This window comes from Podarcis muralis, chromosome 5, assembly GCF_964188315.1.
Source record: "Podarcis muralis chromosome 5, rPodMur119.hap1.1, whole genome shotgun sequence".
Lineage (NCBI taxonomy): Eukaryota > Metazoa > Chordata > Lepidosauria > Squamata > Lacertidae > Podarcis > Podarcis muralis.
The window spans coordinates 36,362,012-36,465,398 of NC_135659.1; the positions used below are offsets into that span (position 1 = coordinate 36,362,012).

The window sequence follows — 103,387 nt, forward strand, 5'->3', positions numbered from 1 at the left end:
GCGTTTACAGGGCTTTAAGCCTATATACACGTGGGTTTCTAGACAACTACAGCCAACTGAGCCATAAACCCCCCATCCTAGTCGGAAATCGCAATGACCGAGAGTCATTGGAAAAAAGCCACTCTTAGCCGAGCACTGAGGCGAAAGCTGAACCATTTCTCATTATTATTGGGCTTTATAAACAAGAATAATGTTACACAAATAAGTATATGTACCAAGTTTGTTCACGTCATTTGTATATCACAAAAATGGCACAATAAAGATGGAAAAATATCTACAACATATGTTTCATTAGTAGTGGTCAGTGTATGAGTTCTTGGTTTATGAATTGGTCATTTCTCGCACAGACTGATCTGCTACCGGCGGATCTGCTACCGTCGCCACCTTTAAGAGGAGGAGGCGCGGCAAAGCCGGCTGCCTCCAAAGCTCCTCCTTCTTCCTGGTCGTCAGAGCTGCTTAATATGGCTGCCTCCATCGCGCCTCGGTGTAGCCTTCCTGCAGCAATAGTAATAGCTCTTTTGTTGGGTTGCTGTAGTTTAGCGATCGCAGACGGAATCCAGGTACGCGACGGGGGCGAGGGGGGCCGGCTGGCTTGAGCTAGCTGAGCTGAGTTGCGCGGCTGCGCAAGGGATTTGCCCCTGGTTCTTTCCCGTCCCTGACCCTCCTGTTTCATTTAAAGTAGTATTTGAGCTTTCCGTTCCCAGTGTCCCCTCTTTGCTGCTGTGAGTGAGTGACTTTGTGTAACCCAGGAGCCTTTTGCCAGGGATTAAAATCGTTCTTTGAGAAGAAGACGTTAAAAGCGAAATAAAAGCAAGCACAACTTTAGAAGTACAGTAGAAACCTCTGGTTGTGGAAATGCACCTTTGCGGAACAGTTCCTACGCACGCACCAGAGCCAGTTGCAGCAGGGACGGTTCCAGGTTGTGGATCAAGGCTTTGGAGACGTCCTCCAGCCCAGCCTAGTCTTCCCAGCGAGGCATTTTATGAGTAAACAGGTGGGACTGATCATCGCCACACCTTGCCGCCTCAGCTTGTTTGCTCGTCCTCTCTCTCTGGAGGCGCTGCAGGAAGGATGAGGCCTGTTGGACCTCATCCTCACCGCTGCTGTTGCCAGAGGGACAGGGCAGGCATTCAGGTGGGCCAAGGCAAGGGTCAGCCACTCAGTTGCTCATGCTCACCTGTGCAACTCTAAATCTTTTGTACTGTGCCTAAACAAGGAAACATAGCCTTTTCCCCTATGGAAGTTGTTCCAGCCATTCAATCTTCTTTTCTGCATATGTGTAGATATTCATAACAAGGTAAAAACAGCCCTGCCAGATCAGACTTGGGAGTCAATAAAACCAAGCATCCTGTTACTTCCAGAGAGCACGCAAGGAGGGCAGGATGGGAGAATATCTCCCCCACGTTTGTTTACCAATTTTAATAATTTAATTTCTATACTGCCCTTTATCACTTGTTATGCCATGGTGGTTTACAAGCACAGGCACTTGCACGTTAAAACTATAAATGCATGACAAAGCAAATTAAAAGCCTATTGAAATCAAACCAGAACAGACAGACATGTTCCTCAGTTACAGCTGACCAAAACATATTGGCCAATCCAGAACTAAGCCACTTCATTCAGCTGGCAATGAAAAATAGGCAGTGATATCACTAGGCATATGTCTTAGCACCTGGCTTTTGAAGGTATGCTATCTGTGAGTGTGGAGATTCCATATGGCACTGATAACACCTCACCTTTGTCAGTTTAATGCTTTTTGAAACAGTTGGTAAGATAGAGAATGTTTGCACATGCTTGGGGGTATGCCATAAAGGCCAGGATACCTAAAATATTGCCTCATTTCCTACATATCCAATCAAACACTGTGCTTTACAGGAGAGGGCATCCTGCAGATACTAGCTTATAAGGAGGCCTGCTCCGCACAGTGTTGGAATTGGGCCTTTAGTGTGGTGGATATCTTGGAATTGCCCAAGTTACATGTCAGACAGGCTTTTTGGAGGTCTGTGGGACTTGCAACAGCCCTTCTGTGTAGAGATATCCCAGTTGGTGTCTGTATTTGATTTGAAATAGTTTTTATGGATGTAATGGTCTGTAACTGATTTTATATATGAAATTGTTTTATATATGTTTTTATTGTGTTGTGGAATTGCTTCAAGATGCTTCTTAGGAAGTGATTCATATATGAAATAGGAATAATAATAGCAGCAACCTGTGTGAGAGTCGTCCTCATATTAACACTTGCTGTGTGAAACATAGTCATGTGTAATTGAGCAATGCCTATTGAGAACAATTGAAGGCACCTGTGGAGACAGGCCGAGAAAGCTGGAGGGAACCATAGGCACACTGAGGCAGGAGCAATGACTTATTTTTCTGCTTATTGTCCAGTTTTCTCCTCCAAGCCTAAAACAACCTAATTTCCACAGTGAATATATTTTGTAGTCTGGCAGTAAGCATCTTCAGGTCTGGCCCAGTTTAAAATAGGTAAATTGGCTTGTGAATCAAACTGGCTTCCTACTTCAGTTCTGCTCAGGTATTTTATTTTGAATCCTGGAACTTCCTATACTGTAGTCCTGTTTGTAAAAATTTGGAGCTACTGTTAGATTTTGCAGCATTCACAGAATTGGTTCTTGTGGCAAACTGCAGTGGCACAAATCCTTCCTGTTTATCAATAAGCAGTCAGCAACAATCGGTGTTCTTGGAAGTTTGTTTCTTGCATTTATTTTGTTTGTTTTCTCTTCAGGATCAAGCAGAACAGTTTTTTAGAAGTGGACATACAAACAACTGGGCAGTTTTGGTAAGTTTCTACATTTTTATCCACTTCCCCATGATCAATGTGCACAAATATTCCAAAATATTACCACTTTGATGGTGTATGGAAATGTTTTTTACTTGCACGTGGGGGTGGAGGGTGGGATAGACGATTGGATCCCATCCCAAAATGTTATATCCACTAAGCTTCTGAAGGGCATAAATAATTCTAATGAAAATATTGTAACTAGTATGAGTCACCATTTGTTTAAAAATAAAACATAATGAGAAAAAATGCCCCTCATATTAGCCTAAACCACAGAACCCAGAGTGGCATGGGAGAATCATGTATTCAGTCTGTATGTGCACATGGGAGAATTGCACACAGAGCAGAGGTTTTTGGGTTTTTTAAGAGTTCTTTTTGCAGCCTCTTGCTACTGAAAACAGAATTTGTTTCTCAGTTCAAAATGAAGCTTGCTGCTGAATCATAAGAAGCATCTGGTGAAAGCTCCAAAGAAACATTTGGCTGCATGCACAGTTCTTCCTTCTGCACTCATATAGTTTTGTGGGGCTATGGCTGTAGAATTAATTCTACTGTTTTCTAACCATAAATATATCCACACATGCTTACTTTTTCCTGACCCTTTTAGGTGTGCACGTCTCGATTCTGGTTTAACTACCGCCATGTGGCCAATACCCTTTCAGTTTACAGAAGTGTCAAGAGACTAGGCATTCCTGATAGGTAAGAAAATATGGAGGTTGTTTACAGCTTTAAAGTACTAAGACAAATGTAAAATTGGGGGGTGAGGGGAGAGAAGGGGTCAGTCTGCCTTCTCAGCAGTGGTGCCCTCCCTGTGGAACGCCCTTCCATCAAATGTCAGGGAGATAAAAGAATTACACAACTTTTAGAAAACACCCCTGAAAATTCCAGATAACATTCCCCCCCCCCCCAGTACCCAGAGAGGCAGGGAAGTTTTTAATGTTTGACATTTTATTATTTTTTGTATTTTGCTGGAAGCCCAGAGTGGCTGGGGAAACCCAGCCAGATGGGTAGGGTATAAACAATAATATTTTTTTTTATTAGGCTCTGATGTTGTCTGCGCCCACCTTGCTTGCTGCTATATGTCCACGGGTGCTAATTATGGTTCATTCTAACCAGGTTTTCTATCATAGTTAGGTTTTGTGAATGGTTAAGATAACAAGTTGCAGTTGTAAGACTAAGGAGATGTTAAGACCGTAGGTCCAACTTATTCCAGGAAGGAGGGAAAACTGGAGGTGTTGATAGCCTGCTTATAATTTATTCGTAATGATTAAAAGATCTTTTGCATTATGTTTGCACTGACCCTTAGTGACCTTCCGGATGCTCAGAATATAGACTTCCAGTTGTTAAATTCCAGCTGATCATCAGCTGAGGTGGCTGTGACTGAAACATGTCGGAGTCTGGATTAAAGGAAAGGCTTTGCGACCCAAGTGTATGGTTTATCTCTCATTTTGTATTGAGTAGGCTGATTTTCAGTCACTTCCAACCTTACATTTCTGGCATAGAATTACAATAGATACGTAGGAATAGGCCATAGATCAAGTATGTAGTTGCTAAATATATGTGGCTATACTTGACTTTAAGTTTTCCAGAAAACACATTGCCTTTTTAGTATGCCTTGATTAAAAAAAGATTTTATCTTAATTAACACATCAAATGATTAATTGGCAAGGTCTTAAACTAAATGGAATGCTTGCTTCTTTTTAACAAAGACATGTTTGCATGTTCAAAGGAGACCAAATAGGTCCCATGTTTTGAAGTGTGTTACTTGCTACAGCTGAATTTCTGAGGCATTCCTACTGAGATCTTTGAAGGTTCAAAGGATTTTCAAAGGCACTGTGTGAAAAGGTGTGATCACTTGAAAATTCCATATAACATTTCCCCCCCCCCCCCAAGAAGGGATTTTTTTTTTGAACCCTACTCTCACCTTTTGGATGATTCTGCTGCCATCTGATTCTCTGCTTTCCCAATTTTAACAGACTATTTGTCAGTTCTTTGCTTCATGTGTATTTCCTTTCAGATGCATTATGTTCCCTTTGTGCTGATTCTGCTAGTACATCTCTTCAGCCAAAAAAATAAACAAAGGACCATGACAGCCATCAATACAATTTGCAGGTGGCTTCATTGTGACATGTCAGCCTGCCAGTCACTACCATATGCATTGTGAAAATGACTTTCTGTGTTGTTTAGAAGGACTAGTGTAGTGTCGTGGGTAAGGATTTGCATTAGGCACTTGGATCCCAATTCAGACCTTATACTAGCTATGAATCCAAATTCAGCTTCCCAGCTGCAAAAACACACGTTTTAAGGGTGTTTTAAGTGCAATATGTAATGTGACACTAGATGGCAATAGTGATCCTTACGGAAAATTCAATTATTTTTTAAAACGGTTTTTAAAAAAGCATTTTCAGAACGGTTTTTATATGTGTGTAAATTCCACCTTTGTTTGGTGTTTTTTTGGTACACCCATTCACACACCCATCTTTCAATAAGAACAGAACTGGGTTAGTGGTCACAGAATTCTGACTGCCTCATGAGAGGAAAAACTAGAAAACGGGATGGAGTGGAGACATACAATGGAATATCCTGGAATACAGTGTTGATTGTTTATTTCTGTTTGCATGTCTTATTATTTCTAGAGTTTACATCTTCCCTGTGTTCTAGCCTGCTGTTTTGAAATTTCTCAGCTCTGGCTGGCTGGTCATTGTTAGAGTCCACAGTCCAGAGATGTTCTTCTATAACATCCACACAAGATGTAGTGGACACCTGCAAACGTCTCAGCATTGACTTCTCAGGTGTTCTCTGCAGAGTTCACCAAACTCTGCTGGCTCCAGAAATCATTTTGAGAATTTGGCGTGGGAGATTTTTGAAGAGCAAATCTTGTTGGAACTGCTTGTGGTGTTTTTCCTTCAAAATGCTCTTGTGGGAAATTCCCAAACTGATTTTTAGCCTCGGTTTTGTCCTTTTAGAGCAGGCTTCCTCAACTTCGGCCCTCCAGATGTTTTTGGCCTACAACTCCCATGATTCCTAGCTAGGAGGACCAGTGGTCAGGGATGATGGGAATTGTAGTTTCAAAACATCTGGAGGGTCAAGTTTGAGGAATCCTGTTTTAGAGTGACCATAAGGTTGCAATTGATGGCCTTGTTTTAATTATGTTAAGAATATTCTCTACATTCCTTGGTAGCAACATGACAGGGTGCTGTTTCTTTAGGAGTGTGGCAGCTAACGTTTTGGTGGAATATAGTACGTTTCTGAGCACGATTCAAAGTGTTGGTGCTGACCTTTAAAGCCCTAAACGGCCTCGGTCCTGTATACCTGAAGGAGCGTCTCCACCCCCATCGTTCAGCCCGGACACTGAGATCCAGCGCCGAGGGCCTTCTGGCGGTTCCCTCATTGCGAGAAGTGAGGCTACAGGGAACCAGACAGAGGGCCTTCTCGGTAGTGGCGCCCGCCCTGTGGAACGCCCTCCCATCAGATGTCAAAGAGATAAATAATTACCTGATATTCAGAAGGCATCTTAAGGCAGCCCTGTTCAGGGAAGTTTTTAATATGTAACGCTGTACTGTTTTTAACACTGATTGGGAGCCGCCCAGAGTGTCTGGGGAAACTCAGCCAGATGGGCGGGGTATAAATAAATTATTATTATTATTATTATTATTATTATTATTATTATTATTATTATATTCTGTTCTAGATGAAATGCTAGTGTCCTGTTACTTCGTCCTGCTTTGTGTACATTTAGAATCCTGCAGTTTGATTCCCTGCCCCAAGGACTTTTCCTCCTCTTCACTCCATCCTCTTAAACCTGTATCCATCGAAAACACAAATCTTATCTTCTTGTTTGCATTACAAAAGTTTGCTACAAAAATAGCCTTTTTTATTACACACTTGCAGTGATGTATAATTAGAGACTTGGGCATTTTTATAAAAACAAACAGTGAGTACTTGGTGGAAGGGGATGGGAAAACTGTCACCTACTTTTTATTGAAAAAAGTATACCAAAGCTCCAAAAGGGCTTTCATATTCGTGTGTGTGTGTGTGCGCGCACGCGAAAGTAAAATATTTTAGCAGTTCTCAAAAGTGGGAATCAGATTTGAGCCTCCTCTTATATTATTTATTATTGCATTTGTATCCCGTCTTTCCACTTAGGTGCACAAAGTGGTGTTCATGGCTCACCCCTCCCCCATATTATTCTCACAACAATCCTGTGAGGTAGGTTAGGCTGACTGTTGGTGTCTGGCTCGGATCACGCAGTGAGCTTCATGGCCTATTGGGGTTTTGAAACCTGGTCTCCCTGGTCATAGTCCAACACTAGGACTAGGCATGCCTTACAGAAGAAGGTGAGCCCCACTGAACTTGCAGGCTAATAATAATATTTAGGATTGGATTGCAAGAGAAAAGAAAAAGGCAGATGTTGTTATGCTAGAGGACCCTCTCAATTCAAAATGAACGTTCACTATAATAAGTTGTTTCAGGCCTGGCAGCATGAAATATCTCTGTTGACTTCTTCAGAAAGTCACTTTCATCTTGCCTCTCCTCAGCTCACTTGCGTCTCCTTAAGCTTAGGGAGATGCTCCAGTTTTCAGTGTGAATCAGGACATCATGTTGTGCTGTTATCTTCAGTAGTGCTATCCTAGACCTAGAGAAACTTGCAATGCAATGGCCCCAAATTATGAGAGCCGTATTTTAACTGTGTGTGTGTTTTAATGCATTGTAATTTTTTCCTGATGTTATGGTTTTATCCTTTTGTAAACAGCTTTGAGCCTTTTTTATTTTATTTCACAATCAAGTAGTATACATATTTAGTGAAATAAAATCATGTTACAAATACTATTTTTATTTGTTCAGTGTATGTACCGGACTGCCTACTGAAGGAGTCCAGGGCTACAAATACATCATTAATCATAAACATTTTTAAACTACATTTGATTACAGGGTTGCAAGGAACAGTATCTTTTAGTTATCAGATGCCTAGGTGAAGAGGAATGTCTGTGAAATACTCCTGAAAATCTGAGGGAGACAGAGGCACCTCGCCAGGTGGGCATCCCACAAAAGGGATGCTGGGCAGGTTCCTTGATAGCCAGCACTCTGCCCCAAACCATTGTTAGCCAACATTGTGCCTTCCAGATGTTTTTGGACTCCCAACTCTCATCAGCCTGAGCTGGCACGCCTGTGATCAAAAACGATGGGAGTGAAAGTGCAACAGCATCTGAAGAGCACCATGTTATAATACACCCCCTATGGAATATCCTATTTCAAGGTTTGCATTCATCTGTATTCAAGGAAGTTTGTGAAGACACCCTGCTTCAAAAACAGCCTTTCCCTCAGGTGGCTGTCAGTGCAGTTTGTTTCCTCTTTCAGCAGCTAGCTGCCAATTTTTAAGTCGTGTTTTAATTTTCTGTCTTTTAGTCGAAAAGATGGGATGTAAAATAAAAAAGAAGAATCATCCTTTGGCTTTGAGAAATACGCCAACTTAACATTTTCAGTAAGGCTGAAATAATTAATTGGATTAGCTAGTAAATCCACCCCTGCCAGATTGAAAAATGTGGGTATTAGTTGGAACTCCCTCCCCAGGAAGGATTATTTGTTAATGATGTCCAAACCGGAATGTCACAGGAGTGTTTCTGTTGTGAAGGTTATCAGATGGTGGCACAAGAAGTGTTACGTGACCAGGTGATCTGGCCCTAGCCAAAAACATTCTCGTAATGGCTTGTGTATTCTTTCAGCCTGGTTGTTTGCAAGTACAGCTGAAGTGGGATGAGGAAAACACTAATTCTGGATTGATTAATCCAGAAAACAATGACATAATTGTGTGCATAAAGCGTAAGATGATTTTCTGAACAATAAGTTCTATAACTGTTGGCTCATTAACACATTACATTGTCTGAAATCGTCTTCTGTGTTGAAATATTGTAGTAATCATTTTAATAGGTTAATTAGTTAAAAGAACAATCATTAATTTTTTCCCTTTTAAATGTAATTGGATGAGATCCTTAATTATGAAACATTGTTTAGTCCAGTCCAATTCCCAGATTGCAGATATTGGCAGCCCAGTACTAGCTCTAAGCAGTGACATACACGTGGGTGTTTCAAAAGGCTGGATTCTCTTCTTAAACTAGGATTCTTCTTGTGTGTGCGAACACTTCTGGTGCACCCCATGTGGTAAGATTTTTGAGTTTTGGTGTGCCCTGAAGACGCTGCCTTGCACTTTAGAACTCTGAGTCAATCAGAGATTGAAATGACTGCGCCATCTGGAAAATGAACATGAAAATTTGGCCAAAGTAGCAATAACATTCAAAATCAGTATGATAAAAGCGTATTGTTGGCCAACATTTAGAGGTGTTAATTAATTTTTTGGTCTTGCTTGCGAAGGCAACTTCCAGACATTGACCTCCGTCCAACCTGGCATCTGCATGTAGTGATAAGCTTCATAGTTGGCTTGCTCAAATTATGTGGTTATAAAAAATATAGGATCTTTTTTGGGAGAGGCTAATTTTGCCCCTTTCTATTTGTATCTGCATATTTTATCTCATTAGCATAGATTCCATGCTATTTATGCGGAGCTATAATGAGAGTTGAGTGTTCCTGGCCTCTCCATTTTTTAATTTCTTTTTTTAAAAAAAGGAAATATATGGAAACTGAGCATATTGGAGGCTTATGTATGAGTTATTATTTTGAAACATGAAAGCTTTATCACATTTATCATTTTCCTGCTCTGAGAACAGCTTACTGTGCTTAAGTAGTTATGTTTTTGGAGGGGAAATAATGTAGAGTTTCAATATATCTTTCTGTGGAAAGTTATTAGGGAGTTAATAACTGTGACTGTATTGATTATCTGTGCATTTTTGAGATCAGAAAGGAAAGGCTCTATTAGAATATGTAAAGTGAAGCAGATGCATATATTTCATTCATTCATATATATAGAAATAGAAATATATAAATTTTAGTCATAATTTAATCATACAAATATAGTGAGCAAATAGTAACTTGGATCCAATGCTGTCTGTTTTGAGAAGAAAGTTGCTTTCCTTTCTGTTTATTTTTCTTGACTTCTCCCCTCCCACTGCTGTAGCTTTGTATGCATGTATGTATGTATGATGTATGTATGTATTTATTTTCTATACTGCCCTATACCCAAAGGTCTCCCCCCTTCAACTTCCCGTTTGTGTGTGTGTCCCAGCCCCAATGGGTGCCTTTTTAGTGGTGCTGTAGTGGAGAGGAGAGGCTGGCAAACCAATGCTTAATGAGCAGAGTTCTGTCCACATGTATTAAGGTTCAAGCTTTTGTCTAGAATATGTCTCATGTCTAGAATCTTATCACCAACCACAGTGCATATTCAGAAAGCAATAGGTCCGAAGCTAGTTCTTGATGACAGCAAGGCTTGTGTAATGGTTCTAGGGGTTACTCGTGCGTAAGCCGGTACAAACACCTGGCTGGGTTGCCTGAGTGAACCTTTTCTGTCCGGACAGCCACTCTCTCGTGGCTGTCTCAATCGCTGGCAGCATCCGTCAGTGGGCGTTTCTTAAACTACTTCCAGCAAAGAAGCTCTTTGACGCCTAGTCTCCTCCTACTCTCTCGGCGCGAAAGCCTTCTGCGCAAGGAGCGCATAGGCAGCGGAGGACCTCTACTCTCCCCACTGGTCCCCGGCAAGGAGTCATGGGACCGCCTCGCTGCTTCCCCCATCTGCCCCCCTTCTCCACTGGTGCTACGCTGATTCTCTTCCCCAGAAGATGGGCTGCCTCTCCCACTCCCGGGACGCTCTCTGGAATCCCTCTGGATTTTGCTCTCTCCCTCCGGCACTGATGGCAGTTCCCTGACAGCTTGCTAACTAAACAACACATTGTCATGGTCTAGTGGCTATATTCAGGCCCATATATCATTGCAAAAAGAAAAAGGTATTTATCGTACATTTGTGAGGTAGGTTGCGAGGTCTAGCAGAGGAAACCCTTCCTACTTCCATGACTGTTCCACATCCAAAGTAGTGACTAAGCAAAGCTTTTCCTTCATGCAAGCCAATAAACACAAAGTAAAATAAAACACTGCCCCGAGTCTGGACAACTTTATGATCTTGCCCAGTCCTCTTTGTTTTAGATGGCCTTTTGCTTCCTTTTTTCAATCTGATAGCCTGACTGAGGAGCCATTAACAAGGCATAAGAAACTAGAACACAACACAGACTGAGTACAAGCCAACAGATACAGTGCCTGAAATTAATGGCAGATTCCAAAGCAGATAAAAGATCACATTTGTTTATTTTATTTGTTCAAAGTTCTTTTTAAAAATATCTTGCTCTTTAGCAAGAAAGAAACACAGACCATTAAAAAACAAAAGCAGCCCTTGCCCCTTGGGCTTTACAATCTAAAAAGACAGGACGAAAAGGGAAATGGCTTGGGAGGGAGGAGGAACTAAGCAAACTCAAGTTGTTTGCAGGTTTTTCTGATGACCAGTGCAAGTGGAAAAGTTCAGGAGAGGAGGCACAAAAAGTTTCTGGTTTCTCGCTGTGATGAAGGAGTGGTCCTGAATCCCTCCTCCTCCCTCCTCCAGTACAACCTGATGTAATGGCTGCTGCCAGGTTGCAGTTGATGGGAGCAGAACCTGACCAAAGATGTCTCTTTGTGTGTGTGTGGCAGTGTTAAGTCCACAAATCACTTACTTGTCATCAGGAACCAAAGATAAATTCAACCTGTATTTACTTTTTGTAAACAGGACATCAGGTATGTGCGATAAGCAATAGCAATACTGTTCTTTAACAATATAATTTGTTAGGATTGTTGAAAGTGTTTTTTATTATTATTACTTAAGAAAAAAGACTTTCCACCTGAAGAAATGCATGGTTTTTTAGAGCTTCAAAAGAAAACCTGTCTTGTCATTTATCCATAAAAGCAGTTAGGAAAATGATTTTTAGTTACAAACAAGCTTTTTGCTTGTTGACACACCGCATTGTGCTCCCACTTTCCAGAGTATGTATTCCTCCCCTTCTGTTATGCAACACAGCAGAATAAAATTAGATTGCATCTAATCATTGGGAATATATTCAGTACAATGATAATGGCTGTTCTTTGGTAGATAATAGGATGGTACATTGTTGGACATGTCTTTCAGCATAATAAATTCCACGTTATCAGACTTAAATTATTTCCCTAATTGCAAAGTCCCCAGTATGTTTAGCAATGTCATACTTCAGGAACAATCCCACCCAAATTTATGAACATCTGCAAGTTCCCTTTTCTGAGTGTTGTGCACATCCAAAAGCATTCAAGTGGCACCAAGTTGCATAGAGTTGTAATTTGCATATGTCAATCATTCTTAATGATCACTTAGTCGGGGGGGGGGGAGTCTGCAAGGTTGGCCATTTGCCAGATAGCTTCCCTTAGACCAGACAATGCTTTTGGGGGTTATGGTATGGTGGCAGGTGGGAGACAATTAGTTCTAGTTGTGTCCCAATCCTCCTGCTGAGGAGGCAGAACGTCTGTGGGGAGACGGGTTAGGTAGGGCAGTGCCCCATTTACCCTAATGGAGCAGCCTCCATAATGGTAGTTACCTCTTTTGAGTAAGAACCAACATTCCCAGCTCTACCCAGTGAAGGGGAAAAAAATCATCCTGGGATCTTTGGCACATAAAGCAGATGCCCTACTTTTCTAAATTTTCCAAGTCCCTTAAACTGCTTTTGGTTAGAAGGAAGGGAATGGGGATGATGGTTTGTGTTGTTGTTGTTGTTGTTGTTGTTGTTGTTGTTGTTGTTGTTTTGTTTTGTTTTAAGGTTTGAATTTAAAATGGAAATAAAACAATTTTCAGGATAACTACCTAATGCATACCATAATAGAATTACAGTGGTACCTCGAGTTACATACGCTTCAGGTTACAAACGCTTCAGGTTACAGACTCCGCTGACCCAGAAATAGTACCTCAAGTTAAGGACTTTGCTTCAGGATGAGAACAGAAATCGTGCTCCGGTGGCAACGGGAGGCCCCATTAGCTAAAGTGGTGCTTCAGGTTAACAACAGTTTCAGGTTAAGAACAGACCTCCGGAACGAATTAAGTATGTAACCAGAGGTACCACTTGATTTCACATATGTCATGGGAGAATAGCTGTTTTCTGAATTTTTGTAAGTGAAAGATGTCACAAACGGAAAGGATTGCACATCATAGCTGTTGCCTGATAGAAGCAGGGGGAATAGAGGATAATTATGTACAATGATTTGTATTTAAGACAAGTTGAACTGAAACAAACAGGAGGCAGTGTCTGACTACATCAGAATACTGGGCAGAATTCACCTAACCGGCCGCCCATCAGTGGAAGGCCTTGCTCACGGACTGAGCTTTTCTCATTCTTCTCTCCCTGCTCTCCGAAATTGGCTCCTCAGTTCCATGTGTGGGTGGAGGATAGGGGATCGTTCTGTCTGGCAAGCTGGAAGGCTTGTGCAGAGAAAATGATGGGAAGAATGCAATGCTGAATTCCACCCGCTGGAGTTAGTTGTGACTAACAAGTCCATTGGTTTAAATGAGCCTACTTGGAGTAGGAGTAGCCCGTTACCATGCAGGGACCTGAATGTACATTTTGTGGCCAGCAGGGACATGTGCTTTGGTTTCCTTGTTCATTCCTGACACTATTTGAGAAATGTAAATCTGGTTAGTCTGTCCATCTAAAAGGAGCAGCCGGGGATTTAATCCAGAGCCTTAAGCATGCAGAGCCAATGCTCCACCGCTGAGTTTTGTTTCCTGCTTGTGTTGGTACTGCGCTAATGATACTGCAGTGACTAAGAAAGACAAGACCAATAGGCAGAACAAACGGAACTGATTGATCTGCACAGATTCATTTTCAGGGTGACCCAGCACCTGTTTGCATTTGAAACAATTTCTAAACTGCCTTTAGTTTTTGTGGATTGAAATGGAACTGAGCACCTTGTCCTTTGTTGTCGAAATAACATTACCCTTATTAAATTCTTAATGTTGTTTTTGGTTCTCTATGTGTGTCTGCTTAGTCACAAAATAGTCTTGCATATAAAGCAGGATTTAAAAACCGATAAGTTGCCTTTCAAAGCAGGCAGTTTGCACTTTGAATTTTTAACAGCTAAAGTGCATTTGATGGGTGTTTCAATTATTGACAGTGGTTTTTTGTTGCAACCACCTTGTGCAGTTTAACAACATGTATGACTTGGCCATAACTAAAATTCTTTTATTTTTCCACCAGCCATATAGTCTTGATGCTGGCAGATGATATGGCATGCAACCCACGAAATCCAAGCCCAGCTACTGTTTTTAGTCACAAAAACATGGAACTGAATGTCTATGGAGATGACGTGGAAGTGGATTACCGAAGCTATGAGGTAAAGTATGAAGAAAATCCTGAATTGAGTGTTTGCCAACTTGGTGAAGTGGGACACACTAATAGGTTGAGGAGGACATGTGTGTACTGATAGTCTGCCTGCTCAAAGGGTGGGAGGTCCGTTTGTGTCAAGAAACTAGAGGGAATTATTTCTAGAGCCACTAGGTATGTGTTGAAATAAAGTTCTACCATTTGGTCCCCCAAAATCTTGAACCACTGCTTCAGGAACTATCAACAGTATTACCAATATGTGATACTGGAAAGTAACAGTTCTGTTATCTTGCATGGCAGCATTGCTTTGTTGAAAATCTATAAAACTTTATTAATGATTGGGGTTTTTTTAGTGCTTAGAACAAGTAGCATTTCTAAGTATTATTTTACACTGACATTTGAACTGTGTCTATTAAACTTTGCTAACATTTCCTAACATAACGGAGGTAATAGAGCTTGAGAATGAAGCATGGGTTTCCCAAGGCCATATTATACCAATTTTGAAAACAAGTCTTCCAAGATTGCTAACCCACATATACCAGTGCTAGTTGCTTTGCCATTTTAATGGCTTGAAAAGAGAGATGGTGGGGGAGTCTGCTTTCTGGCTGTTTACAAATGCTTGTCACTTGGAATTGATTGTCTTCATCTTAGCTGACCAGGCAGGTGTAAATTTCATAATCCTGTAATTGTATTTGGAATAATAAAAAAGCCTAAAGGCTTTAAAATACATTTTGTGTGTTTTAGAATTGGAGGCCTAGATTATAATTATTTTCATTGCTCAAGGAATTCCTCACCAGTGTGAAGTCTTAATGCTGCCTTGGTTCGAGGCAGGGGGAAGAGAGCTTAGGGAGGAAATAACTCCAAAGTGAATTGGATTTTCTTGCTGAGAATGTGTATATTCTTGAGCTGCAGAGCCATTCTTCAACATAATGAGCAAGTTGGAGATTATTCAAACTCTCATACAAAATGAGGGGGTTATTTAGTAATGAGAGTACTTTAGGCACTTCATGAGCTCTGATAACAAAATGTTTTAGCACACCAAATCACTCTGGACAATTGAAAAGTTAATCAATGGGGCGGGTATGTCTTTGGTGTTTTCAGGTTCCTCAAGGAAATGAGATGTTGGGCTTCCCACTGTTTATAATTGGGCACAGGTATAAAGTTTTGACCTCAGGCGTATCTCTTAGAGGAATTGAGTACATGGCAGCTGCAATAATTTGCAGGCTTCCAAGCAAGCAGCAGAGCAAGCTCCCTATTGTTGCCTGGATTAAACAATAATATTTCTGTCGGGGGAGGGGGAAAAGAAGATTTCATGTCTGCCAATCGGACTTCTCAGAAGAGAATATGTTATCTCTCACTGTGTTCAGATTTTGGGTTTAGTTAAACAGCCGTCATGAGCCTGATTCATGTGAACATTTTCTGAGCCTTCTGAATCTGTATACAAACATAGCAGATTAAGGGTTTTTTTTGTAAGTTTCGCTGCCCCCCCCATCCCCCCAAATTGCTGGCCAGATGGACAATCTCTGATCAAACGTTTCTACCACAAGAATCTTATTTTCTTTCAGCCTCTGAGGGATTGTAAGTCTCGAAATATATTTATTAACATTTTGCCATGGTAACGCATAGTAACGTTGCTTGGTAAGCAGATACGCAAGTCGTTCCACATAGATAACGCCATACAGTGTGACAGGTGTTTAAATCAATGAAGGCACATTAGGAAGACTGAAATGGTGGTAGCCATGTACTAGATTTCATGTGCTTCAGCTGTAAACTTTATTATTCTTCAGTGATAAAAAGTTTTGAATTTTATGAAGAAGAAATTGCACGATGGGGGATTGTGAGGCCTGGTGTTGCAGTCAAATCTACTGATCTATTAATGAACCCTCCTAGGCATTAGTGGCTGTTTTATATAACAACACGCCTTTGGGAGGTGGGGTATGCATTCAAATGCAGGGTATAAGATAGTTAGAAAGGATGATGATCTTCTGTGTTTAGGTTACTGTGGAAAATTTTCTGCGAGTATTAACAGGCAGAATCCCAGCCAGCGCACCTCGCTCAAAGCGTCTGCTTTCTGACGACAGAAGCAATATTCTTATATATATGACAGGTAATTGTATTTCCTTCAACATTTTGCATTGTGATCTTTGCACTGAACATATTTAGAGCAATGCCTGTCAGAGAGGTCTGTTCCATTCAGAGCAGAATACTTCACCTTGCTGAATGGCTTTTCTTGCAGTAGGTTTGCTAGAGTTATGAGAGCGAATGGTTATATCAAACTAATTGCAAAATAAATCAATTCAAGTCATATGCTGAACATACCAAAAAAAGTCTATTTAGGGGACATTACCAGAATGATGATTTTAATGCTCTTCCTGTTAAGTACAGAGGACCACATTTAGCTTGTATCCATGAGTCAGAAAGAAAGCCATTGTGTAATTTGTGTAACTGCAATGTATGTGATGTATACCAGGGCCCACAGCTGGGGTGATACACTAGTGACTTTTTGAAATTGGTCAGTTTAATTGTGAAGAGACAATGAGTGAATTCCTCAGATCTTGAACAAAATTAGAGTTCTCCTGAACTTCTTCCTTCAACAATGAATTTCTTCTTTGTAACTACTAAGCACCCTTTTCAGCTTCCATCCAGTTATACAGTCACCATGCCCTCCTATTCTGCAGCCCAACTTTGTATCCCGATTTTCATCTCTACTTCCTTCCCCTCTCCTCTTCCTCCACTTTCTCAACTCTCCCTTGCATTCAGACTACCCCACATGTCTATTCCTCCGCTCCTGTTGCACATCCTGTTTTCATGCAAATCTATGTGGCACTGCATATCCTGTGGTGACTGCATGACAACACTCTTACATTTTTACTATATGTAAGAAGATATGTCGTCTCCCCATTTTCAAGAACTAGAGATCTTTCTAGTATTGAGGAGTTTGTTATGCTACACCTTCACTGGTTAGACTGGGGAAGAGGAACTCGCAGTTCAAGAGGAAATTTGTGTGTCTCATGAAAGAAAAATAGTGGTCTAGACAAAAGGGAATGGTTTATACAGATATGATACTGTTAAAGCCTACTCAGTCTCAGCTTGCTGAGGCTGAACTCTGGTGCTTCTTGAATTGTTTCTTTCTTCTCTACCTTTTATCTCCATAATGAATTCTTCATGATGAATGACTAAGAAAGCGTATTTACGTGATGCTGCTTTAGCTTTTAGAACATGTCAATTTAATTTATGCTTTTTCCTCCCAAGGTCATGGTGGGAATGGTTTCTTGAAATTTCAGGATTCTGAAGAAATCACAAATGTAGAGCTTGCAGATGCCTTTGAACAAATGTGGCAGAAAAGGAGGTAAACTTTTGCTCTCTCATTTCTGAATAAATGATGCACATTCATTTTTACTATCTCCAGTTTTCCTAGAGGCAATTGCCTAACAGTCTGTTTACAACCTTATGAAAATGAATAGAGGCATACTAATTTTTAATGAATCCAGTCATTATTCCCTTTAGGTTTCTTCTATTTGATCTTATTGGATCAGGAATGAACTCATGGGGCTGTGAACACATTACAATGGAACTTCTCTTAAGCAGAAACTAGCAGTGCTGTGTGTGTGTGTGCGCGCGCACACACACACACACATATACATATATACATGGCACTGCTAGTATACAAATACATTATATCTATCTATCTATCTATATCTATCTATCATCTATCTATCATCTATCTATCTATCATCTATCTATCTATTTATCTGTATGTATGTATGTATGTATGTATAGTACACACACACACATTAAAAACCATCCCATTTTGCTAGTTTTTTCAGGACATGAACAGTGAAATCCTATACATGTCTGTATAGAACTAAGTGGTGCTATTTTTCTAGAAAAAGAGGTGCCAGAACTCACCATGACCGCCTCCCTCTTTCTCTTAGAAATCACAATGGCGCCCATCTGAGAGTTGCCGGAACTGAGTTGCAGAAAATTCCTACTGAAAAAAAGCCCTAGAACTAACTCTGGGATAGGATTGAAATCTTTGATGGCTCCTAATCAAAAGTGTTGATGACCTTTAGGAGCCATAGGAATAATGGCCATCATTTATTTTAAAAAATGGTAGACACAAAATGTATTTGTTTTCTTCCAGGTATAATGAGTTGCTGTTTATCATTGATACGTGCCAAGGTGCATCCATGTATGAACGATTTTATTCTCCCAATATAATGGCTTTGGCTAGTAGCCAAGTTGGAGAAGACTCACTTTCAGTAAGTGTATAGCTTTAATTGTATTAGTTAATAATATATGGATGCTGGAGGTTTGGAATTCTGTAATGAAAATCTCTGCCCTTTAACAGATTTGGTGCTTTAAACAAATGCTACTGTATAAACAAGTCTGCCTGAATGTATTCAGTAGAAGATATTGTTCCTCTGGCACATGTTTTGCATCTAATTTGGGGGTTTTTTAGATACAGAGAGCAATACTGTAGAGAAATGAAGGCTAGCATGTGGAATGATAAATGAGTTTAAACAGAAAGTAGGACTATGACATGGTTGGTGGACGAAATTGTGGGAGTAGGCGGAGGGCATTTATTTGATCAGTGGCAGCATTTCCAAGATACTTTTTTTGTTGGGGCCTTCAACTTCCGTCAGCATGACCAACGGACAACGATGATGGGAGTTGTAATTCAAAACATCTTGTGGGCAGCAGGTTGGAGAAGCTGTTCTAAGCAATTGGGCAGCACATCATAGTAGAAGAAGCAATTTTTTTTAAAAAAATGGATTCTCACAATGGCTTTTTAATGATTAGTTATTGTATTTTGGATAATTAGACTGTCCACAGAGGGTAACTTACAAGCATGCAATCGATGTGGGGCTTTTCACCTCAGTCCTTAGTGCTGAATACGATTGTCACTGAATGTGCTTCACAAAAATTTCTGTGCTTTGATTTTTAAGCATCAACCAGATCTTGGGATTGGAGTTCATTTGATGGACAGATACACATTTTATGTCTTGGAGTTCTTGGAAGAAATCCATCCAGCGAGCCAGACCAATATGAATGACCTTGTAAGTACTAGTTAACTGGCTTTATCAAGTGGTTTCTACCACAACTTTTGCAAGGCTGCTGCATTTAATTAATATAACCCTATTTTTACAACAACCTGTTTCCCAGCCTGGATGAGATTATTCATATTTTTTTTAGTTGTGAGATTGAGAATCAGACTTGCCCAAGCTTACCTGATTTAGCTTTCAATCTAACATTTTATATACTGCACAATTAAAGAAACTAATTCCATTAAGCCATTGAATCTTGGCAATAAAGCTATATTTTGATTTAATGCCATTAAACACTGAAGTTTTGCAAGCCATTGGTCCACTATATGCAATGCTGCCTTTCAGTTTAATTATTGTAAAAACGAGTAACTTGAGCTAAGCTTCAGAGCTGTTGTTTCAGTTCCTGGACTCAGTGGAAATTCTTATTAACCCTATCTGCAGTTATGTTTGCTGCCAATAAAAGCTAATCACAGCTTGGAAAAGGGGCCACAGATCCATTTTTTGGGGGGGGGCATGCTTTTCATGTAGAGGATCCCTGCTTTAATCCCTGTCATCTCCAACAGGATCAGATAGAAGGTGGTAAGAAAGACCTCTGCTGGAGAGCTGCTTCCTGTCAGTATAGGCAGTATTAGAAAGGTTGGACAAAAAGCCTTCAGGGAGCTTCATAAGTAGGGCAGAATTAACAGTGCAGTCCCAAGCATGTTTACTCAGAAACAAGTCCCTCCTGAGTTCAGTAGGACTTAATCTGTAATTATCCAGTATATGTCCTACTTGGAAGAGACCCATTGAAATCAGTTTACTTAAGTTAATCAGGATTTCAGTGGGTCTTCACTCAGTACAACTTATTCAGATACAGTACTACCCTAAGGCTATACCAGCTACTGATATTTATTTAAAAAATCAAGACTAAAAAATCTGCTAGGCAGTCACATCATAGCCGATTAGTAGAGGCCATTCTTAACGTCTGATTTATGGAGCCCAAGTGCAATGACACATTGGTGCCTTCTGCATGTGTTCGGAGACACTGATGAGACAAGTTGACCTGCATATGCTGAAAAACTTCAATTGATGCTGTTGGGATGGGCAGTCAAGTCTCGGTCCTAGTGCTGTTTTTTCTAACATGATCCAAACGCATGAAACGAGGCTAAAAAAATAGGCACTAAAATGAGATACTCTGCTTCCTTTGTTTGTAGTCAGCTATGTCCTACTCAGAGTAGACCCACTAAAAAATAAGGAACCTAAGTTAATCCTGTCTATTAATTTAAATGGGTCTCCTCTGAGTAGGACTAGCATTGCATACCTTAAAAGTAACCTGACTGCATAAGTATAATCAGATTATATGGTACAGCAATGGAAGAGAGCAAAATGCGCATCCCAGTGGATTGGGTATAACATGCCTCAAATACCTTGCATATAATGTAGCCTCTCTTGAGTGAGAGATTTTGAAGCCTATGTAATGCATTTATATCCTGTCTTGCAGATTCTAGAGATGGGTTTTAGTTTACATTAAGGGTTACTGGCATGCTCTTTTAAAAGATACGAATTGTGGAGTGGATATATAATATTTGATTATTTTGATAATAGAATGCACAGCTGTTTGAAAGAATTTACCATCATTTTGTCTATGGAGATTGGTGCAGTATTACTGTTCAATAAGATGGCATTAATTTTGCAATAAGCAGCCCACGCTGACAGGTTTGGTAGTGACACAGAACAGAGGCAGTGACTAATTCTCAGCCTTCTTACTACAGAGAGGACAAAGCTTTTTATTTTTAAATTGCAGCCAAATGCTATCTTAACAAGGCACAAGTATGGGATATAAAGAATCTTGAGTACAAGCCCAAGTAGCACAATACTAAGTTGATCTTGCAATTTTGATCAGATTGGCTGCTATACTTTGTAGTCTGTGGAATTCATAGTCTGTGGAATTCAGCAGCAGTGAGCAAGTATAATAATAATAATTTTTATTTATACCCCGCCCTTCCCGGCCAAAACCAGGCTCAGAGCGGCTAACAACAAATGTATAACACATTAACATAAAATCAGGCAATTAATTAAAATACATCTTAAAATCAGATCAGGATCAGAATAAAATCCAATCAGATGGCAACCCACAGATTAGTTTGTGCTGAACTTATATGAGCCTGTGAGAAGAATTGGGAGGCTACTTTCATGCAAGTTCTTATAAAAGGGGAGAGGGAGTCAGACTGAACCCCAACCAAAGGCCTGGCGGAACAGCTCCATCTTGCAGGCCCTGCAGAAAGATGTCAAATCCTGCAGGACCCTGGTCTCTTGTGACAGAGTGTTCCACCAGGCGGGGGCTGGGGCCAGTCTAATCTCCTTAAGGCTCGGGACCTCCAAGATGTTATTATTTGTAGGCCATAAGGTCCTCCATGGGGCATACCAGGAGAGGCAGTCCCGTAGGTACGAGGGTACTAGGCCGTATAGGGCTTTAAAGGTTAAAACCAGCACCTTAAACCTGATCCTGTACTCCACCAGGAGCCAGTGCAGCTGGTATAGCACTGGATGAATGGGATCCCATGGCGAGGACCCCATAAGGAGTCTCACCGTGGCATTCTGCACCCGCTGGAGTTTCTGGGTCAGCTTCAAGGGCAGCCCCATGTAGAGTGAATTACAATAATCAAGCCTGTGAGCTGCCATCTCGAAGGCAGTATGAAAACGATATACCAGTTAGAAATTTTAGTCTGTAACTTGCTGATGGTGGGACAGATTTCCAAGCCGTTTCCTTTCATGGCTTTAAGTTCTATGTTAATTTTTATTTAGGGGAAACTAAGGCTGCAGTGTCATGTGCTCTGGGGTTAGGCTTCACTGAACACAGTAGGACTTCTTTCTAACTACACATGCACAGGGGTTGGTAAACTCTTTGTAAAAGATGGTTTGGCTCCTGCGATCTTGTCCTTTGTGCACACATTCTCTTCTTTCCTTACAAGCCGTCGTTTACTCTTTCGGTACCTAGTAGGGGCAAACCTTTGTTTGCTGTTGCATCAAACCTTGGTTTAAAGCTTTGACATGCAGCAAGCTGAGGAGTGGAGGCGAGTCAAGTGGAGGACATGAAATGGAAGGTTGGAAAATGTGTGGGTAAATTTGGAGACGTGCCCAATTAATTGAGCACTGCAAGCTTTGTTTTGATCCGTTATCATGGCAGCTACCTACCTACTAAGGTAGCTTAGTTATTTTAAGTGACTTGAAGTCACTAAGAAGTGGCACAGAAGTAATTTTAATCTGGGTCAGGGATGGCTAACCTATGGCGTTCCAGATGTTGACTCCAAGTCCCCAGCCAGCATGGCCATTTTTCTTATCAGTTGGGGGTGGGAGAGTAGGAGCTGAACAACATGGTGAAGGCTGAAGGTTAGCCACCCCTGATTTAGGTTAATCTGGGAAATGTGTGCTTGGCTTTGGCATTAAAAGCAGAACAATAGCGCATCAATAAAGCAGAATGAAAACCTGGATGTTGCCGGTGGGCTGCATTAAGCTTGGTAAGTTGCAAAGTCTTCAGGCTTGCCGTTGACCATATTTACTGACCATTACATTCAATAGAAATGAACACAGTGTCAACAATTGTTTTCTCTTTGACTCTCCCTCACCTACCAGTGTAGTATTGGGGCAAGCACCTGTTTTGACCAATGCACATTTGCCTCCTTTATATAGTTTCAGGTGTGCCCTAAAAGTTTGTGTGTGTCTACACCTGGACATCGGACAGATCTGTTTCAGAGAGATCCTGAAAATGTTCTGATAACTGATTTCTTTGGAAGTGTACGAAAAGTAGAAATTACAACGGAGACCATTTCTCTGGATCCTAATTTAGCACCTCAGGAGACCAGGTATCTTGCTTATTTTATTTCCAAGTTTTGACTTGATTACGCAAAAAAAAATTTCGAGGCATTTGTTATTTTTCTAAGAGTTTAAGTCGTGTGTGTGTGTGTTTGGGTTGGGAATGTTAATGTGTGTATAAACCTGCTTGGTGTTCCTACTAAGCAACAGTGGGCAGTGCTTAGAATGGCACTTACAGAAATTATTGCTCGTTTTATGAATTGTTTTCTATTGTGAATATTAACTTTGGTATTTGTGCTTTTGTTGTGGGAGCCACAGGGGCTGTAGGGGTTGTGGATAAATAGAAGATAAATTGCTACAAGGAAGAAAGGAAGGACAATGCAAATGATCTCAATGGAAGCATTATTATTATTATTATTATTATTATTATTATTATTATTATTAACTTTGTATTACACCATTCATCTGAAGATCACAGGGTGGTTCACAACATAAAAATAGGAAATGAAATCACAAAATACATAATAAAACAAAAGCAAAACAAACCAATAAACCCCCTCAAACAGATGCACTGAAAAGGCTGTGGTGCAGAGGGGACACCAGTATTGTGCTAAGATACCAGTATGTCCATTACTAGCCCTATGCATAGAGGACTAGAAAGGTCTCATGGGGTGAGATCACACAGGCATACTTCAAACTTGATTGGTAATTTGCATGTGTGAATCAGGTCAAACACCACAGGGACCTCAATATTTTCTGTAGAAGCAGTTTGGCAGTTCACAAGGCATCAGTTGATGAATGAGCTACATATATGAATGAGCTACATACATATATAGGCTCTTTGTTTCTACTTTAACATGAGAGTGATTTTCTGATTCTGGGACACACAAATTCAATATGCTACCTAAACATTGTGGTTTCAGTCTAATGGGAAGGTGTGTCCTGTTTCTAGACAGAACGCTATAAATCTTGTGCTTACCTTATAGGCTAGTGCAATGGAAATAAACAGTTTTAAAATGGATTCCTCTGTTGAAGCATTGAGGATTTACAGAATTTAAACTTTCAGTAGATTGATTTTATTCATGGTGCTGTATTGCCATCTATTGGAAGGACTTTGGATAAGCAAGAACTGACTTGTAAGGATTCCAAAGTCTTTTAATACATGCACATACTTAGACGCTACAGAAATCTACCTCTAATGTAGTACCAAAATGTTTACACAAACCATTTATGGCCAATTATTCAAATGTGTGGTTCTCTTTCAAAGCAATAATTGGAATTTTGTCCAGTTTGTTGCCACTGATCTTAATCCTTCCATGTAGCATATTCCCTCATGCTGCAAATAATATAAATCTTCTTTATCATATTACATATAAACATTGAAAAACTTCCATATCCTTATCCCACTGGAATAGTAATTGTGTTTGGGGAGTTGGGGATGGAGCAGCCGTATTACCTTAGGTTCTGCAATTTGCCTCTTCATGGCCTTGATCCTTGAAGCTGATGCTAAGGGTCATTATACGGTGCATGTAGGTGCAAAAGGAAATTGTAGCCCACTATTTTGCTTCCTCATTGGCTGTGCTCAGTACAGAGCAGAGGTAGACAGTGTTGTGCCGGTGGACAGCAGTGTGCCTGACTGTACCTCCTGTGGTGCCTGCAAAAGGTCTTAGTAAGTATCCCCATAAAACTCCACAGTTGTCAGGAGCTGGAGTCAACCGTAGGTTAGCAACCAAATCAAACCATGGTGTCAGTGAAGTTAACTCTCTATTCAAGAAATCAAAACACCACAGACCTAGTGTTCCCAGCAGCTCTCCCCAGTAGGTCATGCTCCAACAAGGCAGTTGCGAGGAATGAAAGTCCTTGCCTTCCACCACCCTCTAAGGCTCCTCCTCTCCCGGGCTTTTCCCAAACAGTCTCGGACTGTTTACACACAACTAAACTCTGCTCTTTTGATTTTTCTGTGTGTCCTAAGAGACCCAGGGGGAGGGGAGCTGGATGCAGCAGGCGGGGGAGACTCCCTGGCTTCTTCAGCAGCCCGCCCCTCCAGCTCCTAACCTCTTTCTACTCCAGCCTCTGCTTCTGCCTCTGTGTCTGGACTACTCCCTGCCATAGCCTTGTCGTGTTCACTAAACCCTGTTACTACTTCAGCTTCCGACACCCTCTCCTGCTTCCTCTTCTCCCACTGACCACTCATTGTTGTCCCATCACAATTCCCTTGGCTCTGAACCTTCTTGCCCTGGGGTGCTCCTTAGGGGTTCCCCAGCTGGTGCCACGCACCACTCCACAGCATCCAGCCAGGCCATCACAATAGTATATGAGAGACTTGTTTGCTCTTCTTACTCAAGTCTAGCCATTCCTACATTGAACGTAACCCCTTAAATGTATCCTTAGTTCATTGAATTCTAGGATTTCCCACCTTCATGTGGCTCTCTTGACATTTGGTAGTTATTATCCCCTACTGCAGGACAGCCATTTTGTGTTATGCCACACCCCCACAGCAACCACTTGGGGCCTGGTGCTCACAGCACTTTCTCAAAATTCCAGATGTACCCACTGGCTCAAAGGTTGTATAGCCCTGTTCCAGAGTAATATTCGACTGAGAGAAGGAAGCCATTGCCAATTTGGTAATGGGCAAGCTTATAGAATGTAGACCTTTCTCCATTTTTTCTACTCAGTCAGCCTAGACTAGAGTAGAGGAGAGGTTGAAGAACATAAAGGCAATGTGCTATTCAGTATGTGGGAATCATCTCCACGAAAGCTGTTCTGATCTGCTTGAAAATGGGCAGAATGCAGATATGAGGAATTTCTGGCTATGACTTTTTTGTCCAGAGCGTTAGTTATGTGGTCTCCCCATCCAAAAAGTATGGCTATGTAGAATCAGACTATTGACCTAAAAGTGTTGTTGTACAATCTCCCAAGTACACAAGTACATATATAAGGATATTGATGGAATAGGCCTGTCAGAATTGGATGGGCAGAAGCTACTAATGTGTAGGATTCCTGCTGAATCAGTTCAAAGGTCCACCTACTTCATGATCCAACCAGATGTCTATGGAAAGCCCACCTGCCTGACATCAGGGCAGTAGCTGTCTCCCATTGCTGCTCCCCAGCAACAAATACTGAGAGGTGTGTGATAAACCTAGAAAAGTATATATAGTTATCACGATTAGTAGCCATTGATTGACTTCTCTTTCAAAAATTGCCTAATTCACCTTTAAAGCCACCGGAGCTAGTGGACAATGCTACATCTTCCATAGTCTCGCTGTATTAAGTACTTCGTCTGTTGTGTTCAGCTTCGTTGAATGAGCCACATCTTCCTTGCAGCCGATGCATGTCTGAAACTCTGACCAATTCCTACCAACTAGAGAGAAGAAATTTGGAGTTCTTTTAAACTCTCAGCAGGTGTTAATGGGTCCACATTGTAGCCTGAAGACACATGATGCAATAATCTTGCTGAAGCTAAACATGTCTGGGTCAGATCAGGGTCTGGGCCAGAGATCACCTGGGAATCCTGTGCCTTGAGTCCCATGAAGGGAAGGCAAAATATAAACACACCAAGAAGGACATTATTGTTCCTGGTAAGATCTGTATTGCTGTATATATCAAGTGTCTGGTAATGTCTGGACCTTGAATGGGGAGGATAAACACACACACACACACACACACACACACACACACACACACATTTTGTGTCCCAGGAAGTCTCTGCTAAAAGCAATTCTAGGATTCTTTATAGCTGTAGCTCAGCTCATTAAAGCACCAGAATTCAGACTAGGGATTCCAGCAGCTTTCTTAATGTTGCATTTTTGCACCTTGTTGCTACAGCCCATAAATCGTGTAACCTCTGGAGGGGGAGTGTATTGCACTACATGATGTTATATTGGAGGGGCAGGGCTGTTCTTCATTAACGTAGACTGCTAATATCAATATATCATCCTTCATATGCGTGTATAAGAATTGCCTCTGTGTGTGTGTGCGTGCAGTCTCAAACCGTATAGTGAACAGATTTAGAAGTATGATGAATAGGATAATAATAGACCTGCACAAACTTGTGGGAGAAAAGTTGACATTCCACTTGGTTGAATGTTTTCAAAAATAATCTGCTCATTTAATTTTGAATAGATGTGGAGTTTGTATTCCCATTGTGATACTTGTTTTGTTTCTCAAACTCTACTTGCTCTCCTAATTGGTTCCCCCCTCTGAGCTCGGACTCAAATGTTTCCTGAATCAATCACATGCTACATTTTCCTTTAGCATCAGCAGGGCAGGGGTAGCTTACCCTGGTATGATCTCTCACTATGGTGCTGCTGAGTAAACTGTTCCTGTAAAGCGATAGAGGTCCTTCTCCCCAGCCACCCTATACTTTCTCTTACCATGTTTGTTCTCAAACCTTTTCAGGAAAGCTCTTCACATACAGGCACCCCCCATTTACACATGTTCAATTCACACGTGACCATGCATACATGTGGCCCCAGAAACCCAGAAAGGGGGTGTGTGCGAGACCTGAAAAGCCTCAGCAAAGCCCTGCTGTGCCTCCAGCTTGCAAGAAGGCTCCCCCTTGGAGCCCAAAGAGGACATCCCCTATAATATGATATACTCATATCCAGTTAGCAGTCATATAGCCATATCTGAACTCACATGAAGCTTCTGGACTATATTTCTGGGTCCTATGTGCAAACATTAGTCCAAACCACTTACTCTGCAACAGGAAAACCCCACGCTGCTCCTATGCATACTGTAAACTTTATGTAGAGAAGAATAATGATTTCAGACAAATCTAGAGCATGTAAGGCTCTAGAGTCAGTCAAGGTCATGCCTGAAGAAGAGGAGGTTAAGGGGTGATATGATAGCCATGTTCAAATATATAAAAGGATGTCACATAGAGGAGGGAGAAAGGTTGTTTTCTGCTGCTCCAGAGAAGCGGACACGGAGCAATGGATCCAAACTACAAGAAAGAAGATTCCACCTAAACATTAGGAAGAACTTCCTGACAGTAAGAGCTGTTCGACAGTGGAATTTGCTGCCAAGGAGTGTGGTGGAGTCTCCGTCTTTGGAGGTCTTTAAGCAGAGGCTTGACAACCATATGTCAGGAGTGCTCTGATGGTGTTTCCTGCTTGGCAGGGGGTTGGACTCGATGGCCCTTGTGGTCTCTTCCAAATCTATGATTCTATGAAAGATGCTCTGACAGCGTTTTTAAAAAACCAAATGGGGTGTGTTTATTTTTATTTTTGAGGCATCACTCAGTCGTTTCCAAACTTAAGCTGTAGAGAGTAGGACTTGGTGGCCACATATCCCATAGATGACACTCTTGTCTAGTAATTAGAAGGAAATTGTACATTTTCCTTACCATCTGCTTTAAAAGCTTTAGGTCGGAGTGAGAGATGTCTACATCTTACCAGAAGATGGCAGTTGTGCCAAGCAGAAAATTTCAGTTGGTGATCCTTTCAAGCATGAGCTCCCTATCACATTTGGAGGGTATGAGGAAATAGCCTGTAGTACAATAGCAAACATTATCTGATCAGATCAGCTTAGTACCTAGTAGCAAATTTATCGGAAATGGGGACCAATCTAACTTCGAAACTGTTCATTAAATAATGGTGGCAAGAATTTTTAGTTTCATAAGGAAAGGAAAGAAACACACAATGATTCTACAATTCTATGTTTCATTTGAGTCTTGTGACACCTTAAGGACCAACAATTTATTATGACATAAGCTTCCAAAGACTAGAGTCCACTTCAGACGCATAAACTACAGTTCCAAATAAGGAAACAATTTGTGTGTATGTGTGTGTGTGTAATGGAGAAGAGTAAGGTTGGGGGGTCGGGGCGGAGAAACTGTATAAAGAACAGACAGTGCCAATTACATTAAAGCAAAATAGTTATAGTGACCATTAACAAGATGGTATTGGCAATAGCATAGACACCCTGGCGTTGGTTAGCTAATTAACAGCATGTGATGAGATAAAAACCCGTAAACTTGATTCAAAGCATAGGTGATAGAACTAAATTTCTGGATTCTAGAAATTCATTCTGGTTTCATGCCAGAATTTCCCTCTGAAGCATCCAGATCTGGATGGCAGTATAAATACTGATTGTGCTAAGGTAGGTGTCTTGCTGCAGTGGACCAAGCCCAGAGCAGGTTGCCTCTGCTCCTAATCCTCAGGAATTTGCTGTTCCTTTACCTTTTGGTATGGCCAGAACTGCATTGAGTGACTGGTGAGGCTCTTAAGGTCCTGAGAGATGTATCCGTTGACATGTAAGAAGCAGAGTGGGATCCTGCCATTTCAAGTTTGGGGTGTCTAATCTAGTATTTCCATGAATAGAATTTCATCTTGGCCTTGTGTGCCCTTAGATTGTATCCTGTGAACTACTGGCTGATAGCAGCAGCTACCATGAAAATGGTCTGATCTAGTCTTGAAAACTTAAAACAATCATTCTACAATCTCCCACACAAAAAATGTTCTACAGCTATACTGGATAATGAACTTGTAGTAAACCGTCAGATAATAGTTTGGTTTTGAATGAATATGTTGTTAAGTATGACACATAATGCTATGGCACTTGTGTTTTGACATTTGGTGATTTTTGCCATATCCGTAGCTTCCCATCAGCCTGCTTTTTGAGACTGGAGCAAACTTAGTTAAAGAACATGGAACTTTGGGTGATGTGGTACTTGAGACTTAGGCAGCAAATATTTGTGCAGCAAATATCTTGTGTAGCAAAAGTGTTATTAAAAGCGTGCATGTATTAAACACTGATAATATTGCTTGACTCTCCTGTAATCTGTGTCAGAGGTATTTGTCTTGCCTGTTCTCCTGATTAGCAATTAATTGGCTTTGCAAAGCTGCTGTATACAGCACTATACATATAATAGCAATGGGGAAGAAATCCTGTGAGGAGCAACAATTTTATCAATAGAACAAATACCATTTCACAATTAATACTGTGGAGTGGAATTTGCATAGCAAAAAGTCAAGGGAAATGAGTTGATGGGAATGACAGAGAAGGAACCCCAAGAGCTTTAAAAGGAAATGAAGGGACTGGTTAGATTTTGAGTACATTTGGATACTGTAGATAACGGTTCCTGTTTTTAATTTACTTTGCAGCATTAGGTTATAATGTGGAAAAGAAAAACAATGTTAGAGTTAGTTGCCAGTCTGAAAATAACCAAAACGCTTTCACACACTGCTAGATTGATATGGTTGAACTGGTTTCGTGTTCATTGCTGCAGGATTTGCAGAGTAATGTGTCTTATATTCTAATGGTTGGGGGGAACGAAAAACTGGACACCTGTAATATTTATTTACTAAAAATATCTATGCCCTGTTTTTCTGTGTCATGGACACAGAAGGCAACCTATAATGGCAGTGTTTGCATGTGAATGTGCTGGCTGTGCCCAGTTTGCTCCTCCCTACTAGGGTGCAGGTAAAACAATTAGCCCAATAGAGAAAGAGAGAGAAAAGGTTTGGAGGCAGTGTGCTTCTGAAAACAAGCTGCTAGGAATCTCAAGCAGAGGGAGCGTTTTAGAGTTCATGTTCTGCTTGTGGGCTTCCTAGAGGCATTTGCTTGGTCACTTTGAGAACAGGATGCTGGACTAGAAGGTCCAGCAGAGCTTTTCTTATGGGTGCACCACTCACTTGTGACTCTGTCCCCACCCACCTCTAGCATGTGACCAGTGACAGATAACCCCTAAGGGAAAGCAGACCTTAAGAGGGGGGGGGGGAAAGTTTCCCCACCCCTCTTAGAATATGACAAAATGAACAAATTAAGAGGAATGTTTAAACGCGCGCTCTCTCTCTCTCTATGTGTTCACTTTCATTGGAAGGGAGAAAATACCAACTTGCTGGACTTGCTGCTTCTCCAGAAGTTCTCATCTCTGCCTCTTGGCCTCCTTCCTCTCTTGCCTCAGCTTCTGCCATAGAATTTCCCCTCTCACTAAGCCCTGACACCTCCTTCTGACCACTCATTGCTGTCCCTGCAGCAATCCCCTACCTTGGAGCCTTTTCCCCCCTTGGGAATTCCCCAGATTCCCCCCCCCCTTGGGGGTTCCCCATCATTCCTCTGTATTCAACCAGTCAGCGACAATTATGTGAAAGAAAAGACCTATGCTATACTTTGATTTAAAAACAAACAAAATGAATCGCAATTCTGAAGAACTGCCAGTCTGCTTAGATCATGGGCGCTGGGGTATTTGACACACATTAGTTTCCAAGCAATTGTTTGCCCTGTGGTAGAAGTTGGGTTTTTTTTGCCAGACCTCTTGACACCTAAGCATAGGATAGGAAAATGAAGCTCAAAAACAAAATTGGGAAATAAGACAGCTAGGTAGGGTTGGGGAAAATCATTTTATTCTTGCCACATTTGAGGTAACTGTTTCTTGAGGGATCTCAACTTTTGATACAAAGTCTGCTCTTCTTTGACAGCCATTCAGTGACATCTTGGGGCGGGGGAGTTGCTTTCAATTGCATAAAGAACAACTGATGTAGTCTTTTTATTGCATAGTGATTGTCTTATCCCCCCCCCTTCTCTCAAATGGGATTCCTCTTTATAGGGACAGCACAGAAGCTAGATAGTTACATAAGATTGCATTTAAGATTTAATAAACCTCAGTTCACTAGAGAAATACTCAATTAGATTATGTTAGGGTTTGGAAACTTGTTAGCTTAGCTGATGAAGAGTGTTTATATAAGCCCAGTATTTATACTGTGTTGAGCAACACACACTTGTGATCTCTGTGCAGTTTAGCTTGTGCTCCCACTGGTATACAACAAAACATATTATTGATTTTTGAAAGTTGCCATTCTTTGCTTTTTATATACTGCTTCATTTATTTTCGTGCCCCTTTTAAATTTCATTAGCCAAGCAAAGTGACTCCTTTGGTTTAACTTGCCTGTTTAGCATTCCATTTGTAAATTGATTTATCATGTGTTAATTCCATTGAACGTGGAGATTATTTGAATGAATTTTGATGTATATCTAGGGTATCAGGTATGAGCACCAACTGAATTTCTGCATCTGTTTTCAAGGGTTGTTAGCAAAGAGACAAACCATAATGCAGTGTGAAAGTTCCTTGAAATATTGAGGCATGTGAATGAAAGTTCCTGTGTGCACAATTCTCTGCATCAAGTAAAAAAAAAAAAAAACCTGTAATGATCTCCATGCTCTTTTTCAAGTAGAATTTCCTGAGCGCACGCATCCCAAGATGGACAAACGACTTGTAGTTTCAAAGCACACACCTACAGTAGCTCCTAAGGTGCACTGAACATGCATATACACTTCTGGCGACTAAGTAGCTGACATTCCTTCCCCAGGCTTGTGCTCTCAACTGCATGGTTGGAGCAACAGTGTAACCATGTCTCCACCCAAATTAGGTAGCCTTGTCTGATGGGGCGCACTGAAGTAACCTACAACGTCTCGTACACAGAGGTTGCTGCTGTGCTTGTCTTGTTAGGGAGCCAGCCAACAATAAATCACACAGAGTAAGTGAAGTTAACTGTATTAGAAGAAACAAGTCCTGCTCAGTGGCCCTCGCCTCCCCATAGCTGCCTAAATCTCCTCCACACACCCCTGGTCATTCCCAAGCAGTCTGAGACTATGCCGACACACCTGTCTCTGCTCCTTCCTCTTCCTGGTCTGGGAAGACCAGGCGGGAAGGGGAACTCTTGGCATCCCTGCTCTCCTGCTTCCTCCTCAGCTTCTGCTTCTAGACTTCTCTCTGCCATAGGCTCTCCCTGCTCGCTAAACCCTGTTACCTCTTCAGCTTCCGATACCACCACCAAGGCTTCTCCGTCTTCTCCCTCTGACCACTCATTGTCGTCCCACCACTAATGCTTAGGCTCTGAGCCTTCGTCCCTTGGGAGTTCCTCAGCTAGTGCCTTCCACCATTCCTCTGAGTCCAGCCAGTCCATGATACTGTCTCTTCAAGCCCTTCCTGGTTCTGGGGGAGGAAGGGACGGAGGAGATTCTACCACCACTCCCTCTCAGGCTCTGTCTCTTCCTCCATTCCTGGTGCATCCTGCCCTCCTTCCAGCTCTGGCTCCTGCCTGGTGGGAGGTACAGAACCCCCTTAATCTCTATCCCACTTTCCCTGGGTCAGCATCCAGCCCCGTGGCCTCTGCCACCCACTCCTTGCCACCCTGCCAGTCCCTGACATAGAAGCACATTAAGTTCTGCAAGCACATTGCTTTACTATTTTTTGTAATTGTTTGGATTATCTATAGTGTGATGTGAGGGATGTCATGTATACAGTCTTGCTCTTTGAATATCATGTAGTAGAGCAACTAAGTTTAACAGGGACATGTTTTTTTAAATTGAGCCAGCAACGTGATTTTCATTGCTAGTCCCACCCCCACAGCAAACTAAGCCTTAGGAAAAGTCCTTTCTAATCCCTTCCTCTCTAGCATTAGCAGCAAGGAAGGCTTTGGCAAAGCCCTCTTTTTATTATGCGTCTCATCTGCTCCCTCTGAATAGAGTTCTGAGAGAGCAGTGAGATGCATAATTGGGAGTGGTGGTCTTGGGGATTGGGGTAATGCTGGCGGCCAGATTGAGCCCAGAGGCTGCCAGTTGCCTGTCCTGTTGTTGAGCTGTTAGCAGCAGTAAGATGTTTGCCACTGAAGCTGCTGGCACTGATTAGTAAGAGCAAAGGGATAACAGGAGCACACACTTCGTGTAGTGAAAGCGAAGTAGCAAGCTGCTGAGGTTCATCTCTTAATTCTTCCATGCTCTGGCTTCTTAGCAATCAGCATGTGTTACGCTATTCCTTTCTGCCCGAAGAAAACGGAACTGAGCACATGACCATAAATTCTAGAGAGCTGCAGGGTGCGGGCAACCTTAATATTTTTCTGTTTGGCATTAAACCATATGCAAGTGCTCTCAATCTTTGCCTGTCTCAATATTGTGGAAAAGCTTACGCTCTGGTTTTCGAGTGCCTAAAGGATTACCTTCCAGATGCTCAGAAATTTCTTCCACTGAAGATTTCTATCTCTTCATGATCCAGTGCAGGAGGCAGGGAGATGGACTGCACAGAAAAGTGTCACCTATGTGTTCATATTGCAATTAATGTATTTTTCAGGCTGAAATCAAGATTTAAAGTGTAGATTGAGGAATGAAAACTTTATCTGTGATTTAAAATGTTCACACTGATTAATTGATGGGCCTGACGGGCACTTCACGGCACAGATGTGTTAGCTCCATCTACATTTGATGGTGAAGAAAGTCCAGTGATTGTTTTTTTGTCTGTATGTATTTAAAGCTGACAGGTGTTTTGAAAACCAGGATGAAAACACGATGGCTTTCTGTCTAGCTGCCACTGGCATATTTTATGGAAAGGTGTGATATAAATGTTAGAGATAAATAAATCGAACTGTTAAAGATAATGGCTAGATCATGTATCACCGCAGCAACAATACAAAAGACAAATTTTTTTTAAAAAACCCTATCCATATGTTGGAAGTGTCGCAAAAATCAATTTACCGTAATTTTCGCTCCAAAACACGCACTTTTTTGCTCCTAGAAAGTAAGGGAAAATGCCTGTGCGTGTTAAGGAGCGAATGCACTCGACTGGATCCATGGCTGCCGTCAGTCAAGCAAAGCAAGCTTTGCTTGCTTTACAGCCAGGAGGAGGGGGAGGAGCCGAGGAGGGAGGGAGGGAAGGAGAGCCATGGCAGCAAAGCGGGCAGCAGCCGCTTACACGCGAGGAGGAACAGACGGGAGCCATAGGGAGCCGGAAAAGCGCCGCGTAGCCAGCAACAGCTGCTGCAGCCTCAGCTAGCAACGCTCTCTAAACGGAGCAATGAGGCTGCAGAGGGACGGCAGGGCACAGGAGGGCTCTGAGCCACGAGCGCAGTGAAAACCAGTAAAAAAGTTTTTAAAAAGGCTGCTGGGGACAGGAGGGCACGGGATGAGGGAGAGAGGGAAATTACGATTCTCCCAGCGTCTCAGCTGATCCGCTGAGCAGGACTTGGGTTGCAGGGGATTCGCCATTAGCTGCGTAAAGGGAGGGAGAGAAGGAGCAAAGTGGGAGAGGAAAGGAGCTGCTTACACTGCTGTAAGTGGCTGCTGTCTGGTTGGCTCCTTTAAAGCAACAGTGCTCTTTCCCTCCCCCCTCCCCTCTCAGCTCCCCGAAAAGCTCCTTTTCCACACACCCCACTCGAGCTCCTTCTCCCCTTAAATCCCTCTCCTGCATCATTAGCCACATCCTTTTCCACACACCCCACGCGTGTTCCTTCTCCCCTTAAATCCATCTCCTGCATCATTAGCCACATCCTTCTCCACCCACCCCACGCGTGTTCCTTCTCCCCTTTAACCGCTCGCCTGCATCATTAGCCACATCCTTCTCTACACACCCCACGCGTGTTCCTTCTCCCCTTAAATCCCTCTCCTGCATCATTAGCCACATCCTTCTCCACCCACCCCACGCGTGTTCCTTCTCCCCTTTAACCGCTCGCCTGCATCATTAGCCACATCCTTCTCTACACACCCCATGCGTGTTCCTTCTCCCCTTAAATCCCTCTCCTGCATCATTAGCCACATCCTTCTCTACACACCCCACGCGTGTTCCTTCTCCCCTTTAACCGCTTGCCTGCATCATTAGCCACATCCTTCTCTACACACCCCACGCATGCTCCTTGTCCCTCGAATGCTTTTCCTTCCCTCCCTACTTAAAACGTGGTTACAAAGCACGGATCCACATGGATCCTCAGGATTTTTGCACTGGGTCACCCCAGGTTCACCATCAGATCACATAAAATGTCCATGGCTACAGCCTGCACCAAAAAAATCACGCACCCACTGTTTCATGGGGCTGCAATGGCGCAAAAACGTGGTTACAAAGCATGGATCCACATGGATCCACAGGATTTTTGCATTGGGCTACCCCAAACTCACCGTCAGATCACGTTTGTGGCCACAGCATGAACCACAAAAATCATACATCCACTGTTTTGTTTAGAATATTTTTTTCTTGCTTTCCTCCTCTAAAAACTACGTGCGTGTTATGGTCAGGTGCGTGTTATAGAGCGAAAAATACGGTAATATTGTAATAATATCCATTCATGGGATGCGGGTGGCGCTGTGGTCTAAACCACTGAGCCTAGGGCTTGCTGATCAGAAGATCGGTGGTTCGAATCCCCGCGAGGTGGTGAGCTCCCATTGTTTGGTCCCTGCTCCTGCTCACCTAGCAGTTTGAAAGCATGTCAAAGTGCAAGTAGATAAATAGGTACCGCTCCGGCAGGAAGGTAAACGGTGTTTCTGTGTGCTGCTCTGGTTTTCCCGGAAGCTGTCTGTGCACAAATGCCGGCTCCCTCGGCCTATAGAGCGAGATGAGCGCCGCAACCCCAGAGTCGTCCGCGACGGGACTTGACGGTCAGGGGTACCTTTACCTTTAATATTCATTTAATATCAATCAAAAGCAGAACATTTAAGTTGGTGTTTCGATAGTTACAATTCTGGTTAATGAAATAATATTTTAGCTGATTGTTCTTTTGCAAATGCTGACACAGTATCTTCAGATGCAGCCATTTAGGAATGAGTTTGATGGTCAGAGCTTGGATGGCAGGGATAAGGCGCTCAGCTGTTTCATTCCTCTCTGTGTGGTAGCAGTACCCAGGATAACAGTTCCTTGTAGCAATGAATGTGTGGCATTTGCCTGAAGGAACAATGCTTGATACTGAAAGCATTAGCTTTCAAGAGAGAATGGCTTTGCTGCAGGGAAATAAGGTTCTCAGATGTACTTTGGGCCAAGTATGTTGGCTGGGTTTCTTGCTGTCCCCAACAGCTCCTGCTTTGTCAGATTGTAGAACTGCGTTCCCCGTGGGGCTGTGAGAGAGTCTGATAATTTAACTTCTTAACATTTAGTTTAGGAACGGGCAGCTGGTGTGCTGGGATCTAAAATTTGACTACAGTATTAAGAGCAATGCTTGTGGGAGCAGGAAGATATACAGATTTCTGATCTTGTCCCTCCAGTTACCACAGGGTTACTGTCTTATTTCATTTTGTCATAATCATCAAAATACCTTTCCATAGTACTGTTGGATTACAGAAATTTATATAGGCAATAAAGCTGAAAGCTCTATGGAAGTGCTTGTTTGTAGATTGCTTTTGTTATGTACAGCTGCATAAATGCCTCCTTTCATTCATCTCAGAAATATAGTCAAGAAAAAATAATGGCCAAGAAGGCACTCTGTATTTCTAACATCTAGTACTAAGGCAGAGTCCTCTGTCCCCAAATGCTTCTAACAGAAGGGGAAATGAAGCATTAATTAGAAAAATAGGCAAAACCATAGGACAGAGGGTTGCTTGTTGCCAGTAAGGGTTATAGCAGCTCGGTGAGAAGACACCTCTTCTAGAAAAGAAAGTGTAGTGACAAAACCTGTTTGTTTAAATATCCTTGTATGTTTACTAATCTGGCATATTGTGCAGGAGCATTATCTTCATTACAATGTAGCAGATTCATAAGATGACCATTAACATTCATTACCCCTATTCTGACTTTCTACATAGCGTGTGTATATTCCTTGTGCTAAATGACTCTTACACATGATGGTTTGCTACATCACCTGTGCTGAAATGGTTCCCAAGGCTTCCATGTGATGGTTCCAATAGATGAAATAGACTTGAAAGCTTTGGAGATGTGGTTTTGACAATGAAAAACCCGCTTATATCTAGGGGAAACTAGGGGACAGCCTACTCGTTATGCCTCTACTTTTAAGTATTGGTACTAATTGGATAATTCAACATAATACAATGGTATATTTTGTTTTTTTTTAAAGGAAGTGAGTTTCTAGAGGACTGTTTCCTTGCTTCCTGTTTTAAGAGAACCGCTAGATACCACCAGTTCAAATAGCTGTTTGCCTTGTGAAGCAGACGACCAAAGTAAGCATGCAAGGTCAACGCTTTAAAAGCATGGAATTCTGGGTTATCACTACAGTAGCGAGTTGCTGGAGAAACCTGAGCCGAAGTACAATTTGTATTGTACCCAGTTTGATCATTATCTCCTGTATCCTGATGAGGTGTCATTGTACATTCACAGGGGAAGCAGTGACTGTGCTTGTGAGCAAGGGCATACAGTGACAGCTAGGCTGACCAAATTCGAAATGATTAGCATTTCTACTAAAATAAAGTTGACTGTCTCTGTAGGGACTAATTATATCTTTAAAGGATCTGGCTAAATTGGCCAGCAATTCACTAAATGGCTGATTAGGCCACATTAAGTTCAAATTCATCTCAGATATTCCAGAATGAGAAAAATGTGATTCATTCTCTCAGACCAAAGGTTGAAGTTAATCTGTGGAGCACGTATCCTAGGTGGGCTTTTGTATGAAATGTCAAATGTTATGAGCAGGAAATGACAGTTGTTGATGCTTAAACAAAAATGTACGCTACGTAAGAATTTCAGCGGCCATAAAACTGTTACAAGACAGAACTAGGTGCTTATTCTCTAATTATTGCAAATTTTGTCCTAATTATAGTTCTTTGTTAAGCACTCTGCAAGAGAAGAAGATACAGAAAAGGTAAATGGTTTATAATTTATAATTGGTGTACTCATTTAATTTGGAAACAATTGGACACTTACCATTGCATGGATAGGGCCCTTTAAGCATATCTCTATATGGGATACAAATTGTATTATGCAGACACTGGCGTAGTGTTTGGGGGAGGGTGGCTGAGGCGGCCGTGGTCCCAGACACATTTTTGGGAGGGGGTGCGACCAGGCACTCCCACATCATGCTGTCTCATAGGAGCCTGACTCTGGCGTGCGAAGGAGCTGCTGAGGTAGCTCCCTTGTGCCCAGCCACAGCAGCTCATCCCCGGGTCAAGCCTGAATCGGGGACTGAGTACAGGAGAGTTGGCAGCGTTGCCACATCTCTCTTCATCTGGGCTGCCCAGCTGCAGCTCTGCTTCTGGGTCACATCTGACCCAGGGATGGAGTGGAACAGAGTGGCGGCACCATTGCTGCCTCTCTCCTTAGCTCCCTCTGTCCCCTGAACTCCTCGAATGTGTGGCCTGTGTGCCTGCCCCGGGCAGCAGTAGCTTACGCTCCGCCACTGTCAACAATTTGTGGATGTTCTATGGGCAATATGTCAATAAGTCATGAGGCAAGCACATGCTCCATGACAATTAATCTTGGCTCTTGTGCATCAGGCTTCATTCAGAATGAGTATGAAGTTTGAAAAGGATGAAGGATCACTCCTACTGGTTGATGTGAATTGCAAATGGGGAGAGTGCTGTTGCACTTGGGTCCTGTTTGAGATCTTCCCAGAGGCATTTGGTTGGCCACTGTGAGAAAGGGATGCTGGACTAAGTCGATGGACCTTTGACCTGTTCCAGTTGGGCTTTTTTTATGTTCTTTGCTTCATGCAAGGCTAAAGCCTTGGTTCAAGAAAACAAAGTCTCTATTTGACTTGCCTGAATTCAGGTTCTTCCTCATGCTTTAGACATTACTCTACCTCAAAGGAATGGGTACCCCACTATTTGGAAATGGAAATTGTATTGCTGATGGTTTCTGCAGCCAGGGGAAAAAAGAGCAATCTAAAACTATATACAGATCACATTTTGCATGGTTCAGATCAAAATACATTGACGCTTCAATGCCATACTCATTTACCTGGGTGTAAGTCCCATTTAACTCAGTAGGACTTACCTCTGAGTAGTCATACCTAGGACTGTGCCTGTTAGCTGTAGGTAGAATTAAAGTTATAAGAGAAGCAGCCCAATATATAGCTACGTTGAAATTTGAAGTATTATAAGCCATGTGTTTGTAAGGTTAAGTGCATTTTTGTCAGTTTGCAATGAAATATTGGATCCATTGGCTTTCCTCGGGTAACACTAAATTTAGATTGCAGTGATGATTCTAGTTGCTGATAATATGAATTTCTTTTCCTTTTTGTACTTTCTCAGTACCTATAACTCGACCTGCCATTTTATAATTAGTGGTCATGCTTAATATTTCTGCTGTTGGAGAAATATGTGATACAGTATGTTGGTATTTGCTTTGATCTGCTCAAATGCTTCATGTCACTCATGAATTTAAGTGCTTTGCTGGGCTATAGCCATTAACTTACAGATACACCCACAGTTTTTCAATTAAATAAATTATCAGAAGAATGGTCCAGCAAATATATTTTCTAGCCTTATTGGTACAGTATAAGTGATGTAAGTGTCAGCTAGATTCAAGACAGGAGGCTTCCTTTTCTTGGAACAAGCATTTTGCTTTGGGGTACTGTGTTAACATTTTGATCTGTTTCCACTGCAGAAAAGGCAACTCAAGGCTCCAGGTGTTGTCTCGAAACATCAGAGGGTCATCTGATGAACAAACAGGAGTATATGCTATTGTTATGTGCGCCACAATCTCCTAGCAGTGAGAGGTTTCAGGGGTCCCTGCTAATTAAGGTCAAAAGTAAAAAGTCAGTTATCCTGAACTCGCTCCATTTTGGAACAATATCTAAGTGCTATTGACTCGCTTGTGTTCTTATTTAGCTACACATGCTTACCTAGTTAGTGTGATTCCTGTGGCTGTTTTCTGTTAGCTAAGGCATTGATGTCCAGATTAAGTTTTGTGATGGACCCCCTTAAAATGTCATGTAAATGCTAACCTGTGAGTCTTGACCTACATGGGTTTCACAGTTTTCATCTTTGAAAAAGATCGTTCATAGATTATCTTGTTCCAAAGACGGTGAATATTCCTGCATTGCATATATTTAGGTTGATCAGGCAGGCCAGGAAAAAAATCAGCAGACTTTGTATTGGTCTGTGAGTGGAATGTATGGGTGTTGGGGGAGGGGGTAATACCTCTGGTGGAGAACACTTCATGCTCCGACTGGAGTAGTTTGTCCACCTTTGGGTCCCACTCTCACCTGTGGCTCCTAGAAGCTGTCAGCATGTGGCAACGGCCACATCCTGGGAATGGCTTTGGCTGGCTGGCTAAATCAGGTGAGGGCAGTGAATGGGTCTCAAACCCTTGGTGAGTTAGGGGCTTCCTCTGCATGTTAAGACAGACTCCAGTGGATTGAGCGGATGAGACCAAGAGTGGATCCATCGGTCAAGAAGGCAGTTTCTGCAAATGCTGTAGAGGGAGGTGAGGGGCAGATGGGGCTCATCAACCTGGGAAAGTAGCACATCTAGGAGAAGGAAAACTCAGGTCCTAAACGTCCTCTGCCTTGTGGGGTATCTACTGGAGAAGAGCAACTTAAGGAGGAATCTCTACATAAATCTGGAGTGGAGTCCCTAAGATGGTTGGAGGACGCCTTATTTGCCTCCTTTCAGCATCTCCTGTAACCAAGCTGGTGCCAGATGTATTACTCTGTTTTCCTTTGGATTTCATCAGTGAGGCCAAGAGGGGTGTCTTGTCATCTGGGCAGCCCAGGACATCCATTCGCACTCCCCATACGCTCCCCCCCCCCCCGGGGAGGTCATTTGCATCTTCAAATACATTCTGAAAAATTATCACTGTGTTTCCATGATTGTGGCAATCAGTCAAATCTGTTCTGGAATTCCAGCTGCAACAGGTTTAGTGCTTTGATATATCTTTTGACATGGAACAGTGAATTCCTATCCTCAGATTTTAGTTCATTTCAGAATGAAATGTTTAAAAAGTTACCTTTACTAACTTGCTTCATAAAAAATGTTTAGTTTTGCTTCAAAACTTTCAACTCAGAATACACGTCAGACACACCCTTTCCCCTTCTCTTGCAACCTTAGATTCAAAGTGTTCAGATGCTCTGTGGTATCAGTTAAGAAAGCCAAATCAAAAATCCATTCAGGGTCAGAAAGTACTTTTTGACCTTTCCCTCTCTGCACAAAAAAGACATAAAAAAGTCTAAAAAACCATTTGAGGACTCTGCCTCTGCTAAGCTGCCTGACTTCTTCAGGGTAGGACACAACTCTGTATTCTGCATGTATCTCTGAGAGAAAAATTTGAGAAAATATCTCTTTCTGTCTTTCTCAAGCCCATTTTAATGTGTATATTTTCAATGTGCATATTTTATGTGTTCTCTTCTGTCCTTTTCCTGCCTTTTTTTTTTGGCAAAAATAAGTTAACCCGCCTCCCTCGCTCCGTCCCTCCCCCCCCTTTGCAAAAACACACCAGGAAGAGTGCTGTTTATTATGCTTTCGATTTGCTTTGCTATTGTTTCTGTCAACCCATTCTTTGCCCTCTCCTCCAAACTAGCAGTTTTGCTGCTCCTACAAAGCGCAAATATCCATTCACTCTGCCTCCCCCCCAGCCCTCTACAGTGTGCGAGAGAGGGTGGAAAAGAGGGAGCTGAAGCAGATAAGTGAATGGGTATGAAAGGTGAAAGTACCCATTCACACAGCTGCTTTCTCTCTCACACACACACAAAAAACGCCCCCGGACATGGTACTGTGAGGGCGCAGGGAGTGAGAAGGCTGAGTGAATGTGTTTCTGAAGTTTGGTGGCTGGCGAATGCTAGTTTGGAGAAGACCAGAAGGGGGCTGTCAGGTAACTGCCATCAGCTCAGAGGTGAGAAGTGGAAGGGCAGTTGTGTTAAAGGGAGCCTCCGAAGATCACCTTTTCCTCTGGCGAGGAGGGAAGCCCTGCCTCCAGTGGGGAAGGGATGCAGGGACCAGAAGATGTTAGAGAGAGCTGCAACACTGAGCCTGAGCAAGGCGGAGGGGAGGCAAGTCCCCCTTTGCCAACGCCCTCTCTGCGCAGTCGGTTTGCGTGCAGAGAGGGGAGGAGAAGGATGGGGGTCAAAAGACTGTTATGCTGGGGAAGGTTTAAGAACCGCCCACTCCCAGATTCTGCTAGCGACTGAGCAGACATGGACTTGAGACGCTCTGCACTGTAAATGTTTTTGTACAGATAATAAGGCCTGGAAAAGACAGGTGGGAGTCTTGCCTGTTCGCTCTCGAGCAACCACGCCGGCACATAACAGGGGCCCAAGAGAAGCAGCCATGGAGCTGCTTGGAGACCAGAAGAAATAATATAGCAGAAGTGTTTTTGCTGGATAGATCAGGATAAGGAGAGGAGAGGAGCAATAGATTGATAGTGTAGGGAGAAAAAAAGCCAGGAGGGTGACAGCAGCAGCCAGGGAGCTGTATAGAAACAGCCTGAGGGCTGCAGGTTGGGGAACTCTGATCTATAGGGAAGGACATTCCTCAAGAAGCAAACCCCATTGAGTTGAATGGTGCTTACTCCCAAGTAAGTGTTTATAGGATTGCATTGCAAGTCCTACTGAAATCCTCTGAAAGTCCCATTGAAACTGAGTTTTATGTTCTTAATAATGTATTTGTACTCATTGCCTTGATTCAGAAGCCTAAATGTACTCCAGTGGCTACTGAAGTGAGTGGGACAGCTCTCCCAGGCAGGGAGGCACTGCATAAAGTTATTCTTTAGACCACAAGGAACTGCTAGGTCAGGATGACCCATTGCAGATTAAAGGAGCGTACTGCAGCCAAAACGAACACTTTCAGACTTCCATTGAGGAAAGGAAGAGTTAAGGATGTCTCTTCCTTTGAATGAGTCATGCCCAAATGCACACTTTCAAGTTTTTTTTTACTATTAATCTTTTTTGATAGTGAAAATGAAAATGGGGAAAGCAATGGAGAAAGCTTGTATGTGAGGCTGGGGGGTTGATGAGTTACAGTAGCTTTGCTTGATCAGATTAAATTGGATGATGGGATGGCATGTATGAATTTAATAAATATAATTGCATATAAGCAGCCTGAGTGGAATTTGGAAAATGTAATGTACAGCTGACTGGATTCTGCTCCTGCCTTGCAGAGAAAGCTACCACAGCTACATTTCAAAAGCTTTTTCACATCTAAGTAATATTGTTTTTCTATCTGAATTGGTTGGAGACAATTTTCTGTCGTCATGCATCTAGCGATTTTTGGATTATCTTTAGTTTGGTTGGGAACTCTGTAATAACATCTATATAACTATATGATTTACCTCAATTTAGGTGTAACATAATGTTTAGGTTTGGTAGCTCCCCAGTGAATGTGCTTCTGCTGGTTATTTAAGAGTCTGTGCTCTTTGTGTGCGTTGCTAGAACAGAATAGGAATGAAGACTGCTGCCTGCAGGTCTAAATTTTATCTGGGGAATTGGAGCAGAACAGCCACTCACTGAGACTGAGTCTTAGTCATTGAAAACGTAACCTTAGTTTCTTCCATTGCAGCCAGATAGTTGTCACTGAAGTGGTAAAGATATGCCACAGATTTACCACCTCAGGGTTGCAAACTGGGGAACTCACATAAATGAATGTTTGCTTGTGGAGAAACATTCTTGCACCCGGGTAAGCTAAATTCTCATGGGAATGCTAGGTTCAAACTCTTCTCAATGAAATCTAGTTTTCAGTGTACAGGGTTGGGGTGGTGTATTTAGTAGAGAGACTAACTTGATAAAAGGGCACCCGCCTCCTCTTGTAGTCTGACGTGATACTGCTTGGATGCAAGTTGACCAAGTCAATTAGAACTGAGACACAAAGAATTGGTATTTCTTGTATACCCAGGGTTCTCCTGCGCTAGAATTATTTCCTAATGCACGTATCATAGTCTAAATGCTCTCTAGTCCAGTCAAATATCTAAAATATTTAGAAATGTTCATGGAAAATGACACCCATATTAGTAAAATGTCCGACTTCCATACAGCTTTATTGTGTAACACTACATATCACCTACAGAAACAGGGAAGTATCCCTATAGGAAGTATATTCTAAGGGTATGCAAGAAAATGCTACTTTGGGGGGAAAGCTCTGCCCCCCCCCCGACCAAAAAAAAGCTGGCAAAGATTGGTATGCAGCATGACCTCAATGGTTTTGGCTGCAGAATGCAGAATCAACCCCTCACATGTCAAGTTGGCAAGTGGCTAGCTGAATATATCACTTAAGACTGAGGCTGTCCACCTTAGAGATTAAAGGACCACAGGTGGAGTAATTGTTCTCGTGGAATGTACACCTAGAGCATCATTTAATGTTCAAGGGAAAATGCCTCCTTAAAGGAGTGAGGGCCCATCAGAAGCACATCCAAGCTTTGTTCCAGCTGCGATGTGGTCCATTGATTTTAATGGATTCCCATCCACACTGGGGTTCATCTTAGAATATATGTCCAAGTACATGTTGAAATAACGCTGTGGATGTGTATTTGGAAACTTAGTTTCATGGTTCTTGATTTAGGAACATGGAAGGTTGCTTCTAAACATAGAGCCACACAGTTGGATCTCACAAGGAAAGCCTTGTTAATAGGGGTAGGAGAGGGAGTGTAAAAGGACAAACACATTTTCTTCTCTTAGTCTTGCCTCTGTACGTATTTAGGGACAGAATGCAAAATGCCAGAGTAAGGCACACATACCATGAAATGTATTTCACAGGAGTACACTTCCAAGACCTATTCATAAGATTGATGGGGCTAGAAACGTGTGGTTACATTTCACAAAGCAAACCATTTCCTAGGATAAACAGCTTTTAATATTGTAAGGCGGCAGTCCTAGCCATACTTGCCTAAAAGTCGATCCCATTAAAGTGAAGGGAACTGTGTAAGTACAATTACTATCGGGTTGTTACAAATGCTCTGTGGGGAGAGGACTCATTCTTGGTCAAACTTTAGAGCTCCTTTCATAGTCTGAACTGGAACAGCTCTGAAGCCTTAAGCATGCATAGATGGAGGAGGAGTCTAGCCTTGCTCTTGGCTCTACACCTGATGTTGTGTGGTAGGATTATCCCTGCTTCCTGACATCCATCTGTTGAGTGTGGATGCCTGAATAGAGTTTTGGGTGGAACTAGCCCAGGGGATGGTCGGTTATGTGGTTTCACTCTTCTTATTTCACATGGGTATGCACAAAATGACAAATTTCGAAAAGTTATTGTTTCAAGCAACCAGTTAGCAGCATCCATCATATAAATTAATCTGCTTTAAACAGACCCTGTGAGGTGTCTCTGTGGTTTTGCCTCACTGAAATTGGTGTTAAATTTGAATATTAAATATATCCTCATACTGATATATATTCCAAACCAGACCTACACAACCTTCCATGTAAATTTCACAGTTGAGTGCCCATCCGAGCGTTGCCTACTTAAAAGGTGTTGCAATATTGAAATTATATGTCCTTTTTGGGCACGGTCTGTATTTTATATCATACCTCTGGACTGGACTGTTCTTCACAAAATAATGTGCCGAGGCACTAAAAAGTTGTAAAAAAAAAATTGGTTGCTTTTAAATATGTTATGGTGTGGGGAAGTAAAAAGCTTCCTAGTATTGGGAATAAGGCTAAATTAATTCCTTTTGGCGTTTAGGTAATGGAAAATGAGCAGACAGCGGGTTAAATAACACCAAGTTTGACACAAAGGTATGGGCTGCTTCATAAGCCAGAGTTTCTGGGTTATTGTGGTCTTTTGTGAACAAGCGGGGTGTCAGTCCTGCTCTGGTTTGGCTCAGATAAGCAAGTCTGGAAGCCACCAAACCTGTTGCTTCCAGACCAAGGATTGTGGCTTACAAGGGAGACACAGTCATAAGCCATGTCCTATTGTTGGCTTACCAATGTTGCTTGTTAGGAAGAAACAAACAACAGCCCCTTATTTGGACATATTGGGAATCCAAGGCTTCCTGATTTGTTTATCACACTTGTGCCAGGAGAGAAGTGAATTGGGAGCCATGAACCCAGCCCCCATGTTCAGTTATCAATGAATAGCTTCCTTAGTTGCAAAAGTGGGCAGTGATGTATAGGGCAGAATTTTTTTCCAATTAATTCCACCGCAGAAAACAGACGTAATTAAAGGCAGGAAAGATGGCTTCTTGAGAACTCTTGCCCGTGGGTATGAACAATGCTCACATGAAATTTTAGATTGTTTGGTGATCTGGTTGTATATGTGCCACATCTTTATATTAACATAAACAATGCTTTACTCAAGCATAAATGAACAGCAGAAAGGATGGAGTCATTCTTAGCTGTGTGACTGTGGGATAATCTAAATTATGTATAAAGATGATGGTTCATGCAGGGCTGAAGATAAGTTATGACTGCTTTGTCACATATATTAGGAGAAATGGCACTAAAATTGTGCTTTTCAGAATGATTACTCTTAATATTGTGTATATGTACAATTGTTTTATAGCACAGTTTAATAAATGCAAGGGGCATCTTAATCATCTTGATGAGAAGTGGGGAAATTGCTCTGAAATATGCATTGATATCTGTTCTCTTTTTAGCTTTTAGATAAAAGCAATGCTTAGCATTTATATAATAGTGTATTCAAAGTCGTTACACACATTACCTTTTTGTTTTAGGCAAGATGCTTGGTTTTGCATGGGGAACAGGTGAAACGATGGCTGCTCTTTGTTTGGAACAATGCTAGTTTTAAATCATTGTCTTTCACACGATTAATTGCCTTTAAGCAGAAAACACCAACAAATCGCACACGCTGCTACATTATGAATAAATCTCTGGGAATTATTTTTTTAATGAGCCTGTGGAGCAAATGATGGGTGATGCTCTGTGGTGACACAGATAACAAGTGACTGCTTGTTTCTGGCATGTAGAGATAATCAGGCAGTATGGCAGATTATCATGTTATATTTGGCCAGTGTGTTGCACCAGCTGCCACACTGGGTTGGGTGCAGGCCCTTATGGGATTAGACCCAAGATCCTTCAGGTTCAGTGATGGAAGCCTTGTCCAACTGTCCAACTTAGAACACTTTACATGCACTGCTTTTTGCCCAACTTCCTCTGCTGGATCTCCCATGGGGGCTCCTAGGTCAACATTTTTAATATATGCCTTTCTATCTTTCTCGCTGTTACAGATTTCGCATTGCTCTCCTGCACATAAAACATAGAATTGGTTGTGTGTTTTAATTGCGATCTCAGGAGCCGTCCAGGGGTTGGGAGCAAACTTTGATGTTGACCCTGAGATAGTATTGCTCCTTGTTTTTCCAACTGCTTCTCAGTATTCTGGAGGTGGTATTATGAGAGGGGGAGGTGGGTTTCAATTTGCAATTAAATTGGGGGCAGGGAGCCTGTTAATGTGCACCCTGAGCATTCAAAGGTTTCTTAGCACTTTTATGACATGCTTGGCACGTCGTAGAGAAGGGTGACTCACCACCCTGTTTTATTTATTTTTAATCGCTCATGTAGTGTTGCCCGTATGAAATGCTGTGGTTTGCAAGAAAGATGGAAGTCTGATTTTTCTAAGGCTGGGGAGTTGTGAACTCTGTACGTTATCTGCAGGGATAACTGAAGGATTGAACGTTTGCACTCGGCAGCTGCTGAGGTATACTGCTAATCCCCACCTCATTGTTCCTCACCTTTTCTGAAAGGTGCTGATAAGAGTTCAGGTTTCACTCCTCTCAAAATTACTGCTTAGTGACCATGGTCCCATTCTTGTGGTGTGCATCACATTGTTCTACTGGGTTCTGTTACAAGGTGGTGACATTCTTTGAATTATGTCCCAATCTGCACCACAAGAAGAACTGAACTGAAAAGAACCTGTGTTGCCTCCTCCTAGTTACCATCAACCTACACATTTGCATCATTTCCCAGGAAGGTAGGAGAAAGAAAAATACAGGGAGTTATATTGTTGTATTCACTATGAACTGCACATTCTATTTTTAGAAAGCGGTGCATTCCATTTTTAACTATATATTTTTACTTAAAAACAGTTATAAAATGCTTAATATATATATTTTAAAATCTCTTAAGCAATGTACAAAACAGAAACAAACAATGTCATTAAAACAAAAATGGAACCTAAAACCAATAGATGCACAGTCCCGGGTTTTCTCTCCCCCCCCCCCCTGGAAATTAAAAAAAAAATTATATTCCTCCTTCTGTGCTGATAGGCTGGGTATGTTTGCCATGGAGAAATGGAAGACCAGCCACACCGCCAATCTTTTCGTCTTCCAATACTTCAGTAATTGTGACAATTTCCAGGTAATTTTTGTTATACTTCAAAATTCTGCAGTCACTCTGCTTCTGCTAGATTGTGGATATCACAGTATTTGTAGATATCACAGGGTTTTCCATCACTTTCTGCAAATGATGCTGCCATTTATTTGATTGTGATGTTATGAAGGGTTAACACATCTAAATTAAGCAATGAGCAGTCTCTTCTTTTTTGAATGAATTGTGCTGCTAATTCTCAGCATCTGGCAATTCATGAGCCTACTTTTCATTAGTGTGAATCAGTGAGGTCCTGATGGATACTGTATTTTCGTCAAGGAACAATTTTACTGGACTAGATGAGATTTTGCAAAAATAATAGTTATTGGGTTTGATGAAAACCTGCGTGAACTTGGGGAGGAGGAAGAGAGATATAGTTTCCATAGCAACTACTGGTGCTTAAAGGAAAGGGGGGGGGAACCTGAGTAAAAGGTCCGAAAGAAGGAAAAATATGATTATGGAACGCATATGAACAAAATGTTTTAAGCGCAACAGATCAGAATGAACCTGCGAGCACTATCAACATGATTTTTGTTATTTTATTTCTCATACATATTTTATGCGGTTGTAAAAACCATTCTGTGAATTAGCACAAGGTTTCTGGAGCAATTGTCAAGAGGTTGGGGGGGGGAGCATGCTGAAGATATTTATGTGAAGGAGAAATGAGCTGAACTTGAATGAAATTCAGTTTTCCAGTACCTTTCCTTGAATGGCTAACCAAATGATGCAGATGTCTAAAGTGTATCTCCTCTAAATGGGCAGGGAAAGCTGTGCAATTCATCACCACTGGGTTGGTTTTTAATAGCGATTGCCACATCTTTCTTCTTGGTTTGATCCAGAAATGAACACCCCCCCACACACTCCGCCACCATGGGAAACAAATCTGGCTCATTTTCTGGACCTGAACCAAGATGCTTGGGGAAATAAAAAGCCTCTTCCCGCCAGTCACTTGCCCCTGAAAGCATCTTCTGCTGATCACCCTCCCCTTACAAGCAAGTGGAGATGGCAATAGTGGGAAGCTGGATGGAGGGAGCTTTCCCTGTTCCTTCCCCTTCCATTGTCCTGAGGGGGAATTTCTTCAAGAACCACTTGCATGGTTCTTTTCAGGAGCAGCTTCTACTTCATTACCACGTTACAGACCTCGTGATCTAGAAATAAAAGTTGCCCCTGTCACTGTTCTGCCCTTCCTCTGTGATAACTGGGGAAATTATAAAAACAACAACCATATTTTCATGTTGAATTTGTGTAGTATAGCCTGTTCCCTCAGGGCTGCTTCTGGGCCTAGTTCAGAGTGTTCCTTCGTGGCTTGGGGCCACAGTATTTGTAGCAGTGTCTCTTTCCATGTGTACCTGCCCATTTACCTTTTACCTTACCTGCCCATGCCCTGAGATTGTCAGTAGAAGTCCTTATCTGAGTGTCCCCGCAATCTGAAGTACAGAAGGTGACTGCATGAGAATGGGCCTATTCTTCCCTCTGAAATTTCCTTCCCAGAGAGGCACACCTGGCACCTCTTTGTAGCTATGTCTTTTTGGTACTGGGTAAAACCCTTTTATTCTCTCCAGCTTTTAAAATCTGCAGCTTTTAATTCCTGGTTTCTGCTTGTTTTATGTGCTTGTTGCAGTCTCTGCCATTTTTAAGCTTTTACTTTGCTGCTTGTTTAATGGCTTTTTACCTCTCATGCTTTAGCGCTTCTTTTCTATTTCTGTTTTTTTATTATTAAAAAAATCGTCTTTATCTGACATCAAGGGAATGGCAGCTATTAGGTGTCTAGTAAGTTAGTAGCTATACAAACAAACAGCACTCACCCCCATAAAACCTGTGCTTGTAGGAAGGTCAGGGGTGGCTGTGAGCTCCAAGCATCCTGAGCACTCTTAATGTCACTGCATATAGAATTTAACACACAGCACTGCATCAGGTTTATTTGGCTCATGTGTTTCTGTGTGTGTGTTCCCTGACCCTGTGACCCATGTTCACGTAAATGCACTGTCTCAAGAGCACAAGGACATCATGAGACGTAATGAAAAATGACAAGAGAATAAGTTTGGACCAGAGCTTTCCAAACCGTGTGTCGCGACACGTTAGTGTGTAGGTGTGTTGCGCGAATGCTCCCCGTGCTGGAAAGGGGTTAGCTTAACCTATGGTTTGCTAGTAAAACTGAATTACTGTCTTGCGAAATGATGCAGGTCTAAAAAGTGTGTCACCAACATGAAAAGTTTGGAAAGCTACCAATTAATAAAAAGACCCTATCTAGGGTGTACGACCTACTTTTCGAATGGGAACTCAAGGATGAGATGGTAAAGGACGTTATGATAAAGTGGGCGCAGGACCTCAGACATAACATAATGTTAGAACAATGGGAACAGCTGTGGAAAATTGACATCAAATTCACAGCATGTTACATAATAAGGGAGAACTTAATGAAAATGATCTACCGCTGGTATCTAACCCCTGAGAAATTGGCAAAAATTTATAAGCAAAAAAACAATGTGTGCTGGAGATGCAACAGCGAAACAGGAATAATGTATCATATGTGGTGGGGGTGTAACGTGATAAAAACCTTTTTGAATAATAAAGATTTTTTAAAAATCATTCAACAAGAAACCAGAAGCGTATCTTCTGAGATTAATAACAAACAACATCCCCATAAATAAGAAAAGGATATTCTTATACGCATCCGCTGCCGCAAGAGTTCTTATAGCAAAGAACTGGAAAGGAGACAAAATACCCACGATAATAGATTGGCAGATCAAACTTACTGAATTTGTTGAATTGGCCAAAATGACGGCAGCTACCAGAGGTCAAACAAATCAAAATTTAATAAAAGAATGGAGTTGCGTGAATGAATATACGAAAAAGCACTGCTCCGGTACAGAAATATTGATATGTAAACAACAAAGTTTGTAAGGGGAAAAGGTTACAAATGCAAGTAAAACCAGGATATTTGTCAAATACAATATAACAACACAACTGTAAAGATAAGTTATAGAATTAAGGTTAAGCAACGATGGAAGGAAGTCAGATTTTAACTCACATTTTGAGTTATGTCGAACCAATGGTGGAGGGGGGGGTGAGGTGGGGGGATGCTTTGTGTTACTAACATGTACATATGTGTAAACCTTTCTTTATTTCTGTTATTTTGTAGAGGTAAAAACTTCAATAAAAATTAATTAGAAAAGAAAAGTTTGGAAATCTCTTGTCTAGGCTCTGTCTTAAACCTAATGAAATGTGACGTAAGATAATAGAATCATGGAAATGGAAAATTGGAAGGGATCGTGAAGGTCATCTCGCCCACCCCATGCAGTGGAAACCCACAACCCTGAGATTAAGAGCCACATGCTCTACTGATTGATCCAAGATTGTGGATCAGGCCCTGAGCCATTCTCTCCCCCTCCCCCCTTTTAATATAAAGGAGATAGAGACGAATCCTTGTTTCCTTTTTAGTTTGTTGCTTATAAGGGGTGTTCAGTCAACAAATGTGTTACAGCCTTCAGCAGTCTGTTTCTGTGTAATGCAGAGGCACTGGCTATCTGTTGATGCATGTGGTTGAGCATATGGGCAGTGGTGCAGGCTCTGTTCCTTTGAAGGACCTCCTTTATCCTGAATTATTTATGTGAATCTTCCGCACAAAGGCTTCAAATTGTCCTCTAATTTATTCATTGCACAGGTTTAAGAAGCATTAGTGCCGAATCTATTTAGAAAATACACCTGCGCAGCTTGCTTTCTGCACTCAAGCGTAGGAGAACATGCAGGATGTGCTTTGCCTTTTGAACCATTTGCGTACTTCCTGAATGCAAACTGAGCTTGTTGCCGTAATGTCTACTTCCATGATCTTCTGTGCATCTAAAATACTGTCAAGCACTTTCGGAAGTGCGGGATGGTAGAGAGAATTAAAAATTGAATGACAACTCAGTGCTTTTTCTCGAAAGTAAAGTCTTAGTTCTGCGTACTTTTTTCTAGGATTTAGCACCAAATACTGTTGGTTTGTTTTTTTAATGGACAAAAGAATGAAATTGAATTATCACCATGCTTGACTGCTGCAAGGAGTGATTGGTAAAATGTGGAAAGAGTTCATAATTGTGTAGACGTGGCTGTTGTCTAGTTCAGTGTTTCCCAACCTTTTTTGGGCAAAGGCACACTTGTTTGATGAAAAAAATCTCGAGGCACACCACCGTTACAGCCCCGTGACGTCAGCGCGCAGCGTCACGCCGGGAGGGACGCACGAAAGTGTAAGTTTCAATTTTTTCCCTCCCCCTTGCCAGAGAACCTCCAAGCTTTGGGGGTGGGGGGGGGGAGGAGGCAGCAAAGCGAGGGACTGAGGGACTCCTCCAACGACAACGGTTGGGGAAGAAGAGAAAGGGCTATTCCGCTCCAGTCACGGGAGGGGAATATGTACTGGCCCAACTGGTGTGCGGTCTTCGGAAAGTGGGGTGCGGGAAGGAAGCCTAGGCTCGGGGTCCACCGACCTCGGCGGAGAAAGGCAACAACCGAAGCCTCCCGACGGTTTCGGGGGAGACGTTCAGAGCTTCCCTAGGAGTTTCTCAGCCTGCCTTTCGGAGGAAGAGGCGGAGGGGGCCTGGGGATGGTGGTGGCCTCGGCCTCGCCCTCCCTCCGTCCCTCTACCTTTGTAGTGGACGCGCAGGTTGTTCTGCGAGAGGCCGATGTAGCTGAATTTGTCCTTCGGGCTCCAGGAGCGCGGCAGCGGCGTCTCCTGCTCGTCCACGGCCGGGTAGAGCCGCTTGAGGCGCCGCTTGAGCTCCTTCTCCTGCTCGTTCAGGGCCGGGTCGCCGCCGTGAGGGAAGGGCGCCGGGGCGCTGCTGCTGCTGCTTCTGCCGCCGCCGCTCCCGGCAGGCATGGGCCCAGCTGAGGCGGCGGCGGCTGTTGTGGTGGTGGCGGCGATAGTGGGCGGAGGAGGGGGCGGCGGCGGGGGAGGCGGCGGCGGGTGGAGCAGGAGGGCGGCCGAGGCCGGTGAGGGAGTAGGGTTGCCCGGGGCTTGAGGAGCCGTCGCCGGGAGTTGCTGCTGCTGTTGTTGCTGCTGCTGCCCGGACATGCCGGCCTCCTCCTCGTCCGCTGTCTCGCGCTCCTCCCTTTTGCGCGCGCTGCCCCGCCGTCGCCCCATTGGCCGGGTCCTGTCAGCTGATCCTGTGTTATTTCCTGTGTGTGTGTGTGAGGGGAGAATGGAGAGAGAAACCTCGGCACCACCACCGCGGAGCCGCCCCCGGCTCGACGCGGATCCTCGCCGCCGCCGCCCCGCCTCTCGCCGCCCGACTCGCCCGCCTCCCTCCCACGGCACACCAGGCAACGTCTCGCGGCACACTAGTGTGCCGCGGAACACCGGTTGGGAAACACCGGTCTAGTTGACAGCAGCTGGCCATTTTCTTACATCCTTGAAGGTGTAGGTCCATCAGAGTGTGACTCTCAGTATCTGGTCTACATAGCTTATAAATGAGCATCTGATCCATTTGTTAAATGGGTTATAGAGGAGTCAAGAGCAAATATATGTGGTCCTGGCACATGACCCTTTGGGCTTAAAAATTAGTTTCATTTTCTCATTAGATGTAGGGATAGGACTGTTTGCAGCAAAGTGCTCACAAATGGAAATCCCCTTCTTCCTCAAACGAAAGACAGCAGAAATGAGTTGGGCATGACTCACCTTAGCCTGGCCCCCTCCTTGCTGTTCCTTGGACTCATCCAACCCTCTTTTAGCCTTACCTTGCAGAAAGGCAAAACAGTAGCAGACAGTTGAAGGCTCTGTTGCACACAGCAAAGTCCCAAGGCCCCCTCTGCTGATTTGAAAAGACTTAAGTTCGGCTTGTAGGACTCCTCATGTGTGCTTGCTAGCCATCTGCTTGCCTGTCACTTCTTTTTCCAAGGTGAGGTTTATTCCATTTGTGGAAGAGAATTTAGGAAGCAAGTGACAGAGGGTGGTCCATCAGTTGTGTCCCTTGGACATTACTTGGGGATAGGTGAGAGAATTCACACAATAAACGCTGGGCATAGTTGATTATTTCCTTTATCGGTGTCCCGTTTTCCCTCCATCCTCAGCCCCAACACTAATTGGATTGCTGAAGTTAGTTGGCGACCGTGTATTGAGAATAACTACCACCTATTTGGATCACCCTGATCACAAGGACAGTCTCCCTAGCATTCTCTGCCTGTAATGTGGTGTAGATGTTCTTGATTCGGTGTTATATGTTGGTTACAGTGATTGCTATCACATCTGTCAGAATACAATTGGTTCCAAAGCAGTTTACAAGTAAATACCAATGAAAACAAAATCACAGTAAGATATCAAGACCCAGAGTATCAGTATCATTCTCGTGGGACAGTTGGTGGTAGATTGTGCCATGTGGGGAAATCCATCTGAGGTGGTCTTCTTCGGCCTTCTGCTTTCTTCTGAGTCCTTCCCACAGGGCAATTATTTATTAATCTATTAACCTCCTATCCCACCCTTCTTCTCAAAGGTGCACAGGGCCGCAAAATAACACAATTAGAATAAAATCATAAAAACATTTAAGAACATTTTGCATATCCTCAAAGCTAATAATGTGGTGGTTGCCAGGAACAGCATTGTTCTGGTATTGGTTAGGGTGTTGGTCAAGGACCTGGGAGACCAGGTTTGAAACCTATGAAACTTAATAGGTGAGTTTGGATCAGCCTTTACCTCCTCACCTAACCTACCTCATGGGTTGGTTGTGAGAATCAAATGGGGAGGGAGGAAACCATGTGTAATACCTTGATCTCCTTGGCGGAGAGGTGGGATATAACCATAAATAATAAACATAAAATTACGTAAGTGAACAGAAATGCTTTTCAATCCCTCCAGAATGTTAATAAAAAGGAAGACAGAGATGCCTTTCTGAGAAGAGCTTGTCATAGGTCAGTGAAAACTGAGTAGTATCCCGCAATGGCACCACCAACTGGTCCTCACTTGCTGATTGTAGGGCCCAAGATGGTTGATATTGCTGGTAGAAGACCCTGTGAGGCACCCTACATCTTGTATTCACTTCTGTCTTGTTGGCTTTTCAAAATCCCAGTTGCCATTATCTTTTTGCAACTTCAGACTTTCAAGGGGAAAGGAAGGCTTCACCAAATGTGACACAACCCTCATGGTATGTGACACTAGTTAAAATATTGTTACATTTTTGTAGCGATTTTACTTGCTTTATATTATGATGTGTGTAGCCTTATCAACAAATGTATTAAAAAGCTGCTGCTTTAATTAAAGTCAGTTTGCTTCTGTTGAATTGAGGTAGAATTTCATTGGATTATATATCAGGCCTTTAATTAATTTGTGAACTGCATATGCAGCATTTTCAACTAGTTTTGATTCTTTGTTTAAAGTAATGGTTTCAGTATTCAGGCCGCTTACCTTTTCTAGCTTCATATCTTCATGTAAAATTGGAATTGTTTCCTAAGGCTTGTTATACTTCTTTCAATGACATTATTTCTCAGACTAGCAATAAGCAGTCATTTTATTTGCTGGTGTTATTACTATTATTATAGACAATACAAGGCAATTCATATGGCCATCCTTTATTGAGAGTTGAAATATTTCAAAAACCCTTCAGGTCACCGGCATAAACACATCAAAATTCATTTGTTTTCCAGTTTCAATCAGCATCCACCAGATGGTGCAAGCAATTTTCACGTCTTTCTATTTCTTGTTCCTTTTTTGAGAGCCTTTCCCTCAAACCTTCTATCACACCACGTTTTTCTTCTGAATTTTCACCTACTGAAATTTAAGGGCTACAACTTAAAAATATTGTTTTAGAATGAAAGGCCTACTCATGGGAAAAGCATACTCTGTAGTAATTCTGGTCCTTAAGGCCTGTTTTTTCACCAGCTTGAGCTAAGTCATGCACCCGGTAGAACTCTGTGTCATTTGCAATGGTAGGAGCACAGCAAGGAGACAGGAACTTTAGTTTATGTCAGTGCCTGATGATCGTGTCGCTTCCTGGATCTTCATATTCTTTCAGAGTTATCAAGGTTTGGCATCCTATCTGTAAAAGCAGACTTCTCACGAATTCTTGTTGTGGATTTATAAAAGTAACTAACTAACTAACTAACTGACTTGCATCATAGACCCTTTTCATTTTGAGATTCATTTATTGTTCCTCTATGGTACAGTAAATCCCAAAACCATTCTGGGCTATTGTGACAGGGTTCAACAAGTCCAGCTGCAATGTTGTCAACAGCAAATAGATGTTTAATCCTAGCAACCAGCATGGAAAGGTGGCTACAGTTTTTTTGTGGGTTCTCTACCAACTGGGTGGGGACGCGGGTGGCGCTGTGGGTAAAACCTCAGCACCTAGGACTTGCCGATCGCATGGTCGGCGGTTCGAATCCCCGCAGCGGGGTGCGCTCCCGTCGTTCGGTCCCAGCGCCTGCCAACCTAGCAGTTCGAAAGCACCCCGGGTGCAAGTAGATAAATAGGGACCGCTTACCAGCGGGAAAGTAAACGGCGTTCCGTGTGCTGCGCTGGCTCGCCAGATGCAGCTTGTCACGCTGGCCATGTGACCCGGAAGTGTCTGCGGACAGCGCTGGCTCCCGGCCTATAGAGTGAGATGAGCGCACAACCCTAGAGTCTGGCAAGACTGGCCCGTACGGGCAGGGGTACCTTTACCTTTACCTACCAACTGGGTGTCAGTGGGCCCCTTGGCCCAATTCCTTTGGTCCTTTTTTCTTTCAGAAGGGGGACATGGAAGTTTATAAAATCATGGCATTTTATGTGTATCTAGTTTCGCTTTAGTTTAGTTTCTAGTTCTGCTAGATTAGACCAAAGGTCCAAGTAGTCCAGCATTTGTTCCCACAGCAACTAACTAGATAACTATGGGAAGCCCACACTCAACACATCAGTTCAACAGCATTCTCCCCATTTGTGATTCCCAACTGCTGGTATACAGAAGGATGCTGTCTTGGCTTGTTGAGTGGCTAATGTGCTCCAGCTCTGAGCAACTGATGATGCTACTACCCTCACTTCTTCCACAGGAGATGCCTAGGATAAGCTCTTGGCCTGCTGTGTGCTAATAGCCACAGCTCAGAATGGTCCCTAAGCAATGGAGCCACAATGAACGAGCAGTGGCTATTCTGAGTCTCCAGGTTACAGCCAGCTCCCCCAGCTTGCTGGCGTTTGTTGTCTGCCCTGGCTGCCCCTTGGGAATACTGAATTTCTAAAAATTACCCACACACCCACCCACACATTGGCCAAACTACTCTTTCAAAATTATTCCTGTATACATCTGATGCTGGGAATCAGCATCATTGTTTGGTGGTGAAATGGAGGGATTGCTGCAAACATAGGCAACACACCATTTTGTAAAAGAAACAATTACTTTCCCAAATCCTTAACTGGTAGCGGATGCAGCAGGGACACATCTTGCTTCTGTAGAGGAAGCAACAAGAAAGCCAAACATCACCTAGCAAAATAGCCGCTGTCCCGAGCCAAAATGTGTAGATCCCTGCCGTAGAATAAACTTTGATAGTGACAGCTGTCTGTTGAGTGGGTAGGGGCATATGAATCTGGTATGCATAGGAGTATTTGTGCACCACTGTCCGTATCCGAGATAGGATATTTGTCTGCTGTTTCATGGACGTTGTACTGCTTCCTTAATAGCTATTGATAGTAATATGCTGCAATTATAAGATGACAGCTTCCAACAAAAATGAGTTTTTAAACTAGGGATTAGACAGATGTTGCCCTAGTCCCATAAGTCCTAGTCTGACATTAACTACTTCACTACGCAGGCTCCAGTTGTTCCATTATTTGTGAATCATGCTGTATGCAGTCAAGAGACTTACACATTTTATGTGATTAAGAATAGCCAGAAAATTTGATTGTTGCTGGGGCCTCTGTATGTCATTTGTGACATTTCTCTTTCTCTCTTACACAATATATATGTTGGGTGGGTGTGGGTGTAAGAAATAAATAATGTGCATTATGGTCTTAGAGTGCTGTGTGTGTTGCCTGACATTCCAGGCTTTTAAAACTGTTTTTGTTTGTTGCCACTAGAAGCCATTCATGTGCAATGTTGTAATTCAGGTCTGCTAATATACTGCTCTGTGGGTTGTAACCACATTAGTAAGAGAGCATGATTTCATTTAATGGCAGGAGCTGCTGTCAGAAAAAGATAAATGTTAAGTTTAATACTAATTGTACAGGAGGAAAAAGCAGTAACAGTTAAGGGTTCATGCCATTAAATATATTTTCAAGCCCATAGTTCTCATTTGGGATGAAATGTTCTGTACTTCACCCCACTTGGAATTTATCTGCACAAGGACATAAACAGTCAAGCTGTTTTCTGAGCGAGAGGACAATAGGAGAAAATAGATTCTTTCCTAGGGTTTTTTTTTTGGGGGGGGGGGTGAGTGTTCATTTCTCTGAATAGGCTTCTACCTGAAGACTGAAGTTTGAATGTATATAATTTGTTCTGATCACTATATTTAAGTAGAGTGTGTGGCTTTGTTCTGGAAGCAACTACTTTTGATTTTGCTGAGTCTGAATGTTTGGAAATTGCATACTGTGGTTTTATGGGTAGGTGTTCTTTAGCTTACTAAATGCTGTTTGTGCCTTTTAAAAAGTCATTTCCTCTCCAGTGTATTGAAGATGCGCATCTCAGAAAGGAAAGCACTTAAGCACAAAGACCACACAAATGAGTTTTATAAACTTTTAATCCATGTACTGAATTGCACACTAGCACAGTATTTCATCTGCTTTGTTTTAATGTTCTGTTTATTGATTTATTTATAGTACTACATTGTCTTCACCAACCACACACACTAGAAACCTTAATATGCATTCAACATTTCTTGACTTGGACAGCAAAAGGAAATGGAGTTCTAAACTCCAATGGGTTTACTTCTTACCACTTTGGTACTGTGTTGTAAAACCTGTGTTTCTGAAGAGGTGTGTGAATACAAGGTTGAATATGCTAGTTTTCATCCCTCAGAGCTGGCCCAGTAGTTTCCTTTTAGAGATATTACTGAGCATCTTGGACATTCACTGAACTGAACCTTGATCAGGCCATTGTAGGATGTCTTAAGGACCAATTTTGGTAGAAGGCCAAAATTCGCTTATACCACACTGATTTTTTTTATTGATAAGAAATACACCAGAAAACAAAAAGAAGCAACTCCTGGCAGTGTTCGATTTATAACACAGAATACATAACAATGCAGCTACATAAGAACAGCAATCATTCCCAAAATATAAGTGAGGCTCTTACCTTAAGCATGTATGCAAACTCAGTCAGTGAGAGTTGTGAGCTTGCTTTTGCTGGGTAATCTCATTTATATTCGGTCTAATTTGAGACAAACCAACTCTCATCTCATCAACACAAAGAAGTCTCTCTCTTTTCTGATCCTTCGTATTTGTCAGAGTTGAAAATCCCCGTTCACAACAACATCTTGTGGAGAACTGTAGATGAAAGCCAGTGCTCTTGAAGAGAGGCTTGGAAACCATTTCTGGTTGTGTATCCAAAAAGAGTCCAGTAGCATACTCCTGTGTTTCATTGTCAAGGTGCGATCACTTTAAATGCAGGCCATTTCATTTTGAAAATGTATCTATCCATATTCTGCAAATAAATAAAAAATGTTGATACTATACAACATTGTACTATACTATACTGAAATGTTTAAACGCTTCTTTGATTGTTCTTGAGTCTTCCTGCCACGCCTGGCACCCTCTCCTTCCACACCAGTGTGGTGTGCCACATCCTTTGAGAACTACTGCTATAGCAACAATTTGTGTCTTGAATGAGTGGGGGGACAGATGGGCTTGGCTGGTTCTACCCTCTGTCAGTGTACAGTAATTCCAGTGCCTTGAAATTCATGCTACATCATCATCTTTAGGTGGTGGTCTCTGGGACCATAAAGAGCCCAGTTTTCTTCACCCCACCTCCAGAAGTACTACTATTTCATTTGCAAGAGTTTTATGCTGTGGTATGAAGGCAGACTAATGGAGAAGAAAATGAAGACTGCACGAAGGCCAGCTCTCATCACTTCTTCAATACTTACATACTTACACTAAAGGTAAAGGTAAAGGTACCCCTGCTAGGGTTGTGCGCCCATCTCACTTAAGAGGCCAGGGGCCAGCGCTGTCCGGAGACACTTCCGGGTCACGTGGCCAGCGTGACGAAGCTGCTCTGGCGAGCCAGCACCAGCGCAGCACACGGAAACGCCGTTTACCTTCCCGCTAGAAAGCGGTACCTATTTATCTACTTGCACTTTTTAGGGGTGCTTTCGAACTGCTAGGTGGGCAGGAGCTGGGACCGAACGACGGGAGCTCACCCCGCCGCGGGGATTCGAACCACCGACCATGCGATCGGCAAGCCCTAGGCGCTGAGGTTTTACCCACAGCGCCACCCGCGTCCCTCACATACTTCCACTAGTACAGTGCTATTGGTGATATGCTTTTCCCAGTGATGTCCCCAGTCCAAGGAGCAGCGCAAATAGTTTTTGCACATACAAGCTTAATAAGAAATATTTATTCTGAGGTTCCTGGCTTTTTTGAACCCTTAGATATTGTCCTTTCATGCATTTGTAATGGAAGGAAATAGTTCCCCACTAGTGCATGGTATATACCATTTTGGTAAAGCATTGCAGTATTTCTAGGGAATGCGCTTTGGGCTGATTTGGATCTGTTTAATGCTGAAACTTTCTAACCAGTTTAGCGTTAAGTACTCTTATCTCTTCATTCTCAAATGAATCTAACTAACTGTGACTTTCTTGTGCAGTAGGGGAAAAATAAGTTGACACTAGTATTTGGGATTTTATGAAGGCGCAAGTTCATTTACATTCTGAAAGGAAGGGAGGGGGTGAATTGAAGTGATAGAATCGATAGTACCAATAGAATCTCATTGGAAGGATTTCACAGCTAGATTATATTGTATTCCAGGTTTTAAATTTGGTCTCCCCTGCCTGCAGAATAATAAGTGCCATGAAAATGTTCCACTATTGCAGTTCACATTTTGGCACCTGCAGTTGCATAACTAAGATCCTTGAGGAAGGCACAATCAAGGCTCTGATCTTCAGCATCCCACGTTAGTGAATCAATGAGCAATGTACTTTTCAGTGAGGAAGATTGTGCAGGCTAGTCCTCTGCACTGAGTTCATCTCAAGTGAGTGTGGCTAGGATTCCCTTACTGAATAGTTTGAGCAATCCTTTATGCCAGCATACGTAATCTGGCAAATTGTTGGTTTAATGGGCATCATACCCTATATACTTCCAACACAGGACTTGAAATGTACTGTGACGGGGGAGCAGGTGACAGTACAGCTTTCCCCTAGTGTTCACAGGCTGCAGTTGTGTTAACACCCTCATGTCAGTCACTCAGCCAGGAAATGAGTCAATGCACTCAACAGTGGTGAGGACAGAGCCTTGAGACACACTCTTGCCCCAACCCATGTAAATGGTGTTTCCCTGAACTCCGGCACTTGTCACGGTGTCCCATTGCGCCAGAGGCAGTTTAGTTATGTTGGCCACATAACCCGGAAAGATGTTTGCAGACAAACACTGGCTCCCTCGACCTGAAGCAAGATGAGCGCTGCACCCGACAGTCTCCTTTGACTGGTCTTAACCGTCCAGAAGTCCTTTACTTTTTTACCTTTACAACACAACCTATCCGACATGACAGTGGCATGAGATTTCCCCCCTGTGTGTGTGTTTTTAAAAATTAAATTTGTATACTGCCCTTCATCCAAGGATCACAGAACGGTTCTCAATATAAATATACAAAATGAAATCACAAAATACACACTAAAACAAAAACAAAACAAACCAGTAACACCCCTCCCACAAACACATTTAAAAGGGCATAGAATGTTAATAAGCCAAAGGCCTGGTTATAGAGAAACGTTTTCACCTGGTGCCTAAATACATGTAAGAAAGGCACCAGGCGAGCCTCCCTAGGGAGAGCATTCCACAAATGGGGTGCCACCACAAAAAAGGCCTGTTCTTGTGTTGCCACCCTCCGCATATTTCGTGGAGGAGGCACATGAAGAAGGGCCTCAGATGACGGTCGCAGGGTCCATGTCAGTTCTAAGTGTCTGTAGCGCAGGCAGCAGTAACCAAAATACTTGGAGTCCAGGAAAGTTGTACACACCGTGGCTTAACTCCCCCTATACAGCGCGCGCGCACACACACACTCTGCTATTTGAGCACACAACATGGAAGGAAGTTACTTTCTGTGTCTTGGAGACAGGTTGTTGTGCAAAGTGCCCCTTTCCCTTAGCTTCTGTCACCAGAGTTCTCCTATGTGTGCTTCCTAAATGTACATGACCTCCAGCCAGGCAGAGATAGTAGCTCTAGGCCGTGTACCCTATCAGTGGAGGAATTTTCTGTGCTTGTTGGAATGTTGTGAATTGGATGCAGAGTTACTCCAGCATCATCAGTAGGTAGGTGGGCAGGGCTGGTGCAGGAGAGTAGGAGTGTATTGTACACTATTGTATTCGTTGTGTGTACACATAAGTTCTCTCTCCATTGAATCCTTCTTTGTGATTTTTTTTAAAATTGGCTTTGTCTGAAGCAGCTGAACAGAGTCTGAAGCAGCATAGGATTTGGTGTAAGTGTGCTCCTTTCTATCATTCCTACACCCCACCCATGTTTCCACTTTGTTTAGGGAAGCTTTTAATGTTTTAATGTTTAATAGACTATTGTATTTTAATATTCTGTTGGAAGCCGCCCAGAGTGGCTGGGGAAACCCAGCCAGATGGGCGGGGTATAAATAATAAATTATTATAATATTATTATTTGTTTTTGACCTTATCCTGACAGAGGTGCACCAGGGAGTAGTATGCTGGCATAGCAATGCATCAATATATACTCACACAGCGCTAATAATACCCACCATATTTGTTGTTGTTTTTCAAGTATAGTCTTGCACTCTTAAACTTTAAAAATAAACAAATAAGCAAACCTCAAACCAAGATGGGAACATCTTATAAGCCGTCCCAATTCCAACAGCAAATTCTGATTTATTAAAGTACCATTCGGTTTTATTACTGATTATTATACTGTACTGGTTTTCTTATGTGGCCTTTGAGAATCCAGATTACTTCTATAATTTTGCAGAGCCTTTTGTTTGATTTTATTTTTAAAAATGCTCTGAGAAGTGGAAAGTGCAGGTGAATTTATTATTTACTGATGGAAAATAGTGTTCTGTGGCTTTCTGTCCTATCTTGGGAGCTTGAGCTGGTTAAGGATAAATGGATTGGCAGAAATTAATCGCTTGTAGTTCTCCAGATAGGAAATTACTAGTGGATTACAAAATGGGAAATGTATGCTCTGTCTGTCAGATTACTCAGGAAATACTTCCAAAGGTCCATTTTTTTTGAGATTACCGAACCACAGATTAGAGAGTTCAGGAGTGGAAAAAAGAAAAAGTGAACTCACTTTTAGTAATGCTTATGAAAATCCTGACAGAGTATTTTGTGAGTTAGGTTTCTGAGAAATAGCTGTCTTTGCATGCATTTTTAGAAACTAGGACAAAACTGGTGTTCAAAAAATCCTTTCAAATGACCTTAAATGGAAAATCTCTAATGAAGTCTCTTCTCCTTGTGCGTTCCATTGTGAGCCATGTCACCTGATCAGAACTGGTTCTTTCAAGGTGCGTGGTTAGGATTCTGTTTTAATGATATGCTTTTAAAAAAGCAAACTCATTGCTTTTACCTTCACTGGTCTTATTTTGAAAGAGAAAGGGATGCTATAGGTGCAGCTTTATCTATCGTTCCAATGTTCCAGGATGAGGTTTGCCTCTGCAATGCCTTCCTTAAAGTTCTTAAAGAAACAGAAGTCTTGTTCCCTACAGAGCATGGTCATCTATTTATTTGTTTCTTTTGTGAAGTTACATACCCCCTCATGACCCCCTCCAACAAAAGAGGAAGTAAATGGAGTTAAAACAGCAATAATACTAAGAAAAGCTTAAAAAACAAAGCCATAAAAAATGGAAAAGCAGCAATAAATTCTTTGAAGAGCCAAATGACAGGAAAAACACTATGCAGCAGCTAAACTTGAAATTTTGCCAGAAAATGTTTTTTTAAGGTATATGTGGAATGTTAGTAATGTGGGAAGGGGAGGGCAGCTAAACCTCCCAGGGGAGTGAATTTCCCACCTGGGTGCTACACCAGAGAAGGTCCTGTCCTGTATCCTTACCAACTGAACATCAGAATGTAAAGGAACACAAGAGCCAGTGTGGTGTAGTGGTTAAGAGCGGTAGTCTCGTAATCTGGGGAACCGGGTTCGCGTCTCCGCTCCTCCACATCCAGCTGCTGGGTGACCTTGGGCCAGTCACACTTCTCTGAAGTCTCTCAGCCTCACTCACCTCACAGAGTGTTTGTTGTGGGGGAGGAAGGGAAAGGAGAATGTCAGCCGCTTTGAGACTCCTTAAAGGGAGTGAAAGGCGGGATATCAAATCCAAACTCTTCTTCTTCTTCTTCTTCTTCCTTAGTTATTCTTGGAAATTCATTATAACCTTATTTTTAAAAACTGGAGTTCTCTTCCACTTCCTACGTTTTTGCCTACAATAATATATAGCAGTTTTTGCTACCTATTTGGATTGAAATAATGTTAAAGATCAGGTGTGATGAGGCCTAAAGTGTTGTGAAGAAGGGTCATTGCAGATCATCCTACAAGCAGAGTTTGGTATGCTTAGCTGTATTTATGGACTGTGAAAAACCTACATACTGTATTATCGTAACAACCGTATCTCTTGCCTTTCTTCGTCTTTGAATATGCACTAATTGTTTGCCCATTAAAGACATGACTTTCAGGCTCCACTGTAACGATTTGCAAAAGATTCACATTAGCATTCTGCTAGATAGTCATTCAAGGTCACCTAAGGTAAGCTACCAGCTGTCCATTTTGTCACTGCATAGTGCAGGAAAGTAGCTCAAATTATTCTCCCTCATAGGTGCAGCAGAATTCTAATATGGAAATCTGAACTAACTTGGAGTAAATTACATTTTCTACAGTGTGATTCTTTTTAACAACTGATTTATCACAGTTGACCTTTTCTTATTGGATAATACTGAGGTTTTCAAACACACATTTTATGATCAAATGTTTCTATTTGTTTCATCATGAATAATGCAGACGAACAGATCATAGGAGACTTTAAACACATCTTAGAAGTACAATACACTGGTAAGCATCTGATTCTCTCATTGGCTGTGGTGAGCTGTCGTGCTGAACCTTGGGCTTCTCTGCACTACCTTCCACCGCAAAGAAGAGTTCCAACACTTTGGTTTTTACTTTTGGTTAACCACGGTTCATTGTGTCATCTAAACCCAGAACTATGGTTTAACATTAACTAGGGTTAGTTGAAACCAGACAGCTTAAGCAACCATGGGTTGAAGTTAGTTTTTAATTAACTATAATAAATGGCAACTACAGTTTGTCAGTTTGGATAACATGGTAAACAGCAGTTAACCAAATGCAGCAGTGAAAGCTTCCATGAGAAAAGGGAAAGAGGGAAATACTTGACTCAGAGACTCGCTACAGCTTGTTTTCATTGTACCTAGCTAGTACAGTGGTACCTCGGGATGTGAGCGGGATCCGTTCCGGAGCCCCGTTCGCATCCCGAACAGAACGTAAGATGCGACAGCACGTCTGCGCTTGCACGGGTTGCGTTTCGCCACTTCCGCGCATGCACTTGACGTCATTTTGACCGTTTGCGCGAGCGGCGAAACCTGGAAGTAACACGCTCCGTTACTTCCGGGTCGCGGCAGAGCGCAACCTGAAAGTGCTCAACCTGAAGCGTATTTATCCCAAGGTATGACTGTATGTGCTTTTCAAGGGCAAAAACTATGTGGTTTTTTCATTTCAACACACATTCTTTTACTTCAAATTTGTTTATATTAAGCAGTCATCTCTATTTTGTATAGTTACCCTAAACCAAAGCCCAGTTCCTCATTTCCTGTCATCTGGTTATTGTAAATATACTTTTCAATGCTCAGGTTTTGAATCTATTCATTTAAAGCGGGTACAGTGCTTCTTAAGTCTTTGCTTTCTGGGAAACCTTGATGGCGTTTTCTCATTTAGTGCTGGCATTTTGTTTTTATTAATAATGGCCAAAATAAAAGCAACAACCACCCGGTGGTTTATTTATGGTTGAGACAGTGGGATACATAGATTTAATAATTAAAAGTAATTTCAATTCCTCTTTCTTTTGTACTCTAAAAACCCTGATTCTTGTCGTAAAACTGCACCATTTCCCCACACTTGTAGCATTGCATCACTTGAACAGTCTTGCCTGTGTTTTACTGTTGAGAGATTTGTTCCATTAGAGCAAACCAAATAGGATATATAAATAACCATTGTAATAAGATAGACTCAGTCCATTTCAGAATGACATGTTCATCAGCCTATGTGATCCATTGGAAATATATGTTCTACTTTGTTTTCATTATGCTGGACTAGTGCGTATGTTAACACTCCTGATTGCTTAACCAGGGTTGAACAATTGTGAGTGGATCATATGCTGTATGACCCTCTTTCCTTTCTTCTGGAATATGACTTCCACCCCATGACTGATTAGGTGATTCATTTATCAGCACTTACGTTAACTGACATTAAGGCTAACCAGGGTTTCCCTTGGGCAGCTTTCCAGTTTGTTTCAAATCATGAAAGCAACCTTGATTAGCCTAAGCTAATGTTGGAGTCAATTTGAGGCCCTCTAGATGCTGTGGGCTCACTCTTGCTTTCTGGACCATTTTTCTGGGAATTTCGGCCTTTTGTGTGCGAGTCTGTGGTCAGGGAGTGGGATGGCACAGAGAGTGAGTAAGTTATGAGATTCTGCAGTGCTCCAACCTCTGTCTACTTCTGACTCTGGCTCCGATGTAAATCAGTGACTCAAGCTTGCTGCCTTGAGCACACTATATGTAGCAAAGTAAACTGCACAACAGAAGAGGCTGGAGGCTGTGGATACATACTAAAACTATTTTACATAAATGAGAACAAAGAAACATGTCGTCTCTCCTTGCTGTCTTCTCAGAGAGAGACTCAAAAGCAAAAGCAATACACTGAGTGGAAGTTCCATTCACAAGACCCAGCAGTCTGTGCTGAAATATAAACAGACATGTGACACGCTACATTCCCATGTCTGCAACAAAAGGTGGAATGGAACTACCCAACATTGTCTACCAAAGTTTCTATAGTCCCAGAATGCATGGATGTCTCCATCTACCACCTGTGGATATCTACAATTAGATTTTCATGCTTAGGAAGTTTGATAAGGGAGAAACCTAATGTTCATCAGACCCATCCTTTGATGTTTACGTTGGCAAGACAGTCTTGTCTCTGTTTCCCAGTCCCTGTCATTAATCAAGGGTCTGTGAAATTGTTTTTAAATTGAATGTAACCTGGATGGAGAACATTTGACTTGAATGTCAGCTAGATAAGGAAACACATTTATATGTTTGCCTTTTTTTGATTCATTTCTGTTATCAAATCAAGGGACACTCAATATTATAAATGCTTCTTGTCCCAGTACCAATATAAAGAGCTCAAATCATTTGTCTGTGTGTTCTATTGATAATCACCAAGACTGGTCAACAGAAAACACCACAGTTATTTAGAAAAAAGGGACAATTTCATACTAAATTGATCCAAAATTAATCAGAGGCCCATTTGCATGATATATTTAAAAGTGTCAAACCTCTTCAAACATTCATGGCATCCCTCAATTAATTTTGGGAACTGTTCCTTTTTAGGAGAGGTCTGTCCTCACAGAGCTACAATTCCCAGAGTTACCTGGAAGAAGGATTGATTGTTAAACCAATTGTAGCTCTGTGAGGGGAACAGGAGTCTCCGAACAACTCTCAGCACCCTTAGCAAACTACAGCTCCCAAGGTTCTTTGTGAGAAGGCATAACTGTTTAAGGTGGTTTGACACTGCTTTTTCTACACTCGATTCTTGCACTCACAAATAAACTTCGGTATGAAAGTGAATACAGTTATAGAACCAGAGGTGTCAAAGGTTTTTGCTGTCATAGCATTAATCGGTTTAAATCAAGAAAGTTAATTAACTGAAGAGCATTTAATCAGTTAACAGTTCACATTTCAACCAAGTGTTTAGGGTATGGGACAATGCCTATTTCCCAGTCATAACCCTCTGGTGAAGCAGGGTTTATCTTGTTCTGAAATCCCTGCCTAAAACCTGCCCCTCAGCTCTTGGCGAGACCAGTCAAAGGCTTTATCTATAAGATGTTTTTCTCCATGTTGATTTACAGTAGTGAGTGATAATGTATTTAAATGTAAAGGAACAAATTGCTTACATTAAGACATTTCCCTCAGACTGGCATCTGTAGGGTATGGGGGCATATTTTAAAAAAGCAGCAGCAGCTTATATTAGTCTAAAAATAAATTGCGTCCCTTGCCAAAATAATTGTGGAGGCAAGTGGGAATGTAGAAGGCCTTAGGCAAGATCTTGTAATATTAGTACACTGTGGAGAGCTGCTGCTGCTAAGACTTCATTAAGTCTATATTTTGTGAAAGTTGTAAATAAACTAAATATACAAAATGCTATATGGAAAGTTTAATGATATATTGTGGGGTGTTGCTCCTAAATAATTTAAACCAGCTGTACTTGCCCAAATGAATAGTTCTGCGTTCTGAGGCATAATTCAGTCACTGGGAGTCCTCAGATTTCATAAACTCTCTGTAGGTCTCTTGATTATTAGTGAGCATTTGCTATGCTAAAATGCACCTCCAGAGGGTTTTAATACAGCAGTATGAGCAATTTTGGTTGTGGAGTCTCTTTCAAGATTAACGTGACTCTTCATTCATGCGGCATTTAGGCAACAGATGCTCATTTGACTGAAAAGGCTCATCAACTAGAAAGTACATCTGAACTTGTTCTTTAAGAAAAATATCAGTGGAGATCAGAGTTGCATGGGCTTGTGATAAGGAGACTTGTCAGCCAGGTGCCTTCTTTTTAAGCCTTTAAATAATTGGTGCAAACTTTTCCATGCCACCAAATCTATGCAGGCAATTAAGAAAACATCTTTCTGTAACAGACAATAGTTGATCTCTGATTTTAAATTCTTACCTTGTTTTGATTGTATCTGTATATGGTTGGTGTAAATCACTGGTTTTTAATGAACAGCTGTATACAGTTTTTTTTATATAAATAAATGATAGACGTTTTAATATTCTTTTAGGGACACTATGTTAGAATACATTCTGTTTATCTCTAAAGCAACTAAGTGTGTTAATAGCCTGAAAGTAAATTGACCGATTAGGTTTCAGGAATGCAGAGCAAGGACATTAATGTAAATAGTTACTTCTAATGAATATATAGCCATTTTATTTTTAAAAAAACCTAATTAAAAGCTTCATTTTGATTTTTATAGCACCCTATAAAAATGCCTGTCTTGAAACTGATATGTGCGTGTGTGTGCACACTCACACAGAATTTTTAGTAAAGATTTTATTGCCGTCAGAAAAAAAAGGAATGACAATACATAGAGAGGGGTATATTGGCTATACCCCAAATGCTGCCAGTTGTTCAAAGTAAATTGAAAAAAAGGCAAAACCATATTTTCCCCATTAGTTTTTTGTTTATAGTAATTTTACATGTTCCGGGCAGCTGCAGCCAAGTGCAATTTTCAGAATTTCTTCTAGTTTGTAGAGCAACTGTTTTGAAGATCATGGGAATGTTATTTGAAAGTCCAGTTAGTATTTTCTCCCTAAGCACAGTGTTTAAAGATGTGAGTTTGAATAGAGGAACATATGTATCCATTGTTGCTGGATAATTGATACTACATCTGCCAGTGATCTTCCTGGGACTAGGTATACATAAGTCTTATTGCACACACTAAAAAGCAAAGTTTTATCTTGAATGTGGTGCCCTTCTGTCTGAATGATACACAGATACACCCAGTTGCAGGCAACATTATTGAAGTGTGCAGTGGGTAATACTGATTTCCTAGTTTCCTAGATGAACAGCATGGGGGCCATTTAGAAAATGAATCGCTAAACCCATGAAATGGTTGTCCTGATCTTTCAAGAATTCCCCCCCCCCCCCAATGATAAGAAGGCCATAGAAAGTTAGTCATAGGCATGTTTTGAATTTGGCATACTGAGGACTCAGTCGTTTTAAGTGTACATTCAACATATTTAAGAGGGTTGGGCATATTTTTAAAGTTTTTTGGTGTGTATCCTCTATATATACCTCAGGAGAGCTTAATTTGTGCAGCTGACTTGCTGGCTGGTTGTGGTTCTCATATACTGAGACACCACTAGACATTTTTATAATTATTTTCAAATATCTTCATTATGTTGATAAAATGGCTTTGATTTTATGAATAATCCAGAATGTTTGTGCATTCATTCCTCTTCTCCCACCCACAGCTGTGGAAATTCCCTATACTCTGGTTGTGAGCACTTGATTTACATAATCACTCTACTGTTGTTTCTTAATAACTATGCAAAATGCAGATCTTGTTGTCCTGGTAGGCTAATAATAGTTGGTAGCCAATCAGAGTGCAAGAATGTCTATTATCATGGCAGTTATTACCTTGAAATCACACAGTGGTTAGTAACATTACTCTGATTACTGCAATTCCAAAGTCCTGATTGGTGCTTGCATTTAAAATCTGTAACCGTCCTAAAGAGAGACTGGTCTGGTGTTTCTTTTCTGAGTGGTAGGCAAATCCCAAATTATATACGAGGAAAAAATAAAACCCCAAAGGCACTGAAATAAGATTAGTTAATGACTGGACAAAGAAATTGTCCGAAGTGTGCTGGTTTTCATTTTCTTTGCCTTGGTCTTTCTTCACTCCAACTAACTTGTCTCTCTCAAAGCCTTGGCACTTATATTTTACATAGAAACCTATTTTCTTGCCCTCCAAAGGATTGCAAATTTCAAATTGTTTCCACAATTTAGGGTTCTTGCCCACAGTCCTGGCACAGGAAGAAAAAAGACTGAAATGTGGCTGGGACAACCCAGTCAGATGGGTGGTATAGTAATAATAATAATAATAATAATAATAATAATAATAATAATAATAATAATAATAATAATGGGAGGGGTTTCCACTTTTAATTTCAGGTACTTAGACAGTTCAGTAGCTAAAAGATAGTCAAACAAGATGTGGTGTTAGTCACATGTTTAAACAAGCTTTTATTTTGGAGAAAAGGTAGAGTTATGAGATGCCTATCTGGAAAATGCTTCCGATCAGATTTGGGTCTGCACCAGTTTTCTGCTGAAAATTGATTCCTCCTGGCTGGGTTTACCAGCCAAGTATTATTGCCCTATGTCCTCTGCCTTCCTCAACTGGTGTGCATCCTAAAACACCTCTGTTCTTATCTAGAACATTTTCTAACAGCCTTCCAACATAGAAAATCAGTTTGGGGGATACACAATCAATTTCTATAAATTATCTCATTCACAAGTTTGTTGAATGTTAGAGTGCAGAATGCAACTCCTTGCATTTCAATTGCCAGGGGGTGGGATGGGAATCAAATGAAATATGGAAACATGTGCCTGTGCCATTTCTCTCAGTAGCTCTCCCCAAGTCTCTGGGCTATTCAGGAGACCTGACCTTTGCAAATTTTTATGTGGAACAGAAAGACTTAAAGCTAGTATTATAGCTATGAAGAATTTAAACCGTGACCAAAAAACGGAGAGAGGTAGGCTGAAAAGAAGTGGATGGCATTCGAATATGTAATGCATTTAAAAATAATAGCTGTGTAATTTGAGATAGATTGGGGACTTGGGTGTGTCTGCCTGAAAGCAAGTAGTGAGTTGCCATTGGGTTTTATCTTTTCCTAATTTTTACAGAGTCTGATTAAAATCTCTCTTTTTTCCAGCCATGCTGTGGATGAAGTAGCAACGGAGGCATTAAAATATGCAGAACAACTTCCTGTAGCACAAATAATACATCAGGTATGCTGCTTTATTTCTTTTGTTAATACTCAAGAATACGTAAGGTATTTAGTTTTGGCAATAAAACACTTTTGGTAATCTTACTAGTTTATATTCCATTTAATATTTAATTGTACAAGAGCATATATTTCTATTTAGATAGCAATTTACTATTCAGAGCACAACAGAAGAGGCTAAGCAATCCGTACGTTGTAGACTCCAGCTTGTGTTGGAAACTTGAATAACTACTTGTTTTTGTGATCCATTCTATTAAGAAAGGTTTGCATCTTGCTGACTTGCTTACTCAAAGCAATGTACATCTATACCCTTTGCTGTTAGCAAGACTTAACAGGAAAATGGTCTCTGAACTTAGATGTGAGTAAGTCTCCAGCTTGAGTACTTTTAATCTGCTCTCAGTTCAGTTGCTGTCACTGCAAAAAAAGGAGTGTCTTGCATGTAGGTATTTCATCCTAGTTGCTACCACAGTTAACTGCTACCCAGCTAGGCCAGATACCGCTGCTGCCATCTAAATGGCCCATTATCTACAGCTGTGGCTTTCAGATGCAGCTCTTTGAACATGGATAGATCAACAGGAGAAAAAAAATGGAAGTCCACCAAGCGTCAAAGTTGCTTGGAATTTCCTCTGGGTATTAATTATTATTGTAAGTCTGTTTCCAAATATCTTTGTCAATCAAAGTGGCTTCCTGCCGTTGAATTTGCTCGCTGGAGGCAATGCCAGCTTTAGCTTAAAGGAAACAAGGGCTTTATTTTAAAACTTTCAAGTGTACAGGCCTTTTCTGCAAGATGTTAAACCCAAAGGAAATTTAAAACTTTAGGCTGAAATCTGCACCTCCGGGAAGAATATCTGATGTGTTCAGAACATGGAAGATTGGAAATCAGGACCAGTTTGTATGTCAGGAACTCCCTTGGTGTTGTCAGAGCTTCAAATGACCCAGCAGCCTGCAAATGTCACATTTAAAATTCTGTCTTCATGCCTGACTCTCGGCATAAATGAATTAAACAGCAGAGCAGGCAGTAAGTCAATATGTTCTTAACAGTGAGAGTGAGCAATGAAACAGTTTGAGGATTGTTTGGAATAGGTAAATAGGAACTGCACAGAACCGTTCACCTAAAGGAATATCTGATACAGGAAACAGAATTAACCTTTAAGATGGTTGACCAGATGAAATGTCACAGTAATATTTTTACAGCACAAAGAAAGTAATACAGCCCCGGTGGGTTCGTTTGGCTGCTTTGTGCCATATTGCGATGGAATACTTCACTGAACAGAATCAGAAACGTGGTTTTCATGCATTTTGACCATTTCCTCGAGCAAACCCTTACTCAGATTACATACAGTCTTGGCAAAATTGTCTAATTTGACCACCTTGCTTGGGTATGTTAGCCCAGTCCAATATAAAACTAATACAAAGCTAAATATTATAAAAGGAAACCTTTATAAAATAGCTGCTGGTTGAAATTGTGCCGGGTTAATTCATGGTGAGGTTCATGGTGGCTCCACAACTGTGGAACCCCTCCATGCTGAGATTTGTCTGCCGCTTCATTTTACTTTTTTAGGAAGCAGGTCAATACATCCTTCTAGCAGGATTTTGAAGGTGGGGTGAATAATTTTTAGATGGTTTCTTATAGCCAGCTTTTTTTAAAGCATTGATGAACAATTTGATGCTTCCTTTCCTCCTCTTTTCTGTGTATTGCAGTTATGGAATTGCTCTTACTGTATTTGATTTGTATTTTATTGTGTTGTTTCATATTTCTATCAGTGCAAACCTCTCCGGGGTTACTGGCGACGGTTGGTTCATAGAGCTAATAAATAAACTCAAAATTACTGAACGGAAGCCCATTTTCAGTGCACTGCTGAGCTTACCTTTTGTGTCGGATTGTGGCCTCCAAATCGCCACTTTTTCAATTTATGCCGAACATTGCCCCTTTTTGTCATAACATTTTAACACTTGGAAAGTGACACTGCAGCTGGGTCTATGGTTAAATCATTAGCAAGCATACTTTTCTAATAAATCTGTACTGTGTTTGTTCGTTGTAAAAATCCATTATGGATCATTATTTCTATAAGGTTTCCTCTGTCAAGTAAAGAACAGCTTTTGGGGCCAAACCCAGTTCTAAGCCATAGCAAATATGTCTTTGACGAAACAAGAATTCCTATAATTTTATTTTTGAAGAGTTTCCCTATATTTTAATACTTGATTTTAATTTATTTTAATTTGATATTAATATTTTAAATGTTTTTATTATTATTATTGGCTTTCACTTTTCATATTTAACAACAAACAACCCCCATCAAATTCCCAGACAAATATTGTTTACTTTTTGCTTCATGTAAGCACAGTCATATGATGGAAGCCTTTTAGCGAGTTCAGTTCAGGTGAAATTTTTGAAACATCTCTTCTCAGTAACCTTGATACTGGGGAGACTCCATTTGAGGACATTCTTTAAAATTAAGCTGTAATTAAGTCAGTGGCCTTGCTCCGCTGTTGGGTTGTATTTTCCTTAAAAGGAATCTGATAACATCTGTGACCTTCTAATATAACATCACTAGAAATTGGGAGGAATTAATTTTATTGATTAAGGGAATGTTTTAATCAGTGTCAGGTCTACTAATTTTATTTTAATTTAAACCTCTAATAAATGGCAGTCATATATCAGTATAACATCCCTTTTCTGTGGTAGTGAGTTCAGGTTGCGGTAGATGGGTTACTGAAAGATCTATTTGGCAAATCTGCAGTGCATTCTTATCCCACAGTGATTTGCCCATGTCACCCTTCCTTCCCCCATTTTTAAACCCTTCATTGTCGTTGGAAATCCTCCCAATAGGAACTCCTCTAGTTTTCTTTTTAAATCAGGAGTGGGGAACCTATGATCCTCCAGATATTGCTGAACTACAACTCCCAGTATATTTGGGGTTATAGATAGCTTCCATTTTGGAAAATGTAACTAGGGTGATGATAGCCCTTAAGCAAAAATAATTTATTTTTATTATTATTATCAACCATAGCAAACATGGCCAATTACTGTAGTTCAGTAACATATGTAGGGCCGAAGATATCCGTCCCCGTCCCCCCCGCAACTTGTTTTGAACAAATAGCAGTCATGGGGTGAGCAAGTGACATTGGTTGTACTGGGGCACTGGAAAAGGAGACTTTTTGCTGCCACTGTTTTCTGATTGCTCTCCCAGGCTACAGTTTTTCCAGGAAAACAGGGCCAGGGATGGGAAAAAACTGAATTCCTAAGGCCATGGTTCTGATCTGATTTGCACACATAAACCTATGCATTATTTTTTTAATGAAATAGCAGGAAATCTTAATGGCAGATACTTCTTTCTGTGGCTGTTTTGACTATATTAGCAATGACACTCATAGCCTGAACATCAGAAATGAAGGGAATGATGAGTCATTTCTTCAAAGTTAGCAATAAATCAAGTCTAATTTCCGCAGATTAAAAAAAAATTAATATATAGAGCATGAGCTGTCAGTGTTCAAATGCCTATAGGACAACATTTAACCTAAGTCAAAAATCCTTTCACAGTCTTTTTCTTGCAGAGCTCGGAAAACAGCTTAGAACTTGATAAATAATTCTCTGCTGTAACATGGGAGTTGAAGTTGGGGAAATTCTGGTTGACAAATACCGTTAAATATACTTTGAACAAGGCCGACCAGCATTTAGCAAATAATGCTTTCTTACATTTATGGTAGCTTCAGTTCCAAGAGCCATGTCAGATTTTGAAATAAGTGACATGAATAAATGGCAACATTTATTTCTTTATACATACATACATACATACATACATACATACAAACAAACAAACAACGTACACCCAACACCTTCATTGTTGATCAATCCAGATCTACATTCTGGCATATCTGTCTATCAAATTTGTTTCTTGCTCTTCTTCCCAAGTGTCTCAGGGCAGCATGTTTGGGGTTATAGATAGCTTCCATTTTGGAAAATGTAACTAAGGTGATGATAGCCCTTAAGCAAAAATGGATGATATATTTACTATAAGCATATAAGGGAATGTGTTTCTGGGAAGCTCTGCTCTAGCCTTGGTCTATGCAGAGAAGCAGTGTTTGATCTCCTCTTCCTTTGCCTCATGATTCAGACCTGCAACTCATGCATCTAATTACCTGCTAAATGGGGTTTGCTTCAGAATTGCCATGTATAGGATCTCAGTGTAAAGCATATTACTATTCTGCTTCAGAGTATAAACTTATTTTCGTATCATTGTGCATGTCTGTCTACATTCAAATGATGTCCTGATGCAAAGTAACTCTGTTGGCACCTTAACAACTTGCTTTCAATATTTTAGGTGGTGGGCTATTATTTTAATAGAAGATCTTCCTCACTAAGAAATTAGGATAGGATTTCTGGGCATGGAATGCCTGTCTCCTAAGACTGAAGCACATGAATGGGAAGTGATGTCTATCAGCCTTGCATGAATGCATTAGTACTTGCCACTTTAACCTTGTCAGCATTTGCTGGGTTCGTCTGCTGGGAAGCCTGCATCAGCGGTACAACTCAATGACTGAATTTACTTACAGTGGAAGATTGGGGGTGGCGGGGGGGAGAGGGAGAGAGAGAGAGAGAGAGAGAGAGAACAGAAACAGATTTCTAAAAGAAATTATATCTTGACATTTCTTAACAGAGGTTAATTTGGCTTAAAGATAATCAGCCTCTCTTTCAAAGCCTGAATTGGGAATCAAGATTTTAGGTTTTTCTGGGGGTGGGGTGGGGAATAGTCACACTTTCTTCCCACTTTGTTAATCACCGACACAGATGGGTCAGAATACATTTGTTTACACATTAATAGGTTCGTTTCACTTCAATTTGTCGAAAATAAAATGGTGATTAGCACACTATAGATTTTTATTCCTCTCTTATAAAATCAGTTAAGGGTGTTTAAAACTTTAATCAAGCATGCACAGAGCTTAATGAGTGAACAAAAGCAGTACAGGTTTCAGCTAGATGGAAGCACTGATACGCTTTGGTTATAACAGTTAACCTGGAGGTAAAATGCTTTGGAAAAACTGATAAAATCCCCTGAAGAATTCAAACATCAGTGAATGAGAAATCTTATTCTACATTAGACATGATTTTAAAGTAACAACTGCTGACAGGCCATCTAAATATTTGCCAGCACAATGTTAGCCTGCTCCCCCCCCCCCCCAGCAAGCATACTTATTTTCCTAGAAACTTGTATGCTGTGAGATATTTTGCTTAAAACCATTTAGATGCTGCCTTTTATAAATGATTTCAAGGTATTGGCCCCCATCCAGCCCTTTACTGAACAAGGTTTAGCCTTTCCAAATCCTCACGTGACTAGGAAAAATAGAGCTGAGTTCTGCCAACATGCTGGTGACACTATACTCCAAATCCCCAGCTGATCTCTCCCAAGAGTTTCATGTGCTGTGGAGAACCCAGCAGTGGCGATCCTGAACACCACCACCCCTTGCTTTAAAAAAAGAAGTAATTAACATTTTGCACAGCACTCCAATCAAAGTACTGACAGAAGTAGTTGCAGTCACTAATACATTGCAGGGCAGAGGCATTCTAGGCTCACAAAGATAGAGGCTTCAGCCGCTTGGTGCTCCTCTGCTTTGCTCAACACCCCTTACCTGTCATTGTGGCTTGGCCTGGTAACCCTACAGGGAGACAGGTGGCACTGGGAAACATTAGGTACAGGCGGTGCTAATCACAAGAGAAGTGTCAAGCTTCCTTGCAGCTCCAAGACTAGGCAGGGAGCTTGCTAGACCCCTTCCCTCCTTCAACCTGATGCTGGCCTTGAAGTCATTAAGGAACTGGATGATTCACACAAATGGAGGGTGGATTTGGTGAAGATATGTATGAGCAGATGGCTTGTTGTTATCTCTCTAAACCATGGTTTGTCATACATTGCCCTTGACAGATTTACTTCTGTTAACATGGAGATTGGTAGGCCTGTGTGTTTGGGGAACCAATGTGAAACTGCCACCAACAGGTTTTCGAAAACATGCTCCCCTAGAAACTATATTTAGCTGGAGACAAATCAAGCAGTGGTGTGTGTGTGTGTGTGTGTGTGTGTGTGTGTGTGGTCCCAAGAAACGTGTACCCAAAGTTTATAGAAAATGAATGAATTTATTATAAAGCATTAAGGGTATTTTTAACATATTTTTAAAGTACTGGGCAATCATAAAAGAGTATCCCAACATAATCACACTTTTAAAGAGTAAGAGTTCTAAACTAAAAGGGGAGGTTGCACTGATGGTAGAGATTGTTGCAAAGTTCTCTTCATCCCCAGGAACTCGCTAACATGAAGGTCAGGCATAGATAAATCAACTATGGAACTGTGCATAAGATCAAGGACCATGTTCCTCGTGGTCTTTTGCTTTACCTACTCCACACACACCCTCTATTTCATGGGTGTAGCCAGGGAGGGGCAGCTTCCCCTCCTAGATCAAGTAAAACAATAGAAATACTTAACTAACTGACCAATCACGTCAGTTCTGGCCCGCCCCCCACAAAACTCCTGCCACCCCAACAAAACTCCTGGCTACACCCATGCTGTAATTCACCCCTGCACACAAACTAGAGGTAACAACAAAGGCCACGTAACACTTTTCTCTTTTTACTTTCATTAATTGGAGCTAAATGGTAGAGCAATCCTTCCTGGGAATCAGCTCACTCAAAACTTCCCCCCTCCACGTAGCTGGAACAAAATCTTCCCGTTGGCACGAATGCGAACTTTTCCCTCTAAGCGTTCTAGCTGCATGTTGGGGGGATAGGGTGATTTTACTTCTGATCACATTGGAGTAGAAAGAGATAAGTATCCCCAGCCCACACACACTGCATTCTTGGTAATGACCCCTCATTAATTGATCCTGTAATAATTAACTCTCTTAATTACTGTAATTAGTAAATGTAAAAAAGAGCTGTAGCTATGCACACTGTATCTAAGCACATGATTACCTCTGCTGTCTGGTTGCCTCTCCTGTCTGGCCTGTGGGGTGCTTGGTTGGCTCCAGAGCCTCAAGCTGGATTAATGCAGGCCTCTGTCACATTTGACCATAGCTCCCAGGCTTGAATGTACAAAGACTGAGCTGCTCTGGAGTCTTGGGCCGAAAGGAGTTGGACAAATAGGTGTCTGCTCCATCGCTCAGTTCTTTCATCTCTTTTCTCAGCTTCTGTCTGCTGATCTTGTTTTCTTCCCTTTCTCCAAAGAGTTGGCTCCATCTGTATGCCTGAAGGGTAGCTTGTGGAAATAGCCACTCAGGTGACTGGTCTAGTCGTGTCAAATTTGCAAACTCACACAAGATCGGAGTTACTATTGAGCGAAAACAATACACTGCCTGCCAGAATTGCTGAGGGCTCACATATAGGTTCCCAGGTTTCAAGGTGGTGTCCTTGCTTGAAGAACTGTCCCTGAATTTTTTCCTCTGTTCATGAAATTATCTAATCTGTCCTCAGGAACTTTTGATTGCTCCAGTGTGAATCATAACCATATTGGATGAGAGCCAATTCTCCCTTACAGTACTTGTTTAGATTTTGCTTTAGGAGCAAGCTCTCACCCTTTCTGTTTCTGTTTTACTTTCTTAGTTCATATTAGCTTAGTTTATATTACCATTTCTGCCCCTGGATGTAACTCTTTTCTTCCCAGATATTTTTTAGAGGCGTGCTCTGAACATTCACATCCAGTTTTGACCCTCTATTGTAAAGCACATGATATGCACTTTCTGACCCCTTTAGGACGGTAATTTCTTCAGTTCGTGTATCTTTGGTATTCTATATTATTCTGCTTTTGGATGGATCCTCTGTCAAACTCTCGCCACTTTGCAAGGCCCCTTTCATCTTTCAAAAAGCTCTGATTCTGAAAAGAATGCCCTCAATTACAGTTCTCATTGCTTGCTGTTTACATTTTCATAATGCACACCTATGAATTCAGCAAAGACTGTTGTGAGATGTATACCATGCAAATCAGATGTTGTTAGGAAATAGCACAGGAGTTTCAGTGACATTTCATCTCAAGAGCTACCTTTACCCATCTCAGTCTAGCCAGTTAATTGGATCATCTTCAGAGGCCCTTTTACATGTCTCTCCACTGTCTGAACTGTAGAAGATAGGGCCTTCTCCACAGCGACACTAAGATTATGGAAAAGTTCCACAATCTATATTAGGGCAGTACCTTTATTAGGCCAATGAAAATGTCACAAAATCCATGTGTAAGCTTGATTTCACTAGAGCTCTTCATTACTGGATGGTAAACAGAGCAGGAATGGAGAAAATCAGCTGATAAGGAAGCCATGAGGTTTACATTTGGTCACAGGCATAAGAGGGAATGTGGGATGAGGTAGCAGAGATTTGAATGAGGTGCTGTGTGAGTTTCAGGAAAGAAGGAGCAAATGATAAATACTCCATATTTGAAAATATAAAATCCAGCTGATGCATAGCTCTTTCTAGGTTATAATAATAATAATAATAATAAATTTTATTTATATCCCGCCCTCCCCAGCCGAAGCCGGGCTCAGGGCGGCTAACAACAATAAAACAATACAACATTATAAATACATTCTAAAAATTAATTAAAATACAAATTGATGGCAACCATAGACTAAAGCTTTGTAGAGATTGCCAAAGGAGGGAGTCAGGCTGCGCCCTGACCAAAGGCCTGGTGGAACAGCTCTGTCTTACAGGCCCTGCGAAAAGATGTCAAGTCCTGCAGGGCCCTTGTCTCTTGCGACAGGGCATTCCACCAGGTTGGAGCCGCAGTCGAAAAAGCTCTGGCTCTAGTTGAGGCCAGCCTAACCTCTCTGTGGCCTGGGACCTTCAAGATGTTTTTATTTGAAGACCGTAAGTTCCTCTGTGGGGCATACCAGGAGAGGCGGTCCCGTAGGTACGAGGGTCCTAGGCCGTATAGGGCTTTAAAGGTTAAAACCAGCACCTTAAACCTGATCCTGTACTCCACCGGGAGCCAGTGCAGCTGGTATAGCACCGGATGAATGTGATCTCGCAGCGAAGACCCCGTAAGGAGTCTCGCTGCGGCATTCTGCACCCGCTGGAGTTTCTGGGTCAGTCTCAAGGGCAGCCCCACGTAGAGCGAGTTACAATAATCCAGTCTGGAGGTGACCGTCGCGTGGATCACAGTGGCTAGGTCAGGGCGAGAGAGGTAAGGAGCCAACTGCTTAGCTTGGCGGAGATGAAAAAATGCCGCCTTTGTTGTAGCTGCAATCTGCGCCTCCATGGAGAGGGAGGTATCGAAGATTACACCCAAACTCTTAACGGACGGTGCTGGCACTAATTGCACCCCCGCAAGAGAAGGGAGTTGCCCCCTCAATCTCATATCGTCCCGTCCCAGCCAGAGGACCTCTGTCTTCGAAGGATTTAACTTCAACCGGCTCCCACGTAACCATCCAGCCACAGCTTCCAAGCATCTGATCAGTGTGTCTGGGGCCGAGTCAGGATGGCCATCCATCAACAGATAGAGTTGGGTGTCATCAGCATACTGATGGCAGCCCAGCCCAAAACTCCGGACAAGCTGGGCAAGGGGGCGCATAAAGATGTTAAAAAGCATCGGGGAGAGAATCGCACCCTGAGGCACTCCACACACCAAGGAGTGGCGGGATGACAATTCCCCCCCAAGCGCCACCCTCTGTCCCCGACCAGAGAGAAACGAGCGCAGCCATTGAAGGGCTGTGCCCTGGATCCCCACGTCGGCAAGGCGGTGGTCCAGGAGTTCGTGATCGACCATGTCGAAGGCTGCTGACAGATCTAGAAGAATCAGCAGCCCCGACCCGCCTTGATCCAGCTGCCTACGGAGATCATCTGTTAAGGCGACCAGAGCCGTCTCGGTCCCATGACCAGCGCGGAAGCCGGACTGGAATGGATCCAGAGCCGATGTTTCATCCAGAAACCTACCAAGCTGTTCCACAACCGCTCTCTCAATCACCTTACCCAGGAATGGAAGATTCGAAACCGGGCGGTAATTGGATAGATCTAAGGGATCTAATGATGTTTTCTTTAAAAGCGGGCGCACCACTGCCTCCTTCAGTTCCCCTGGGAATGTCCCGGTGCCAAGGGACAAATTGATGATATCCCCCAGGGGGGCCCGCACCTCGTCTGGACACGCTCTAATCAGCCAGGACGGGCACGGGTCGAGAGGACAAGTGGTGGGCTTTCCAGCTCGGAGGAGTCTGTCCACATCGGCTGGGGATATCCGGTCAAAGTGGTCCAATACTGGACCCGAGGACAGTCGAGGGGCCTCCAGTTCCTTTATTGTATCGAAATTGGCGGGGAGGTCATGGCGGAGCAACAGGACCTTCTCCGCAAAAAAGCTCGCAAATGCCTCACAGCTGTGTGTCCAATTGTTATTTAAATTTGGCTGTCCTTCGAGGGACGTTAAAGACCGAATTATACTAAATAATTGCGCCGGGCGAGAGCTAGCGGATGCAATGGAGGCCGAGAAGTAGGACTTCTTAGCAGCCTTCACTGCCATCTCATAGGTTTTCATAGAAACTCTATAGGATGTTCTTGAAGCTCCGTCACGGGCACCCCACCATACTCGCTCTAGCCGTCTGAGGTCCCGCTTCATTTTCCGGAGCTCCTCGGTAAACCAGGGAGCCCGGTTTCTGCGGGGTCGCAGAGGGCGCTTAGGTGCGATCTCATTGATGGCTGCCAGGAGCTGGGTATTCCAGCCCTCAACAAGCTCAGTCAATGAGTCGCCAGGGGGAGCAAGGTCCCGCAAGGCTTGACGGAATCTATCAGGGTCCATCAGCCTCCGCGGGCGAGCCCAAATCGGCTCGCCACCCAAGCAGGGTGGGGGTGGAACGTCAATCCTGGCTTTCAGAGCGTAGTGATCAGACCATGGCACCTTCATCGAAGGAAACATGATCACATCTATACCGACGCCAAAGATCAAATCCAGCGTGTGGCCTGCTTGATGTGTGGGGCCCGAAACAAACTGGGAGAGCCCTAGTGTCGCCATGGAAGACACCAGGTCCAGAGCTTGTGAGGAGGGAGTGGCATCAGCATGGATGTTGAAGTCCCCCAATACCAATAGGTTAGGGAACTCCAAGGCCCAGCCGGCCACCGCCTCCAGCAGGCCTGACAGGGTGGCTGCTGGTGCGCTAGGTGGCCGGTACACCAGCCAGACAGCCAAGCTCACCTCGGAGCCCCACACTAGGCCAACACATTCAATGCCGGGGATCGATGGCGATGGTAGAGCCCTGAAAGAACAATCTTCCCGGATTAATAATGCCACCCCTCCCCCCCGGCCCACAGTCCGCGACTGGTGGAGGACGGAGAAACCCGGGGGCGCCATCTCTCGTAAGGTAACAGTATCCCCTTCGCGCACCCAGGTCTCCGTCACACAAGCCAGGTCGACCCCCTGAGAGATGAAGAAATCTCGCAGGGTGGCGGTTTTGTTGCCTATAGACCTGGCATTGCACAACACTAGTGACGGAGGTGAGTAATCCTTGCTCACCCTACCCTCGTATCTCGGGATGGGGCGCAGATTGGAAGGGGTACGAGCATATCCGTATCTCGATCCCCTTCGCCTATAACATCTGCCCCCACCGCCATACCTCCCTCGCCCCTCCACAGTAGGAATCCCAAGCCTCACATTCGCCTCCATTTACAAAATATAAAAGCAAACAAACAGAAACAATTACACCAGAACAAAACCAATCCCCACCCCACTCAACAACCAGCCCGCCCCAACCCAAAATAAAACAAAACAAAATAAAAATACATGGATAAAACCACCGTTTATGGTGGAACAACACAATAAAAAGTAAAAACACCTTTACAACACTTTAAAATATATAAAAACATTTTAAAAATTTGCTGCAGCAGCACCAGTGTCCCCAAAGTTGTGGCGGTGGTGGGTGTGGGCCCACCACAATGTTCACGGCAGAGCGGCAGCAGCAATGTTCCGAGGCCTCCTTGGAGCCTTATGTGCTGAGGTGGAGTATGGGGCCCACCCCCAGGCCCAAGATGGATAATGGGCTTCAGGGGGGAGCGGTCCTCCCCACAAACTCACGGCAGAGCGGCAGCAACAATGTTCCGAGGCCTCCTTGGAGCCTTATGTGCTGAGGTGGAGTATGGGGCCCGCCCCCAGGCCCAAGATGGAGAATGGGCTTCAGGGGGGAGCGGTCCTCCCCAAGACTCACCGGCAGAGCGGCAGCAGCAATGTTCCGAGGCCTCCTTGGAGCCTTATGTGCTGAGGTGGAGTATGGGGCCCACCCCCAGGCCCAAGATGGATAATGGGCTTCAGGGGGGAGCGGTCCTCCCCACAAACTCACGGCAGAGCGGCAGCAGCAATGTTCCGAGGCCTCCTTGGAGCCTTATGTGCTGAGGTGGAGTATGGGGCCCGCCCCCAGGCCCAAGATGGAGAATGGGCTTCAGGGGGGAGCGGTCCTCCCCAAGACTCACCGGCAGAGCGGCAGCAGCAATGTTCCGAGGCCTCCTTGGAGCCTTATGTGCTGAGGTGGAGTATGGGGCCCGCCCCCAGGCCCAAGATGGAGAATGGGCTTCAGGGGGGAGCGGTCCTCCCCAAGACTCACCGGCAGAGCGGCAGCAGCAATGTTCCGAGGCCTCCTTGGAGCCTTATGTGCTGAGGTGGAGTATGGGGCCCACCCCCAGGCCCAAGATGGATAATGGGCTTCAGGGGGGAGCGGTCCTCCCCACAAACTCACGGCAGAGCGGCAGCAGCAATGTTCCGAGGCCTCCTTGGAGCCTTATGTGCTGAGGTGGAGTATGGGGCCCGCCCCCAGGCCCAAGATGGAGAATGGGCTTCAGGGGGGAGCGGTCCTCCCCAAGACTCACCGGCAGAGCGGCAGCAGCAATGTTCCGAGGCCTCCTTGGAGCCTTATGTGCTGAGGTGGAGTATGGGGCCCACCCCCAGGCCCAAGATGGAGAATGGGCTTCAGGGGGGAGCGGTCCTCCCCACAAACTCACGGCAGAGCGGCAGCAGTGATGGAGTGATGGAACTCTCTGTTCCAGCGGGGTGACCTGTGGTCCCCTGATGTTGCTATACTCCAGCTCCCATTAGCCATAGCTAGTATAGCCAGTGATCAGGGATGATGAGAGATATAGTCTACCAAAATCTGAAACGCCATAGGTTTCTCATCTCTACTCAGTTGTGAGCACTTGCTCCCATCATCCTGATTTCTGTCTTGAGACTAAGATGGTGCTATTTCTGAGGGCCTTTTGTTTGTGAAATAAGATGTTCTTCATCTCCTTAATTTTAGCTGTCTGTTGGTAGTCTGTACCTTTTACCTGGTAGCTATTTAATTCTAAATTATGGTGGATGTTTTTATCCCTTTTGTGAACCATAGATTAAAGGACATTTTCCACATAAAACGCTAAGTCACAGTTTGTTTAATGAATTCTGAGTTGTTATGCAGATTGGCAAAACAAGCCATGGGTTGTTTCTCTGATGTTTAATTTGCTTTCTGTTTGCTCTTGTATCATGCCTTTATAGTTTGACCACCCCACCCCAGATATTCACCAGTCAAACCATGGTTAAAGGGTTCACACACAACGCCGAGCCACGGTTAAAACAAACACATGCTTATAATTCAACCCATGATTTCAGATTGTGGTATGTTAACAGTTAAGATGTGGGCAGGGTTCAATCATAATGCTAGCCATGGTTTAATAAACCATGGTTTACTGTTATGTACAAACTAGGCCATGGTGAATGGACAAATGGTATACAAATAGTATAAATGAATATATTAAATTGTGTAGTTATGTAAATGAGGAAAGAACATATGACAATTCCTTTAGCCATTTCACTTCTAATCATGGGACAAAACAGTCCCTTGGAGCTTTCATTCTGGGAAAGAAAATACAAGGATAATTTGGCAACATATGAAAGTTTTTTTTAAAAAAAATATCTTAATCTTCAGTCATTGTACAAATTGTTCTAGGTTTTATTGGATTTTATTATTGTAGGGTAAAATTAAGAAAAGAAAATAGCTTGTTTACTTGAGATTTTAAAGTACAACGAGGAGGAAAGAAGCAGACAAATGAACAATTGCCCCAGTGTTGTTCATAAAATACATTTGTGCCTACTTCTGTGTCCTGAGATGAGCACTTTGGTTTTATTGCTTTCTTTTATGTTGGCATTGTTGGGCCTTTTATTTTTCTCATATCTCTAACGTATTGAAATCTAATAGCTACTTATGTGCCCAGGAGCAGCAAGTGTCATTATGCCAAGTTCTGCCAATTCGTGTCAGTTCTGTGGGCACAAAATATCAAAGGGAATTACTACTACATGTGAGAGAAAGAGAAGGGAGGTGCTAGAGAGACAATATCTGTGTGCAGAATCAAGCAGAAGTTCTGATCATATTGTTCCTAGTATATTTTGAAGCACCAAAAATGATAAAAATATGTATTTCATTATCTCCGAGTAGCATTCGTTTCGGAGAGATAAATGTATCCCTGTGTAGCACTCACGTTGAGGATCATTAACATTTAACATTTATTACAACCCAATCCTACAGGTGTAACTATATGACTAGTAGCAGAGCTAAAGGTGACATAACCCATTAACAGAATCTCATGCTTTCATTGGGGGATAAGGGTTGCTTTTGGTTATTATTTCTTCATTAAGTGTTGTGGTAGAAAGGGATTTATTTTCTACTTCCACTTTTAATGGAAATTCCAGACTGGCGGTGATTCCAAGTTAGTGTTCTTCACTGAGAAATCCCCCCCCCTCCTGCTGCCTTCCCTTTACAAACAAATCAGACTTCAAGTTTATTTCTAGAAGCTCAACTAGGCTTAGCATTTATATCTGGAAAGTGTTTCCTCTTTGCTCTGCTAAGCGTAGCTTGAGAGATGGCTAATAACTGGGTGTCATGAGGTTGGATGTACACTGCCTTTGTGCTCTTCTCTCTACAGCCCAAAGACAAACAAAAACTCACACAAGCAGAGTAGCCACTTAATGTTTATCTCTCATCTCAAGATCCTCTCCTCTTTAATTAGAAGAATTTTTTAGAGGCTCCTATTGAGTTATGTTACTGAAACTTTCCAGGTTGTCTATTCCCACCCCAGAAGTGTACAATAGGTACATTTGATTAACAGTAGGGTAGGTGGATTAGCATATCAACAAAGGGTTCTTGACTTGTTAAGAGATGGGCAGGGTAGTTCGAACCCTGAACAATTATTCATGCATCATAATGTCTGTAATGGGTTGTATTCAATTGCCCTAGTTCAGGGCAGCAGTCACTCTGATTCTTAAATAAAACATAATTTGCAGTACTATTGACAAGCTGCAAGAAAATGCTTAAGCGCATTGCTTTATGGCATTGATCAGCGCTTGAGGTATATATTTCTAGCGTTTTGAGCTGAAAACAGGGCATCTTTCAAGTAAGATAGGATGACTTTGCTTGGACTTTTCCAGCTTCCTAGAGAGGTCACAAGTGCAAGAAACATTGGATGCATTCCTCATCCATCATCCGCAGGTCATGCACTCCCAGGTTATATTGTTGTCGGTCTTCTTGTTCTGTTGTCTTCATTGGTGCCAAAGAAATTCAAGTGTACATTGAGGATGACAAGCTAGCTCTCTAATGTAGCTTGTGCTATATGGCATCAATCAATGTCAGTCACCAGTTGTTCCTCTCAGTGTGGGAGGGCTTCTATGTTATTGTTGCTACGGAAGATATTTGCTTTTGCAAGTTACAGTTTGTAGTAATAGTTAGATTGTTGCATTTCCCACTTAAAATATGAATCCCAGGGTGCATACACAAGTGTTTGATGCATTTAAAAGTTTTTGGCTACTGAGCCTAGCATTCTCAATGAGTACATTTTGAAGGTAGTTCCATTTTTTTTTTTTGCAAGGTGTTTGGTCTGTCTGATCTCCTCGTTCCATGACCAGTTAAGTTTCTCTGGAACTCTAGGAACTAAAATTTCCAGGCTGCCTTGAAGGATGCTGAGGCAGATGAACTTAATTTAAACTAATTTTTGCTGCTACCATTCTTCAAGAATGAGAGGTGATACTTCTTATAGAAGCATGTTTTACCTTACCTTGTCAACATATTCCAAAGATTTTCAAAGCTAGATCAGGTGTCAACCTTACTGGCTAGTGCTGTTAGATTATACTGATGTTATTCTCTACATTTCAGATTATCTCTCAGCTTTCTTTATTATGAAGAAGACCCAAACTGGGCGTTTCCATTCAAATGTGTGTAACTTTCTCCTGACTGAAGCTGTTTTCCACTCAATTCCCCACAACCCCTTTTTCTGCTTTTGGAGGAGCAAATATGGCTGACAATCTCTCCCTCTCCCTGACGCCACCCAGGAGGAGGGAGATATTGAATAGCTGGGGGAGGAAGGGTTAAACACATCAGAAATTAATTCACATTTTTCATAAACGGCTTTTCATGGGGAAAAGGGGAAAAGAAAGTTGCAAGTATTTCTGTTGAACATCTAGTTCACCTGTCAGTCACATCTCTTAAGATTCTACTTCCCAAGCTATTCTACTTGAGCTTCATTTTCCTCTCCTGTATCCCACGAGGAGTGGTTTTTCTTTCCTCATTCTTTTATCCATCCCTGAAGTAGGCCATAGACTCAGCACAAACTCCCCAGTCTGTTGGGACTAGATTGCCAAGCTTTTAAAAGCTTTTATTTAACTAACCCTATTCAAATTTCCAAAAACTTTCCATTACAAGAAAACGGCATACACTATACTTGGTGTCTGGGAAACTATTAAAAATAAGGTTTCCTGGAAACCTCATTTGAAATAATCTTAAGTAGACTTTGTTATATGTTACCATAAAATTGGAGTTAAAGGTAAAGGTACCCCTGCCCGTACGGGCCAGTCTTGACAGACTCTAGGGTTGTGCACCCATCTCACTCAAGAGGCCGGGGGCCAGCGCTGTCCGGAGACACTTCCGGGTCACGTGGCCAGCGTGACATCGCTGCTCTGGCGAGCCAGAGCTGCACACGGAAACGCCGTTTACCTTCCCGCTAGTAAGCGGTCCTTATTTATCTCCTTGCACCCGGGAGTGCTTTCGAACTGCTAGGTTGGCAGGCGCTGGGACCGAACAACGGGAGCGCACCCCGCCGTGGGGATTCAAACCGCCAACCTTTCGATCGGCAAGCCCTAGGCGCTGAGGCTTTTACCCACAGCGCCACCCGCGTCCCAAAAATTGGAGTTAAAGCATAGTAATTACTCGTGTGTGTGTGTGTGTAGTCATTAATTTTACAACTAAATGACCTTGTAGGTGCGTAAGGTTCTGGCCTCAGCCACTTGCCATTTTAAATTGGCAGAACTGCACCATGGTCGACACCTACAATTCAGTAAGGATGCTCTGTAATGCTATAATAATTCTGTGGCATTTAATATATATTCCAGCACTTAGTGTTTCATGGAGAAATAACTTTGTACACTAGAAATCTCTGGCAGTAACCTACATGCTCTAAAAGCTTATAGAGTGAGTTTTGTAGCAAACTCCCCTACCCCCGCAATGATAGAGTATGGCTCTGGGAAAAAAAAAAAGGCAAAATAGTAATTTAAAAAGAGAGTGCCTCTAAGTATGTCCAGAAGGCCTTTTCTTCACAGCACCGGGTAATCTCTGCTGGCTCACATGCATCTCAGATTAGAAACATAGCATTTCGTCAAACTGCAGCTTCCAGGCAGATTGGGGCTCTGGCATCTCTGTAAGTAAAAATGAATCACTGTGCATTGCCTAAGAAACTGCTAGTGCTGTCATGTCTTCAGAGTACAATGAGGTGTAGCTAAAGTTAATGTGAGTTTCTGAGAATTCCCCCTTCTGCTCTTTCTTTTTAAGACCCCTTTTTCCTTCTTATTAGAGATGTTGAGAAGTGACTTGTGAGTAATACTGATTGCTGAAATAGTTAGGTCTGCATCTGCTTTGACTTTGCTATTAATTTATTTGTTTAAGTATTTATAAAATACCAGGTAGGTGTTCAGCAATATAACAAGAAAGCTAAACAATTAGAAGCAGTATAAAGCTATTCTTTAAACCACTGGCTACTAAAGAACATTTTAAACAGCTACATAGGTCTATGACAGCAGGCTTGAGGTGTTTTGGTGCAATACCTGGCAGGTATTTTATGCATAGTCTGCTGTAGTAGAATTTTTCCCGTTAAGCGAATAATTTACTTCCTCCCTCCCCTCTTTATTCTTTGCTCCTCTGAGACTCATTATGCTACATTTGTCCACATTCATCTGCATTTGTCATTTGTTAGCTCAAGCTTTTGCTTAACTGTTCTCAAAGTCTCTGCATCTGTCTGCAGAATTGCTTCTCATTTATTTGCTGTTTCTTCATATTTTGAATCAGAATAGTGAATACTATTTAGGTCACTCCAGCGAGTTGTTTCCTGTGGGAATATGAGGAATAGGTTTCCTGGTGCATAATAGTATGCAAATAATGTCCTCCTAAATCGCATAGGAATAGACTCAAATATATGTGCCAGTGTTAATGACCTTAATAGCTTTGACAGCTTCTTAATATACCATGTGCTGTTGTAAGCATGGCATTGGAGAGATATATGCCTAGCGTAGCTGAAGGCACAGGAATCTATTTCAAAATTTATTTAATACTGAGAATTTAGTATGTCAGCAGCATACTGTACTCTGTACAGAAGTGTTAAAGCCAGCAGTCGGTCTGATTTACCTCACTAGCATAAGCCACAGGAATAACATTAGGCACCAATAATAATGCTGAAGATACCTATCACATTAGCTTAGAGCACTTTAGCTGGCTTTTCTGCTGGTGTTCTCCCATGAATGGAAATTAGATTAAAAAAAAATATCCACCTGATAAGATATTCTACACTATTTTTCTAATGTTTGAAGCTGTGTTTTTTAAAAAGTTATCCTTAGAAAGCAATTTTAGACTTGTTGTTCTCTTTCAAAATTCAGGCCACTGCTGTTATGTTCTGCAAAGCCTTGCTACCAGTGGGCTTTTCCCAAACTTTGTTTTCTTCACATTAACTTACATTTCTGCTGAACAAGGATTATACTAAATGCAAATACATTTTAGGGAGTTAGACCCACCATCAAATAAAATTTGCATAGCTAAAAAGAGATTTGACTTCCTCCTCTTGTTGACACCCTTGAACCCTACGCTAGAGATAAATGATATATTTAAAAAATTGCCCCAAATGTGGCAGTGATGAGCTGGGGTGAAATTGTTTCCTCCCCCACTTAAGCAACAGAATGTTGAGAATGCCAAACATGACGTGATAATTTCACATTTTTTCCTTAGCTATTCAGACATTTTTAAATATTTTCTCCTAGAACAAATTTAATTGATGTTGTTCTTTCCCCATAGTCCAACACACACACACAAAAAAATGTTAGTTTGAATGCACTACAGGGTTTTCAGGCTAAGTAGGTGTGCTAATTAAGTAGTTGACATTTTTCATATCATGGTGAGAAAATTTGCCTAATGGCTTAGAATAATATACTGCAGAACAGATTTATTCTATTGTTAATTATATCTATTTACAGATATCAGTATGAGGTGTACACAAATTAAACACAGAGTGCCTTTTAAAAAGTATTTATTAGTTCTGGAATTGTCGCCTGCATTGCTGCAGTTCCCCTTTGCAGTTTCTGTTAATTGTTCAGCCCTACAGAAATGATTTGTGGAAATATTTTTTCTTTAAGTGTTTTTCTTCACTCTTTAAAAAAGAATAATAAAGGCATTTGAGAGAAACTCACATGTGAGCAAAGTGAATTCCAGATAAATTAGGGGCTTGTGTTGATAGCATTGGGAGAACAGACCCTTAATGTTATAGATTCAGATTTTAATACAGACCTGATTCAGACATAATGAGAAGCCACACTTTACTACTATATGGACATATTGGGATGAGTCTCAGGCGCATCTTTCCCTCTTGCCATCTTTCACATATCAGAGGAGATCAGTGTCTCCATTTTCAAACCACACTTCCCAATGAATTAAAGGAACTGTGTCTTGTTTAAACCATGGGTGGGGAACCTGTGACCACCCAGATATTGCTGAATTCCAACCTCCATGATTCTTGACCATTGGCCATGCTGGTGTCATGATGCTAGAGTTTGACTTCCCTTACTTTGAGGGGTGAGGCCAAGGATTCAGAGTGGAAGGGGGAATTGGCACCAGGGCTGGCCTTCAAAGAACCTAACCTACTGGAAGCACTTTGGTAAGAAGGGCATAACGAGCCATTGCCTGTCCAGCCCTCTTCTGACTTACATCTCAGAAGCTTCAGTGCAACTGGAATCTCACCTGCTCTATAGGAGTTAACATCTGCTGGAGAAACTATGGCTTGTTTAAAATTCATCATTTGAAGGAGGCACAAGAGCCAGACGTTCTGTGTTCTGCATGTGGTGCATGTAACTGTATACTGAAGGGGATCGGCAGAGAAGGAAGTACACATGTTGTTTCTATATTTACAGTGCAACTGAATGCACACATGAATGCCTTGCCTGTAGGCAATTTGGAGGCTCCAGGGGAACAGTTACTTTCAAGACTGCCATAATTTCCCATGTAGTAAATGCCAGAATATTTTCCTATTCCTCTCCAAAAACAGTTTTTGAACTTGAGATGTAGAAATATATCCTGAATCTGCATACTAGGCTTCTTTCTTTATCTTTATCCTGTAAACAAACAGAAAGTGCCAAGCTTCTTTATGGCTGGTGTGATCCTCATTACATAGCTAGCATATTGCTGATTTGACATATTGATAGATGAATTGTTCCCGAGGTCACACTATATCATGGAAGTCCTCAGGATTCAGTATTCTCTCTCAGACAAGAGCCCACATACTTTCTCAAGCAAACCATGCTGGTGTTAATGACCTCCTCTTTCTTCTTCTTAATATCTAGTATTCATAGTGTTTTGTTTCTCATTCATGGCTCTGTGTCAATCAGGCTGACCCCAACTTGGTTCCGTCCAGATGTTACGGACAACAGCTCATTTTGTCTCTGGCCAGTGGCTTTTCTGGCTGGAACTGATGACAGTTGTGGCCCTAAACATCTAGGGGACAGCAAGTTGGAAGAAGACTGGTGTAAACAGTAATTTGTAGCTGTAGAAAACTCTTTAAAGAGGCATGGGAGGGGTGTTTTTCCTTTTGCTAATGTTCTCTAGTTTATAATGCCTTCATTTGTCCCAAGGGCAGGACAAAACAGTAAAATGTAATTGTTACCTACAGACCTATATTGATGAGAGAGAGTACTGCTGTCATATAGGGTGTGTGCATGTGTGTCGCCATATATTTGATTTATATTTTACCTATTTAATTGAGAAATCATTAGAATTGCTGCTCTGGCATTTTACTATATCGAAGTGCAGAGTAGTTCCAAGTAGATACATGCATTAATCACACTTTAACCATCATGTAATGTTAATGAGATGGTATGCTGGCAACTTTCCTGTTGTTGTTTATCCTTCTATGGTCTCTTGTAAGGCTGTGGTCATGTGACACACAGGCCCATCTTGACAGAGTTGATGAATAGAGAGGGAGAGAGATATTGGCAGGCTGCTCACCAGGGTTGCTTCCTCTAGCATTGTTTTCCTAAATAATTCAGAAAGGCTGGTGTTTTCATCAAATTATTTCTGTTTTCAGAATGAATAGGAATGAGGAAATGAATAGAGATGGGTGCAGTTGAGAGTCTGTGTTGTAGAACAGGCAGAATAACATTGTTTATTGCATAAATGTCCCCAGATTTATGCCATGTTAACTTCGTTTGGTTTTTCCCCTGTTTCTTTGCTTGGTGCTTTTCTGTTGATCCTGAGGGGACTATATTTGCTTAAGTAGACAGTGAATCGAGTACATAATTGCTAGACATTCCACATTGTCCTCCTGAGATGTCTTTTCTTTCAGACACAAAGAGACATAATTACTGTTAGCGCAAGCCCCTTGGTGGGCATAAGATACCGTGTAGGAGAGGTGTCATTGATCTCTATATTTTATTGGCCCTTCTATAGAAACTTTTGCCAGATCATTGTTTCCCAAAGTAATAGTAGTAGTAGTTTTAAAGTTAGACCAGGTACTCAAATTAGAATTGGAGTGGCTTGATAAGGAATATTAGAGAAATGGATGAGGAGTAGCAGTGTATGGAGGACAAAGAAGAGAAACCTGGCAGGTATAATCAGTGAGTTTCCTAGGCTTAACAGGGATGGAAACTTAAATATGGTGGGTACCTGCTTCATGTTGGCTCCAAAGAAAGATAAGACCCCAAATAGTTATGCAGTAAACATACCAGAAGGCACACAGGAGGTAGAGAAAAGAATAGACAAGAAAGATCAGAATTTCCCCTCTAGTCTGTCTCCTTCACCTGTTGTGAATTATCTTACGTTTTCACTTGTATGTATTTTAATTGCAAAATAATTCTAGTTCCAATTTTGCATTTTAAATAGATTAAGTAGGCAGCTCAGCCAACTATATCACAATTCAAATGCACCCCCCCATCAAAAAGGATTTTCATTAAATTGTCCTAAAACTTATCTGTTTTATTATGTGGAATATTATATATAGTTGTTACAAAACAATAGTTTGGACAACATATTTTTGAAATTTTACTTTATTATCCCTTCTCACAAAACAAACAATACATTAGCATTACCAAAACAAACACCCTCCCCCTCCCCACAAACCTCCCTGTAACACATGTGAACTAACACATTATGGTAAAATATGCAAGCTTACAATTTGTAGGATTTTTGGGTCATGTGGGAAAAATATTAATAAATCCAACTATCTGCTAATAACTTAATCCCCTTTCATATCCACAGTACGATTAAAGTCCTAACAGAATTCCAGCATAAAAGATGCATGTTAATCTATGAAACAATTTGGAGCATTTTTGTTTAATCCCTCCATTTCTGCTTATTAACCAAAATGTCATAAAGACTGGCATTCAGGTTGTAAACATCCCTTTGACAGTCACAAAATTTAGGCAATGAACTTGAGAAACCTTGTCTATGCATAGTGGGCCTGACATTGAAAGCCCCACTGATTTCTCTGGCAAAGGGGGCTTCTGAGCGAGAGTGAGAGAGAGCTTCTGTACAGAAGTGGCTGGGAGTGTAGCTGTCAGCTAGGATATCTCTGATTAAAATTTCAACCTAGACTGGCCAGAGGCAAGCTGCTACCTCTGCCTTTCACCCTCCTACCATTAGGGTAACAATGTGAGCCTACCTTACAGTGAGTTGCTGTAAGGATTAATGTACAGAAGCATTTAGAACAATGCAGTGGTGGCTCCATTCTAGTGGTGGGCAGAGCCAGAAGTAAAGGTTACTGGGGCCAATAACCAAAGTGGGTTTTAAGTTTTAATGCTTAACTTTGTATAATAGGCTGCATACTAATCACGGAAAAGCTAGAGGTTTCTACACCACACCAAGCATCATTGGAGAGTTGGGCCATGTCCTTGACTAGATTGTACCACACATATTTATAAATTGTGACTGTTGCATCCTATATTGTGCTGCCTCTGCATGGATCTTTTTGGTTAATTGCACTTGCCCACCCTTCAGCACAGAATTTTAAAGCCCGTTTTCAGAAGTCAGTTTTCAGTCTTATTTCTGTTGAGTCAAGGTGAATAAAATCTATATTGGAACCTTATTAAATCTGCAGAGTGGCTTTTCTGCCTGTGAAGTTCGTATGCAAAAAGCTGTAATCTTAACTTTTTATCCTGATTTTGCTGTTTTTAAAATTAAAAAAAAATGAACTACTCACATGCTTAATTGTTGCTTTATCTCTAGTACATTTTCTTTATCATTCTTTTCACGCAATGCATTTTTACTCTAGTAACAACATGTGCGCTGTGCTTTATGAAAGTCACTCGCTGGAAACCTTGGATATTTTCCACAGGGATCCCTATAGACCCATCCAATTTGAAAATACTCCGTTTTATCCTCTTCTTAATTACAATACGCAGAGCGGAATTCTGTTAACTGTTTAGAAGTTCCACAGAGTAATGATTCTATCCCAACTATAAAGAGTATGACAGAAAACTATTCACAGTTGGAAGCCAGCTGTTGCCTAGCTACCTAGCTTTTTAATTCAGAATCTCCTCCAATTTAATAATACCCGGCCCTTAAGCTGCTAAATGTATTTGTTCATGACTCACCGTACCATTTTGTGCATGCTTTTCACCAGTTAGCATCAATTATGACAGGGAAAAGAGAGCATTTACAAAGGGGTTAATGTGTGGTGTAAATCCAAAAACTAGGGAAAAAATGCAGACAAGCTCCAGTAAAGTTGCAACATGGGTACCATGCCAGTGAAATTGCCAGGTGGAGAATTAGTTGGAATTAAAACAGCCATGGATGTAGTTTAGCAGGTGTCATAGAGCCTGCTTGTCCCGAGGCATAGATGCCTCCGTTTATCTTGTTCACCACGAGGCATTTATTTTTTATAAGAAAACGTGTGGGTTTGGTTACTGTGCTTTAGCACTGAGGCCAAAATAGCCTTGCTTGGAAAGAAAGAAAGAAAGAAAGAAAGAAAGAAAGAAAGAAAGAAAGAAAGATTGTGGTCCTCGGCAAATTAGGCAATTATTGTTACATAAAAGAAAGGGATTTTAATAGTTCATGGGATGAAAGTCTAGAATGCGGCTTCATTGCAGAAAGGGAAATCTGATAGCCTTCCTCTGCCTTAATTATAACTCCAAGAAATACTCAAGTCTCTGCCAGCTTGGCACTTTTTGTTGTATTATCTCTAGGTTAAAATCCCACCTTTATGTTTCCTCAGATAGGATCCGCATCACTTAGCTCTTTATATATTGAAGTCATCTGCTTTTCTTATTCCTTCTGCTGCTACCAGTTATTTCCAAATTATTCTCTTGTTTACCTAGTATACTTATAGCTGAGTTTGGACTATGGGATGGACGGACTAGGAAACTTAAAAGTCTTATTTACTAAATCCTATTTATAGTATCAGAAAATAGGTTTATGTGCAGCTTAGATGTTAAATGAACGCTTTGTTTTATTTTTCATTTTGCATTAGCAGTTCCCTTAATTTGGCCTTTCCCCAATGCTGAGCATATTGCTAATAGCAGACAGCTTTGTGGGGCTCCACTGCTGCCTTGACCTCCGGTTGCTTGCACTGCTGCTTACATAAAGGGGTTGAGGCTGCAGTGAGGTCAGTCTGTTGCAAACACAATGGCAAAGCCAATCTGGCACACCCACCACTGTGCTCCATGCCTCCCTGCCTTGTCCCTCTACCTCATGGTAAGCCCCAGCGATGCAACAAACTGGCGGTCAGTTGTGCGTCACTGCCTCACCACGTTATAAGCTTCTGCATATTAATCACTATGCAAATGAGATTGAGGTGCATGTGTCCTAATATGACGCAAATATATTTTGGAGTGCGGAATTTATTCACATTTCTGAAATTCTCTAAGTAAGAGCGTCGATACCTGACTGTATAGGGAAATACAGCCAGGCTATATGCTTGTAAAAATCTAGCAGTTGCTTCCATGTTAGCAGGTGCACTTTCCCTGGCAGCTCCAGTTGTAAAGGCAATTGCTGGCTTATCATGTGTACCTTGGTTTCCACCAACCTTTTCCCATGCAGTTGCGCAGACGCCTGTGAAATCGCTTTTGGTGTGAAGTGCTTTGCAGTTAAAACAGTTGCTCCTGACTTTTTACCAGGGGACCAACATTTACTCTGTGCATTTATGGACCTTTGAGCTCCTAAAAATACTGTAGTGCTGTCTTTTGTTTCTTAATTGGCAGGAAACTTAAAGGAGGTGGTTAGGAACAAATAACAAGTGGAACAAAGAATGGTGGGGTTTCTGTGACCCAGTTAACGGCAAGTGCTCCCCATGCGAATGGGGTCAGGTGAAATGTACAAAAGGGTAAGGGGATAATAACTGGAAGTTCAAAGAGCAGTGGCAAAGGCTCAGTGTTTATAAGCTTAGCGTCACAGGAGTCAGTGTTGCAAGATTTAAGGGGAAACTGCAAAGCCAACAGACCCATGTTACAAAGGAGCAAATATGAATAATCCTCTGAGGGCTAAAATTGACTGGGTCAACTACCACAGCATTTAAGAACAGAAAATGAAGGGATTGTATGTGTTAGTTAAGGAGTTCAAGGTGGTAGAAAAGGTCAGAATTGAAGGAGTTGGATATCAATGGAATGAGGCTCAAGAACATTCACTTGGGTAGGTCAAAATTCTAGGTTACCAGAAGCTTGCAGGTGCAGGGGTTGTGATTCTCCAGGAAAGATAGAAGTTCTAGTGTCAACAGCTTATCTCAGGCTCCAAAGACATAGGTAGGATGGAAATGACCACATTGCCCCTTCCCTAACATATCACCTCCCATTTGGCTATTCGCACTTGTATTTTATGACGACAATGGGGTTACCCATTTGAAAGGTTAATGCTGTCCTGTTGTTGGCAGCAGATGTCCTTGTTGTACTCGTCATGCTATTACCAGAACATAGGAGGGAACAATTGGCTGGTGGGATGGGCATGTGAACTAAACTGGACATAGCAATACAGATACTCACCAACATGCTCATTCACATGCTGTGCTGTCTACCACTGCTGTTCACACTTGACCAACAACCTTGATATGGGATGGTCTTCCTGATCACAGCCTGTGTGGCTCTCCAGATAAGTTCTGCTAGTGCATTGCTACTGCTGTAGCTAGGGTGCAGCCCTGCATGCAGTTTTCGCTCTTGAAATCCCCAATGTCAAGTCATATTTATTTCTTAGAATGCAGCACATTCACCTCTTCCAGCTGTTTTTCTTTTTGCTGCCTTGCCGTCTTTTTTAAAATATCAATAATGTATCCAGTGCATTTCAAAGCTGCACTGTTCAGCTTTGAACAGATTATTTATGTGCTCTTGAATTCAAATATAAAAAGCATTCCTTTCGCCAGATCTCCCTTGGATTTTCAGAGTCCAGGAAGGCAGTTGGGGTGGCAGCTTTGGTGTGTTGTATGACAAGATGTAAAACCTTCCACCGGGGTCACCTTATAAATATTTATTCCAATAAATTTCTTTAAAGAAATTAAATTACGTGTTCTGTACAAAATAGACGAGAAAGGCTTTTAGTGTCACTGGCTGCAAATTGAAGTCATTTGTCTAGGAGGGTCAGGTGCCACTTTGTGGTAAGGATTTGTCTGAGATCCAAGTGAAGAAAGATTGATAGCACAAAGAGATTGATGAAATGAGCAATGCAATATGCATATGAAGTTCTGGGTTAATTAGGAAAATTTAAACCAGAAAGGTTCTTTTGTGTGAGGTGTAGGAGCTGTTACTTGCTGTCTCTCTCTCTCTCTGTGTGTGTGTGTGTGTTGGCTTGATATTTTGGGAGAAAGTGCATGTGAATACTATTGCAGAGACTGATTGGAGCTTCATCCATTTTATCGTTAATGAGAGTTGCTTAGCCATTCATTTGCAGTTGCCTGTTTTCTCATTACTATAAGCTACAGAGTTGTCTGCATCATTCATTGCTTTAAATACTTTTTGTTTTTATATATATATATTTTAAAAAACCTATCATTTCATTGAATCATGTTCCTATAAACATTCTGAAAAGGTTCTGGCCACCTCCCCTTCCCCTGACAAACCAGATTGTAGTGGTACCTGACATTTGTAGACTCGTCCATAGCTAAGGAAACTAACCATTCCATTCTACTCTGTATAAATTTCAGTGCACAATCCTCTACAAATAAAATAGGTGTTTGTGCGTGCGCACACACGTACACACAGTATCTTTGACACTCGAAAAAAAGAACTAAAATGGTTGCTTTATTGCACTATAACGTGGTCTACTTGGCTGTAATATATTGCCACATTTCAGCGAATTTCATCAATATTTTTGTTGATCCAACAGGAGATGTCGGTTGTAGCACACAACAACAGTCTTGTTCTGGGGCATCTCTCAACCCTCTGAGATAGATGGGGGCACTAGGGGCTACCTGAGATGGGAATATCGAGGGCAGACAGGGAGCTTCCTCTTCTTTTGTGAGCAGATACCTCCATTGGCGCTGTTGTCACCCAAAGAGTCCTGTGCTTTTTCTTTTTAACCCTTATCTGGTAGTGAACATTGAATATTAACTTTTTCCTTTCCTTTTTGTTTTTTGCTTCGCAGAAACCAAAACAGAAAGACTGGCATCCTCCCGGAGGGTTTATCTTAGGACTCTGGGCGCTCATTATCATGGTCTTCTTTAAAACCTACGGAATCAAACACATGAAACACATCTTTTAGACCCTTAGAGCAATCAAGATGTCTTGCTCTGAATGCATCCTTGAATAAAAATGATGTCTTCTACCTGAAAGTTCTCCTCCTCCATCACCCCACTTGTTATGATACTTGCACATTTTTACTTTGTGTTTTGTATTGTTAAATGCAGCTGTTTAATACCCATTTTGAACACATTTTATAAAACTTCCAAGGACACAGTGAGAATCCTTCCCTCCTTCTCCATTGAAATGAATGAGCAACCTAACTTACAGGAGTAAAGGCACTCCAAAGAGGTAAAAGCAGGCTTCGTCTTAGTTTGCTGCAGAGAGAATAGCATTTGCATCTACCATACAAGGAGTATTCAGGGTGGCATTGCCCTGCATGTGCACTGCAGAACAAATTGTAAGTTGTAAAAAGATTATTTTTCTCTCTCTACTTCTTCTTCTACTACTATTACTACTACTGCTACTTCTTATGTAATCATTACCCCCATCACTGAAATGAAGGTCTAGACAATATGCAGAACCTTATTTAAGATGTCATTTTATCAATATAGACTTAAGTCACTTTGCGGACTTTTGCAGTGACATATTGAACACTTGCTCAACAGAAACAAAAATACCGTAGGAAATATTGATTTCGCTCTGTTAAATACAGCCCTTTAGATCAATCCTTTTACCTAGGGCAGTTTTGCTTCTTGGATTCCAAGAATGATTAGAATTGGAAACAAAAAAGGCCCAAAGAAAGTATTTCCTGGATCTGCTTGGTGAGAGAACCCACGCACTGCCTTGTGTTCAGCAGAAGGATATGCTGTCTGACTTTCTGAAATCACTTTATGTTCTTCAGTATCTTGTTAAGAAGAACAAGTTGTTAAAAACGAGATTCATGGGAAAAAATCCATTAGGACTATGTACTTGAAAACTGAGCTATACATTTTGTTGTCGGGTGTATTATTTATTTGTTCTTTGTGTTCTGCTCTTAATGAATTAAATCTGTTCACAGAGAAACAAAAGTAGGAAGAAGAATGGCTTGCTGCAGAATGATTTGGGGTGGACCATAATAAGCATTATGCAATTAAATTTATTGGTTACTAAACATGTCCTCATATGGAGTGGCTCCAATATGAAAGGTTGCCACATTAGAGCACGTTGAATTTCTGAACTTTTGAATTCCAAAAATGAGGAGTGCTGAAAAGTTGTAACATGACTTGGGAATTCCAAAGATATTTGGGTTAATTTAATATTATTTAGTTTTGCTTGGTAAGTAAAATGTATGTAAAATTGCGTAGAAATAATTAAAAATGATTCCCAAGTCCTTTCAGTTAATTTATTTGTTTGTTTGTTTTGCATTACCTAACCTTTTCAGAAAGTAAAATTGTAATTTGGTTTTCTGAAAACAGTTTATGGGCTTCTTCATCAAATGTAGACTTACCAAACTAAATGTTGTTCAGTAGCAGATTTAACCAAAAACATATTTTTAAGACCGCTCACTGAAGAAATTTGCAAAAATTATGTTTTCCCCTCTAAGATGACATGCCCTAAACATAGCATTCAATCTGTATCACTGCAGTATTTTTCGTTCATGAAGTTGGGAGTTGTGGATTGCATATAGTTAACGTGCTGCTCTGGGCTCCTCTGAAGGAAGATGCAGGGTATAAATCTAAATAATAAATAAAGTGGAACAAAAATAAATCCCTTTAAGTCTGAAGTGCCATAGCAACAGTATCTCTCTCAGGTGAGCGTGATGCAGTTTCTGTTCCACAAGCACAATATCTTGGTAAGTATGCCATACTGTTCTGTGGAATGAAACGGAAACATACAAAACAGACTTTATCAGTTACAGTGTTAGCTGTGTATGTTTACAGTGGTACCTCGGATTACAGACGCTTCAGGTTACAGACTCCGCTAACCCAGAAATATTACCTTGGGTTAAGGACTTTGCTTCAGGATGAGAACAGAAATCGCGTGGTGGCGGCATGGTGGCAGCAGGAGGCCCCATTAGCTAAAGTGGTACCTCAGATTAAGAACAGTTTCAGGTTAAGAACGGACATCCAGAATGAATTAAGTTCTTAACCCGAGGTACCACTGTATTGTCCTTCAGTCCACTCAACATCATACAGAGGTGAGTGGGCAATCTGTGTGGAAAGTGCTGTTTTATGAGGCATTGAAGACTTCAGGCCGGATCCAAATATGTCCTTTCTTTTGTAAAATGCTGCCTCTTCTCATGGAAGAGCCTTTTCTGATCTAGGAAAGAAATGTGACATCAGAAGTGGCCCAAATCCAGAGAGACACTTGCACAAGACTGCAAGAGACTTTTGCCCAAATCTTGTTCTTTCTTTGTCATCACTAGAGCAGCGGTTCTTCACCTTTTAGGAGGTCATGGGCCTCTTTGATAATTTGATGGACCCCCACCCAATAAATTTGATATGAATTTTTTTTCACCCCACAAACACAGTTTTCAAAGTATCAGGAAGAAAATAGAAGAACATCCCTTCTTTTGCACCTGGTTCATGGACCGTCTGTGGACCACAGGTTAAGAACCTAA

The 103,387-nt window shown here is 41.9% G+C and overlaps 1 protein-coding gene across 1 annotated transcript; it reads left to right on the top strand.

Moving 5' to 3' along the window:
- Positions 1 to 422: 422 nt before the first annotated feature.
- On the top strand, positions 423 to 102,168 carry PIGK (phosphatidylinositol glycan anchor biosynthesis class K). The gene is made up of 11 exons (XM_028733055.2): positions 423 to 560; positions 2,741 to 2,794; positions 3,399 to 3,490; positions 13,978 to 14,113; positions 16,099 to 16,210; positions 17,356 to 17,452; positions 18,248 to 18,365; positions 19,053 to 19,163; positions 22,821 to 22,993; positions 72,638 to 72,713; positions 100,751 to 102,168. Exons 1-11 carry the CDS (start codon positions 462 to 464, stop codon positions 100,865 to 100,867), a joined length of 1,185 nt encoding a protein of 394 aa, XP_028588888.2. The 5' UTR covers positions 423 to 461; the 3' UTR covers positions 100,868 to 102,168.
- The last annotated feature ends 1,219 nt before the right edge of the window (positions 102,169 to 103,387 follow it).

Coding starts and splice junctions, on each gene's coding strand:
- PIGK (XM_028733055.2), top strand. CDS start 462: ATGGCTGCCTCCATCGCGCCTCGGTGTAGCCTTCCTGCAGCAATAGTA. Junction 561..2,740: donor CGATCGCAGACGGAATCCAG/GTACGCGACGGG, acceptor TTTTCTCTTCAG/GATCAAGCAGAACAGTTTTT. Junction 2,795..3,398: donor CAAACAACTGGGCAGTTTTG/GTAAGTTTCTAC, acceptor TGACCCTTTTAG/GTGTGCACGTCTCGATTCTG.